This window comes from Peromyscus eremicus, chromosome 7 (assembly GCF_949786415.1).
Source record: "Peromyscus eremicus chromosome 7, PerEre_H2_v1, whole genome shotgun sequence".
Classification (NCBI taxonomy): domain Eukaryota; kingdom Metazoa; phylum Chordata; class Mammalia; order Rodentia; family Cricetidae; genus Peromyscus; species Peromyscus eremicus.
Genome location: NC_081422.1, coordinates 16,672,881 through 16,811,708, shown reverse-complemented (window position 1 = coordinate 16,811,708; position 138,828 = coordinate 16,672,881). Strand labels below are relative to the sequence as shown.

The 138,828-nt window shown below is 50.6% G+C and overlaps 7 protein-coding genes and 2 non-coding genes across 9 annotated transcripts in view; 4 read left to right on the top strand and 5 right to left on the bottom strand.

Moving 5' to 3' along the window:
• Positions 1–8,634, top strand: part of S1pr2 (sphingosine-1-phosphate receptor 2) — a 10,403-nt gene extending 1,769 nt beyond the window's left edge. Inside the window, exons 2-3 of the mRNA XM_059266705.1 lie at positions 3,248–3,365; positions 5,985–8,634. Of these exons, the coding sequence (XP_059122688.1) occupies positions 6,025–7,083 (1,059 nt within the window). The 5' untranslated portion in view covers positions 3,248–3,365; positions 5,985–6,024 and the 3' untranslated portion in view covers positions 7,084–8,634. The remainder of the gene's footprint in view (positions 1–3,247; positions 3,366–5,984) is intronic.
• A 20,287-nt stretch (positions 8,635–28,921) lies between these two features.
• On the top strand, positions 28,922–80,529 carry Dnmt1 (DNA methyltransferase 1). The gene is given in 40 exon segments (XM_059267406.1): positions 28,922–29,070; positions 39,532–39,568; positions 40,203–40,310; positions 40,398–40,593; positions 41,506–41,581; positions 44,565–44,637; positions 45,606–45,637; positions 46,001–46,079; positions 47,949–47,986; positions 50,573–50,660; positions 52,786–52,826; positions 54,114–54,192; positions 58,252–58,289; positions 58,570–58,615; positions 58,708–58,788; positions 58,864–58,970; positions 60,577–60,695; positions 61,127–61,219; positions 61,909–62,060; positions 62,561–62,748; positions 62,838–63,021; positions 65,079–65,176; positions 65,313–65,454; positions 67,047–67,095; positions 67,098–67,161; positions 67,317–67,518; positions 67,787–67,926; positions 69,098–69,271; positions 70,843–71,061; positions 72,562–72,754; positions 74,339–74,423; positions 74,655–74,783; positions 74,932–75,214; positions 75,376–75,517; positions 77,049–77,215; positions 77,456–77,633; positions 78,064–78,259; positions 78,911–79,191; positions 79,800–79,890; positions 80,205–80,529. Coding segments are annotated over 40 exon segments (4,806 nt in total). The 5' UTR covers positions 28,922–28,990; the 3' UTR covers positions 80,243–80,529.
• Positions 80,530–87,214: 6,685 nt separating this feature from the next.
• Positions 87,215–91,490, top strand: Eif3g (eukaryotic translation initiation factor 3 subunit G). Its single transcript, XM_059266704.1, has 11 exons — positions 87,215–87,300; positions 87,417–87,463; positions 87,570–87,653; positions 87,756–87,844; positions 88,064–88,123; positions 89,709–89,813; positions 89,907–90,096; positions 90,596–90,703; positions 90,833–90,969; positions 91,046–91,152; positions 91,401–91,490. The coding sequence occupies exons 1-11, from the start codon at positions 87,281–87,283 to the stop codon at positions 91,414–91,416; spliced, it is 963 nt and encodes a 320-aa protein (XP_059122687.1). The 5' UTR covers positions 87,215–87,280; the 3' UTR covers positions 91,417–91,490.
• Positions 91,491–91,709: 219 nt separating this feature from the next.
• Positions 91,710–93,354, bottom strand: P2ry11 (purinergic receptor P2Y11). The gene is made up of 2 exons (XM_059267238.1): positions 93,339–93,354; positions 91,710–92,749 (listed from the first exon to the last, which is right to left on the bottom strand). The coding sequence occupies exons 1-2, from the start codon at positions 93,352–93,354 to the stop codon at positions 91,710–91,712; spliced, it is 1,056 nt and encodes a 351-aa protein (XP_059123221.1).
• A 220-nt stretch (positions 93,355–93,574) lies between these two features.
• On the bottom strand, positions 93,575–97,401 carry Ppan (peter pan homolog). The gene is made up of 12 exons (XM_059266703.1): positions 97,275–97,401; positions 97,021–97,191; positions 96,363–96,464; positions 96,128–96,178; positions 95,867–96,037; positions 95,124–95,200; positions 94,835–94,942; positions 94,621–94,744; positions 94,459–94,537; positions 94,245–94,374; positions 94,003–94,169; positions 93,575–93,922 (listed from the first exon to the last, which is right to left on the bottom strand). Exons 1-12 carry the CDS (start codon positions 97,290–97,292, stop codon positions 93,711–93,713), a joined length of 1,410 nt encoding a protein of 469 aa, XP_059122686.1. The 5' UTR covers positions 97,293–97,401; the 3' UTR covers positions 93,575–93,710.
• On the bottom strand, positions 95,010–95,089 carry LOC131915765 (small nucleolar RNA U105B). Its single transcript, XR_009380419.1, has one exon. It is a non-coding gene; the product is annotated as a small nucleolar RNA U105B (small nucleolar RNA).
• Positions 96,239–96,321, bottom strand: LOC131915762 (small nucleolar RNA SNORD105). The gene has a single exon (XR_009380416.1). It is a non-coding gene; the product is annotated as a small nucleolar RNA SNORD105 (small nucleolar RNA).
• Positions 97,402–104,877: 7,476 nt separating the features above from the next.
• Angptl6 (angiopoietin like 6) lies at positions 104,878–110,053 on the top strand. The gene is made up of 5 exons (XM_059267404.1): positions 104,878–105,443; positions 107,054–107,231; positions 108,139–108,326; positions 108,436–108,706; positions 109,719–110,053. Exons 1-5 carry the CDS (start codon positions 104,880–104,882, stop codon positions 109,907–109,909), a joined length of 1,392 nt encoding a protein of 463 aa, XP_059123387.1. The 5' UTR covers positions 104,878–104,879; the 3' UTR covers positions 109,910–110,053.
• Shfl (shiftless antiviral inhibitor of ribosomal frameshifting) lies at positions 109,545–115,287 on the bottom strand. Its single transcript, XM_059267405.1, has 8 exons — positions 115,121–115,287; positions 114,615–114,738; positions 114,417–114,466; positions 112,700–112,738; positions 112,386–112,535; positions 110,860–110,963; positions 110,588–110,742; positions 109,545–110,247 (listed from the first exon to the last, which is right to left on the bottom strand). Exons 1-8 carry the CDS (start codon positions 115,139–115,141, stop codon positions 110,021–110,023), a joined length of 870 nt encoding a protein of 289 aa, XP_059123388.1. The 5' UTR covers positions 115,142–115,287; the 3' UTR covers positions 109,545–110,020.
• Positions 115,288–138,828: the final 23,541 nt, after the last annotated feature.

The following is a 138,828-nucleotide window of genomic DNA, read 5'->3' as shown; positions in this document are numbered from 1 at the left end:
GGTCCTTGGGAGGCTAGTGAGGCTTATCGCTGAGGGCAGGAGCTATGGCACTGGAGCCCTAGGGAGCCATAGAATGTGGAAGTGGAGAGTGGTTCAGTCAGTTCCTACCTCCAGGCTTGGTGGGCAGCAGCAGTGTGGGAGGGCCCACAACCACACTACAACCAAAAGGAAAGGTGAGTGCAGGGCCGGCGGGCCGGCTGCTGGGGAGGGCCGGGTAAACTGGACCTGGGCAGAGAGGAGCAGAGACACTAAGCCGACAGAGGCCTTCCTCTCCCCTAATCTTTAGCCAAGCAGTCACGTCTGGATGTCTGTCTTCCCTCTCCAAAGCCTTTCACTTGTGTGTTCTGCATCCTGGGAACCCAGAACTTCAAAATGATGCTGTGCCTGAGTTACACAGAGCTCGCCTTCTTAATTTTATTTATTTATAAACAGAGTCTCTCTATGTAGCCCTGGCTGTCCAGAAACTTACTCTGTAGATCATGCTGCCCTCACATTCACAGAGATCCGCTTGTGTCTTTTTCCCAAACCCTGGGATTAAAAGTGTGCACTGCCACACTGGGCTTTTTTTTTTTTTTTTTTTTTTTTTGGTTTTTCGAGACAGGGTTTCTCTGTGTAGCTTTGCGCCTTTCCTGGAACTCACTTGGTAGCCCAGGCTGGCCTCGAACTCACAGAGATCCGCCTGGCTCTGCCTCCCGAGTGCTGGGATTAAAGGTGTGCGCCACCACCGCCCGGCTCACACTGGGCTTTTTAATGTATTTACGTTTTAAAGGTTACATTTATTTATTTTGTGGGTGTATCTGTATGGGCATGTGTGCTTCATGGCATGAGAGTGCAGGCCAGAAGATAACTTTTGGGAGACAGTCCTCTCTCCCACTATGTGGGTCCTGGGGCTGGATCAAGTCCCCAAGCTTCGTGACAAGTGCCTTTAGCCAAAGAGCTATCTCAACACCTCCCAACCCTCCCCTTTAATCCCTGCTTCAGTCAGGGTCTCCTTATTCCACCCAAGCTAACCTTCAGCTCATGTAGCCCAGGCTGGTCTTAATTCTCCATCTTCTTTCTTAGCTTCCTGTGTAGCTGGGATTATATGTATGAACTACCTGGTCAGGCTCATTTCAGTTCAGAGTCTAGTGGCAATTTCCCCTGTCCCTGAGAAGCAGTCCCGACCGCTATGGTGGAGGGGGACAGGAGACCAGACTCAGTCTTGGAGTCTGGACAAAGGGAGGAGGCCAGGCCAACCTCTATCCGCCTGGAGAGCGACTCTTCCTCCAAGGCTCCAGCCCTTGGGCCCAGCTTCCTCTTTCTGGGAGTCCTTAAACCGCTTAAGCTCTTTGGTTAGAAAGGTTCTAGAAGGGAAGATGAGACCCGGGAGACAGCCTGGACCCCAGTTTCCCCTTCTTGCTAGGACAGTGTGTGTGTCTGGGTATGCATGTGTACAGAGTCTTAGCCTCTGCCCAGCTGTGAGTATAGCGCTCACTGTCTTCCCCCCCCCCCCCCCCCCCCCCCCCCGGGAAGACAGACTTTCTGGTCAGTCCCTGGGGTGCTCGGGCGGGGCTGGTCACATTTATTTCTGCAGGAAACGGCCGTAATTCTTTCTCTTCTACACCGCCAGGCTGGAGAAGGGGTGGTGGCCATCCTTAGGAGTCTCCAAGGGGGACTAGGGGACACACCCTGGGCTTCTTCTTGCCTACTAGGCTTGCAGTGTGTGTGTGTGGTGGTGGGGTGATTCTTAATGGTGAACCCCAAGAGAGGCCCAGATGATCAGGCCAGTCTGTAGGCGTCTGAGGGAGAGTGACCCAGCGGTCAGACTGTGGTTCAAACAGCCCCACAGGGACAACCACACAGCTCCTGAAGAGCAGAGTCCCAGCAGCTTTCAAAAGGGAACCACTGTAAGATTCTTCGCAGAGCGCCCCCCCCCCCAGCTGGACCAATAGGATGCTGAGGATGCACCCTGGGGGATTGAAAATGAGCCAATCAGGCTCCGGGCTGCTTCGGCCTGAAGACCTGGTTTGGGAAAAAAAAAAAAAAAAAAAGCTGTGTGGCCTGGGCCAAGCTGGCCTGAGACCGGCTGCGACGGGCTGAGGGCATTGGGGCGCCCCGGGCTCTGTCCAGGCAGGGGAAACAAGGGGCCTCTGTGTGAGGATCTGGGTGGGGCAGCTGTCCCCAGGACACGTACAAGCTCTTCTCTGTTCCCAAAGTAGGACGGATGTCCCCTCGCCTAGGGGGTGGGGAGCAGCTGTGTCTGTAAACCCCCCTCAAAGGCCAGGGTGTCCCACCGAGGGGGCATCCGGGAAAGGAGATGGCTGGGCGACCCCGGAAGACCCCATCATTCTCAGAGCTCACTAGGAACCGGCTCTACCAGCCACCTTCTGGAAGGGTGCTCTTTCTGGTAAACACGTGGCCTTCCTCAGGCCTCTTTCCAAGCCCAGGCTTGGAAGAGTTCTTAGCATGTGGCCCCTCCCTGTTACCAAGGACGGGAGCATTCTCTGTACATTGCGCCAGCCCCTCCTCGGTTCCCCTACCCCGCTCTAGCTGGCCATGGTGTGCTCAGCATCTCATGTTCCCTGCCCACACAGGTCCCCTCCCCTATCCCTTCCCGGGCTCAGCTCAGTTTTCCTTGCAAAGGAGGGGTGGGTGACTCAGACTTTCATGGAAACAAATTTCTAACCCCCCTCCCCGCCCCTCTGCACGGGGCTGCTCCAGGGGGGCCCCTTCACAGCTCACATGACTTCAACAGCTGCCTCATCTTCTTAGCCAGGACCTCCAAGACCGGGTCACTGGCGACCCTCCTCATTCTCCCCATTCCCACCCCCAGACTTGCCCACACCGGATGTGACAGGGGCTCTGCCATGTTTGTTCCAGGGGCTTGACACATCTGGATTGCATCCTGGCGCTGGAGGGGGTGCCAGCGCCCTGCCCACCCCCCTGAGACCTAGTGTCCTTGGGTAGTGTGAGATGGTGGGGATGGGAACCGGCTGTTGGAGTGGTTTTTTGTTTTTTGTTTTTTTTGGGGCTAAGTCAGCATCCTTTTCTAGACTATCGAGCGGATGGAGGCAGCCCCAAAGCTTGTGTGTTGGGAAAGAGGGCACTGAAGACATTAGCTAATACTTGTTGGATGTTTCCTATGCTCTCTGTATGTGTTGTGTGTATAGGTACATGTGCATGTGTGTGCACACAGGGGGAATAGGATGAGTTCACCTATTGCATCTCGGATTACATCCTACCCTGTTTTGCTTTGTTTTTGAGACAGGATCTCTCAATGGCCTGAAACTCTCCAGGCAGATTAGGCTGAAGGACCAGTGGGCCCGGGGATCCTCCTGCTGCTTGTCCAGTGCTGGAGTTACAAGTTTGAGCACTCTTCTGGAACGGTAAACTTTTTATGTGGATGCAGGGGATAGGACTCAGAGACTCGTACTTGCAAGGCAAGCATCTCTTCAGGCCCTGAGTGTACCTTTTTAGTTTTTTTCCTTTGAGCTTCCAGGAGAATCCTCCTGTCTCAAACTCCCGGATGCTACTGGCTTTATTTAATGTGGCGATCAAGCTCAGGTCTTCACCAAGCTGTCTCCCCAGCGCCTGCGCGGCTTTTCCCTGCCTTTCTCCTTTCCCTTCTTGCCTTTTCTTTGTAAAGTTTATAATGTTTAGCCGGGTGGTGGTGGTGGTGGTGGTGGTGGTGGTGGTGGTGGCGGCGGTGGTGGTGGCGGCGGCAGCGGCGCATGCACGCCTTTAAATCCCAGCACTTTCAAGATCTCTGTGAGTTCAAGGCCAGCCTGGTCTACAAAGCGAGTCCCAAGACAGCCAGGACTGTTACACAGAAAAACCCTGTTTTGAAAACAAAACAAAACAAAACAAAACAAACAAAAAAAAAGTTTATAATGTTTACTATTGGGAGGGGCATAATGTCTATGTGAGTGTGGGCACACCCATGCCACAAGCACCTGAGATGGAGGTCAGAGGATAATTTTTGGGAGTCAGTTCTCCTCTACCATGGCTTTGGGGAATCCAGCTCACAGCGTCAGGCTTGCTCAGCAGTGCTTTTACCCGTTCAGCCCTGTCCCATGTCCTCACTGTCCTTTGTCTATCCTTGCCCTTGGCCAGGCTGGTCGTGAACTCTTAGGCTTGTGATGTCTTGGGCTCAGTGAACTCTTGGGCTCAAGCTGTCCTCCCACCTCAGCCCGTGGGGTACTGTGATTACAGGTGCACATCACCACCCATCCCTTATGAACGGATCTTTTTGGTACCCATCGTAAAGATGGATATGTTGAGGCCAAGAGGCTGAGCCTTCAGCAGCTCAGTCTCTGAGTGTTGGAGTTGGAGCTGGAACAGACGAACTCTGTCCTGCCACCAAGGTCTATGTCCTTCAAGATAGTGTGGCTCTGGGAGGCTTGGACCTCAGGCCATCCTGATGTCTCCCCAAGTCCTTATCTTGGGTGTGCCCAGGGCCTCAAGGCTTAGACCCAGCCTGGAATCAGACAGTGGGTGGTAATGACCAGGGGTTGGTGCTGTTGGCGGTAAGAATCTCGCTGACCCAGGTCAGCAGGTGGCATGAAGCCTGAGGCCTGTGTGTAGGACAGAAGCGACAAGCTGTCCAAGCCCTACCTCAGGCTTGTTCCATGGAAGGCAGGTGAGGTTTCTAGAAGTCCCGAGAATCTTCTGTCTGTTCCTTTGTTGTTTTTTTTTTTGGTTTTTTGAGACAGGGTTTCTCTGTGTAGCTTTGTACCTTTCCTGGAACTCACTCTGTAGCCCAGGCTGGCCTTGAACTCACAGAGAAAATTTAAAATAAATTTTTATTATTTAAATGAGAAATTACATCATTTCCCCCCTTCCCATTCATCCCTCCAACCCTTCCCTTGCATCCACCCCCTTCTCTCTCAAATTCACGGCCTCTATTTCTTTAATTGTCTTCCTCTATACATTCCTAAATATATAAACACAACTTGTTCAGTCCATATAATGTTACTTGTATGAATATGTCTTGAGGCCATAGGTGGTGGCACACACCTTTAATCTCAGCACTTGGGAGGCAGAGGCAAACGAATCTCTGAGTTCGAGGCTAACCTGGTCCAGGACAGCCAGGGCTACACAGAGAAACCCTGTCTCAAAAAAAGAAAAAAGGAAAATAATAAATTTGATTTCAGGACTGACTACTTGGTATTGTTTTTTTTTTTTTTTTTTTTTTTTTCTTTTAGGTAGGGTTTCATTGTGTATCCCTGGCTGGCTGTACTGGAACTCACTCTGTAGACCAGGCTGGCCTCAAACTCAGAGATCTGCCTGCCTCTGCCTCCTGAGTGCTGGGATTAAAGGCGCATACCCACACCAACCCTGCTTGTTTGTGGGAGTTGTTGTTGAGATAGATCTTGTGTAGCCCAGGCTGTCTTCCCCAACTTGCTTCATTATGTAGCCAAAGATGACCGTGACCTCAGTCCTCCTGCCTCTCCTTCCTAAGTCAGAATTACTGATGTGAACCACCGTGTCTTGTTTATGCCCTGCTGGGGATGGAACCCTGGGTTTCATTCATGTTAGGCAAGTCTCTACCAAGTGAGCTACAAACCTAGCCCTCTGTTTTTTGTTCCTGAGACAGAATCTCACTCTGCAGACCTTGCATGGTATAGCACACCTTTGATCCCAGCACTTGGGATTCAGAGGCAGGTAGAGCTCTGTGAGTTCCAGGCCAGCCTGGTCTACAGAGTGAGTTCCAGGTCATCCAGGACTACACAGAGAAATCCTGTCTCCAAAAAAACAAAAAAACAAAAAAAACAAAAAAAAAAAAAAGAAAGAAAGAAAGAAAAAGAAAAAAGAAAAGAAAGAAAGAATGAACTTCTCTAGGCATCCTGTCTGTCACATGAGGGAGGGGAGAGTAATGAATACAGCTTCCCTGAGATCACTCTGAGGACTCAGCTAGACCCTGAACCTCTTTAGTCCAAGCTCAGAGTCCTTGCAAAAGCCACAGCTCTGACCTGCTGTCCCTTTTCTGTTCCTCTTATCTGCAGTTCTCATCCCCATGGCCCCAGCCGGCCACTGAGCCCCACCATGGGTGGCTTATACTCAGAGTACCTCAATCCTGAGAAGGTTCTGGAACACTACAATTACACCAAGGAGACGCTGGACATGCAGGAGACACCCTCCCGCAAGGTGGCCTCGGCCTTCATCATCATCCTGTGCTGTGCCATCGTGGTGGAGAACCTTCTGGTGCTAATCGCCGTGGCGAGGAACAGCAAGTTCCACTCAGCGATGTACCTGTTCCTCGGCAACCTGGCGGCCTCCGACCTGCTGGCCGGGGTGGCCTTCGTGGCCAACACCTTGCTCTCAGGGCCCGTCACTCTGTCACTGACTCCTTTGCAGTGGTTCGCCCGAGAGGGTTCGGCCTTTATCACCCTCTCTGCCTCAGTCTTCAGCCTCCTGGCTATTGCCATCGAGAGACACGTGGCCATCGCCAAGGTCAAGCTTTACGGCAGTGACAAAAGCTGCCGAATGCTGATGCTCATTGGGGCCTCTTGGCTCATGTCGCTGATCCTGGGTGGCTTGCCCATCCTGGGCTGGAACTGCCTGGACAATCTGGAGACCTGCTCCACGGTCCTGCCCCTCTACGCCAAGCACTACGTGCTCTGCGTGGTCACCATCTTTTCCGTCATCTTATTGGCTATCGTGGCATTGTATGTCCGAATCTACTTTGTAGTCCGGTCCAGCCATGCCGATATTGCCGGTTCCCAGACACTGGCCCTGCTCAAGACAGTCACCATCGTACTGGGTGTTTTCATCATCTGCTGGCTCCCAGCTTTTAGCATCCTTCTCTTAGACTCGACCTGTCCCGTCCGGGCCTGTCCTGTCCTCTACAAAGCCCATTATTTTTTTGCCTTTGCCACCCTCAACTCGCTGCTCAACCCTGTCATCTATACGTGGTGTAGCCGGGACCTTCGGAGGGAGGTGCTGAGACCCCTGCAGTGCTGGCGGCGGGGGAAGGGAGTGACGGGTCGCAGAGGTGGGACCCCAGGGCACCGGCTCCTGCCCCTCCGCAGCTCCAGCTCACTGGAGAGGGGCTTGCACATGCCTACATCACCCACATTTCTGGAGGGCAACACAGTGGTCTGAAGGGAAGGGGGGAACTGACAGGTAACCAAGCCACAGAGAGCTCTGTGGGGAGAGACCAGGTGACCTCATGTGTCCCTCAGCGCCACAGGCCTAGTGGAACTGACCACAGCTCATAGGTCAGGTGGCCAGCGGAGGCACTGACCTAACAGATTGTAGTACCGTGACTATGGGGACCGTTAAGGGTCTAGGGGGGCAGCAGGCTGGAGCTTAGGGTTAGAGCATTTGCCCCTTGGTACAGAGGGTATCAGCATCCTGTCCTACCTTTGATCTGCCTGGCCCACTTCCTGCCTCCTCCTTTAAGACAGGGCCTCTCTATGTTGCCCTGGCTGGCCTAGAACTGCTATGCAGACCAGGCTGGCCAGGAACTCACAGAGGTCACCTGCCTCTGCCTTCTGAGTGCTGGAATTTTAAAGCCATGTACCACCATACCTAGCTCCTGCCGCCTTCTATAGACAACTGTAGGCCACTTCTTGTGGAAACACTGTCCTCAGGGGACCCAAGGCTTCCTCCCTGTCCATCTGAGGCCTAAATCCACAGCTTCCTCAATTTCATCAACTCAGTTACTTCTTCCTTTTCCTTTCGTGTTCCGGGAAAGGAAACCACTGTGGCACAAGGAGGAGGAGCCTGGAAATCCTAGTCTCCATCCTCAGACCTCATTGGCTACTTGCTCTATTGGAGAGTGCAGAGGAATCAGCTGAGGGCTGGGAAATCAGTGTGGGACAGATGCTAAGGAGGCTTTGCTCTTCCTCGTGAAAAAACTCTAGGGGAGTTATTGGTCATTCCTGGAACTCCTGCCCCCAAATCCAGCCTCCCTCCCCACAAATTGTTTCCACCTCCCCACCTTCGTCCTACCCCAGGTACCAGGTCCCCTGAAGCAGGGCAGCCTTGAACCCAGTGTGGCCACTTGCCAATTGTCTTTGTTGTTTATAAAAATTGTGACAGGGGCTCATGTAGCCCAGGCTGGCCTCCAACTCACTATGTAGCCAAGGCTGGCTTTGGACTTCTGATCCTCCTGCCTCTACTTCCTGAGTGCTGGTTTCACAGGGGTGTACCACCAACAGCTGTCTTGCAAGTTATCATGAATAACATAGTTAACAAAGAGGTGAGGTGGCCAAGGACATTCCTGGGTATTCATATGGAACCTTCAAAGTCTTGAAGGACTTTGCTAAATCCTGTGGAGAAATAGAAAGTCCAATGCGGTACAAACTGTATTTATATATGTCTGTGTGCCAGTGGGTGGGGTCTGTGACCTATCCCAGTGTGGACGCTGTCTGACCTCTCATGTTCACATCCATGTTGAAACTGCCAGAGAGATAGACAGGGGTGTGTGTGGGGTCTGCCATGTGCAGGCCCCTTGGGAATTGCTGGTTCATCTCTTCCACACATAGAAATCTCTGCCTCAAAGAAGTCTGTGAAAGAAAAGGCTGAGGAAGGGGAAATTTGGGGTGCAAGGAGCCAGTTGGGAGTGTGTCTCCCCTCATACAGCTTCCCAGGTATCCCCTTTGTGCTGGAGATCCAGATCTGGGCCAATAAACAGTTCAATTTCTCTTGCTGCTGGCAGTCACGGGTTTTGTGTCTGTGTGTGTTGGGATTATAGGCAGCCATTTCTTCCTATTAGTGTCCTTGGCTTGGAGCAGATCCGGTAAGGGAGGTTATCAACTGCCAAGGCACCTCAACCTTCTTTATTTATCTATTTCATGCCCCATCCCCAACCCTCAGCTCTACCTGAGCTGGAATTGCACACAGTGGCTTCTGGGATCACAGGGCCAACCTTGACTTTTTCCCTGGGGCTGTTGGGAGGTTGTCTTGCTCCTCAGAGTGACTCATTAGGCCCAGGGCCTCCATGTTTTCCTTCAAAGGTACATCTTAGCAGGTGAGGTGGGCTGTTCTGTATTCCAAGTCTGTGCAGTCTGGGAATTGGAGAGGCGGTTTCAGAAGGTCAGACATGCCTGGCCATTCTTACCGGCAGCTACCACTTTCCTTATTTTTTTTTATAATTTATTTAACTTTATTTTATGTGAAATGATGTGAAGGTGTCAGATCCCCTGGAACTGGAGTTACAGACAATTGTAAGCTGCCATATGGGTGCTGGGAATTGAACCTGCGTCCTCTGGAAGAACAGCCAGTGCTCCTAACTGCTGAGCCATCTCTCCAGCCCCACTTTCCTTATTTTATTTTTAATTTTTTTGGTTTTTCAAGACAGAGTTTCTTTGTGTAACAGCTCTGACTGTCCTCTAGAACTTGCTTCACAGACCAGGCTGGCCTCCAACCCACAGAGATCCACCTGCCTCTGCACCCTGAGTGCTGGGATAAAGGTGTGCTCCACCACCGCCCCACTCACTCAACACTTTTTTGTCATTCCTTCCCCCCCCCCCCCGCCCCCCCAGACAGGGTTTCTCTGTCAAACAGCTCTGGCTATCCTGGAACTCGCTCTGTAGATCAGGCTGGCCTCAAACTCACAGAGATCTGAGTGCCTCTGCCTCCTGAGTACTGGGATTAAAGGCGTGTGCCATCATTACCCGGCTCAACACTTTCTTTTGTAAGATTTATTTTATTTTAAATTGTGTGTTTGTGTGTGTGTGTGTGTGTGTGTGTGTGTGTGTGTGTGTGATTATGGGTATATGCATGTGCATATAATACCTGAATAGGCCAGGGAAATTGTGTGTGTGTGTGTGTGTGTGATAATGGGTATATGCATGTGCATATAATACCTGAATAGGCCAGGGAAATTGTGTGTGTGTGTGTGTGTGTGTGTGTGTGATAATGGGTATATGCATGTGCATATAATACCTGAATAGGCCAGGGAAATTGGATCCTCTGGCGCTAGAATTGCAGGTGGTTGTAATCGGCCTGTTGTGGGTGCTGGGAACAGAACACAGGTCCTCTAGAAGAGCAGCAAGTGCTCTTAACCTTGGAAGCATCTCTCCAGCCCCTTTTCACTCCTCCTTCCTCCCCTGCTGCTGGGGATGTCAAGCCTGTTGGTCAAGCAGTCTACCGCTGTCATATGATATGTAGATAGATAGATATAGATAATTTTTTTTTTCAAGACAGGGTTTCTCTGTGTAGCTTTGTGCCTTTCCTGGAACTCACTTGGTAGCCCAGGCTGGCCACGAACTCACAGAGATCCGCCTGGCTCTGCCTCCCGAGTGCTGGGATTAAAGGCGTGCGCCACCACCGTCCGGCCTAGATAATTTTTTTTTGGAGATAGGATCTTTATGTAGCTCAGGCTGGCCTCAAATTCACTATGTAATAGCTGAGGATAACCTTGAAATTATGATCCTCTTGCCTCCACCTCCCGAGCTGGAGTTACACCACAAACCGGGTTTATGCTCTGCTGAGGAGGGAACCCAGGGCTTCCTGCATGCTAGGATTGCTCTGTCAGCTGAGCCCCACCCCAGCCTCAATTGTCTAGTTCTTTGTGCTTTTCTTTTGTTTCCCTAAATGGCCTCAAGGGATGATCTTTCCTCCACTGCCAGAGGCAAGGGTCTCTAGGCGCCTGATCTAGGGCTAAGGTGACACTCAGTGGCTGACAGTCTTGAGTGTGTGTCTCCAGACCCACGTGGTAGGGAGAGCCAGGTGGCTCAGAAGCTGCCTGGAACCTCCGCCTGGGGAGAAGAGGTAGACAGTGTGGGGGATGGAGGACCAAGCTAGCTCATCCAGACCAGCCTAGCTGGTGAGCTCCGGGTTGTGACAGAGAGTAAAGAAAAAGGAGAGGGATGGAGGAAGACACCTGAGGTCAACCTCCGGCCTCTACACACACACACCTGTGAACTCAGGCACATGCAGACAAACACACACACACAGACACACACACAAAGGTGGGGATGTTCTGAGTTAGATGTGGTCTTTCACACCTCGAAGCCCTGCACTGGGAAGGTGAAGGCAGAATTTGGAGTTTTGAGTCCATCCCAGACTACATACTGAGTTCCAGGCTAGCCTGAATTACAACCAAGATCCTGGTTAAAACATTTGTGTGTCCACTTCGGCAGCACATATACTAAAATCGGAACAATATGGAGGTCAGCATGGTTCCCGATCGAGAATGACAGGAAAATTCATAAAGTGTTCTGTGTTTTCAAGACAGTTTAAGGAAGAAACAAAAGCAAAGGAGGGCTGGTGAGGTTGTTGGGTAGGTTAAAGGCCCCCTTTGCTGCCAAGATTGGCTCCCTGAGCTTACGCCCTGAGGCCCCACTGTGGAAGAGAACCAACTCCTGCACACAGTCCTCACCTGTACATGTCACTGCAGCATGGGCATGCGCACACAGAGAGGCCTGGCCTTTAACACAACTCCAGTCCCAGGCTGGGTTTAAGTTACCCAACAGTAGTCATCTCTGAGCTGTCCAGAGAGGGGAAATTCCAGTGGGGTGCAGGCCTGTGGCCTCTGTCCTCTTGCAGATTTCTCTAGCCTTCTGACATTGCAACAGACAATTGCCAGAGTTCATGCTCTAGAACCAAGCCAACAAGTTAAAAAAAAAAATGCAAAAAAGCCAGGCAGTGGTGGCACATTCCTTTAATCCTAGCACTTGGGAGGCAGAGCCAGGCGGGTCTCTAAGACAGGTGAGTTTCAGGACAGCCAGGGCTATTCACAGAAACCCTGTCTCAAAAAAACAAACAAAAAGAAAGATAATGTTTTAAGTTTCTGATTTTGAAAAATTTTCTTTTTAAAGCTTTTTTTTTTTTCTAGTGTGTTCAAATGAGCGTATGAATGCAAGTGCCCAGGAGAGCAGAACCATCAGATCTTCTAGGAGCTGGCGTTATAAGTGGTTGTGAGTTGCTTGATGTGTGTGCTGGGAATTGAACCCATGTCCTCCGCAAGAGTAACAAGTGCTCTTAACCACTGAGCCATCTCTCCAGGCCTGTTTCTGATTTTGTGTTAGTCCACATTCAGAGCTCTCTTGAGATGCATGCAGCCTCAGGTTGCACACACCTGTCCTGTCAGTCCTCCCATTGACTGCCTTTGTGCCCTGGGTGGGCCTCCAGCCTCTAGCTAGACTCCTCACCAAAGATCTCTTGCCTCATCTGGTGCTTGGAATTAAGCTCAGGGCTTTGCACATAGTACACACACACACATACACACACACACACACACACACACACACACACACACACACACACACAGAGTGAGCTTAACATACTGAGCTGAAACTTGCTGTGTGGTCTGAAATTTCTCCCCAAATACCCACATGTGCTCTCTATTTAGGCCTTGGTCAAACCCCAGCACTGCATACACAGGCCATACGTCCAGTCTCAGAACTCAGGCAGTGGCAGCAAGAGGATCAGACAGTCAAGGTCAGCCTCAACTACTTAGTGAGTTCAAGACTACCCTGACCTACATAAGACCCTGTCTCAAAACAAAACAAATGTAGACTTTGTTGTTGTTGTTTTTTGAGACAGGATTTATCTGTGTAATAATTCTATCTGGAACTCACTTTGTAGATCAGGCTGGCCTCGAACTCACAGAGATATGCCTGCCTCTGCCTCTGGAATGCTGGGATGAAAGGTGTGTGCCACCACGCCCAGCTCACAAACGTAGATTCTTTAACTCTTGCAGGAAGAATTTCAGATCAAGAAAGTCTGAGTTGACCCAGGAACATGCATTCAACCAAACATTCCAAATAATTTAAAAAGGAAGGCTGGAGGGTTGGCTCAGTGATTAAGAGCACTAGCTGCTCTTCCAGATGACCCGGATTTGATTACCAGCACCCACATGGTGGCTCACAACTGTCACTTACTCCAGTCCCAGGGAATCTGAAACCCTCTCCTGGCCAGTCACCCACGTGGTGCACAGACATGCAGGCAGGCAAAACACCCATACACATAAAAACAAATCCACAGACCTGGCTGTGGTGGTGCACGCCTTCAATCCCAGCCCTCAGTAGCCAGAGGCAGGTGGATTTCTGTGAGTTTGAAGCCAGCCGGGTCTACAGAGCTAGTTCTAGGACAACACAGAGAAACCATGTCTAGGAAAACAAACAAACAAACAAATAAATAAATAAATGCATGTTCCAGGAATGTGATTCAGTAGGTAAAGGTAATTGGTATCAATTCCATGATGGAATGAAAGAACAGACTCAATAAGCTGTCTTCTGACTTCAGTGTGTATTTTGATGCATGCTCATGTACACACACAAAATTAACAAATAGGAATAATATACATTAGAAAAAGTCATATTTTTTTTTTTTTGAGACAGCGTTTCTCTATGTAGCTCCTTGGCTATCCTGGAAATCACTCTGTAGATCAGGCTGCCCTCGAACTCAAGAGATCCACCTGCCTCTGCCTCCCAAGTGCTGGGACTAAAGGTGTGCGCCACCAAGTCTGGCAAAGTCATACTTTTTAAAATTAAAAGCCAGCCGGGCGGTGGTGGCACACGCCTTTAATCCCAGCACTCGGGAGGCAGAGGCAGGGGGATCTCTGTGAGTTCGAGGCCAGCCTGGGCTACAAAGTGAGTTCCAGGAAAGGCGCAAAACTACACAGAGAAACCCTGTCTCGAAAAACAAAACAAAACAAAACAAAACAAAACAAATTAAAAGCCCATGGTCTATAAAAGTGTGTGTGTTTTTTTTTGTTGTTTTTGTTTTTTGTTTTTTTGGTTTTTCGAGACAGGGTTTCTTTTCCTGGATCTCGCTCTGTAGCCCAGGCTGGCCTCGAACTCACAGAGATCCGCCTGCCTCTGCCTCTGGAGTGCTGGGACTAAAAGCGTGCACCACTGCTGCTGCCCCGCCTGTAAAAGTGTCTTTAACCGTAACAGCCACTCCTATAACTGATCTTGGGCTGGGGTACGGTTCCACAGTGCAGCTCTCACTGAGCACACACAAGGCCCAGGGTCCATCACTGGCATGGTGGGAGTAGGGGAGCAGGGCTTCAGAGGACCCGGTTTTGGTTCCCAGCACCCACATGGTAGTTCACAACCATTTGTAGCTCCAGTTCCAGGGAATCTGGCAACTTCTGACTGTGATAAGCACCAGGCATGCTACATGATACATATGCTGGCAAAGCATTCATACACATAAAATAATAAATACAAGCATTGTTTAATCCTGAGCAGTGTGGTTCAAGGATGCTTAAAGTGTGGTTAGCACAAAGCAAAGATTGAATTTTAAATTGTAATTAGTTAACTTTTGTTTTGTTTTGGTTTCTGCTTTTTTTTTTTTTTTTTTTTTAAGATTTATTTATTTATTATGTGTACAGCATGTATGCCTGCAGGCCAGAAGAGGGCACTAGATCTCATTACAGATGGTTGTGAGCCACCATGTGGTTGCTGGGAATTGAACTCAGGACCTCTGGAAGAGCAGTCAGTGCTCTTAACCTCTGAGCCATCTCTCCAGCCCCCCCCCCCTTTTTTTTTTTTGAGACAGGGTTTCTCTGTGTAGTTTTGTTGCCTGTCCTGGATCTCATTCTGTAGTTAACTTTTTACATTTCTTTTTTGAGGTAGACTATTATTCTGTAGCCAAGGCTAGCCTTGAACTCATTATGTAGCCCAGGCTGGTCTCAAACTCCCAGAAATCCTCCTGCGTCAGCCTCCCAAGTACTAAGATTACAAAGGATACATCAACCAGTGTGTGTGTGTGTGTGTGTGTGTGTGTGTGTGTGTGTGTGTGTGTTGCTAAGGGCTCACACATGCTAGGCTTGCTAGGCAAGTGCTCTGCTGAGCTATTCTCCCAGCCTCCTGCTAATTTTAACTCATTTAAATTAGATGCATGGGCAATTGTATCAAGTTTTTTGTTGTCTTAAATTTTCGCTTATCTATTTATTTAGATGAGTGAACGTGTACACATGCATGCCGCAGTGGTGTGCGTGGAGGTCAGAGGAAAGCTTACAGTAGTCAGTTGTGTCCTCCCACCAAGGGGGCCCTGGGCATTAGAATCAGGTTGTCAGAGTCAGTAGCCAGGGACCTTACCCATTGACCCATCTGGTTGGAGCAACGTCAGGTTTCTAGGATGGAAATCAGGGCTTTGAGCCTATAACCCCTGCCCATGTATCAGTACGCATAGTTCTGCTTTGGGCTGCCTTGGATCAAGTGTCTTTTGGCATTGTATTATCAGAGCAACAGGAATCTACCATGCCTATTGCTATGATTATGATGACATGGCAACTTCTGAATTTTGCTTCATGATGCAGAGGTTAGGTCTTTTTCTTAGTGGTATATAAATTAGACACAGCTGTAACTGATAAGTATTGATATAAATCCTACTGAATTCAATGACAGGAAAAGTAAGTTTTCTCACATTTAAAAGAGATTCAAAGTACTAACAATTTTGTCTTCTATTCACTTATCTACCCACTCATCCACCCACACATCTTTCTTTCCATCCATCCATTCATATACCTACAATCAATCTATCCATTCATCTGTTCTTCGCTTGTACATTTATCCATTCATCCATTCTCCTATCCATCCATCTATTCATTCATCCTCCTACTCATTAATCTATCTATGGATCCATCTACTTATCCACCTACCCACTTATCCATCCATCCATCCATCTACCCATCCATTCATCCATCCACTCTCCCACCCTTTCGTCTAGCCAGCCAACCATTTATCCACCCATCTTTCTACTCAATGTAAATACTTCCTTGAGTTTCCTAAGATCAAGGCACTCTTCTACCCCAATAACTCTAAAAAGCAGCAACCTGCAGATTGCATCAGATTTCACCAATGATCTCTCTACTGATCAGGTCATCCTTGTGTCCAGTGTCTCTTTCAGTTGGAAATGTCACTGTCCTCTTGTCTTTCACAGCCCTGACACATTGGAAAACAGAGGTCTGTTAGTCCCTGGATGCTTCCCATGCTCAGGAGGAACCCGCCGACAGCCCCATCGCTGGCCTCATGCACTGCTATCCTTCGCAGCCCCCAGCACCAGAAAAACAGATTTCTGATCACTCAGCTGAGTCAGTGTCTGTCTGTCGTCTGTCTGTCTGTCTGTCTTCTCCCCTTTGGGGCTGCTATTTCCTGGTTGATAATTGTGAAGGGTCCCGCGGTGAGATCTACTCAGGGTGCAACTTCCTGTATGACTCAGCCCACTCTCACTCTTTCTCACCAGCTCTTGCTTAGGCCTATTCTCACTCATTATTTAGAAGCAAGCATGAGAAGTGAAATAATTTATTTTTCAATACTTTGCTTTATATCTCTAAAAGATAGCCAATACAGGGAGAAAAAAAAATAAAGCTTAACCACAATACCAGCATCATGCTTATCAAGAGTATCAGAATTTGCCGGGTATGGTAGGGCACACCTTTAATCCCAGTACTTGGGAGTCAGAGGCAGGCAGATCTCTGAGTTCAAGGTGTACCCAGGTCAGCCAAGGGTACATGGAGAAACCCTGTCTCAAAAAACCAAAGGAGGAGAAGAAGAAGAAGAAGAAGAAGAAGAAGAAGAAGAAGAAGAAGAAGAAGAAGAAGGAGTGTAAGAATTGAACTGAGATGACTCACCTGGTCAGGGCCCTTGCCACTGAGGTTGTTGACCAAAGTTCCATCCTTAGAACGCACATGCTAGAAGGAGAGAACTGACTCACTAACTCTAGTGGGGTGTCCTCTGATCTCCATGCCCTCCACAATAAATGACCTAATTAAAAAAATTTTTTTTGGTTCTATGAAACAGGGTTTCTCTGTATAGGTCTGGCTGTCCTAAAGCTCACTGTGTAGATCAGGCTGGCCTCGAACTCACAGAGATCTACCTGTCTCCTGAGTGCTGGGATTAAAGATATGTGCTACCACTTTGATCTTAATTAAAACGTTTTTTAAAAGTATCAGAATTAAAAGTCCCCCATCTGGACTTCTTGGAAAAGAGGACTGAGCAGGAGTGGGAAGGAGGAGAGAAGTCACAGGGTGGAAAAGACCAAATAACACTTATGCATGTGGGGAATTTCCAAAGAATAATAAATTAAAGAAAAAAACCCCAAAAAGTTGAAGTTGCTCTCGTGTGTCTCGGGTTCCTTCCTTCCTTCCCACACTTTTTCCCTCTTTCTTTCTTGTGATGCAGGGTCTCTCATTCAGCAGCCCAGGCTTTGCTGGGCCATAGCAGCACCCGACTTTAATCCTAGCACTTGGGAGGCAGAGGCAGGCGGATCTCTGTGAGTTCGAGGCCAGCCTTATCTACAAAGCAAGTTCCAGGATAGCCAGGGTCACACAGAGAAACCCTCTTTCAAAAACCAAAAAAAAAAAAAAAAAAAAAAAAGCTTGTTATGTTTATCATTATGGGTGGACATAATGTATATGTAAATAAAACAAAACAAAAGTAGCCTGGGCTTAGCCTTGAACTCCTGATCCTCCTCTTCAACCTCCCAACCATTGAGAATATAGCTTGAGCCACCACATCTGGTTTCCACTTTTCTTCTTTAGATTTGAGATAAAAAAAAAAAAAAATCAGAATCCAAACAAGGTCTTCACAAGGCATTTAATCAATTTCTCTGTTTAGCCTGTAGATCCTGGCACCTCCCAGCCCCTCCTTCGTAATTGGTGTGTGTTTAATTTTATGTGTATGGGTGTTCTGCACGCATGAATAGCGGCACCATGTGCCTAGTGTCCATGGAGGCCAGAAGAAGGCACTTGACTTGCACGTGGTTGTGGGCTGCTGTGTGGGTGCAGGAAGTTGAACCCAGGTCCTCTGGAAGAGTAGTTAACACCCCTAACCATTCTTTCCAGCCTGGTAATTAATTTGTAGGATGACTAGGTTAATTTGTAGACTTTGCCCTGGTTTAGATCCTGGCCAGCAGCATCCTCTTACATTATTTAACTTACTCTTCAGCCTTCCAAGCAGGTTTAGGACCAACTATATTATTTTAGACTTCAGCTTATCATAGATGGTTTTGGAAACATTTTTAGAAGGTGTTGATGTCTGTCTGTCTACTCCTTGTAATATAACTAAGAGTGATCCAAGAGTTTCAAAGGCCTCTCTATGTTAACTTTAAAAAATTTTTTTTTTGTGTGTGTGTATGTGTGTGTGTGTGTGTGTGTGTGTGTGTGTGTGTGTGTGTGTGTGTTCAGAAGACAACTTGTGGGAGTAAGTTTTCTCCCTCCACCTGTGGGTTCCAAGAATTGAACTCAGGTCCTCAGTCTTGGTGGCAAGTGTCTTTACCACTGAGCCACCTTGCTAGCCCTCTCGGTCAACTTTTAATTTGAATCTTCCCTCTTGGTCGATCATCTATAATGTGCATTTCCTGGATTCATCATGTGATTAGAATCATGGTCAGTTCCCACTTGATCACAAAGCTTAAAACTCCCAAAATTTAGACCACTAACACCTGCCATTTTCCCCCAAAGTCTTTTTTTTTTTTTTCAAGACAGGGTTTCTCTGAGTAGCTCTGGCTGTTTTGGAACTTGCTCTGTAGACCAAACTAGTTTTGAACTCAGAGATCTGCCTACCTCTGCCTCCCAAGTGCTGGGGTTAAAGGTGTGTGGGACCACCACTAAGCTCCCTTAGAGTCTTATTAGGGACTAGTTGCCCCTGTCAAAATCAGGAAAAGGAAGGAGCTTGAGAGATTGCTCAGCGGTTAAGACATCGTCCAGAGGTCTGGGGTGCAATTCCCAGCATCCACATGGCAGCTCACAACTGGCTGTAACTCCAGTTCTAGGAGATATGATGCCCTCTTCTGGCCCCATTGGGCACCGGGCATGAATGTGGTACACAGACATATGTGCAGGCAAAGCACTCAAACACGTACAATAAAAATAAATAGAAAATCAGGATAAAAGCAAATAGAGCTGGATGTGATGGCCACACACCTGTAACTCCAGTTCTTGGTGGGCAGAGGCAGAAGGATCAAGTGGCTTAGTTGGTAGAGAGTTTATCTAGAATGTACAAGGCTCTGGGGTCAATCCCCAGCCCTGAATAAACCTAGCATGGGGCGGTCGAGGTGGTTCATTAGGTAAAGCAGCCACGAAGAGAGCCAGCCTAAGTTTGATGCCCAGAACCACATGGTGGAAGGAGAGAACCAGCTCTCAGAAGTTCACTGACCTTCAGGAAGCTGGGCTCATGTGGTTCATTCCTAGCAGCCGTTTATGGAGTAAGATTGCCCACAGCACTTCACAACCCAAGTAGGTTTCAGGCAGGCCATCTGACAATGCACAGCTGCTTTACTTTTTTTTTTCCCAGACAATTTTGCTATGTTGGCCTTGAACTCATGATCCTCCTGCCTCAGCCTCCTAAATGGTAGGAGGACAGGCATGACTGTCTCACTTAGCTTATTTTGTTATGTCCCTGGTCCTCCCGAGCGTCACCTCCCACCTCGCAACCAAGGGTATCATGTAGCCCAGGCTGACCTCAGTTTACTGTGTAACTGAGAATGCCTTCCCATTATTTGCCTCTCTCTACACTGCATCCCTAAGCGTGCTGGGGGTGGAACACATGGCCTTGGGGATCCTAGGAAAGTCTTCCTTCAAAGAAGCTACATCCCCAGCCCCCATTCTATCTATCTCTGTCTGCTCTGATGATTTTGGGTTCCCAATCCAAGATTGGGACTGTAGAGGAAGCTTCTAGAAACATCCCCAATGCCCTGATTGGAGACTATTGTCCTTCTGCGCCGTGCTTTCAATGATTGGTGACTGCCTCAGGAGCGTCTGTTGGTGTTGATTGAGGGCCATTTGAGACAGGAACCAGCAGGTAGAAGCCCTCTAGTTTGATGGCCAGGGCAGAGCCGGTCCTTATATCTACACACGGGGCTCTCACCCTCAGAACACTCTTTGCTGCTCAGAGCCAGTCACTGCTGCATGCTTTTACATCCTCCGAGCACTCATGGCTGCTGTTCTGTAGGGCTATAAGGGGGTAAGGGGCGTGGCTCCGGGTCCAAGTGCTGAGAGAACAGCCACGCGTAAGTAGGAAGGAGGGTCATGCTTAAAGTGGGTGAGAAAATCTTGGGGGTCAATGTTGGAGACTTACAGAAACACGGTTCTGGAGTGTACACTCAGCCCAAGCTTCTCCTCTGTGCACCATAAGTTGTGACTGTATCTTTTCTCTGATTTCTGCTTTCAGGGTTTCCCCAGTACATGTTTCTGATTGAAGCTGTAAACTACTCCTTCGGGGGGACTGTCAAACTGCTATCCATGGGTCAAATCCGCTCTGTAGCTTGTAGCCCAGGCTGGCCTAGAACTCCCAACTTAGTCAAAAATAATCTTCTGCCTTCTCCACCCCCCCCCCAGCCCCGGGACAGGGTTTCTCTGTGTAGTTCTGGCTGTCCTGGAACTCAGTTTGTAGACCAGGCTGCCCTCCAAATGCCTCTGCCTCCCGAGGACTGGGATTGAAGGTGTGCACTACTGCCTGCTTAGTCAAGAATCACTTTCAATTCCTGATTCTCCTGTCTCCCCACACCCTCTTCAGTGCTGAGATCATGCACTTGTGCTACCACACATGGTTTGTGTGGGGCTGGGATGGAACCTGGGGCTTTCTGCACGCTAGGCAAGTGCTCTGCTCACTGAGACACATCCCTAGCCCTTTCGGTTTATTTTCATAGAGACAGTAAACTGAACTATGAATGATTATTCCCCCTTTTACGTCGTGGAAAACAACCACTATCCCACAATCGCTTATGACACCTGGGAACAGCACGGAAGGCAGGTTTGGGTGCTTAGAAAGAGCTTTATTTGCCATAGCTCTCTCTCATTGTCTGGGGCTTTGGTGACTTCACAGGCAGAATTGGTATTTGTAACATCACCTGTGGGCCCCGCACACTGTGAATTACCTGCCGCTTAATCCCTTTGTGAAAAACTTTCTGGGCTGGGGCTATAGCTCAGTGGGTAGGATGCTTGCCCAACATGCACAAAGCTGGGGTCCCTCGCCAGAACTGTATCAATCGGGCATGGTGGTGCACGCCTACCATTGAAGCACTGGGGAAGTGGAGGCAGGAGGATCGGGTGTTGGAGATCATCCTTGGCTGTGTAGCATCTTACATGGTGAGTTCCAGGTTTCCCTTCGCTGCTGAAGGAACAACCTATCCCCACCCTGAGATACCACATTCCATTGTGTGATGGAGTAATTGGCTTGGGTTTGGGGCTGTTGTAAGGAAACTGCCTTGAACATTTTTGCATATATCATCCAGTTACTATGCAGGTACTCAAGGTGTGTAATTGCTGGGTCCTAGGGTGGGAATACACTGAGCATTAGTAGATGTTGCCAAACCAACTTCCAAAGTGGCTTATTAAAATTTTCAGTTAAGAAAAAAATTGATCGCACTTTTTTTTGTCAGTGTGCATGTGTGTAGGTAAATACATGTCATGGTGTGTGTGTCGGTCAGAAGATACTAGCAGAAGGGAATCTGTTCTGTCCTTCCACCTTGTGGGTCCCAGGGTGGATTGAACTCAAGTCTTTGGGCTTGGCAGCAAGCACCTTTACCTGCTGAACTATCTTGCTGGCCATCACTTTTTAATTGTATGTGTATGCTGTGTGTGCCGTGGCACACACCTGTGGAAGTCAGAGGACAATTCTCAGGAGTCCATTCTCTTCCCACCTATACTCGGGTTCCAGGGCTCAAATGCCATTTGTCGGGCTTCTGTGGCAAGTGCTCTTACTCACCGAGCCAGCTCACCAGCCCAGCTGTACCGGTTTTTGACTTCTGGCAGAGCAAGGGAACTGTTCCGACGTTAACATTGAAAATTTCCTTTTCTTTCTTTTTCAAATTTGACCCATCCTAGGGTGTGTGTGTGTGTGTGTGTGTGTGTGTGTGTGTGTGTGTCTCTGTGTGTCTGTGTGTGTGTGTGTGTGTGTGTGTGTGTGTGTGTGTGTGTGTGTGTGAGAGAGAGAGGGGGGGGGGACATTGAGATTTTATGTTTCTGTGATGACTAATGAGCCTGGGCAGTCAAACCAGACGAGTTCCTTTTACTGTCATTGTGGGTGAAGCATGTCTTTAGCCCTTTCTGTCCCCAGAGGCCCATCATTGAATTTGTAAGAGTTCTGACTATAGGCTATAGCTAGCTTTTTATCAGGCCTGTGGGCTGCTGTGGAAGCTGAGGGGGTCACCATGAGCTCTGAGAAGCCATTCAGGTGCAGTCAAGAGGGCCAGGTGTTCTGACGCATATGGCTTCTCACAGCTTCCTCCCTAGACCTGGGGATGGAGCCAGGCTGGCATCAACGGGAAGGCCAGGGGCCTAGGAGATGGGGAGGGCACCTGAGGGCAGATTGCCAGCTGACTCAGGGCTCTTTGATATAAAACTGGCAGGTGCTGGAGCCAGTACTTGTGATGCCAGACAGAGTTCTGGGCTTGCTCAAGGGGCTCCCCTGGGGGAGGTGGCTATGCCCAGCAGACTCCAAGCGACTTGGCTGTCTCTAGTTTTCTGGTTTGGGCAAGTTTGGGGTGAGGGTGTGTGTGTGTGTGTGTGTGTTTAGTTTTCCGTGTTTTAAACCATTTTCCTTTTTTTTTTTTTTTTTTTTTTTGGTTTTTTCGAGACAGGGTTTCTCTGTGTAGCTTTGCGCCTTTCCTGGGACTCTCTTGGTAGTCCAAGCTGGCCTCGAACTCACAGAGATCCACCTGGCTCTGCCTCCCGAGTGCTGGGATTAAAGGCATGCGCCACCACCGCCCGGCCATTTTCCTTTTAATAGCCCTGGCTGTCCTGGAACTCTGTATGTAGACCAGGCTGGCCTTGAACTCAGAGATCCTCCTGCCTCTGCCTCCCTAGTGCTGGGATTAAAAGCATGTGCCACCACACCCAGCGTAAAAGTATTTTTTAAAAATTACATTTATTTGGGAGCTTATGCTACTGGCCTCGTGTGTGTGTGTGTGTGTGTGTGTGTGTGTGTGTGTGTGTGTAGAGGGGATTTTCTTTTGCTTTTTTTCAAGACAGGGTTTTTCTGTGTAGTTTTGGAGCCTGTCCTGGAACTCACTCTGTAGGCCAGGCTGGCCTGGAACTCAGGTCTGCCTGCCTCTGCTTCCCGAGTGCTGGGATTAAAGGTGTGCGCCACCACTGCCCAGCTGAGGGGACTGTTTTCTTTGGTGTGCTGGCAATAGAATCCAGAATAGGTAAAGGTTATCACTGAGGCACATCCATTCCTTTGTGTGATATTTTTAATACACCAAATATCAAAGCAGGAAGAATATGGACTACAAGACTGTAAAGCTGACACTGTTGTGAAGCAAAAAAAAAACAAAAAAAACAAAAAAAACAAAAAAAACAAAAAAAACAAAAAAATAAAAAAAAACCAAAAAAAAAAAACCCAAACCAAAACAAAACAAAAAAAGCTTTATTTTAGAAAAGCACTTTGCAACTGGCTACAGTTGTGCCTTATTGGTGTATCAGGCACCTCCTATGCCTATGTGCTAATTCAGCTGGTAGCTGTTTCTGGCCCACCATGTTTTTGTATTAATGAAGTTTTATCGGGCTGAGTGGTGGCGGCACTTGCCTTTAATCCCAGCACTCAGGCAGAGGCAGGTGGATCTGAGTTCAAGGCCAGCCTGGTCTACAGAGTGAGTTCCGGGACTGTCAGAGCTACATAGAGAAACCATGTCTCATAAAACCCCAGAAGCAAAGAAAAGAAAAAGCTTTATTGGGACATATTGGGTCCAATACTATCTATAGCCATTCTTGTGCTTCAGTATCGGGCTTCAGTGGGTACAGCTCTGACTGTGTGCCTCACAAAACCTTCAATATCATCTCTATGGAAAAAGTCTGACCCCCACTCCAGTGGGATAATGGTAAAAGAATCTCTGGCCATGGCTCCCAAGAATGGTGTGGTGGGGGTGACAGGTGGCTTCCATGTGGTCTGGGAGAGTTTTGATGGACATATTTGGGGGCTGTACACATCTTCCCAAAGAATGTTCTGGGCAGAAGCCCTGGGGCCCATAGTGAGGTGGAGGATGGCACACATCCAGGCAGCAGACTAGAGATGAGACAAATGCTTGTTTGATTCTGTCTTATTTAGTGTTCGGAGGGTTCATATATGTGCTGTGGTGCACATGTGGAGGCCGGGACACCTTGGAGACAGTCCCCTCCTTCGACCATGGAATTTGGGACATTAGGATTGGCCGCCAGTGCCTTTGCCTGTGAACCATCCTGTCAGCCTGCTCGCCTTTTCCCTTTCTTGTCTGGGAGGGAGTTGTTAGTACCAAAGCAGCTGTACCTGGAAGCTGGCTTAGAATCTGGCTGGTGAGGGGATGGGGCCCAGCTCAGTGTTAGAGCACTTTTTCTAGCATGAATGAGACCCTAGGTTCATTCCCAGCACACTCTGATCCTTGACTTGAGGCAACTCAACAGGAAGTGTGCCCATCTGTGTCCCTTCCCTTTCTGAAGTGTCTTAGGGGTGGCAGGGCTGGTTCTGGCTGCTTTAGAACTTTCTCTGAGATGATTGGGTACCCTGCTTCTGCCCTGTCTTTCCTGCTGTCCCCCATGGTCGCCCTGTGGCCTATGATAGGCTGAAGGACTTGTCAAGCCTAAAGTCACCCACTGCATGTGAGATGCTGGAAACACTGAGGTAGAGATCTACATTCCTGGTCCCTGGCGCCTGGTGTGTCTCTGGGTCTCTCTTGGCGTCTGTCTGCCTGTCTCTCTTTGGCTCTATATCTGTCTCTCTCTGGGTCTGTCTGTCTCTCTTTGGGTCACTCTGACTCTCTCATATGTGTGTGCCTCTCTCTCTCATTTTCTGGAGTTCTTGCACTTTCCTTCTCTCTTTGGGTCTCTCCTGGCCTGCAATACTGGAGGCTGAGCCTAGGACCTCACACATGCTAGGCAAGTGCTCTGTGGCTGAGCTACAGCCCAGCCCTTCTGCATTAATGTATGTGGCATTGGGGCATTGCTGGGCCCATACATGCTGGAGGCCAGAGGAAGGTGACGGGTGTCCTTCTCTATTAGGGGTGCCATGTCTCCTGCTGTCTTTATTTCTTTGAGACGCAATCTCCTGCTCAAACCGGATCTACACTAGAGGCCAGCAGGCCCCAGTGAGCTCTCTGTCCCCACAGTATTGGGGTTACAGACATGTGCTTGGCCAGACTTGACTTTTATGTGGGTGCTGGGATTAGAACTCAGGTCCTCATGCATGTCCCACAAGTGTTCTTCCTCATGGAGTCCTCTCACCAGTTTAAAAAAATGTTAATAGTACCTGTTGAGACGGGCTATGATGATCTTGTGAACTCTGGTCTTGAAATCCTGACCTAATATCTTGTTAGCCACTACAGGCATATGCCACCACATACTGGCTATGATTATTTTTTTTGACAGTAGTCTCATGTAGCCCAAGATAGCCCTGATCTAGCTGGGCGGTGGTGGCACATGCCTTTAATTCCAGCACTCGGGAGGCAGAGCCAAGTGGATCTCTGTGAGTTTGAGGCCAGCCTGGGCTACCAAGTGAGTTCCAGGAAAGGCGCAAAGCTACACAGAGAAACCCTGTCTCGAAAAACTTAAAAAAAAAAAAAAAAAAAAAAAAAAAAGAAAGCCCTGATCTGACTATATAGCCATGGTTGGCCTTGAGGTCCTGATCCTCCTGCCTCTGATCTTGAGAGCTGGGTTTAGAGGTGTACACCATCTTCACTGTTATGATTAAATGTGTGGTTTTGTAGTATTTACTGACATGCATATAATTGCACAAAAGATTTCTGGAACTTTTCATCTTTGGAGACAGAAACTGTAGGCATGCACTGTTCTCCTTCCCTTTGCTCATCTTTGGTCACCATTTTGTCTCCAGAGTCTTGCTATTCTGGAAGTTCATGGATGTATCCTCATGTGTCTGTCCTTTCGTTACTTTACTTAGCTTGGTGTTCTTTAAGTTTTACATTTTATGGGCATTGGTGTTTTGCCTGCATGTATGTGTGTGTGAGGGTGTTGGATTCTCTGGAACTGGAGTTACAAACAGTTGTGAGCTGCCATGTGGGTGCTGGGAATTGAACCCAGGTCCTCTGGAAGAGCAGCCAGGGCTCCTAACCACTGAGCCATCTCTCCAGCACCCATTGCTCAGTGTCCTTAAGGTTCATCATGTTGAAACTTAGACAGGATTTCTTTTTTTCTCCTTCAGACAGGGTCCTAGTATGTATCCAGGCTGGCCTGAAACTTACCATGTGATAAGGCTGGCCCCAAACTCCCAATCCTCCTACCTTAGTTTCTGAGTGCTAGAATAGATGTCTGCCATCATGCCTGCCTCAGAATTTTTTTCTATTTTTTTTATTTAGAAATTTTTATTCATTTTTACATACCAATCAGAAGTCCCCCTCTTCCCTCCTCCTGCCCCTCCAGTCTCCCCCACAACCCACCCCCCATTCCTTCCTACAAGAAGGTAAGGCCTCCCATGAGGAGTCAGCAGAGCCTGGTACATTCAGTAGGGCAGGTCCAAGCCCCTTTCCCTGCCTGAAGGCTGTGCAAGCCCGTAGGTAGTGAGCTCCACAAAGCCTGCTTATACACCAGGCATGAATCCTGATCCTACTGCCTGGGGGCCCCTTATGCAGATCAAGCTACACAACTGTCTCGCTCATGCAGAGAGCCTAGTTGAGTCCTGTGGAGGCTCCACAGCTGTTGGTCTAAAGTTCATGAGTTCCCACTAGTTTGGTTTGGTCATCCCTGCATGTTTCCCCATCACGATCCTGACGCACTTGCTCATAGAATCCCTCTTCTCTCTCTTCAACTGGACTCCTGGAGCTCAGCCTGGTGTTTGGCTGTGGATCTCTGCATCTTGCTTCCATCAGAAGAAGAGTTTTTTTAAACATGCTTCTGTTACTGAAAGTTGTGTGTGTGTATATATGCAATACTTATGATTTTGTCAATAATCTAAGTATTTATTTTTATTTCAGGTTGAAATTCTTTTAACAGAGCATGATACATCACTGCCTCAGAATTTTTAAAATTAACTTTGGCCAGTCATGGTGGCACATGCCTTTAATCTCAGCACTCGGGAGATAGAGACAGGTGGATCTCAGTGAGTTCTAGGCCAGCCTGGTCTAAAAAGCAAGTTCCAGGACAGCCAGGGCTGCTACACAGAGAAACCCTGTCTTGAAAAACATATACCCGGCCGGGCGGTGGTGGCGCACGCCTTTAATCCCAGCACTCGGGAGGCAGAGCCAGGCGGATCTCTGTGAGTTCGAGGCCAGCCTGGGCTACCAAGTGAGTTCCAGGTAAGGCGCAAAGCTACACAGAGAAACCCTGTCTCGAAAAACAAAAAACAAAAAACAAAAAACAAAAAAAAAAAAAAGAAAAAAAAAGAAAAAGAAAAACATATACCCAAGGAATGCTCAATCATACCACAAAGATACATGCTCAACTATGTTCATAGCAGCATTATTAGTAATAGCCAGAACCTGGAAACAACCTAGATGCCCATCAACTGAAGAATGGATTAAGAAAATGTGGTACAACCCTCCTGAATGCTTAAGGGAAGTTCCTTGTCTGTGTATCCTGCATAATGGGCATTAACAGCTTAGATACAAGATTATAAAACATCGGTAGCGAACTTCTGCCCTCCAGCGTTTTCCCATTGTGCTGTAAACCTGTATTTAAGACCTTTTCCCTCCTTCAATAAACAGCATTTGGCATTAAATTAAAAACAAAAAAAAAAAAGGAAAAAAAAAGAAAGAAAATGTGGTACATATACACAATGGAGTACTACTCAGCAGAGAAAAACAATGACAGCATGAAATTTGCAGACAAATGGATGGAACTAGAAAATATCATCCTGAGTGAGGTAACCCAAACCCAGAAGGACAAACATGGTATGTACTCACTCATAAGTGGATTCTAGATATAAAGCAAAGAACAATCAGACTGCAACCCACAGATCCATGGAGGCTACATAGCAGGGGGGACCCTAGGATGACTGTGCCTTATAATAAGTTTTGGTTTTACCCAATCCCTGGGCAAGCTTCAGTGAAACATTTCGCTATTAGGATAAGAATTTGTACTGTATCAAGCTGATAATAGAAAAATAGATAAATAAATAAGAAAAACCAACAAAACAAAACAAAACACACACAAAAAAAAACCCCCACAAAAAAACCCCGAACAAAAAACTTTGGTTAAAAATTTTTAAAGAATTTTTAAGTTTATTTTATGTACATATGTGTGGGTGTGTGTCAAAGTGCATCTATAGTCAGAAGAGGATTGATAAGGATCAGTTCTCTCAGCCATTTTCCTGCTCCTCATATTCATTCTCTTCATTTATTCATCTGGTGTCAGGGATAGATCTCAGGGCTCTGGAGTGTGCTAGGTAAGCATTCTACTGCTGAGCTATATATTCCCAATCCTTTCACAGCGTGTGGAAGGTCTGTAGAAGAGACCATCATTCCCCTGTGTTCTGTTACTGATTTTATTCAACGCAGGTTATGGACGTGGTTCCTGGCCTCTCCACTATGCTACATCCTTGATGTATTGGCTTAAAAGTCTCTTGTGAACTACATTTTCAAGGAGGTGCTCTCAGCCCTGGTTGGCAGATAAGAACACAGGATGAGTCCAGATGGTATACTCAAGGTCACTTTAGAGGGCACGGGGTGAAGACTAGATTAGATGTGAGGCCTTTTAAGAGCTCATAGATATTTTTTTCTTTTTAAAAGGTTTTTAAAAAGTGTGTGTGGTGTGTGTGTGTGTGTGTGTGTGTGTGTGTGTGTGTGTATGCGCATGTGAGTGCAGTGCCCACAGACGCCAGAAGAGGGCGTAGGATCCCTTGGAAGTGGAGTTACAGGGGCTTTGAGTGGTTGGATGTGGGTGCTGGTAACCAACCCAGGGTCCTCTACGGGCTCTCAAGAGCTGAGCCATCTCCCCAGGAAAAGGAACGGTTAGTGGCGCCAGCCCGAGCGCGGACGAGCCCACTGCAGCCCGGAGGTGTGCGGCGCGCCTGTCCTGCGCATGCGCGCTCCCTGCGCTCCCTTCGGCACAGCGCGGCTTCTCCCCACCCCCTCACCCTGTGGTACACGCTGCTTCCGCTTGCGCCGCCCCCTCCCAGTTGGTTTCCGCGCGCGCGAAAAAGCCGGGGTCTCGTTCCGAGCTGTCCTGTCGGCTGCAACCTGCGCGATGCCAGCACGAACAGCCCCGGCCCGAGTGCTCGCGCTCGCCTCCCCGGCAGGCTCGCTGCCCGACCATGTCCGCAGGCGGTAGGTGCCACGCGGGGTGAGGGTGGGGGGCTAGACCGATGCCCGGGCATTTGTGGAGGCATCTCTGCTGTGGGTGGCCCTGCGGCCGCTGACAGCCGGGGCGCGCATGCGCGGGCAGTGCTTGGCGCGGGCCGTGCTTCCGGTCGCGCGTCCCCAAGGCTGTTGGCGCCAAAATGGGTGGGGGCCGGTGTGCTGGAGTCCCCTGATCGGGAGCTTGAGGGAGAAAGGCGAGAGTGTCTCCTGGCCTCCTGAAATAGAACGAGCTCGGGGGCACCTCCTGGTTTGCTCCTCTTTGGCCAGCCAGGCGCCTGGGTATGCAGGAAATGCCCCCTCCCCCGCGGCCCGCGGACACCCCGCAGCCCCCACCCCGCTCTGGCCTCCACTTCCGGTCCCTGGAGGTCCCACCGTGCCCACCCCAGGGTCGCTCTGCAGGACCTCCGAAGGCCCTGGTGCAGGAGGGCTTCCTCTGCGTCACGGTGCAGCGCCGGGCCTGGGCAGCTTGCAGCCCTCGTGGGATTTTGTTTTGCTTTTACCCTAAAGTAAAGGGTAAAAACGATCCTGCGATCCTGGAGCCATCCAAAGGACTCTGCCTGGGGAAGATGGTGCAGAATAGGCCCTCCACCTTTTCAGTGACATCAACCAGGCCCTGAGATCCCAGAGCAATCGAGGAAACGTTTGACCCTGTCCAAAGTGGGGAGGGAAAGATGGATGGTAATGAGCTGTCTCGACCCCAGCCCCATCATTGTAACCCCTGTGAACCAATTCCTTCGATCCTGGCACCGTTGAGGAAGCTTTTTACGTTGTCCAGTGTGCATGTTCCAAAGAGTGAGGGATGGCAGGTAACCCCCACCCCATTTCAGTCCATGTGAATACCCCCCCCACCCCTCCCACCCTCCCCCCTCCGCCAGCGACCAAGGAAGCTCTTCAACGGTCCTCTGTGTGTCTCTGGAAGTGAGGGACTCTGGGTAATGGGCCCTGCGCTACTACCTCTGTGCACGGGGCTTGGCGGGAACACGATCCTGCTTCCTGTTCCAGGACATCATCAGGCAGTTCATTCTTGAAAACTTGTCCCATGTGGTGGTGTGCATTAGTCGTAGGTGCCCTGACCAGCTCTGGACGTCCTCCAACCCGATCTATGAATCTACTTGTGCTGTCTATTTCCATGGGTTCGTTTACTGCGGTGATGCCAGGCCAATTTCTATTTGAGCTTTGGAGGATGAAGTGGGAGAAAAGAGTATGGCTGAAATTCCCCTTCCTGTCAAACACCCCCACCCTCTGAAGCTTTGTGCATGCAGGTTTTCCACCACTCAGCTGCACCTCAGCCCTTTTGCACTCTTTCTTTTTGGGCGGGGGTGGGGGTGGGGTGGGGTGACAGGATTATTGGTGAGTTTCCCAGGTTGGCCTGGAACTCTATCTTCCTGCCCCTTTCTCAGTATCGGGATTACTGGCAGGTGCCACCATGATGGTTTAGGTTTTGAATGCCTGTTTTTGACTGTATAGATAGAAAAATTGGCAGATTTTAAAAAAATTTTTGAGACCAGGTTTCTCTGTGTAGCCCTGGCTGTCCTGGAACTCACTCTATAGACCAGGCTGGTCTCGAACTCAGATCCTCCTGCCTCTGCCTCCCAAGTGCTGGGATTAAAGGCGTGCGCCACCACCGCCTGGCAATATTGGTAGCTTTTGTGACACCCCTCAACAAATTTTTCTTTTATAATTGAACCTTCCTACCACAATACGTAGCTGGAGCGCTTGGTGGCTCTTTAAGGTTAGACGGTGAGATGACCTTCCTGCCGTTCCTGTCTGTTTGCTCCCTGTTCACTTGTGGTTTTTGTTTTTGTTTTCCAGAAAGGGATTCCTTTAGCCCAGGTAGGCTAGCCTCTGGTTGTATAGCTCAGGCTAGCCTTGATCCTCTTTCCAAGTGCTGGGATTACAGGTCTGTGACACCACATCTGGCTTAATTTTTCTTGATTTAGGAAAACTTAGTAGCAAAATATAGTCTACAGTATGAAGAGGTGCCTACATCTGGTGGGACGTCAGGAGCTGAATTAGGCCTGGCGGTTTCTGTCCGGCTGCTATTCTGTATTTAAATGGCAGTTGGTCTAAATGGCAGTTGAAATTTGCATAAAGTATTTTCTTTTATTTAGTATGTATGTATGTGGGTCCATGCTACAGCTCTGTGTGGAGGGCAGAGGGCATCCTGCAGGAGCTGGTCTTCTTTGGTTCTGGGTACGGAGTGTTGGTCATCAGGCTTGGTAGCATACCCCTATCCGCTGAACCAGCCCCAGACTGACTTTCTTTGCAATATACTATACCCCACGTCTTTGAAAAATCAGGTTTTTTTTTTTAGGTGTGGTGGCACATGACCAATAACCCAAGCCCTTAGAAGGCAGAAGCAGGAGGGTCACATGTTAGAATTCAACCAAAGCCTTGCTTCAAAGATTCACGCCTTTCAGGATGAAGTGTTTCTTTCCCTGAACAAGATGACATCTTTTCCATAGCTGAGACCTCCTTGTTGACTCAGGTTTCTAATTGCTTTTAGCTTTTTAAATTTTTTCAAGGCAGAGTCTCTATGTACTCCAGCTGGCCTTGAACTTAGAACGGGTGTGTGTTACATGCCTCTCGCTCTTATTTTTTTTTTTTTAACTTGTGTATGAACGGTGTGTGTTTGTGCACGTCCCACAAGGTACGGGTGGGTGTAAGGACAACTTTACTTTTAAATTTTTTTTTTTTTTTTTTTTTTTTTTTGGTTTTTTGAGACAGGGTTTCTCTGTGTAGCTTTGCGCCTTTCCTGGAACTCACTTGGTAGTCCAAGCTGGCCTCGAACTCACAGAGATCCGCCTGGCTCTGCCTCCCGAGTGCTGGGATTAAAGGCGTGCGCCACCACCGCCCGGCCTACTTTTAAATTTTATGTGCACATGTACTACAGCGTGAGTGTGGCAGTTAGACTTGTTTATACTGTCATCTACCTTTATGTGGAATTGGGATCAAACTAAGTTTGTCAGGCCTGTGTGACAAGTGCCTCTACCCACGGATCCATCTCACCAAGTCAGTTATTACTTATTTGCTGTGTCTGTGTGCACACGCTTACCACAATGCACACGAGCAGGTCAGTTCTGGGGGTCCTGGAGTCTGTGTGCACACGCTCACCACAATGCACATGAGGAGGTCAGTTCTCGGGGTCCTGGAGTCGGAAGTCAGGATGGTAACAACTCAGGAAATCAGACTTGTCTTCTTTTGAGACAGGTCTGTGTAGCCTTGGCTAGCCTGAACTCTTTGTAGACCAAGCTGCCCTCATACCCATCTGCCTTTGCCTCCCAAATACTGGGATTAAAGGCGTGTACCACCATGCCCGGCTTATTACATTTGAACTTCTTGGAATTGGAAGTTGTTTCTTGCCTTCTACCTTATTCTCTCTCTCTCTCTCTCTCTCTCTCTCTCTCTCTCTCTCTCTCTCTCTCTCTCTGTATGTGTGTGTGTGTGTGTAAGTATAGGTGTTTCGCCTGTGAGTATATCTGCACCATGTGTGCCTGGTATCCAAGGAAGCCAGAAAAGGGCAGTAGATCCCTGGGACTGGATTTTTGCTTTCAACCATATCTTGAGACAAGGTTTCACTATGTAACCCTGGCTATTCTGGAACTTGATATGTAAACTAGGCCTGCCTGGAACTTAACAGACCCTCCTACCAGTGTCTGAGTACTGGGATCAATAACCTTTTCTTTGAGACCGATTGCTCATAACCTTGGAACTCACTGATTGAGCTAGTCTGGCTGGCCAGCAAGCCCAGAGGTCCTCCCTTCCTCCATGCTTGTCTTTCTGTGAGTATTGGGATCCAAACTCAGGTCCTTGTACTTGACAGTCACTTTACTAGTCCTGTCCCCAGTCTCAGACAGTTGGGTAGCCCAGGCTAGCCACAGCAGCCCTGTGTAGCTTAAGATGACGTGGATTCCTGATCCTCCTGCCTCCACTTCCATGTGTGCAGGTTTATGTGGTGTTGGGGATGAACCCGAGAGCCTCCAGTGTCAAGTGTGCGAGGCAAGCGTTCTACTCATTGACTTTCCCTCTTCCGTAAGATAACACAGCCTGGCTTCAAGCGTTCTACTCATTGACTTTCCCTCTTCTGTAAGATAACACAGCCTGGCTTCACTTGAGTAGGAAAAGTGAGTTCTGTGACTTCAGATTTTACCTTATTTTTGCTGTGTTGAAGTTGAACCCAGGCAGCTCTATGCTGGAGGGGATAGATATCTCACCCCAGGTCTGGAACACTGTCTCTTGATTGACAGGTGTTTTGTTAAGTCCTGGTGCTGTCCCTTACAGCTGTGTGGTTGTCTGCTTAATCTCAGTGCCCTGTCCATGTCCCTTTTTAAAAGATTTATTTCTACTTATGTGTATGTGTGTCATGTGCATGTAGGTGCCCATAGAGACCACAAGGTGTCAGATCCCTTGGAACTTGAGTTAGAGAGGGGGTATTGCAAGCCACCTGACCCGGTTGGGGAACTTAAGTCCTCTATAAGAGCAGCACATGCTATTAACCACCAAGCCGTCTCTCCAGGGGCCCCTCATCTGTTTTTGGAGGGCGCTGGGCATAAAACCCAGGGCAGATATTTTACCATTCAACATGCCATCTGAAAGATGGGGCTGGGGCTGACTGTTCCTCGGTGGAGTTTTATAGGTCAGCTGAGCTCATGGTGGGAGTGGGTTAGAACAACAGCCTGGAGGCCTTCACCCTGGCTGGGCCCAGGGAGGTAATCTATTCAAGTACTCTGCAGTCAGCCGTGTTGCCTTTTTTTTTTTTCCCCCTCAGACAGGGTTTCTCTGTGTAGCTTTGCACCTTTCCTGGAACTCGCTTTGTAGACCAGGCTAGCCTCGAACTCACAGAGATCCCCCTGCCTCTGCCTCCTGAGTGCTGGGATTAAAGGCGTGTGCCACCACCGCCCAGCTGTGTTAGCTTTTTATTCCAAACTTGTGGAATGATCTAGGCTTCTTGTTCTGCGATTTGCCTAGACTTTTGTGTGCCACGTCTCCAGTCACCCTTCTGTTTTGAAACTGGGTCTTTGTAGCCCAGGCTGTCTTTGAATTCTGTCCTGCTCAGCCTTCTGAGTGCTGTTGGGATTCCTAGCATGAGCTGCCAAGACTGGTTTAGTTTTTAGATCTTTTTCTCTGGTGTTGAGATGACCGATTATTCATTTTATTTCTGTATCTTTTAGTGCTGGCTGTGGATCTGTGCTAGGCAAGTGCTGTGCCTCTGAACCACACCTTGGGCCAAACACTAAATTTCTTGTGCTGTTCTGTAGGTCAGAAATGAGGGCGGTATGGCGTAGAAACCAAGATATTTCTAGACTGTGGCCCTTTTCTGGAAACACTTGGGCAAGAATGTGTCCTCTCTCTGGGGAACTACAGTTTAGTTTATTGCTGTTGCAAGTCTGGCCGCGGAGGGGGGGGGATGTGGTGTGGTGGGGGAGGCTTGATTATTTTCGTGTGTGTGTGTGTGTGTGTGTGTGTGTGTGTGTGTGTGTGTAAGACAGGTCTCATTACATACCCCAGGCTGATCTTGAACTTAGTTTTCCTACTCCAACCTTGTGATTACTGTGACAGGTGTTGTTACACCTGGCTAGTTCTCTTTAGTGTGTGTGTGTGTGTGTGTGTGTGTGTGTGTGTGTGTATGAATGCAGCTGTACTCCTCAGCATGCGTATAGACATCCAAGAGCTATTTTAACTTTATTTTTATTTATGTGATTTTTTAAAAAAATTTGAAGTTACAAAAGTGAGTCTAGGTGGATGCTGCCTTGGTATGTGTGTGAAAGGCAGAGGTCAAATTGTTGGCATTGATGCTCTTTCCACCTTTATGGATTCTGGGGTCAAACTTAGGTTTCCAGACTTGTGTGGCAAACCCTTTAACTGTCTCACTGGTCATATGTTTTTTAGTACACCTATCTGTGTGTGGGTGTGTTTAGGCAGGCCAGAGGGCAATGTTGGTTGTCTTCCGAAATCGTCTCCACCTTATTTTTTGAGACAGATCTCTCACTGAATCTAGAGCTCACTTCTTTGGCTAGATTTGGTGGCCAACAGGCCTGGTGTCGCTTTTCTCCTCACGTTGCTTTTTACACGGGTCCTGGGATCCTAACTTGGGTCCTCCCTAAGTCCTCTTCGCAGCCCTCTCCAGACTTGTTACGTAACTAGGATGACCTGGAGCTTGTGATGTTCCTGCTCGGCATTTTGAGTGTTGCGTTACAGGTGTGCACCACTGTGTCTGGCTAGATCTGCTTTGTCAGTGCTGAACTGAGGACTGTCTGCAGCTTCTGAAATGGTCTGACCGTTTGACTCCTACCCCCTCTTTCCTACCCCCCACCCCACCCCACCCCACCCCCAGCCAGCTTCTTGGGCCATGTCCTTGTCTCTCTGACCTTTCCTCTGTACTTCAGTCTTTTCTGCAATGCAGCTGGATTAGACTAGGCCCATACTGATTGTCCCTGATAATCTTCCCATCGAAAGCGCTAGAATCTTAGTCACATTTTCCGAGTGGCTGTTGCCACATAAGTAAGAGTCAGAGGTCCTGGGGTCAGGGCAGCAGCATCTTGTGAGAGGGACATCATTTTGCTACTCAAGATGCTATCATCAGATGGGTTCATGCTGTCGGTCTAGCCAGAGGCTGGGGTGGGTATAGCTCAGTGGGAGAGTGTGTCTTCAACACATCTCAAGGCCCTGGCTTTCATCTTCAGCAGTAGACAGAAAAGGCAGGGTTCTAGAACCTTGGGCTTCCCTTGCAGGCCTTATTCTGCTGTCAAATTGTATCTCAGACCTGCATTTCTGGTTTAGGATGTTGAAATAACCTTTGCAATCTTCTATGTAGTTCATGTTTCTGTCAGACTAATATTCCTAAAGTCCTGGTTCCAGTATTGTGGTCCTGCCTCTCCATGGTTCCTTTGGTCTTCTGACCTTGGAACAAGGTAAATGCTCTGAGCTTCTGTTGCTGGCCCCTCTCTGGACTTCTTTCTGTCTGGCACTGTTAATGGCTTGCTCTTGGGTGTCCCCTGAAGCAGCTTCCCCACTGGGACTCTGCTGGGTCCCTCTTCTGTGCTGTTGGGCTTGTCTTCTCACTGGGGAAGAGCTAGGGTTTTTTTGTTTTTGGTTTTTTGAAACAGGGTTTCTCTGTGTAGCCCTGGCTGTCCTAGAACTCACTCTGTACACCAGGCTGGCCTTGAACTCACAGAGGTCCACCTGCTTCTGCCTTCTGAGTCCTGGAATTAAAGGTGTGTGTCACCACTGCCTGGCTACATTAGAGTTTTTGAAATTAGGCTTAGTGTGTGTGTGTGTGTGTGTGTGTGTGTGTGTGTGTGTGTGTGTGTGTGTGTAGCACTCATGTAGAGGTCAAGACAACTTCAGGAGCTGGGTTCTCCCCTTCCACTTGTAGGAGTTGAACTTTGATCAGACTTGTAGGAAGTGCCTTTACCCACTGAATCATCCCATTGGGACCTACATTATGTTTGAGACAGAATGGAGCCATAAAGTTTAGACTGGTCTGGAACTTGCCATTCTCCTGCCTCTACCTCGTAAGTGTTGGCTGGGGTTGCGGTTCAGTGCTGCTGCACCTGGCTATGACTGCCTACTTTTTCAAAGGTTTATAAATATTTTATCTTCCCTAGGTGGCTAAGCTGTTGGAAGTAGTTAGGAATGAATCATGGCCTGTCAGGTTAACATGGGGCTAGAGATGTTTCTCCATCCTTAGTTCTCCACTTGGAACTCTCATTCACTATTTTTGCGACATACTGCTTTTTGTAGCACAGGTTAGCCTTGAACTTGAGATTATATGAACTCTTCCATCCTGTGTGCTAGGATTCCAGACCTGTACCACCAAACTCAATTGAGTCTTACCTGGTTGAATCTCAGTATGTAGGGACTGTTGAGCTGGTCACAGTAGCTGTGTCCTATCGCCATTTTAAGGCAGACTAACTGGGTTTGGGAGTATGACTCAGTGGTAGATCGCTTGCCCAACACAGTGAGGTTCTGGTTCCATCCCAGCATCAGGTGGGGCACAAAAGGGACAGTCACGTGGACTGCTGTAGCAGCTGTGTTTATGCCTCTGGCGACAAGTGTCCACTGTGCAGCTGCCTGTCTTGGAGTCTTGCCTTTGGCCAAGTTACCTGTAGGGTGGGATGACTTTTGCCCGGGTGGGGCTCTGAGCTCCTGGAGGGGTTTTTCTTTTCCCTTGGGTGTTGGAGTAGGACTCGAGGCTTTGTGTGTGTTAGGCAGGACTCTGCCACACTCCAACCTGAGCTTCTGAAATATCAGCCATTCCAGAGCCTTTTTCATTTTTAGTCTCATGGAGCCTAGGCTAGCCTTAAACTCATTTTGTAGTCTAGGCTGGCCTTGAACCTCTTCCCCCTACTCCTAAGCACTGGGCTAACAGATGTGTGCCACCACATACATGTGGGTTACTGGGTGCTGGGATGGAACCCAGAATTTACGTACCAGACAGACATTCTCAAGGCCCCAGCTCTCCAGAGCTGCTACACTGCAGTTAACCTTAAGTACAGTTGCAGAGTGTGGAGCACCTTGTCCAAGGAAAGCCCCTTTGCTGGCGTTAGTCCAGTTAGCCAGCCTCTGACCTGGAACAAGGTAGGCACATGTATGGAGTGGTGCTAGAAGGAGGTTGGCCAGTAGGTGGAGTAACCACGGTGCCCCCGTCCGGCAGCCCCTGGGTAGACCGCATCTGCCTTCTAGCGACTGAAAACTGAGCACCCAGACTTCAAGGCTGCTGGGAAGGAGCAGAGATCGCACAGGCCTGGCTCCTGTCCATGGTGGTTAGACCTGTTCACGTTCCACTGTCCCCAGGCTTGGTCACAGGCTACCATTTCTTCTGTGGCTTTTTTTTTTTCTTTCCTAGTCTTCCCTGACCATAGAGGTAAGGTAATCAGTAATCTGCCCACTTTTTTTTTTTTTTTTTTTTTTTTTTTTTTTTTTTTTCAGACAAATCCAAGAGAATTCTGTGCTTCCAAACTTAGGTACATATTCTGGAGGTTGAGCTCTTTGAGATTTTGGCCTGCTTTGTTTCTCCCAGGTAGTGCTAGGGATGGAATCCAAGGCCTTGATATGCCAGGCAGGACTCTACTCCTGAGCTGCATTCTTAGCTCACCAGCTTGCTTCTCAGATTTCATCTCTAGCGCCTGTGTATGTGGGCATGCCTGATGCCCTAGAGACCTCATTTCCCCCATTCAATTAGTTCTACAATGGAAGGCTGCCACCCCATACCTGGCCTTTAGGAGCCATCAGCTGGCTGGTCCCCACAGTGGAGTCATGACTCGTGCTGACATCATGCTGTGGCAGCCCTTTTAGGACTCATTTGGGAGAAAAACAGTTGTAGGTCATCCAGGTTATAGAGGGACCCTGATTGTGACCTGTTCTCCATTTCCTTTCTTGTATTTTACCCCTCTGCTTTGAGACAGGGTTTCCTGTAGTCCAAGCTAGCCTCAAACTCACAAGGTACAGCCAAGGATGACTGAATTCTTGATCTTCCTGCCCCTTCGTGCTGAGTGCTGGAATTATAGGTGTGTGCCACCATACCCAGTTCACGAAGAGCTAGGAATGGAACCCAGTGGCTCGTGCATGCTAGGCAAACACTTGACTGGCTGAGCGCATCTCCAGCCCTGTTATCTGAGGTAGGGTCTCACTGTAGTCCAGACTGGCTTTAACTTTTCCTGCCCTGGCCACTGAGGTATGGGGGCTGACTGTGGGCAGCTCTCAGATGAGCTTCCAGGAGGCTGAGGTACTTGTTCAGACTACTAAGGACATCATGGGAAGGACAGAAGAACATGCTGGAAACTCAGGCATGGTGGGGCATGCTTGTAGTCTCCACACTCAGGAGGTGGAGGGAATCAGGAGTAGAGTTCAAGAACTTCCTCACCCACCCAGCTGTAGGAGACCCTGTCTCTAGAAAAGAACCAAAAAGAAAAGTTGATGTTGAACATCGGGGCCAGGGGCAGAAGAGGACTGTTTTCCCCAACAGTCAAATATGATGTCTATTCTTTTTTCTTTTGGGGCGGGGGGGCAGGGGTGGATTTTGGTTTTGTTTTCTTTTTGTTGTTTGTGTTTTGAGACAGGGTTTCTCTGTGCAGCTCTGGCTGTCCTGGAACTCAGAGATCCACCTCCATCTGCCTCTGCCCGAGTGCTGGGATTAAAGGTGCGCTATACCACTGTGCCCAGCTTTACACACACACACACACACACACACACACACACACACACACACACTTCTCACTATGTTACCCAAGTTGGGTACAGGTTTATGTACTTGAGTTATCCTCCTGCCTTAGCCTTATGAGTGGCTAGTACCACAGGCACTTAGCCCAATTCCAGCATCCCACAGGTTTTTGTTGTTGTTGTTATTCTTTGTGTTTTGGATTGTGGCATTGATTCTCAGGTAAATGAAGTTGCTTATTTTATTTTTGTATCATTTCCTTTACCTAGGCTCAAAGACTTAGAAAGAGATGGCTTAACAGAAAAGGTAACTGCTCTTCCTTCACATATTCACTTGGATATGTGCTATGTGTGCCTGTAAATGTGTTCACATATGTATGGGTGCCTGTGTGCAGTCAGGTGCATGCATGTGCGTGTAGAGGCCAGAGGTTGATGTCAGATATCTTTGTCCATTACTGTCCACTTTATTTACTAAGGTGGAGACTCACTGAATCTGGGACTCATGGGTTCAGCCAGTCTTAAGTAGTCAAGCTTGATGTGGAGAATCTCCTTTGCCTACTGAGAGCTGGATTCTGCCAAGCCTTTATGCCAGTACTGGGGATCTGAACTCTGGTCTTCATGCCTGCATAGCAGGTGCTTTAATGACCAAGATATTTCCCCAGCTCTCTAGTTCCTTTCTGAGGCAAGGTTTTGATCTGTAGCTTGGGCTGACCCTGAGCTTAGTAGATAGTTCAAACTGGCCTTAAACTGGCAACCCTCCTTGTCTACGCTTCGTGTTGAGATCTCAGGCATCCTACACCACGCCTAGCTTGTATTTAGTTTTTGGCTGAGCCAGGGCTGCTTAGCACACAGCTACCGGGGCAGCCAGATGGCTTAGTTTCTGTGTTAGTTTAATTGCTAGCTTGGGAATCTGGGGCTTCTTCAGCTCTGTCTTTCCACAGGAGTGTGTGAAAGAGAAATTGAACCTGTTGCATGAATTCCTGCAAACAGAAATAAAGAGCCAGTTATGTGACTTGGAAACCAAATTACATAAAGAGGAATTATCTGAGGTAAGTGTCTCCCAGTTACCAGGAGGCAGAGGCTCCTGTTTGTCCCACTGTGATGTCTTCCTACTAAATTATCCTTTGCTGTTGTAGGAGGGCTACCTGGCTAAAGTGAAATCCCTTTTAAATAAAGATCTGTCCTTGGAGAATGGAACACTCACTCTCACCCGAAAAGCCAACAATTGTCCAGCCAACGGAAGCCGGCCAAGCCGGAGAGCAGAAGTGGCAGACTCAAAACAACCCTCCAAACTCAGGCCCAGGAGAAGCAAGTCGGACAGTGAGACCAATTGTAAGAACACATGGCAGTGGTTCACAGTTGTTTGCTTGTTTGGGTTTTTCTGGCTGTTTTGAGACGGTACCTGTCTGGATAGTATAGGCTGGCCTTAAACTGTTTTCCTGCTTCAGCCTTCTGAGTGCTGGGTGATAGGCCTGTGCTACCTTGCCGATCTCACTTGACTTGTTTCCATCTTGGAGGTTGTGGTTCATTTGAAGAGACAGTCCATCTTGAACCAATGAGCATGCACCACATGTATTCTAGTTTCTTTCTGTTCGTTTCTGGTGCTGAGAAGGAAGCCTAAGGCCCTGTGAACACTTAAGTACATGCTGACATTCAGCTGTACCCTTATTCTCTGGTTAGTTTCTTAATGTTCCTTTCCTTGTCTGTCTGTCTCCTGTCTGTCTCTGCCTCTTTTGCAGTGCCAGGGATGGAACCCAGGACCTGTGGTGTGCTAGGGAAGGGCACATCTGCCAAACCCCAGCTGTTTTCTTTTTTGGGGTGGTAGTAGTGGTGTTGGAGACGGAGCCCAGAGCCATGTGCATGCTGTACAGGTGCTTTGCCATGGGGCTGCACAGAGCCTCTAGTTTATTTTCTGTGTGCTTCTGCCTAGCTTAGACTCACACAAATGGTCCGTCCCTACAGAGGTTTCAGTTCAGGGGTTTTGATGTTTATAATGGTGTTGACAGATGCACGGTCACCATAAACCATTCTTGGATTCTGGGCTTTCGTTCCCTGGGTTGTATGATGCTATTGCCCGATACTAAGCAGTGGATTCTCTAAGAGGCTGTCTGTTGACATGTGCAAGCTGGTACGTAGTTTACTCTAGATTGAAAGTCAAGAAGTGAATATTCTTGCAGCAGCTGGCCATCTGCAGCCATTTTTCTTACTGAAGAATGCCATGTCTTTTTTCCTGCTTTTAAACAGCTGAAGCTTCATCTAGCTCCATGGCTACGAGGAGAACCACCAGGCAGACCACCATCACATCTCACTTCATGAAGGGGTCAGTATGTAATGAGGGGCTGTGGCCATTTCTTGGGGATCTGGTAATTTTGGAAAAACATAATGGAATCGGAGTGAACTGCCTAGCTTCCATAATTGATAAGTTTAATTGTTTTTAGTATTTATTATGTATACAATGTTCTGGCATGTGTGCCTATATGCCAGAAGAAGGCACCAAATCTTATAGATGGTTGTGAGCCACCATGTGGTTGCTGGGAATTGAACTCAGGACCTCTGGAAAAGCAGCCAGTGCTCTTAACCTCTGGGCTATCTCTCCAGCCCCAAGTTTAATTTTTTTTTTTTTTTTTTTTTTTTTTGGTCTTTCGAGACAGGGTTTCTCTGTGTAGCTTTGCGCCTTTTCCTGGAACTCTCTTGGTAGCCCAGGCTGGCCTCGAACTCACAGAGATCCGTCTGGCTCTGCCTCCCGAGTGCTGGGATTAAAGGCGTGCGCCACCACCGCCTGGATACTTTTTTTTTTTTTTTTTTGGCCTTTTTTTGTACTAAGGATAGAATGCAGGTTCTGGTTCCTTTTAGGAACTCTGCCATTGCGCCGTGCCCCTACCCCTCCTAGAGATTTTAGGCAGAGGATTTCCCACTGAGCTGCACCCTGTATAGATGTATGTTTTGCAGGTTTTGTTCACTGGACCTTGACAAACATTACTTGTGAACACTTTTTTTTTTTTTTTTTTTTTTCACTTTTTGAGAAAACTTAAAGCATACACAAGCTACAGCATATAGTACTACAAGAGCTGTTAATGCTCAAACCTGGAGAGATGGTTCAGATAAGAGCACTGGTTGCTCTTTCAGAGGACCTGGATTTGATTCCCTCCACCCACATGGTAGTTAATGACTATCAGTAACTCCTGTCCTGGCGATATGAGGCCCTCTTCCAACCTCGTTGGGCACTGTGTGCATGTAGTGCACAGACATACATTCAGACAAAACATTTATATACATAAAACTTAAAGAACAAAACAAAGAACCCTCACACTCATCACCCAGTGATAGAAAGATAAAGCATAACACTGTTCCCATGCTTTTTATGAACTTGTTTTTTTTTCTAGTTCTGGTAGTGGAACCTTGTTCACAAAGTGGTACCATCCAACTTCATATGGACATATTTATATAGACATAAACATGTTTTGTGTTTTGTTTTTGTCGGAGCTGAGGAACGAACCCAGGGCCTTGCGCTTGCTAGGCAAGCGCTCTACCACTGAGCTAAATCCCCAACCCCATAAACATGTTTTGTTACGGTTTTGTTTAAGATTAATTTCATGTATCCAAGTGCTTTTCCTGCATTTGTGCCTATGCACCACATTGTATAGTGCCTGCAGAAGTCAGAAGAGGGTGTCAGGTCCCCTGGAACTGGAGTGACCAATGGTTGTGAGCCACCAGGTGCTGGGCCCTGAACCCAGGTCCTCTGCAAGAGGAGCAGGTGCGCTTCAGCACTGCCATCCCTGCAGCACCACATATATTCCTACACACTCACAGTGTGTATGTGATGTGTATGCGTTTGCAACATGTGTATGTTTGTAATGTGGTCACCCAACTAGCCAGCCAGGGCCTAGTTTTAACTCAAGTCTTCAAGAGCACGGGGTGCTTTTAACCACTGAACCATTTCTCCAGCACACAAATGTTTCTCTGAAACATTAGAAAGTTGCCTGCCACTTTGAGCAATGGCTTCTCATTCTACAAAGAGACACAACAGATTTTTGACAAGGACTGCTCTGTCCTTTGAGTCAGCCTCAGAAAGTATAAAGCTGAGCATCTGCTTTTCCAGGAGACCTGGTTTTCATTTCCAGCACCTATATGGTGGTTTACAACCATCTGTAACTTAGGGATCTGATGTCCTTTTCTGGCCTGTCCAGGCACCAGGCACACAGTGCAGACAGACATGCAAACGAAACAGTCACACACTGTCAAAGTGTGAAGCTGGAGACAATGAGATGACCTAGAAGGCAAAGTGCTTGCTTGTTCTGCAAGCACAAGAACCTGTCTTCAGATCCCTAACACCCATGTTAAAAGCCAGAATGCCAGTGCATGTCTGCAATCTTAGCACAGAGGGGGCAGACACAGGCAGATTCTGGGCCCTGGCTGGCCAGAGAGTCTAGCCAAGCTGGTAAGCCGGTGAGCTCCATGTTCAGTGAGACTGTCTCAAAAAATAAAGCCAAGAGCAGCTTCGCCCAATCCCAAATGGGTGACCACATTACAAACATATACATGTTGCAAACGCATACACATCACATACACACTGTGAGTGTGTAGGAATATATGTGGTGCTGCAGGGATGGCAGTGCTGAAGCGCACCTGCTCTTGCAGAGGACCTGGGTTCAGGGCCCAGCACCTGGTGGCTCACAACCATTGGTCACTCCAGTTCCAGGGGACCTGACACCCTCTTCTGACTTCTGCAGGCACTATACAATGTGGTGCATAGGCACAAATGCAGGAAAAGCACTCGGATACATGAAATTAAGTCTAAAAATTTGTGTTTAAAAACAAATATATGAGTCAGGCGGTGGTGGCACCCACCTTTAATCCCAGCACTCGGGAGGCAGAGCCAGGTGGATCTCTGTGAGTTCGAGGCCAGCCTGGTCTACAGAGTGAGGTCCAGGAAAGGCTCCAAAGCTACACAGAGAAACTGTCTCAAAAAACCAAAAAAAAAAAAAAAAAAAAAATTTGTGTGTGTGTGTGTGGATGTGAGCACTGGTGTTCACAGCTGCCAGTAACTCCAGCTCCAGGGAACCTAACACTCTTCTATCCTCCAAGAGCACATGACACACATAATTTAAAATAATACATGTAACCATTAATTTAAAAAAAACTTCTTTCAGTCCTGGAAAGATGGGCCCTTCCTGGCAGGGAAGATAACCTGTGCCTTTAAGAGGTTCTTCTGTGAAAGAAGGGAAGTTATTGAAGGCCGCTGGATGGCTGGTATGTATGTGGGGGTGCGTCTCAGAACTAACAGTCTCCTCACTGTGTGACAGCCCCACTAAACGGAAACCCAAGGAAGAAGCTGAAGAGAGAATCTCAGACGAGTCTGTTGCAGAGAAGGACCAGGTGGGCCAATCCTGTTGACTCTGGACACTTTGTGTTTGTTGGCAAGGGTGAGCAAGGGTGGTCTGTCTAAACAGACTCCTCGTAGTAGGGGTGTTCAGAGTATGTGGGTTAGAGGGAGGACAGAGCTCATGCTAGAGCCTGATGGGTTTGAAATGGCAGGGCAGCCCAGCAGGCTGGAGTCCTATATAACAGCTGATGCTGTAGTTCTTGCCTGAAGGCATCGGGAGGCAGAGTTCTATTTATTTTTTCAGTGTTGGGATCAAATTTAGGGCTTCACCCATGGAAGCCCTGTTCCACTGAACTGCACACAGGGTCCCTGTGTTTGATAGATGAAACTATATTAAGACAGTATTGTGTAGCCCAGGCTGGGCTTGAACTGTGTATACTTGAGCCTGGCCTTGAACTCTTGGTCTTCCTGCCTCCACCTCCCAAGTGCTAGAATGACAAGTTTGCACTACTATCCCAGCTGGTTGGGATTTTTATGTGTATCTTTGTGGTTTTGTGTGGGGGTATGTACACATGCATGCAGATGCTCAAGGAAGCCAGAGGTACCAGATCCCTAGAGCTAGTTACTGGGGGTGGAGTAACTTGGGTAGTTGACAGGGGTCCTGGGAACTGAATTCTGGTCCTCTGGAAGAGCAAAATGCACTCTTAGTGACTACACCATCTCCATGCATCCTACTCCCCTCTTTTGAGACAGGATGTCACTGTAATCCAGGCTGTTCTGAAGCTATAACTGAGGCTGGCTTCAGTTGCCTAATTGCTGGGTTGCATGTGTCGGCTAGCATACCGGGCTCTACCCACCCTGTTTAACTTGTGTTTGGGGGGTTGATCTGACCCGCCTCCCAGGAACGAACCCAGGGCCTTGTGCTTGCTAGGCAAGCGCTCTACCACTGAGCTCAATCCCCAACTCCTGATCTGCCTTTCAAACCAACATTGTCTTGTTCTCTATTCCTCCCTCTGCCCAGGATAAGAGACGCAGAGTTAAAGGCACAGTGTGGTAAGAATCCTTATAATCTCCTTTGGTTTGTCTCAATTATAGAGATTACTTTCTGAAAGCTAAAAGGAGTTCTGTGGTAAGTTTTCTTAGCAGCTATAAACCTGTTAAGGATGATGAATTTGGGAGCAAAGTATTAATCTTTCAATTCATGTAGAATTCTCCCTCATCACAGAATGAGTTGAGGTCTCCTGGTATGAGGCCTGGGTGGAAAGATCTCCCTCAATATTCGGTGGTGAGAATACTTGACTGTCACGGTCCTGGGATGGTGATTGCTCTTAGTGTAGGAAGCTGGGCTCGTGAAGCTGCTTCTGGGGACTTGGCTGCTTGGGTCCTGCCTTTGTGATGTTCTACTTTGCCTAACAGTGGTGCTGGAGTTTCTGAAGTGGAACCAGAAAGAGAAACACCGGGAACCATACTGTGTCAGGAAGAGCCAGGTGAACAGGTAAAGCGGCTTCACAGTCTTCTTTCTTTGAGCCTGTCTCTCTGGCTCCTAGAATGAGGTGGAGGTGAGGAGAGCAGGACAGCAGTGAGTGTCGGCTGAGCAGGAAGCCTGGACTAGGTCTTGATGGAGGTCTCCTTTTTGAGCATAGGAAGTGCTGGAGGTTCCATAGCACCATCCAGATACAAAGCTGCCATCCTGGCCTGGGTCCTAGCTCAGTGCAGAGTGTTGGTGTAGCATGCTTGAGGCTGTGGGTCCATCCGCAGTGTCCTAAGTAAGCAAACCTGTCTGACGTTGCCCCTGGCTGAGATGAGGTCAGCTCATTCCCTCAAGCCAGCCCTGCAGGGGACAGGGAAGGTTCTGACCACAGGTACTTTGTTCAGCAGTAAGACACGGGCAGTTTTTTGTTTGTTTTTATATAAAGGCCGGGGGATAGAGATTCGTTGGAGTACTTGCCTGGCATACATGCAGCCTTGGGTTTTATCATACCTAGGAACAACACAACATTTCCAGGCACACTTATACTCCTAGTACTTGGCAAGTGGAGGTCATCCTTTGCTTCATGGCAAGTTCAAGGCCAGTCTGGGCTACATGAGACTATCTGAAAAAGCAAAAAACAAAACCAAAAAAATTGGTTTTTGTATCTATTTGTGTCTGTGGGCCCACACATGTGGGTATCAAAAAATAGCTTTTAGGGGTTCTCTTTCATCTCGTGGACCCCAGATACCAAACTCGGGTCATCAGGCTAGATGGCAAGGGCCTTCAGCCCTGAGCCATCTCACTGGCTCTGGCTTTGGCTTTCCTGTGTTCAGGGAACTCCAACTCAGGCTGTGAGGCCTGCATGGCGGCTTTTTACTTGCTGAGATAGTTCCTTAGCCCTTTTAAAACCTTGACTTTCTGTGTGTGCTGCAGCGGCTCCCCAGCCCAGGATTTGCTTTAGTTTTTCTTTCTCTGCCCCCAGGGTTTGTCTCATAAGAATGTCTCTGCTGTCTGCTGACTCCACCAAAAGAAAAGACAGTTGTTGTTGTTGTTTATTTTATTTTACTTTGTTTTTTTCTGAGACAGGGTTTCTCTGTGAAGCCTCGGTTGTACTGGAACTTGTTCTGTAGACCAGGCTGGCCTCAAATTCACAAAGATCCATCTGCCTCTGCCTCCTGAGGACTGGGATTAAAGGCGTGCGCCACCCCTGCCCAGCTGGGCTTTTATTTTTTTTATTTTTTATTTTATTTTATTTTATTTTTTATTTATTTATTTTTGGTTTGTCGAGACAGGGTTTCTCTGTGTAGCTTTGGGCCTTTCCTGGAACTCGCTCTGTAGACCAGGCTGGTCTTGAACTCACAGAGATCCACCTGGCTCTGCCTCCCGAGTGCTGGGATTAAAGGCGTGCGCCACCACTGCCTGGCTGGCTTTTATTTTATTTTATATATTTTTCCCTCTCGGAGCTGAGGACTGAACCCAGGGCCTTGCGCTTGCTAGGCAAGCGCTCTACCACTGAGCTAAATCCCTAACCCCTGGCTTTTATTTTTTAAGGAAGCAGAATTGGAGTTTAATAAAGATACTTTAATGTGGGCTTAATGTGAGGGTTGAGAGAAAACAACTTAGAGTCTGGGTGTGGCCCCTCAGAGTAAGATGGGTCCAGGTGTGGGTCCAGGCTCCACGGAGAGCCACCCAGAACAGTGGCCTTGGTAAGTGTCCACCACCTTACCAACCTCACTAACTAGAATCTAGTAGGATTATTGCAGGTCTGTTAATTCAGGACAAATGGGGGAATTTTTTCTGGGTGGTCCAGTGTCTCACTATGTACATATGTATATCTGGCTGACTGTGTAGACCAGACGGGTTTTTTTTATTAACTCTTTTATTCTCTTTTAGGAACATGACAGGAGACTTCGTGGTCAAACCAGAGAACTGTAAGTGCAGCTGGATGCCTCTATTCCCTGTAATGATGCTCAGTTGTCATATCGTAGTTGTGAATGAGGGTCTGATACTGAGCACTATTGTATTTTGTAGTCTATAGAAAGTTCTGAGAAAAGCCAGAACAAGGCAGGCTGGAGAGATGACTCAGCTATTAAGAACACTAGTACTCTTCCAAAGGACCTGGGTTCTGTTCCTGATAATCACATGGAAGCTAACAACTAACTAACTACCTTTAACTCCAGATCCCAGGGGATCAGATACCCTCTTCTGGCCTCTAATACATGCTGGCATAACACCCATCCACATAAAATATTATTAATATAATGAAAACCAGACCGAGGCCCAGTGAGATGCCTTACCCAGTAAAGTGCTTGGTGCACAAGTCTGACAACTTGAGTTCAATCCCTGGAACCTACAAGATGAGAAGAGATGCATCCTAAAGTTGTCTTCTGTGTACACTCACGTTATACAGATAACTAAAGTCAAAGCTGGGCCTGGGCAGGGGACACACATCCGTAATTTCGTCTTGGGAGGCTGGAGGCTGAGGCGGGAAGGTTGCCATGAATGTGAGATCAGCCTGAGCTGCAGAGTGAGACACTGTCTCTAAAAAAAAAGAAATAGGAGCATTGTGGTGCACACCTTGCATCCTAACACAGGAGAGGCCGAGGTGGGCCAGCCAGGACTACTCCAGGGAAGACTGACATCATAGTAGCCTGTGACCTTCTCCTGACTCAGGCCTTGCCTCAGTGGTCACACTGCCTTCAGTAATGTGGCTCTGAGTGGTTATATAAGTTAGCTTGTAGTCAGAGTGCTGGCTGATTGCCCCAAAGTTTAGCAGCTTGAAGATAGGCATTCATCGAGCTCACCCAAGGCCTGCTAACCTACAGCTGATCCTGGCAGGGACAGTGGGCCGACTTAATTGTCCCTGACTTACTTCATCTGAGCACATTCTGTGACAGCGGAAAGGCACAGACGGGTAGTGCTGGTCTCTTGATATTTATTGTGATTTTGTTTGGATGTTTTAATTTTAATTTTTGGTTTTTCAAGACAGGGTTTCTCTGTGTAGTTTTGGTGCCGGTCCTGGATCTCGCTCTGTAGACTAGGCTGGCCTCAAACTCAGAGATCCACCTTGCTCTGCCTTTTGAGTGCTGGGATTAAAGGTGTGCTCCACCACCACCGCCCGGCAGTTTGGGTGTTTTAATAGATAGGGTCTCCTATGTATCCCAGGCTGGTCCCAGACTTGATCTTCCTGCCTCAGCATCTGGAATGCAGGGATTGCAGGCCTGTCCCACCACATCCAAATAGAGATAAACCTTTATTTTTTTTCTCCTTTGTCATGTGTCTTATGTGTGGGCATGTGTGTGTAGATAGGTGTAGTAGCCAGAGGCTGACATAAGTGTCTTCCTTTTTGCACCTATTCAATCAGGCAGGAGCTCTCAGTTGAGTCCAGGGGTCACTGGTAGGACCAGTCTTTTTTTTTTTTTTTTTTTTTTTTTTTTGGTTTTTCGAGACAGGGTTTCTCTGTGTAGCTTTGCACCTTTTCCTGGAACTCACTTGGTAGCCCAGGCTGGCCTCGAACTCACGGAGATCCACCTGGCTCTGCCTCCCGAATGCTGGGATTAAAGGCGTGCGCCACCACCGCCCGCCAGGACCAGTCTTAATGAGCCACCTTGCTCCGGGGCTTCCCTGTCACAGCCTTCTAAAGACTGGAACCACAGGTGGATTGTCATGCTGGGCCTACACTGCCAGTATTTACATAGTGAGCCGGGCAATCGAAACTTCCGTCCTTATCCGAGCTGTTTTCCCAGCCTCGGAGATAGTGGGTTTTTTTTTTGTTTTTTTTTTTTGTTTGTTTGTTTTTTTTTTTTAAGCTTCTGTTAATACCCACTTGACTGATGTAAATATTGAAGGTCCAGAGGACAGCCAAGTATCTGACCCACGGGTGAGACTGCTGGAGAGTAAGGGACAGTTGGACCCCTGTGTGAGGCCAGCCTCTGTGCTTTCTGATTTTGGCCATACTCCACTCAGTTCGTCTCAACAGTGTTCACAGGGCAGGTACAGATGGTCCTTCCAGGCCCCAGATTGCCAGTGGAGGCCTGCTGGTGATTCTGTCTTAATCTCTGGCATTTCTGATTGTCATTCATCTGAAGAACTGAGGGTGTGGCTCGTAGACCCAGGACGCTTGTGAGTGTGCACACAAGTGTATTTGAAAGTACTCATGCTGCAGGTTGCCCGCAGAGGTAAGAGGACAGCTCTGGGGCTTCAGTCCACACCTCCCATGGTGGGTTGTGGGGACTGAACTCAGATCAGCTTTGTGTCAAGTCCTTCTATCTGTTCAGCCATCTGGTGAGTCCCCATTGAGTACTTGTCATCAGTTCATGACGCGATAGGTTCGAGCCCCAGTTCTGCAAAAATACGGAATATAAAGGATCAACATGTGAAGGATAGCAAAGATGTCCCATCCTTGAGTTCTGCAGGAGAGGTCACTTAAACCCTCCTTTTGACTGATTGGATCGTGTCCAGAGCCTTGTCCCACCACTGTTCATGTGTGAGTTTTTTGTTTTTTGTTTATGTGGCAGAACACCGAGGCAGAGATCAAGGGAGGAGCCAGGCAGAGAAGCAAGACCAGGAACCCACAAGGAAATGGACGTTGATGAAGAAGCAAAGGCAGAGTCCTTATTTATCTTAAATGGGCCTTGTCTGTGTGCTCCTACTGGATTGGCAGAGATGGTGCTGGGCAGGGTTCTGGGTGCAGAATCTATCCCACGTGTTACTTGTACAGATTTGCCGGGTTTCCCTTGGATGTTGGTTGTCACTGCATGTCTGAGCCTGTTTGCCTGGACCAAGGTGCATGTGAAGCCTACTTCTTTAGAGACCTGGTCCACCTAGAGTTCAAGCCTTGAGTTGTTCACCAAGTCTGCTCCCTTAAGTCTTACGATCAATTCTTGACTCTCCCTCTTCCCGCCTCTACTTGCTCAACTGAGCACCCTCACAACCTAAAACAAGGCTGGCAAAATGGTACACCCCTATAACTTGAGCACCAGTAGGGTAGAGGCAGGAGCAGGAGTTTTATCTCCTTAGCTAAAGATGAGGATCAATGGGGTTGGGGATTTAGCTCAGTGGTAGAGCGCTTGCCTAGCAAGCACAAGGCCCTGGGTTCGGTCCTCGGCTCAAAAAAAAAAAAGAGGATCAAGGCCAGCCTAGGATATTGGAGACTGTCTCAAAACAACCAAAATCTTCCCTGTGAAGCCAAAGCATACAGTTAGAGGATTCTCTTCATTCAGTAAAATATGATGAGGTTGTGTGAACAGCCCAGTGTTTGCCTGGGTCCATAGATCCCCTCTAGTGCATGTGTTGCCTAGTACTCTGTGAATGCTGTTTACTTTACTGTTACAGTATTGTTTAGGGAACAGGACAAGGACAGTCTGTATGGGCTGAGGACGGTTTTCTGAGCCTCTTGCATCTGTGATTGGTTGAATCTCAGGGACACGGAAGACTCATTGCCTGGGGTGCCAAGGCCTCTGATAGGGTACAGTGCTCAGTCTGGATTCCTGCTTTATGGAGCTCTAGGGCCGTAGGTGAGGTCTCCACCTTAGGAGATGCCTGGGAAATGTCCATCTGGTTTCCCCCCATTGAGATTAGAGAGTGGAGCCTGAGCCAGTGTAGTATTCTCACTCCCTGCTGGCCTGTGAGAGCAAGCCACAGGTGACACTCTGGCACCACCCCAGGGTGTGGTGATGTTTCCAGGCCTTTCACTTCTTTGCTCAAATGCCAGTGGGTCATGAGCAGTGCTTGCCTCAAGTCAGGGAGCTTTGGTTTGTGTTCCGTCTTATTTTTTTATGTGTGTGGGTACACGTAGACATGAAGAGGACAGCTTGTAGTAATTGGTTTTTGTCCACCGTATGGAGCCCTGAGATTGTCAGTCAGGCTTGTCTGCAAGTGCCGAGTCATCTTGTTGGCTGAGCTCTTAGTTTGGGATGGGTTTTTGATATGGGACCAGAGTGGCCTTAAGCTCCTGTGTCCCCAGCCCAGAGTGCCTCACAGCTGCCTTGTGGAAAGGGAGGGCTGAGGTTCACACCGGTTGCATAGACCCACTCATTCTAGATGGGCTTATCAGTGAGGTACACTCTACAAGCTCAGAAACTGCTAGATGTGTGCTTTCTGGTTTGCTTTTTGTTCTGTTTTAAACAGTCTCACTATGTAGCCAAGGGTCACGTTGAACTCTCAGTTCTCCTACCCCCGACTCCAGCCCCTAGTGCCGGGATCACAAGTCTTTGCCACCACTCCTTGTCCATACTGAGCTGAGGGTAGAACCCAGGACACCGTGCATGCTTGGCAGGCACTTGGCCCACTGAGTCCCAGCCCGTTGTAGTGTTTTGAGACAGGGTCTTACTATGTAGTCCTGGCTGGCCTAGAACTCACTCTGCCGACTGACCTGCTTCTGCCTCCCAAGTGATGGGATTAAAGGTGGGTATCACCACAATCAGCTGTGGTTTGGGGGTTTTTTTGTTTTGTTTTTGGCAAGGTCCCTGTTGACTTGGACAAAAAAAGAGGCCTCCTGCTTTTCCTCCAAGTGTTAGGTGACAAAGTTCTTTAGTTTAGACAGTTCTTTAGTGCCTGCTGATTTGTGGAATTGGGGGAATGGGGGTACAGTCTTAGCATCTGGTCCTAGGAGAGAACGTCTCCTGGTGTTCAGAACCAGGATGCTGACTCCACACACTTGAGCTTGCAGTCACCTGCTGAACCTTGGAAGTAATGCTGCTGTTTCCCTCCTCTCCGTGTCTGCTGTCAGGATAAAAGAAGGCTCAGGCCCAGAAGTCAACCCAAAGACCTGTAAGTGTCAAAAGTGCTTGTGCCTTGCTGTCCTGTCAACTCATAAAGGCTCTGCTAGGGAGAGTTATGGAGCCGACAGAGAATAGGACAGGCTGGGGGGCAGGCTACACCTGCTCAGCTGTGTGTGGCTCTGCTTCATCACCTAGCTCAGGAAACTGTGGGAGTCCCCTGGGCCATCTGCAGACCTTCTTTCAGAAGGAATCCTGCCTTCAGAGTCTTCATGACTGTTGGATTTGGGGGTTGGGAGTGTTCAACTGTGTCTCATGGAGCCCGTGCTGACTTTGAGTTCCTGATCCTCTGCCTCCTCCACCTTGCCTGGGCTGAGATTACAGGTGTGTACCACCATACCTAGACTTGTTAAAATTTGTGTATGGGTATTCTGCCTGCTTGTATGTTTGTGCACTGTGTGTGTATATAGTGCCCTCAGAGCTTCTGCAACTGGAGTTATAGACAGTTGTGAGACACCGTGTGAGTGCTGGGAGTAGAACTTTGGTCCTCTGGAAGAGCAGCCAGTGCTTTTAACAACTCTCCAGACCCCTGGATTTTTTAAAGATTTATTTATGTATACATGTCTGAGTTGGTTACTTGCATGAGGTGCCCTCAAAGGCCAGAAGAGGCTGTGAGATTTCTTGGAGCTGGAGTCACAGGCTGGTGGTGTAAGCTTACTGTTGTGGGTGCTGGGAACTGAACTTGGGTCCTCTGGAAAAGTAGCAAGCACTCAAGTACTGAGCCATCTCTCCAGCCTCTTGCTTTTTTGTTTCTTCAGTACAGAGAATCTTACACTACCAGGCGCTTTACCACTGAGCTATGTCCCTGACTGGGTCTTTTGAAGCAAGGTCTCATTGTGTTGCTCATGCCAGCCTAGAACTCATGATCTTAGAACTTCAAAGCCTTTTAAGTATTGGGATTGCAAGTGTGAGTTACCATGCATGGCAGTGTTTGCTTTGTGTGTGTTTGTGTATAGTCAAGAGGTTGACACCCGGGACCTCTCGCCCTCGACCCTGAAGCTCACAAATGGCGGTTGTACTAGCTGGCCCGTAAGCTACAGGGACCCTCCTGTTTCCACATCTCCACAGTGGGGTTCCAGGCCTGTGCCTGCTGTGCCAGCTTTACATGGATGCTGGAGATCAAACTTGGGGCCTTAAGACTTGTAAGGTGCTGTAGGTCCTGAGCTGTCTCAACTGCCAGTGCTTTGCTCTTTGATAGGGATGTTCATTGTCATTTTCAGAATGGGTGTGCTGGAGCTAGTTTTTCAGAGGTAACGTTTGGCGTGTTCCTTGTTCACAGGGCCACCAAACGGAGACCCAAGGAAGAGTTGGAGGATTTGACTCCAGAGGCTCCTGAGGACAGAGATGAAGATGAACGGGTAAGTAAGAAGAGCATCGGCTCTTCTGTTCCTTAACTTAAAAAACAAAACAAAACAAAAAACGGCGGTGATGGCGCACACCTTTAATCCCAGCACAGAAGCAGGAGAATCTCTGTGAGTTCACAGCTGGCTTGGTCTACAGAGTGAGTTCCAGGACAGCCAGGGCTGTTGTTGCACAGAGAAACCCTGTCTTGAAAAACCAAACAAACAAAATTACTGTACGTGTATGGGTGTTTTGCTTGTGTGTATGTGTGTATACCGTGTTCATGCAGTGCTCACAGAAACCAGAGGGTATCAGATCACCTGGAGCTGGCTGTGGGCACTAGGACCTGTACCTGGGTCCTCTGAAGGAATGGCCAATATTCTTAACCACGGAGGCAACTCTTCAGCCTCACTTTTAGTCATTTTTTATTTATTTTTTATTTTTTATTTTTTATTTTTTCTGAGTCAGGATCTCCCTGTGTAGGCCAGGCTGACTTCAAACTCCAGAAGTCATCTTCTGGTTGTTACATGCATATCGTGGCACATGCACACCTACACAATTTACATACACACACAAGATAGACAAATGTAATTTTAAAATTTCTAAGAGGGAAGAACTTGCTCTGAATAGAATCACAATACCACAGTGAATAAAACACCAGCACATATCTAGTCTACTCCAGTCCTAGTCTTTCAGGGTCTTTTTTTTTTTTTTTTTTTTTTTTTTTTGGTTTTTCGAGACAGGGTTTCTCTGTGTAGCTTTGTACCTTTCCTGGAACTCACTTGGTAGCCCAAGCTGGCCTCAAACTCACAGAGATCCTCCTGGCTCTGCCTCCCGAGTGCTGGGATTAAAGGCGTGTGCTACCGCTGGCCCGGGGGTTTATTTTTATTGAGACAAGATCTCCTTGTAAACATAGCCTGGCACCCCCAGTGTTGGACACAGGCGTGTGTCATGTCAATTTGCTTCCTGTCTGCTGTTTTTTATAGCATCAAACTATGATCCACATTAAGATCTAGACTATGTTTAAAAAAAAAAAAAGCGGGGGCTGGAGAGATGGCTCAGAGGTTAAGAGCACTGACTGCTCTTCCAGAGGTCCTGAGTTCAATTCCCAGCAACCACATGGTGGCTCACAACCATCTGTAATAAGGTCTGGTGCCCTCTTCTGGTCATACATGCTGTATACATAATAAATAAATAAATCTTTAAAAAAAAAAAAAAAAAAGCTGGGCAGTGGTGGCGCCTGCCTTTGATTTCAGCATTCGGAAGGCAGAGAGGCAGCTGGATCTGAGTTTGAGGTCAGCCTGGTCTACAGAGCAAGTTTCAGGACAGCCAGGGCTACATCGGGAGACCCTGCCTTGGGGTGGTGGGGCCGGGGGAATCTAGACTGTATGCAATTACATGCTACCTATTGACCTGAATATGCTCCAGGAAAGTAGTTACTAGGTAACTTTGTCCCTAACAAGTAAGTCATTGCATGTAGTTAACAAGAGATGCCATGGAGTTGCTAGATGGTCGCAGATCATGTATCACTGTCATCTGTATGGCCCATAGCTGATCAAAACATCGTTATGAGGCTCAGTTTTGTTACAAATGATGTAGACGTTCTCAGCATAGACTCTCATTTGTGGAAAGTGTCCTGTGGTTCCCAGCTTCCTAGCTGTCTTCTCTGGCCTGTTTCTAGCTGTTGGCTGCTCTCTAGGAACTCTGGAGCTGTGGTGAGCCAGTGGCCCCTTGTGAGGAGATTTTTAGCCCAGGCTTAGGCACTGTGGACTTCATCTGTCCAGGGTACTGTCTATCCTTTCAGCCTCTCGTATCGTCTGTCTTTAAGTGTGGGGCTGAAAGCCAAGTCTTGGTGTCTGCTAAGCAAGTGCTCTGCTGCTGAGCCACATTGTCGATTCTAACCCAGTGTTTTTATTCTTTTTGGTTTTTTGAAATGAAGTCTTAATTCTGTAGTCCAGGTTTACCTCAGTCCCCTGTGTCAGTCTACTGACTGCTGGGATATAGACATGAGCCACCATACTTGCTCCACCTAATGTCTTAGTGTTACCTAAAACTGAGCAGGAGCTGCTGAGGGCAGGAGCCGACTCCCTCCTTTGCTTGTTTATGGGAATTCATCTGAAACTACTATCTTTATGTATAGCCCGTCTTGGCAGCTTGAGCCATGGTCATTTTCTCACTCTTGAGATCGTAGGTGTCTGGGGTCAAACCTCTGTAGAGTTGCTAGTGAGGCCACTCTGGTGGCCATGCCGCCTGTGCATGGCTCTGGACTCCATACCCAGCGCTGCAGATGGAAAGAAGGTGAAAAGTTGAGAGGAAGCCAGGCCTGGTGGAGGCACGCCTGCCTTCAGAGCAGCCGGGGACAAAGGCAGGGTTACTTTAAGTTTGAGGTCATAGTGAGCTCCAGGTCAGCTGGGGGGACCTACCCATGACCCCTGGTCCACTGTCCAGATGATGCCACAAGAAGTGTAGTGCCACCTCCCAAATTCCTGAAAACAGCCAACAGCCCAGCATCAGCGTGAAACAGGGCTGGCCAGATCCAGAACCTGGGGACCAGACTGCCTTCCACAAGTTAGGACTACATAGCTGAGACACACAGGTACATAACAACACTTGGTGGATCACGTGTCAGCTCCTGTGCTGACCACCCAGTGCCATCTGACACTCACAGCACATTCTCTTGTATAGGTCCTAATTCGAACTTAAAGACGGCACAGAGGAAGCAGGGCATTGTGGCTCATACCTATAATCCCAGCATCAGGAGGCTAAGGCAGAAGGATCTAGAATTCAATGTCAGCCTGGGCTACATAGCCAGACAATTTTAGGGAAAAATTATTTAATTGAAGACAGTTTCGTGAGAGGTGAGTTTGAAGCGTACACACCAACTAACCCACCACATTTCCTAAACAAAGGACACATTTAGGTGTTTGAGTAGTTAGTGCTGCCTCCAAATGCTTCTGTGAAAATCATAACCCAGATTGTCAGTGCCTCTGGAGCTAGGGTGCTTAGGGATCGGGGAAGTGTTAGGCTTTGGATCCAACAGGTTTGACTGTATGGGGGGAGGGGGCACCAGTGTTTACTCCAGCTCCTCTACTGCTCACAGTTGCCATTCTAAATCTGTGGCTCATTAGGACCTGCACAGTAGCCACAACCCCATACTCAAGAGGCAAAAGACAGGCAGATCTCTTCAGTTTGAGGCCAGCCTGGTCTACATAGGGACTTATTTCCAGGCCAGCTGGGGCTACATAGTGAGAGCCTGTCTCAAACATAAAGTGGCAACTTGACTTTTTTGAGTTCACTGAGTCATTTTAAATTGAAGTAATTCTATATGTTGCTTTGCTCAGGCTGCCTGTGATAGGCATCTCCAGTGATACCTGTATCTTTGAAACTCGTGACTCCAAGAGGTCCATGTTTAGGAGGACCCCACAGTTAGCTACTGGAGAGGCTGTTCTGGTTCCCTGACCACTTGGATGTTGCTGTATCCTCATGTGGCTTTGGGCAGTACAAGGAGAGACTGGGCTCTGGTGTCCTCCTTCCTATAAAAATGGCATATCTTTCAGGTCAGGGCCTCACTGTTAGGGCCTTGTTAAACTGCACCTCTCTAGTTGCCCTGCTTCCTAATGCATTCACACTGGGGTGTTTGTTGTTTGTTTGTTAGATGGAGGTCAATCTGGGATACTTGGCGAGACTCTTACTCATGGTCCTCCTGCCTTAGGCTTCTGAGCACTGGGTTTAGAGCAGGCTTTTCATGGAATTCGGACATTGGAGTGATTTGGGCCTCATTACCTGCTCTTAACCAGCTTTCTCCCTGAGTTTTGTGACAGTCACAATAGGAAGGTTTTGGTTTTGGGGGTAGGGTTGTTTGGTTTTGTTATTTGAGACAGGGTTTCTCTGTGTAGGCCTGGCTGTCCTGGAACTCGCTCTGTAGACCAGGCTGGCCTCAATCTCAAATCCACCTGCTTCAGCCTCCTGAGTGCAGAGATTAAAGGCGTGTGCCACCGCTGCCCAGCAGTATTGGAAGTTCTTAGTGCCATCCAGGCCTGAGATGTCCTGACTCTGTTCCTCTTTCTCTTGTTTAGGAGGAGAAGAGACGGAAAAAAATGGCACCCAGAGAACCGTAAGTGCTTTTTCCTTACAGAGCAGCTGATGCTGTGTCAGTTCTAGACAGAGTGGGGAGAGGTGGCCGTTAGCGGACTGCCACAGCAGCCTTAGCTTTCGGTGGGACTGGAGTGGAGGCGAGGGTACGCTGCTTCTGCCGGCCAACCTCAGTACCCTGACAGTCACTGTGGTTATTGGCACCAGCCTGCACGGTGGTGGCTTAGGAAGAGGTAGTGGAGGGCCGATGGTAGTGTCTTCTAATTTGATGAAATACCCAAAAACCTTGTGCTTCCTTCCAGAGCGGAGAAAAAGGCGGCTCGAACCAAAACAGCCATGAACCCAAAGGTAAGGGCACCTCCAGGCACTTGGCCAGCCGCAGTACAGCAGTTCCCAGATGCTGGAGGGCTGCCCTGAGGCCGTACCTGTCCTTCCCACAGATAGACCTGCCACGGTGCCCCCAGTGCGGCCAGTACCTGGATGACCCTGATCTGAAGTACCAGCAGCACCCTTCGGATGCTGTGAGTCCACGCTCTGCCTTACCCTTTATCCCTGCCTCCTGGTATGACCATGTCTCACTGTCCCCTGTCCTTCAGGTGGAGGAACTCCAAATGTTGGTCAGTGAGAAACTGTCCATCTATGATTCCAATTCGTCTGGAGAATGCATTGATTCCTCTCCCCAGCACAGGGTGACCTGCTTCAGGTAACCGCCGTGTTCTGTGGTCATGTCCTGTGGTGGGCATCCAAGGATTGTCCTCACCACAGGGCCCCTCAAGCTGCTCTCCTTTTAACAACACCAGCAAGCCAGTTAAGGTTGGGTAGACTTCAGCCACAAGGATACATTTTGTTATTGCTGTTTGTTGGCTTTTCTGGCGTTTTGTTTTGCAGCCTGGGCCCGCCTCCAACTTGATAGGTAGTCAAGGATGACCTTGAACTCCTGGCCTTCTTGTGCTAACACTCCCAGATTGTATAGTGCTCTGAGGATTCAACCTAGAGCTTCACTTATGTCAGGCAGGCACTTCAAAGCTGAGCCGCATTTCCGGCCCTGGTTTTGGTTTTTGAGACAGGGTTCTTAACTGTCCCCCAGCTGACTGTGAACTTCCTCCCGTTATTCTAGTGTGCACCACTAAGCTTAATTTAAAACAAACAACAAACAGAAAAACAAAACTAGAACTATGTATCCCTGGCTAGAACTTTGTAAATTGATCCGGCTAGACTCAAACTCAGATCCACCTGCTTCTGGCTCTGAGCCTAGCTTTGTTGCTGTTCTAGTACTTCTTCACAGTGCTGGGGATAGAACATAAGGCCTCCTGCACTCGAGCCACGCCCCCAGATTTGTTTGCTGCTTTGTGGTTGGTGCAACTTCACATGTTAAATCTCTAGGTCATGCCATTCTGAAACTTATCCCTTTGCTCACACAATGACCAGCTCTGTGCAGTGTGCCAGTTCCACAGACATAGCACCTCAGACCCTTGCTTTTCTGGTCACAGAAAACCAGTGAGAGCTCTCAGAGGTTACCAATCCTGCACTGGGCATGGGCAGAGTGGTTGGTGGAGAACCAGGGCCAGATGGATGGGGCTGGGACACACAAGTCCTTCTGGGTTGTATATGATAGAAGGGTCCCCTCAGGAGCACATATTGGCATCCCAATAGGCATTTTTCCTGGGTGCTCCTAGATGTTGAACCCACCGTGGGCTGGAGTTTCTTGAGTGAAGATCCCTGGGTGTGGCTGTGGCAGTATTCCCTGCAAGTTGATGGTGGCCATCTTTCTTCCTACCACTGGAACATTGATTCCCATAAAGGATACTGTCTGCCAGTGATGTACAGGGGTAGGCCCTAATAGGCAGTAGATCTGAGGGGCCAGTTGAAGATTGCTTGTAGATAGCAGTCAGCTGTGAATCCCACTGTGGCATCCTCCTTCACTCAATTATATAGCCTCCTTCCTGGTGGGGGTGGAGATGGCTGAGGGCATGCAGCCCTTGGCTGAGTATGGCTGGTGGAAACATGCCCTATGCAGGATCAAGCCTGGTACTCCATTTCTTTTTAGTCTGGAGAGATGACTCGGCAGTCAACTCCAGTTCCTGATACCTATGTAGGCAGCTCACAACCAACCAGTTATAATTCAACATCAGGGGAATCCTCTGACCTCAGTATGTGTACTTGTCATACAAGAGGGAGAGTGAGACACTGTTGGGATGGGCATTGCTGAGTCCAGAACCCTCACTTTGTCTGGGTACCTGGAGTCGGACAGTGGTTTATGGCCCTCTGTGCTGGGCTGGGTGGTAAAGTGATGTTTGTTGCCCGTGTAGTGTGTATTGCAGTCGAGGTCACCTGTGTCCTGTTGACACTGGTCTTATTGAGAAGAACGTTGAACTCTACTTTTCTGGTTGTGCCAAAGCAATTTATGACGATAATCCATCTGTGGAAGGTATGTGGAATAGTCCAGGTATGTGCAATGTTCAAGGGTTCTTTATTTAAAGAAGCAAGCAAAATTTAGGAAGCAAGATATCCCATGGGGGGCGGGTACTACTTCAAGGGGAGAACTCAAAGTTCTGCCATTAACTGAGCAAAGTGACCCTGAAGAGAGGCAGCATGCTGGCTGTGTTTTCTGGCTGGGGTAAGAGTTGTGAGTCATTGTGGGTTTTTTGTTGTTGTTGGGGGGGGGGGGGGGGGCAGTTTTCGAGACAGGGTTTCTCTGTGTAGCTTTGGAGCCTGTCCTGGAACTATAGACCAGGCTGGCCTCGAACTCACAGAGGTTGTCTGCCTCTGCCTCCCGAGTACTGGGATTAAAGGCGTGCGCCACCACCACCCGGTGAATCATTGTGTTTTGTCTGTTATCAAGAGACATTTTTTTCACAGGTGGTGTCAATTGCAAAAACCTTGGGCCAATCAATGAGTGGTGGATCACTGGCTTTGATGGTGGTGAGAAGGCGCTCATTGGCTTTAGCACGTGTGAGTATCTGCCCAGTAACAGGTGTCCTGGAACCTCTGCCTGTCTGGGCTTGGTCCCCCTTAGAGGGGGTCTCATAAGGCACGGGGAGGACCTGGTGACCTCTGTTATCATGATCCTCCGGTTGTATGACAGTCAGTGTTTACAATTCAGATGGGTCCAAATCTCAGCTGACTCATTTCCGTCTGGCTCCAGCAGGCTCAGTGGAGAAGTTGTGGGTTAGGTTGTAGAGTTTTTAATTTTAGGTTGTTCTGGAAGCATGGGAGACGCATACTGTGCTCAGCCTGGAGGCCATCAGATTGAGATGGCCTTAATTTTTTTTTTATATTTATTCAGTGAGTGTTTGCACCACAGCATGTGTGTAGGGTCAGGACAACTTATAGGAGTTGATTCTCTCCCTCTACTATGTGAATCCCTGGGATAAAACTCAGATTGTCAAACTTGTAGCAAAGTGCCCTTATCTGCTGAGCCTTTTCACTGGCCCAGAAACAGCTTTAAATGTATTACCTGCTGGACATAGCAGATCCCTGCTGTCCTAGCTTCTCAGGAGTTTGGGGCTAGCAATATGACAAGACCCCACTAAACAACCAAGCGGCCACCTGCATGAAGGGCACGTGTGCAGGAGGACAGCACTGCTAATAGTCACCCTAACTGGACTGATCTCTGAAACCACGCCATGCGTTCTTTCTAGCATTTGCAGAATACATTCTGATGGAACCCAGCCCAGACTATGCACCAATATTTGGTCTGATGCAGGAGAAAATTTACATCAGCAAGATTGTGGTTGAGTTCCTGCAAGGCAATCCTCACGCTGTCTATGAAGACCTAATAAATAAGATTGAGGTGAGAGCTTTACCTTTATGAAGGTTTGGATCCACATACATATAGCATGGGTGATGCTATAGAAAACTGCATTCAAGCCGGGCGGTGGTGGCACACGCCTTTAATCCCAGCACTGGGAGGCAGAGCCAGGCGGATCTCTGTGAGTTCGAGGCCAGCCTGGTCTCCAAAGTGAGTTCCAGGAAAGGCGCAAAGCTACACAGAGAAACCCTGTCTCGGAAAAAAAAAAAAAAAGAAAAAAGAAAAGAAAAGAAAACTGCATTCAGATTCAGAGCCTTTCGCTACCACTAGAAGAGTTTTGACAGAAGATTAATGCAACAGGCCTGGGGTGTGGCTCAGTTGTAGAGCCCCTGCCTAGGGTCCCCAGCAGGGCCTGAGGGTGTGAGACTTGTGGTACATTGTTTGCCTAGCATACATGAGATACTAGGGTCCCCCTCCTACAGCATTACAAGGAGGCAAAATACTAGAAACATCTGACCTTTTGTCTTTTTTTCCCCCCAAAGACCACTGTCCCCCCTTCTGCCCTTAACTTGAACCGGTTCACGGAGGACTCCCTCCTGCGCCATGCCCAGTTTGTGGTGAACCAGGTAGAGAGTTACGATGATGCCAAGGACAGTGATGAGACGCCCATCTTCTTGACTCCCTGCATGAGAGCCCTGATCCAGTTGGCCGGGGTCACCCTGGGACAGAGGTAAGGGTGGAACAAGAGTCAGATGGGTGCCTGAGCCCAGAGAAGGCAGTCTCTGTGTCTGGTTCTCTAAAACGGTGGCCATCTCCCAGGCGAGCGGAGAGACGCCACAACCTCAGACACTCTGCGAAGGAGAAGGACAAAGGGCCCACCAAAGCCACCACCACCAAGCTGGTCTACCAGATCTTTGACACTTTCTTCTCGGAGCAGATTGAGAAGGACGACAAGGACGAAAAGGAGAACGCCTTCAAGCGCCGCCGGTGTGGCGTCTGTGAGGTGAGGAGGGGGAGCCTTAGATGTGGGGGCGTCAGTACTCTTGAGAAGCAGCCTGTCTTGCAGGACAAATGGGGTTGAAGTCAACAAGAGTGTCCAGGGCCTTTGTTGTGGGTGATGCCCTTGGCTACATAACCTGGTTTCCTGAGAGATGTTCGCTTTGTTTCCATGTCCTGACCTCAGAGCCGGAGCCACTTTACACTCTGGAATTCTACAGAAGTACAAGTTTCTCTCGGCTTAGATTTGTGGCTGCAGAAGGCCTTTTGATGTGACTTGGGTATTGTCTAGCTCAGGCTGGCCTGGAAGTCTCTATCCTACCTCATTCTTCCAAGAGCTGGAGTTACAGACCTGTGCCTCCATGCCTGGCTCTTGTGAATACTTTTTACATAGATGACCTTGGAATCAACCTGTGTCACATTAAAACAAAACAAAACCAAAAAAAAAAAAAACAAAAAAAAAAAACACCTCAATGTGGTTAAGCTGGAGGCACAAGCCTTGATCCAGGCACTTGAGAAGTGGAGGCAGGAGGACCAGGATTTCAAAGGTCATCCTCAGTTACATAGTGAGTTCGAGGTCAGCCTGGGCCACAGGAGACCATGTTTGGGAAATTAGGAAATGAATTTATATACTAAACATGGCTTGTATGTGCACATGAGGCGGCTACGTAGACTGTCCTGAAACTGCTGGTGGTCCTTCCGCCTCCCAAGAGCTGGGCATCCAGCTATGTGGTGCCAGGCCCAGCCCTGTGATGTCAGTGTGTCCTGACACCAGCTTACAGGGCGCACCTTGTCTCAGGCTGTAAAAGGGACTTGGGCATCCTGAGAGCTCTGAGAGGAGACTCTTACTGCTGTTCTTAGCACGAAAGGGACAGCTGGGATTTTCTTTAGAGGAAGTCACCCTAACCCCGTGACACAGCTCAGGTGTATTTTTGCAATTTACTGTTTTGACTGTGTGCAACAGAACCTGGATGGTCCCCATGCCCGCAGTAGTGTCTGTCCTTTTCTCATGTCCTTTTCTCAGGATGCCCTGTCCTCACCAACCTTGACTTTTTCTCAGTGTCCTTGTATCTAATGTTAATTCCCTTTAAAGTGGTTTTGTGGTTTTTTGTTTTTTTTTTGAACAGGGAATCTAGGTGCTTGGTAGCCCTTTTGGTTACCTTGTTCTCATGCTCTTGTTATGTTTTATTAGTAGCTATTCCCCACCCCCACCCCCACCCCCCGACTCTTCGGTGACAGGTGGGGACACTGATAACTCTAACACCTCAACAGAGCTGCTTGTGAGTTTCTAGGGTGCACTCAGCACCCTGTGTACCTCCTAATACTCAGCTTCTCAGGCCCCTTCTAAGAGTACAGTGTTGCCGTGGACCCTGAGTCAGCTGGATGACTTGACATGACTAATACAAGCTAAGTCTGTGTGGTTGCCAAGCTGTGTTGCTTAGGGAATGGGTGGGAAAAGTCTTAAGTGCTCAGCACAGATGCAGTATGTTTTCACACTTGAAAAACTTTATTAGTGAGCCAGGCAGTGGTGGCGCATGCCTTTAATCCCAGCATTTGGAGGCAGAGGCCAGCCTGGGCTATAGAGTGAGCTCCAGGAAAGGCGCCAAAGCTACAGAGAAACCCTGTCTTGAAAAACAACAACATCAACAACAAACCACCAAAAGAACCTTTATTGGTGAGGATGTGTGCACAGGCTGCAGTGTGCACGTGTGGAGGTCTGAGTGACTTTGTGGAGCTGGTTTTCTACCTTGCTGTGCGTCTTGGGCATCGAACTAAGCTTAGGAGGTTTGGCACCAAGCGCCTTTACCCCTTGAGACATTTCACTGGCCCTGAGCATGCATATTTTTGAAAGTTCCTGGGCTGAGTGTGGTGACACACACCTTTAATTCCCAGCACTCATCTGCAGGGGCAGGTAAATCTGAGTTTGAGGCCAGCCTGGTCTGCGTAGTGAATTCTAAGACAGCCAGGGCTATCTAGAGAGACTTCGTCTCAGAAAAGAAAACCAAACAAAAAAGTTTCTAGTTATGAATGGCTGGTTGATCGATCCTTTTTAATATTTTTCAGGTCTGTCAGCAGCCTGAGTGTGGGAAGTGCAAGGCCTGCAAGGATATGGTTAAGTTTGGTGGCACTGGACGGAGCAAACAGGCTTGCCTCAAGAGGAGGTAGGCTACACTGTGTTCTGTTCTGAGAACAAGCCAGGGTGCTGAGGCAAGTGTACTGTGCAGTGTCCTGTGGCGACATGGTGTGGAACTTACAGGACGCTTTTCCCTGGGGTTGACTGCATTGTGTGTTCTACAGGTGTCCTAACTTGGCTGTGAAGGAGGCAGATGATGACGAAGAAGTTGACGATTACATCCCAGAGGTGCCGTCACCCAAGAAGATGCACCAAGGGAAGAAGAAGAAGCAGAACAAAGACCGTATCTCCTGGCTGGGGCACCCCGTTGAAGGTGAGATCCCGTCCTCTTCATGCTGCCTGCCTCTTGAGCCCTGCCTGCAGCCAGCAAACAGCTGGCTCACCTGTGAGGAGAGCTGCTGTCCCATTCCCTCCATTTTCTTGATACTTAGGAGTAGAGTGCAAGGCCTCAGGCACTCTAGGCTAGAGCTCTACAACTGAACCATACCCCAGCCCCTCACTGGTAAGGCCTGAGCTGCCTCTGTAGCCCAGGCAGCCCATATACTTGTATACTTTACACTGCTCCATTTCCACCTCCCAAGTGCTAAAATTACAGTCATGTGCCACCATGTCCAGGTTTGATTTTTGTTGTTGTTGTTTTATTTTAGTTTTTTGAGACAGGTTTCTCTATAAGCTCTCTGTAGGCTCTCACTGTCCTGGAACTCCTTATGTAGACCAGGCTAGATCAACCTGCCTCTGCCTCCAGAGCACTGGGATTAAAGGCATGTAACACCACACGCAGCTTAATAGAAATAATTTATTGCTGCACTGTGGTGGTGCAAATCTTTAATCTCAGTACTCAGGAGTATCTCTGAGTTTGAGGCCAGCCTGGTCTACAAAGTGACTTCTAGGACATCTAGGGGTATACAGAGACTCTGTCTCGAAAAACAAACAAAAATTAAAAACAATTTAAGCCGGCAGTGGTGATGCACTCTAATACCAACACTCAGGAGGCAGGAAACAGGCAGATCTGAGTTCGAGGCCAGCCTGGTCTACAGAGCAAGTTCTAGGACAGCCAAGGCTATACACAGAAAGGCTTCATTCAGAAGCAGTGTTTTTTGTTTTGTTTTAGAGATATGCTCTCACTGTTTAGCCCAGGTTGGGTTAGAGCTTATTTTTTGTTTTTATTAATTCTTTTATTATATAGATTTGTTTACATGTATGTACATGCACTACGTGTGTGCCTAAGTGTCCACAGAGGTCAGAAGAAGGTAAAGAATCCCCTGGAACTGGAGTTATGGATGGTTGTGAGCCACTGTGGGTGCTAGGAACTGAACTCATGGTCTGTGAAACAACAAAAAATACTTTTCACTGCTGAGCATCTCTAGGTGCTGACCTGGAAACTTTTTTTTTTTGCCTTTCAGGTGTTAGGATTATAGGCATGTGCTACCAGTCCAGCAGCTCATGCCTTTTATCTTTGACTTAGGGTTTTACTGTGTAGCTTTGGCTGGCCTGGACCTCAGTGTAGGCCTGCCTCTACCTCCAGTGTAGGATTAAAGGTATGTGCCATTGTAATATACCTAGCTTTTCTTAATTTTATTACATTTATTTGTAAATGCACACACATGCCACAGCGTGAGTCACTTCTCTCCATTCTCCTTGTTGTAGGTTCCAGAGAATAAACTCAGGTCACAGTTAGTGGCAAAACTGGTTTGCCCGCTGAGCCAGCTTGTTGGCCCTCATGACTTGTACGTCATGCTTTCACTCCTGTGGGGTTGCTGGGATGGAGCCCAGGCCTGGCATCTCCTCAGCACTCTTTGCACTGCTGACCCACACCCCCTAAGTCTCAAGTCAGTTTCATAGAAAGTTGGGGAAACCCTGGACTTGACCCTCACCTGAGCTCCAGCATTTGGTTTCAGGTCGAAGAGAAGAGAACTTACTATCAGAAGGTGTGCATCGATGAGGAGACCCTGAGGTGGGGGACTGCGTCTCTGTCATCCCAGATGATTCCTCCAAGCCACTGTATCTAGCGAGGTGTGTCCTTTTGCCAGATTTGGGCACCTGCTTTTCCACTTGAACACCTGAAGTCATTGTGTCAGAATGAAACCGGAAGTTCCTCGAGGTTTTGTGTGGTCAAGTTCTGCTGGTTACATGAGATATCTATTCCCTGTTCCATCTCACGGCTGCAGGGTCACAGCACTGTGGGAAGACAAGAACGGGCAGATGTTCCATGCACACTGGTTCTGTGCTGGGACAGACACAGTCCTTGGAGCCACCTCCGACCCCCTGGAGCTGTTCCTGGTGGGCGAGTGTGAAAACATGCAGCTTTCCTACATCCACAGCAAGGTCAAGGTCGTCTACAGAGCGCCTTCGGAAAACTGGGCCATGGAGGTGAGTGCCGCCTCTGCTCCCCATTCCACCCACCTGTTAAGAACCCGAGGCTGAAAAAAAAAAAGACAGCCGGGTGGTGGTGGCGCACGCCTTTAATCCCAGCACGCGGAAGGCAGAGCCAGGCGGATCTCTGTGAGTTTGAGGGCCAACCTGGTCTACCAAGTGAGTTCCAGGAAAGGGGCAAAGCTACGCAGAGAAACCCTGTCTCGAAAAACCAAAAAAAAAAAAAAAAAAAAGAACTGAGTCTGACCGTGTTTTGTTTCCACAGGGAGGCATGGATCCTGAGAGCATGCTGCCAGGGGCTGAGGATGATGGCAAGACCTATTTCTACCAGCTCTGGTACAACCAAGAGTACGCAAGATTTGAGTCCCCTCCCACGACCCAGCCGACTGAGGACAACAGGCACAAGTGAGTGAGTGGTGGAGCCAGCCCTAGGCCCCTCTGCAGGCCATCCTGCTCGCGAGTCCCGCCATCCTTTCAGGCTCCAGGGAAAGGTTTGCTGATTCTCCAGTTGTGGTCTTTGCTGACCAGAGGCCTGACATGTGAAAGTGTTGAAGATGTGTGGACGGGCCAGGCAGTGTGGCACACACCTTTTGTTTCTGTACTTGGGAGGCAGAGGCAGGCAGAACTCTTGAGTTCGAGGCCAGCCTGATCTACAGAGTGAGTTCCAGGCCAGCCAGGGCTACACAGAGAAACCCTGTCTTGAATCCCACCCACCTCCCCCGCAAAATGTGTGGACCAGCTGGAGGTTACCTGAAGCAAGCATGGCCATCTGTTTAAAAATATTCATTTGTGGGCTGGAAAGATGGCTCAGAGGTTAAGAGCTCTTCCAGAGGTCCTGAGTTCAATTCCCAGCAACCACATGGTGGCTCACAACCACCTGTAATGAGATCTGGTGCCCTCTTCTGGCCTGCAGGCATACATGCAGGCAGAACACTGTATACATAATAAATAAATAAATCTTTTAAAAAAATATATTCATTTGTGCCAAGCGATGGTGATGCACGCCTTTAGTCCCAGCACTTAGGAAGCAAAGGCAGGCAGATCTGAGTTCGAGGCCAGCCTGGTCTATAGAGAGCTCCAGGACAGCCAGGGCTACACAGAGGAAACCCTGTCTCAAAAAATCAGGGAAAAAAAGTTTATTTGTGGTGCTGGGTTGTAGCCCTGGGCCTTGAGCATATGCTGGCTGAGGACCCTGCTGTTGATGTACACAGCCTAGGCTTGTTTCTAGTGTTTGTCTTTGAGTTGTGGTCCACAAGAACTGTCTTCAGAGCCAGGCGGTGGTGGCGCACGCCTTTAATCCCAGCACTTGGGAGGCAGAGCCAGGCGGATCCCTGTGAGTTCGAGGCCAGCCTGGTCTATAGATCAAGTTCCAGGATAGGCTCCAAAAATTCACAGAGAAACCTTGTCTCGAAAAAGCAAAAAAACAAAACAACAAAAACCTGTCTTCAAAGTGCGGACATAAAGGGACATTTCCTCCAGAGACCTGCAGATACAGTCTCCTCTTGGATTTCAGTGGCTGCCATGGTCACCATTCTGCCACCTCAGAGCCTTGAGTTTCTTCCCTTGGCTTCTACAGGTTCTGCCTCTCTTGTATCCGACTGGGTGAGCTGAGACATAAAGAAATGCCTAAGGTCCTGGAGCAGCTCGATGAGGTGGATGGCCGGATCTACTGCAGTTCTATCACCAAGAATGGTGTTGTCTACCGAGTCGGTGACAGTGTGTACCTGCCTCCTGAGGCCTTTACCTTCAAGTGAGTACCCCATGGTCCATACTGGTCAGTTGACTCTGATACTTCCAGCTGCTCCCCTGAAGCCAGTGTTTAGACCATATCCAATTGGTTTCTGATGAGAAGCTGATTCCTAATGACAGCACTTCAATTTCAGAGTTCTTAGCTCTGTTACTATAACAATATAACTTTCTGAATTCTAAAGGTTGCCAGATTCTGGCTCATAATTTTGGAAGTTCAGTGCAACATTGGGTAGATCTGTCACCCTCGGCCTCTTGAGGGTGGCAGAGCTCACCTATCTAGGAAGCAAAGGAGAGATAAGGCAGTGTTGCTACTATCTCCTTGAGAGTGTGCCTCCAGGGACTTTCCTCTAGGCCTCACCTTGTAAAGACTCTGCCACTTGCTGTCGATGCTGCTGGGCTGGGGACCTAGCCCACCACACACTGCCTTTGGGGCCTTTCAGCATCGGAGCTGTGTGTGAGGCTGAGGCCTGCAGTGCTGGGCGGTCTCTTCCTGCCTTGGTTCTGCACCTGAGAAGCTGTGAGGCCTTGGGCTTCTCCCTGAATCTGTTTGTCCTTGAAGCTGATGGGGTCTGCCTGCCAGAATTCCAGTGCTCTACCCAGGCTCTGTATGTTGGAAGTCGGAGGACGTCACCTCTACCCTCCGTTCACTCTTAAATCCTAAGCCCTGGGGCAGGTTGGAATTGCAGCTCATGTTTTCCACACATAGCGCAGTGTCTAGACTTGAGAATCCATTTTCCTAGTGAGACCTTAAGTCCCCAAATTTAGCTTAGTCCTGTGACCCAGGAATGAGTGGGTGCCTCTGCATTGATGGTGTTGGGTGTATTACCCAATCTTGAAGTGCTCATCTTTGGTGTCCTCCATAAGTTCGCATGGTGTCACCTGCCACGTGGAAGCACACCATTCGGGCCACACATGGGCACTCAGAGGTCCCTCTGGGACTTGAGAGTCAAGGCAGCCGCTAGCCAGAGTGGGAGCCACACTGGAAGATCACCTCCTGTGTCCTTGTGGGTGCCTGTGGGTAGAGCAGCAAGATTGGGCAACCAGCTTTGCCATGAGTTGGACCAAATTCAGGCTTTCTCAGACTCCGTCCTTCAGCATCACATTTACATCGGTCCTCCATAGTCAGGGAAGTGAGATCATGTCACAGTGATCCCTCGAGTCACAGGCTTCTCAGAACACAGAGGTTCCTTTCCTGGCTGACTCCTGGAAAGGTGGTACCTGTGCCCTCTCAGAAGCTGCTGGTTCCTCTAGTGAAGTGCCCCCTCCTACGACATTTCAACTTGTGCTTGCTGACAGGACCTTGTCACATAGCAGTTAGTAAGTGCACGATGCCGCGTGGCTGGGAGGCACTAGGTAGCCTAAGTGTACCTGGGACTCGGACCCTCCTGCACCAATCAGTTTGTCTCCCAAATCCTGGGATGACACACGTGTGCAGCTGCAGTCAGCTGAGCTGGGAGTTGAGTGGTGTTTTAAACTGAGATTTCATTTGAGTTACCGTTCTTTAATGGCACTTGGCTGTCATCTGGACTCTAAGGCCTTGAGCTCAGTTGTGTCCTTCACCATTCTCTGCAGCATCAAGCTGGCTAGCCCCTTGAAACGCTCAAAGAAGGAGCCTGTGGATGAGAACCTGTACCCTGAGCATTACCGCAAGTATTCTGACTACATCAAAGGAAGCAACCTGGATGCTCCTGAGCCCTATCGCATCGGTCGGATAAAAGCAATTCACTGTGGCAAGAAGAATGGCAAGGTCAATGAGGCAGACATCAAGATCAGGGTCAACAAGTTCTACAGGTTGGTGTGGGTTCTGCCTGCTGAGAGGCCCTTCAGAAGGTGCTGCTGCTGGAGATGGTTTCTAGACATCCTGAGGGCATGGGTGTATTGCATAGTTGTGGCCTTCAGGGTTGGGTGTCAGGAGCCTGGGTCTAGCATGTGGGTTACTTTGGGCTCTAACTCAACCTGCAAGGACCAAAAGCTGCAGAGTGGCAGGGAGTGTGTCCTGGTGTGTCTGGATCCTCTGCCCCAAGCCACAGTCCTTGTCCGTCTCCCACCACCCTCCCCAGTCCCTCTGCTCTGTACCTTGTTTGCAAGTTCTAGGGTTTGTTTCCCAGCCATTGTCTTAACTAAACACCCCCACCCACCCCCCAACACACACTTGTGCATTCGTGTGTGCTGTCTGCGTGAGTGAGTGTGTGTGTTGTTTGAGGATGGGTTTCAGCCAGGCAGCATAAAAGGGGCTACAGTGAAGAAAACTGGCTCAGATGGCCAGCGTGTACTTGTTTCAACACACCTGGAACTTGAGATCCCCCTGTCTCAGCATCCCAAGTACTAGGATAGCAGGGTCCTGCTACTACACCTGATTTTTCTGGAGTCTTTGTAAAAATCAGCATGGTTACAAAATAATGGGGCACCCATCGTTGATAGGCAGGATGAAGGCAGAGAAGCAGAGCATTCCTGATCTGGATCCCAGCAATCCCATTCCTGCTGTGCTGTTAGGTCCAAATCAGAGTAGTGGTACCACACTGATGGAACTGGGACATGTGGTCCTTTCCATGATGCTGTTTATAGATTGAGCATCCCCAAACCAAAATACTCATTGTTCAGCAGACCTCATCTTACAGGCTGCCTTGGGTGTACTTAGCCAGTGCTTCAGGTTTGAGAAGTTTAATTCCCAGCACCCACATGGTATCTCACAGTCACCTAACATCCCAGTTCTGCGGGGTTTAATGCCCTCTTTTGACCCTCCATGGGCACTGTACTCACCTGTTGCATAGACATATGCCAGCAAAGCACCCATACACACTGAATACAAATGAAGAAGTCTTTTTTAAAGTGCTGTCTAAAATGTCCTGCATAGACTAGGTGAATAGTTGCCTGTAGCCAGCACTTGAGGTGTTGTGGCAGGAGGATCACTGAGTTGGAGATTAAACTGGGAATCAAAGCAAGACACTGTCTTAAAAAAGAAAAGCCGCTGGCCAGTGGTGACACACACCTTTAATCCCAGCACTCGGAAGGCAGAGCCAGGCGGATCTCTCTGAGTTCAAGGCCAGCCTGGTCTACAGAGCAAGATCCAGGACAGGCACCAAAACTACACAGAGAAACCCTGTTTCAGAAAAAAAAACCAAAGGGAAAAAAAAATACAGGCCTTGAGGTTTGAGGTGTATGAGACTAACAAGATCCCCGTTCTCACACTCAGCACTCCAATTGCTGGTTCCAGACATTCAGATGAGGGTGCTTTGACCTGTGATTATAAACTTGTGGTAAAGTAATACTCACCTGGTGTCCTCTTTACAGGCCTGAGAACACCCACAGATCCACCCCAGCGAGCTACCATTCAGACATCAACCTGCTGTACTGGAGTGACGAGGAGGCTGTGGTGGATTTCAGTGACGTGCAAGGCCGCTGCACTGTGGAATATGGGGAAGACCTGCCTGAGAGCATCCAGGATTACTCACAAGGGGGCCCTGACCGCTTCTACTTCCTTGAGGTGGAGCCAGGCTTCCGGGGCAAATGTTTGAGAGCAGGGTGCCCAAGAAAGTGACTCAGGCTAGGGCAGAGCTCAGTAGTAGGGCCTGTGTTCATCAAGTGCTAGGCTAGGTCCTGGATTTATTTGTCTTAGGATGGGAGATACAAGGTAGACCAAGTAAGCAGCTAATGTGCATGTGTAGAGTGGGTTTGGGTTTTGTTTGTTTTGAGATAGGGTCTTAATATATAGCCCTGGAAGTTGATATGTAGACTAGGCTAGCCTTGAACTGACAAATCCACCTCCCTCTTCTGAGTGCTGGAATTAAAAGCTTGTGGTCCCCACCCCATGCCAGCCTATGTAGTTTTTAGTTTTTCGAGACAGGATTTCTCTGTGTATCCCTGAACTGGCTCTGTAGACCAGGCTGGCCTCAAACTCAGAAATCCACCTGCCTCTAGCTCTTGAGTGCTGAGATTAAAGGCATGTGCCTCTACCACTTGCCTGGCTCCTATGGTTTGGCTTTGAAACAAGGCAGCTGGAGATGTGGCTTGATTCGGTAGAGTTCTTGCCTAGGATGCATGAAGCCTTGGGTTGTTGGGTCCCCAGCACTCAGGCCATTGATGCAGGATTGAGCATTCAAAAGGAGATAGGTAATGGCTAGCAGGCAATTGTTGAATGTGCAGGGGCATAGGGCACAGTACCTACAGAGCTGCACATCCATTCTGTCACCCACAGCACAGGCCTTTGACAGCAAGAGGTTCTGGAGTTTGGTGTTCAGTTTTTGCTTTTTTTGTGTTTTGTTGTGTGTGTGCGTGTGCGTGTGCGTGTGCGTGTGTGTGTGTGTGTGTGTGTGTGTGTGTGTGTGTGTGTGTGTTTTGTTTTTTTTGAGATAGGGTTTCTCTGTGTAGCCCTGGCTGTCCTGGAACTTTCTCTGTGGACTAGGCTGGCCTTGAGCTCAGATCTGCCTGCCTCTTGTTTCCCAAGTACCACCACCACCTGGCTAACATTCAGCTTTATAAGAATATGCCACATTTTACTAACACCATTAAAAATTTATCTGAGGGACTATTTTGAAGGCCTCTACCAGCCATACCTCAGGTCTTAATGTGTGTTGGGAAGGAGTACACTCTGGCTCCATCTCTTGTGAGCAGGTAGTGGCCTGGTTTGGAGAAAGGATCCTAGAACCTCTTGGTAGTAGACCGCTTTGAATACCTGGGGCTTGGCTCGTCAGTGTTGTGTTAAGATAAGCGCCCATTTTTCCAGGTTCTGTGTGTGCATGTTTGTGTGACGTTGGACAGCCGGCTCCCATAGTGCCCTTTCCTTAGAATGTATGCTCTAGGTGCTTACCGTAGCAGATGTTGGTGCAGACCATAGGAGGGTTAATAGAATAGTTGTGATTTTTAGACGGCCTCTCTGTAGTGTGGCCTCAAGCTCATAATACTCACACCTTGACCAGCTGGCTGCAGTCTTGTCTGTTTCCAATAATAAGATCAAATTCTGTTGGTGGCTGATTGGCTGTGCTCCTAGGAGATAAGAGACTGCCAGAGCTCTTAAACTGTGAGGGATCCCTGTATTTCTTCTGGACTAACTTGACTCCTTTCTGTGCAGGCCTACAATGCAAAGAGCAAAATTTTCGAAGACCCTCCAAACCACACCCGCAACCCTGGGAACAAAGGGAAAGGGAAGGGTAAAGGTGCGTCCCTGTCCGTCACTCCTGCCTGGAGACAAGGTTGCATGTTGTCCAGGCTAGCCTGGAACCCTGAAGCTTCCTGCCTCCAGCTCCCAAATTCTGGAAGGCTGAATTGGGGAGGTCTCCCGAGAGGCTACTCTAGGTCACATAGCAAGACAAAGTCTCCTGAGTAAGCCTCTGAGGAGAGCAGTCTGGTGGGCCCTTCTCACAGCTGGTGGCCTGTTCCTCCTTCAGGAAAAGGGAAGGCAAAGTGTCAGGTGTCGGAGCCCAGAGAGCCCGAGACAACCATCCAATTGCCTAAGCTGCGGACCCTGGATGTGTTTTCTGGCTGTGGAGGGTTATCAGAAGGATTCCACCAAGCAGGTAGGCACTGGTTGGTGCCGCCTCTGGCCTGGCTCTGGGGAAGCTTCGGAGTCTGCACATAGCTGGGCCAGGTGACCATGGCCTGTTTGAGCAAGTGACATGAGAACAGCAGATCCACAAAAGCAAACCTTTGCCCTGTGTCCACCAGGCATCTCGGAGACGCTGTGGGCCATTGAGATGTGGGAGCCGGCAGCCCAGGCATTTCGGCTGAACAACCCTGGCTCCACAGTGTTCACAGAGGACTGCAATGTGCTGCTTAAGCTGGTCATGGCTGGTGAGGTGACCAACTCCCTGGGCCAGAGGCTCCCCCAGAAGGGCGATGTGGAGATGCTGTGTGGTGGACCACCCTGCCAGGGTTTCAGCGGCATGAACCGTTTCAACTCCCGTACTTACTCCAAGTTCAAAAACTCGCTAGTGGTCTCCTTCCTCAGGTAGGCACGGACAGCCCTCTATCACTTGCTGTCTTTGGGCAACTCCAGGCTAAATGCAGCTTTGTGGGGGAGCCCTCCCTAGTGGGAGATGCCTGTGCCCTGGTGCAGGTTCCCTGGGGCCTGTGAGTTTGTGGTGACCTGTGTCCCTCCTGTCCCCACAGCTACTGTGACTACTACCGGCCGCGTTTCTTCCTTTTGGAGAATGTCAGGAACTTCGTGTCCTTCAAGCGCTCCATGGTGCTGAAGCTCACACTGCGCTGCCTGGTCCGCATGGGTTACCAGTGCACCTTCGGTGTGCTGCAGGTGGGCGCCGCTCAGCAGTGCGGGCCCTGGACTGCTGCCCTCCATCACTGACAGGAGGGTGTTCAGGCCTGCTCTAGGCGGCAGATGGTCTGTGTGATCACCAGTGTGTTGGTGAGGATAGGGGCGTCTCATAGCTCAGACAGAAAAAGCATAGGGTTAGCTCGGTGTGGTGGTGCCTGCCTTTAATCCCAACCCTAGAGAGGCAGGTAGGCAGATCTCAGTTTGAGGCCAGCCTGATCTACAGAGTGAGTTCTAGCACAGCCACAGCTACAGAGAAACCTTGTCTTGAAAAAAAGAAGCATGGGTGACCAAGTATGGTAGCACACGCCTGCCATTCCAGTCTTGAAAGGTTGAAGTAGAAGATCGTGGGTTCAAGGCCAGTGTCTCGGGATTAAGAGCTGGGCTGTAGCTCAGTGTAGTGCATTCACCAGCAGCACATTGGTGAATGCACTACATTTGCCCAAAGTAAGCAGGGTTGGTTGGGGCCCAGTTAGAGCGCATGCCTCTCTCGCAGGAAGCCTGGGTTCCATTCCCATCCCCACTAGCCCAAATGTGGTTGCACACACCTATCATCCCAACAGGTAGGCAGCGGGTGGAGGTAGGATCAGTACTTCAAGATGTCATCTTTGTCACATAGCAAGTTTGTAGCCAGCCTGGGCTACGTGAGACCTCGGTTTCAAAATCCAACAACAAAAACAGCTGTCCAGCCGGGCGGTGGTGGCGCACGCCTTTAATCCCAGCACTCGGGAGGCAGAGCCAGGCGGATCTCTGTGAGTTCGAGGCCAGCCTGGGCTACCAAGTGAGTTTCAGGAAAGGCGCAAAGCTACACAGAGAAACCTTGTCTCGAAAAACCAAAAAAAAAAAAAAAACAGCTGTCCAAATGGATGCTGAGGTAACTAGAGGACACGAGAGGCCCCGTGGGGCAATGCTGCATTTCCGACCTCTGCCTGTAGCCAAGCCTGGTCACTGGCCATGTTCTCCCTGTGACTGTCGCAGTGGGGCTCCTGGCTCCCATTGCTCTTGCCATTTCTGCAGTGTTCCCTGAGGGCTGGGGTTGACAGCAGCCTCGTAGATGTTAGGTCAGAGAGAGACAGTGGGCCGCAGCAGAGCAGGTTTAATCAGAGCACACTGTAACGGGGGCTTTCCAGTTGGTCAACCAGAGGTCTCGCCATCCCCTTCAGACCCACAAGGTACTGTGAGGAGAGGAGGGGAGGGGCAAAAACAGGTGGGTTAGTGTTCTGGGGGCTGGGCTGGACAAATTGCAGTGGTAGGGGGCCTACGGAGACAAGTGACTAGTTCTGGAAGTTCACATCACTGTAGTCTTGAGGATTGTTGCCACTTAACCACAGTGGGAGTTTCGCAAAGGACGTGGCCCTGGCTAACGGGCAGGTTGCTCTTACTGATGAGCTGCACTGTCAGCCTTGTGAGTTGCAGGTGTGTGCTACCTGCTTCCTGGTTCTGGTTCTCTGCACGGAGGCCAGCTAGGTAGACATACTGCCTGAGGCCGCCTGTCTCCATTCCCCTGATGCAGGCTGGCCAGTATGGTGTGGCCCAGACCCGGAGACGGGCCATCATCTTGGCTGCAGCCCCAGGAGAGAAGCTGCCTCTGTTTCCAGAACCTCTGCATGTGTTCGCGCCCCGGGCCTGCCAGCTGAGCGTTGTGGTGGATGACAAGAAGTTCGTTAGCAACATCACCAGGTAGGGGCTGATCTCAGCACCCCATGTGCAGGACAGGGACAGGGACAAAGTCATGATGCCTGGGTCGCTGAGGTGTGTGCCAGGCTGTCGGGAAGCTCAAGCCTGTTGCAAGTCTGCGCCATCCCAGCCTCAGTGTGCAGGCAGCTGGCTTCAGTAGAGCACACGCTACAGCTGCCCTTCACATCTAAGGTCCGGCAGAGGCTGCCCAAATGACATCTGACAGGGCACCCTCTGCTGCAGGCTGACCTCAGGCCCCTTCCGAACCATCACGGTGCGGGATACCATGTCTGACCTCCCTGAGATCCAGAATGGAGCCTCAGCACCTGAGATCTCCTACAACGGAGAGCCACAGTCCTGGTTCCAGAGGCAGCTGCGGGGCTCACACTACCAGCCCATCCTCAGGGACCATATCTGCAAGGTAGCCAGCCTGGGTCTGGTGCTCCCTTGGGTCTTTGCCTGGCCCAACTTCTCTTTGGGGTTACTTGTACCCCACAGGCCTGCAGGCTCAACATCTCCAGTCTCCCACCCCCATGGCCAGTAGTGTCATCTTCAGATGGCCCTGGGGTAGCCTCCGAGTGCCTCCCCCAGTACCCCTCTCCTTATAGCTTTCCTGTGTGGTCTTCTGATCCACGAGACCTCACCTCTTGTGTGCTTCTCTGGCTGACCTCACACTGACCCCTTGTCCTACCATTTGTCTCAGCTGTCCCTCCAGGCGCGTCCTTGGCTCCACTCTTAGGTGCTCGGCTCTCACGCTAGGGTTGGGTAGTTGTCTCCTGACAGGATCTGAGCCTCTGGTTCCCTCTTGTGCTTCCTGACCCGGGTTTCAGCTGGGACTCCCTGTGTTCTAGGATATGAGCCCATTGGTGGCTGCCCGCATGCGGAACATCCCACTGTTCCCGGGATCAGATTGGCGCGACCTGCCCAATATAGAAGTGCCGCTGACCGATGGCACTACGACCAAGAAGCTGCGCTACACCTTCCACGACAGGAAGAATGGCTGCAGCAGCACTGGTGCCATGCGTGGGGTCTGCTCCTGTGTGGAAGGTGGGACCCCAGGCTTTAGTCGTTCCCTCCACTCAGGGCTCCCACAAACAGGAATCCCATGACTACAGCCCTGTGTGTGCTCTGGCCACTTAGGGGGTGGCTTTTTAGGGTTCCCTAGTAGTCCCCACTCGATACATCTGCTTGTTAACCTTGAGGCCCTGGCCATGCCTGGGTGCTACTAATTAAATGGCTGCCGGGTGTGGGTTAAACAGCTGTACCTGCAGCATAGGGTGTCAGCTGCCGGGTGTGGGTTAAACAGCTGTATCTGCAGCACAGGGTGTCAGCTGCCGGGTGTGGGTTAAACAGCTGTACCTGCAGCATAGGGTGTCAGCTGCCGGGTGTGGGTTAAACAGCTGTTCCTGCAGCACAGGGCTGTCAGCTGCCGGGTGTGGGTTAAACAGCTGTATCTGCAGCACAGGGTGTCAGCTGCCGGGTGTGGGTTAAACAGCTGTATCTGCAGCACAGGGTGTCAGCTGCCGGGTGTGGGTTAAACAGCTGTACCTGCAGCACAGGGTGTCAGCTTGTCTGTGCTTGGAGCATGCGGCCATCAGAGCCCCTCTGGTGGAAGCCCCTATGCAGAGATGAAGTGCCCCAGGGAGTCTCCCCGTAGCCTGGCACCAGCCCTGGTTATAGCGCAGTGTTCTGTTGCAGGCAAGGCCTGTGACCCCACAGCCAGGCAGTTCAACACCCTCATCCCCTGGTGCCTGCCGCACACTGGGAACCGGCACAACCACTGGGCCGGCCTCTACGGGCGCCTGGAGTGGGATGGCTTCTTCAGCACCACTGTCACCAACCCTGAGCCCATGGGGAAGCAGGGCCGTGTGCTCCACCCAGAGCAGCACCGGGTGGTGAGCGTGCGGGAGTGTGCCCGCTCCCAGGGCTTTCCGGACACCTACCGGCTCTTCGGCAACATCTTGGACAGACACCGGCAGGTCAGCCCAGCACCAGAGCTCGTTGCCAAGTGGCCTCAGCTCTCGTGTAGGGAGTTGGGCTGTCACCGAGAGTGTGGGGCAGCAGCAGCGGCACGACAGCACACGTCTTTCCTAGGCTGGCTGCCCCTCGTTAGGAACTACCGTTGAAAGAAAGAGGCCCATGCCGGAAACACTGGCCTGGCCTGGGCTCCGTGCAGACCGGCCCCTTGCTCCCCCAAACCCTTGTTTGGCTCATAGCAGGAATCAAAGTGGACTGGGATGTGTCTGCATTTTGCTTCCAGATTTTCCTAAAGCCTTTTAAAAGCTCATTGTTGGCCATGTATGGAGGCTCACACATTTAATCCCAAACACTGGAGAGGCAGAAGCAGGTTGATCTGAGTTCCAGGCCAGCCTGGTCTACATAGAGACCCTGTCTTTGAAACAAAGACCAACCCAAAAGAGCTCCCTATTAGTGATCTGTGGGTCTGTGGGCATCACAATGAAGGCCTGTGCCACTTGAGAAGACTGAATTCCCGATGCCCAGGTCATGGTCCTGCCTTGGTCAGAGTAGAGGTAGGCCACTGGTGAGCCTGGGTGTCAATCTGGTGTGGCCTCTTTCCTTCCCACAGGTGGGTAATGCTGTGCCACCACCGCTGGCCAAAGCCATTGGCCTGGAGATCAAGCTCTGTATGTTGGCCAAAGCTCAGGAGGTCGCCTCAGGTACGTGCCACTCTCCTCGTGGGCAGCTCTAGGCCCTGGGACTTGGGCACACCAGCTCCACATGAGGACAGTAGTGGAAGCCACCAGTGACCTGCCGGTAACTGCACAGTGGCTTTGGAGGGGGTGTGAGCCTTCCTGCTGACGGACGTGGTCATCAGGCACCGGCCTCAAGTAGTGCTGACCCAAAACCAGGGTGCAGAAACTGGGGAGATGACTTAGTCCTGAATGTTTCCAGCTGCTGCAGGGTCTCCAGGCCAGCCATGAGCTTGCATGGCGCTGTGCTCAGGGTGACTTCTCCTTTGCTTTCTCTTCAGCTGCAGTTAAAGTAAAGGAGACCGCGACGATGGACTAGCTCTGCCCTCCCAGAGCCCCACATGCACTGAGACTGTGTTTTTAACCTGTTGAGCCCCGTCATTTGAAATGTTGTGCACATGTCTGTGGCCATGGCTGACACTAGCTGTTTGTGTGAGGTTTGCTTTGTGACCGAGCCCTGCAGTACTTTGTGCATTCTGAATCTTAAAGTTTTTTGGTTTTAATTCTGTATTTTATCAGATCCACCACTGTGCAGGTGGCAAGCAAGATTTGATGTAGTTTTTATATGTTGTAATATTTCTTCAAATAAAGCGCTTCTATAAAGCACCCCAAGTAGTGACTGACTTCTCTGGCTGCTTCCCCACCAACAAAAGAGGGGAACAGGGCCCCCGGCTTGAAGGCATCCACAGAGGTGCTACCTGCATCTACCTCATGGGATACATTTCTGTGACTCAGTTCTGGCCGGTGAGGGGCAAATGGAACTTTCCAGAAAGCCTCTTAAGAAAATGGTGTTGGGACTGGAGAGATGACTCAGAGGTTAAGAGCACTGTCTGCTCTTCCAGAGGTCCTGAGTTCAATTCCCAGCAACCACATGGTGGCTCACAACCATCTGTAATGAGATCTAGCGCCCTCTTCTGGCATGCAGGGATACATGCAGGCAGAACACTGAATACATAATAAGTAAATAGATCTTCAAAGAAAATGGTGTTGGTTATCTCCATGGCTACTTTGCCCTTGTTCTGGAGTTGACTGTACTGTGGTGTCTGGTCATGCAGCAGCCATCCTGTGATCATAAGGACACAGACCTAGGTGGTACAAGGAGAGAAGAACCATGGCTGAGCTGCCCTTAAGTAGAACTCCAGTTGGCTTACAATCTGCCTAGGCCTTTGGAGATAACTTGGGTCATGGACACCAACATGGTTCCCGGACACAGCAGGGATCATAGACATTGACTTGGATTCAGGTGGAAGCACAGACCATGGAAATTCCCATGGGCAGGTGGTAACACAGACCATGGACATCTGTTGGGGGAGAGTTGTTCACTCTGTTCCCTGAAACTGTCGATAAACTGAACTTTGACTCGGGGGGAAAAAAAGAGAGAGAGAGACCTGCCTAGGCTTTCTGACTTGATCTACTGAATTCTACATGAACAGAACTTCAGTTTGTCCTTAGGAAATGGCAACTATAAAATGCAAATGTACGTATTTACAAATTTACTCTTCAGCCCATGAGTCACAAATGTGCCGAGACCAAGGGGCTAAACCCCTCAGGAGCAAACAGGTGCCGTCTGAACTGTGCTGAGAGTCTCCTGTGGCCGGCCCTTCTCATCTGGCTCAGAAATGTCTGAAGAGACTCCTGGGTCATCGGGCATGGCTCAAATGTATACACACCTTTATCTTATAACCTTGTCTGATCACTGTTCACTGTGTAGCTCTGGCTGGCTTAGTAATTGTGGCAGTCCTCCTGCCTCCACCTTCCAGGTGCGCTGTACTAAATCTAGCAGTGACTTTTCAGGCCTCACTAAGTGGCCTAGGCTAGCTTGAAACTCAGTCGCCCTGCCTCACCTCCCCAGACCCATGTCTGTGCCACCACACCCCGGCTAGAACCCCTGGGGTGTACTGTCGTGTAAACGGAAGCCGGTGTCTCTTGGCCTCATCTTTCAACAGGCCATGGGCCACTGTGTCTTGAGAGAAGTTGCCAGGTGGCCTCCGTGCTGGTTTCTTGTAATGGACATATGCAGAACTGCCACCTCCACACGCACTGGCCTGGCTCAGGCATGCGGCCCCCTGGGTGGGCTGCACGGCTGAACCACCATTCTTCCCTTCAGAGCTCAGGTGCAGGCTTTGTTTTTGGGGGACAGAAACAGCAAGGTGAGGAGCCCTGATTGGAGCAGTGCTGGATGGTTGGAGTTTGCTTTGAAACAGTGTCATAAAGCTTAGGCTGGCTTTGATCTACCTGTCTGCATCAACACACCTGACTTGGGGGATGCTGGGGATGCGCCAGGCTGGCGCATCCCGCACTCACCACGGAGCTGTCTTGCTGCCCCAGAATAGGGTTTTTTTCTGTTGAGTCAGAATCTTACTGTGCAGCCCCACGGCTTTTTTTTTTCATGTTACTGTGAAGACATCATGACCAAGGCGACTTATAGAACACTTAATTGGGGGCTTGTTTCGTTTCAGAGCGAGGCCATGATCATCTGGCAGGGCAGCAGACAAGCATGGTGCTGGAGTCGTGGCTGAGAACTTACATCTGCTCCACAAGCAGGAGGCAGAGACACTGGGCCTGGAGTGACATTTTGACATACCTCCAATAAGGGCCACACCTTCTAATCCTTTCTAAATAGTTCCACCAGCTAGGAACCAAGCATTCAAATATGAGCCCATTCTCATTCAAATCACCACCCCCTAGCTGGCCTGGAACTCTGTATAAACCAGGATGGCCACAAAAGATCTGCCTGCCTCTGCATCTCAAGTGCCACATTATAAGTGCTCAGTCACACCTGACAGTTTTTAGTTGTGTTTTGGGGGGGTAGGAGCTGAAACAAGGTCTCATTACGTAGCCCTGGCTGGCCTGAAAACTCACTATGTGGACCAGACTGCTCTCACGCTCAGATCTGCTTGCCTCTGCCTCCTAAGTGCTGGGCTAAAGGTGTGTGCCACCATGCCCAACTGCTGCATTCTATTTACTGTGCCAATGGGGGGGCCTGTGTCCCCGGTGCACATGTGGGGTTCAGAGGGCAGCCTTTGGAATTTCCTACCACAAACTCTTAGCAGGTGAGTCACCTCGCCAGTTTGAGAATGGTCGAATCAGTGAACTCTTGTCTTCACCATTGGAGAAGTGCACTAGTCACTCTGAAGTCATTAACGAGGGCAATGCCAAGCCCTTCCCTGACCCCTTCCTACCAATTGTACCTAAGTGTAACTTGTTTATTGTGCCTGTTGAAGAAACTTGTTTTCACTAAGCAAACCGACTGAACGTAGATGTGGAGGCTGGAGGGACGGCTCAGGAGAACTGGCTGCTCTTTTAAAGGACCTGGCTTTGGTTGCCAGCACCCACAGAATGGATAACTCTAGTCCCAGGGGTCTGGGACCCTCTTCTGGCCGCTCTGGGTCCTGCACTCATGCATATGCATCCTGAGGCAAAACACTCATCCACATTAAAACACCTGACCTTGGATACTTTGTGAAAAAATATCTTTCACACTTTTGCTGATTCAACCCCAAATCAGGTCTCCCTATCACTCTATTAAGGGTTTTTAGGATACACTGTCACATGGCAGAGAAATCTTTTTAAAACCTGCTCTTAAGAGTCCCCTTTGAGGGGCTGGAGAGATGGCTCAGAGGTTAAGGACACTGGCTGTTCTTCCAGAGGTTGTGAGTTCAATTCCCAGCAACCACATGGTAGCTCACATCCATCTGTAATGAGATCTGGTGCCCTCTTCTGGCCTGAAGTCATACATGCTGTATACATAATAAATAAATAAATCTTAAGGGTAGGGTGTGGAAGATGCCTTTAACCCCAGCACTTGGGAGACAGAGGATCTCTATGAGCTGGAGGCCAGCCTGGTCTACACGGTGATACCCTGTTTCATTTTGTTTTTTTAAATGCTCAGCATGGTGGTTTATGCTTTTAATCCCAGCACTCAGGAGGCAGAGACAGGCAGATCTCTATGAGTTTGAGGCCAGCCTGGTCTACAGAGAGAGTTCCAGGAAAGGCACAAAGCTACACAGAGAAACCCTGTCTCGAAAAACCAAAAAAAAAAAAAAAAAAAGAAAAGAAAAGAAAAGAAAAACCCAAAACAACAACAAAAAGCCAACTCAGCAAGCCGCGTGTTGCCAGCCAGTAAGCAGCTGTCCTCACGGCCTCTGCTTCGCTTCTGGTCTCCAAGCGCCTGCCTTAAGTTCCTGGGCTGACTTTCCTCAGTGAAGAACTACAAGCTGTAAGACAAAATGAACAATTTCCTCCCTAAGTTGTTTTTGGTCATGGTGTTTATCACAGCAGCGGGAACCTGACTAACAGCTTTCCCAGCATGCACTGGGCCCCATCTGTCGCTAGCACTAAATAAACTGGCTGTGGTGGTGTTTGCCTGTCGTCCCGGCACTGGGGAGGTGGAGGCAGGAGGACCAGCGGCTTGACACCGGCCTGAGCTACACGAGACTCTGCTCCCCAGAAAAAGAGCAGAACTATCTGTCTGTAGCTTTTCTGGCAGGCAGCGTTTGAAAGCTCACTGCCCCTACCCCAGCCGCCTGAGTGCCCGGTGACAGGCGTGTGCCACCCCCCCACCCCCCACCCCCACTGCACTGCACAGCCTTTTTTTTTTTTTTGGTTTTTCGAGACAGGGTTTCTCTGTGTAGCTTTGGAGTCTTTCCTGGAACTCACTCTGTAGCCCAGGCTGGCCTCGAACTCACAGAGATCCACCTGGCTCTGCTTCCCACGTGCTGGGATTAAAGGCATGAGCCACCACCGCCCCAGCCACACAGCCTTCTTACAGTCATATATTAGCACACAGTTTGATCATAAGTTAAACTACTGGCTGATTCCAAGGAAAAATCTTATCAGTACCTAATCTTTGTACTTTTAAATTTCCTGTTATGTGTGGGGGGGGGGGTGTTGGCTTGCTTGTGTGCCAGCGCACCATGTGCCTGCCCGGGGCCTCAGAGGCCAGATGAGGTCGTTGGGTCCCCTGGGACTGTGGACAGTTGTGAACAGCCACTTGTGTGCTGGGAATGGAACCCAGGACTGACGGAAGAGCAGCCAGTGCCCTTAACCAGTGAGTCAACTCTTTCCACTTCAATTTTGTTTTTAAAATTTTCCCATTTGTAGCCAGGCGGTGGTGGCACAAGCCTTTAATCCCAGCACTCGGGAGGCAGAGGCAGGTGGATCTCTGTGAGTTCGAGGCCAGCCTGGGCTACAGAGTGAGTTCCAGGACAGGCTCCAAAGCTACACAGAGAAACTCTGTCTTGAAAAAAAACAAAAAATTAAATTAAATTAAATTAAAATTCCTATTTGTTGTGTTGTCTGTATTTTGCATTTCCATAGTAAGTATATATATATATTGCTTTTGTTTTTCAAGACAGGGTTTCTCTGTAGCTCTGGCTGTCCTGAACTCACTCTGTAGACCAGGCTGGCCTCAAACTCAGAGATCTGCCTGCCTCTGCCTCCCTAGTGCTGGGATTAAAGGCATGTGCTGCTGCACACACACACACACACACACACACACACACACACACACACGGCTCCAAGATACAATTCTAAGTGCTGGGAATACAGGTCATTACTAGTGTGCTCAACTCCCTGTATTCCATCCCCACTAGCATCCCAAATAAATAAAGAACTTCTTGGAATGCATGTTCCTATAGGCAGAGAGTCAAGTAAAGGAAGAATTATGTCAGAGTTCTAGGGGTGCAGCTCTGTGGGAGGACAAGAAACAGTGTGGGAAATAGTTTCTGTTGTTGTTGTTAAACCGTTAACACTGTTTAAAATTCTTCCTTTATTGCATCGCGACTGCAGTTTCTCTTCTCCCCGCTTAAAGGCGACACTAGTAGAGTTTTCGAGATGTCTTTGCAGCTAAGGGGGCTTGCTGCCAAGCCTGAAGACCTGGGTTCAATACCCAGGACCCACATAATGGAAGAAGATCTCCTGCAAGTTGTCTTCTGACCTCCACATGTGTGCAGGGGCAGAGGGTTTGTGTATGCACAGGCATATATACACACACACACACGCACGCACGCACGCATGCACGCACGCACGCAAAGATTATGTGATAAAACCTAAAATGCTACAGAGAAAAGAAAGCACAGGAGACCAGAGAAATGATGTCCTGCAGGGCAGTGGTGGCGCACGCCTTTAATCCCAGCACTCAGGAGGCAGAGGCAGGCGGATCTCTGTGACTTCGAGGCCAGCCTGGGCTACAGAATGAGTTCCAGGAAAGGCGCCAAAGCTACACAGAGAAACCCTGTCTCAAAAAAAACAACAAACAAACAAACAAAAAAAGAAATGATGTCTTAGCACAGACACAGGGGTTTGGTCTGAGCCTGTTTCTTCCACAGCAAAACCCAAATGCTGGTACCTTCCAAGCGGTATGGAGCAAGAGTCTCCTTATTTTGTTTTTTGTTTGTTTGTTTTGTTTTTCGAGACAGGGTTTTTCTGTGTACATCTGTGTTACAGCTCTGGCTGTCCTAGAACTCACTTTGTAGACCAGGCTGGCTTTGAACTCACAGAGCTCTGCCTGCCTCTTGCCTCTGCCTCCCAAGTGCTGGGATTAAAGGTGTGAGCCACCACTGTCTGGCAAGAGCCTTCTTGATACAAGTACTTTTCAGCCAGGCTTGTTGGCACACAACTGTGGTCCCATCTGTTTGTGAATCACTTGCATTCAGTAGTTCAGGGGCAAGCCTGGGCAACAAAGCAAGACCCCAGAGTTCTTAGTTTTGGAGACAGAGTCTCATGTAGAGCAGGCTAGCCGCCTGGAATCCAGGAGGTAGTTGAGCCTGGCCTTGAACTCATGATCTTCCTGCTTCTACCTCCCCTACTATTAGGATTACTGGTGGCTAAAAACCTTCGTTTTCAAGGAGGGAGAGAGCGAACCAGCCTTGGATGTGGTAATTTCATGCTTGTATTCCCAGCACTTGCTAGGGTGAGGTGGAAAGATTGCTGTGAGTTTAAGCCCAGCATTTGGTGCATCAGGAGTTTCAGGCTAGCTTCATGTTCAAGACCAACCTGGGTGTGGTGCTCATGCCTATAATTTCAGCCCTTCGGAGGTTGAGGCAGGAGGATTGTTGGAAATTACTGGCTATTCTAGCTATAGAGTGAGACACTGACTTCTAGTCCCATCACCCCGCAAAATGGGGAGCGGAGTTTAAGAAGTTCTGGATGCTCTCCCCTGGACTTCTCGGCCAGTTTGGGTCCCCGAGCTTTGCGGCGCATGAGACGCGCGTGTCCACCTTTGTCCACAGGGCGGCGCTGTGCTCACCGCGGTCTGGCCGCTCTAGGCGGCGGCGGCGGCGGCACCGGAAGCCTCGTTCTCCCCGCGCTTCCGCTCTCTACCCGGGCTGGGAGCTGCGTGGAGCTTGACTTCGCGATGCCGACCGGCGATTTTGAGTGAGCCTGGGGTGGTGGCGGGCTCTCCAGCGAGGCGGTGTGGGGCGGCCGTGGGTGTGGGGCGGTCCGGGCGGCGCGGGGGCCGGGGCGCGCTCACCGATCTCGTGTTCCCGCAGCTCGAAGCCCAGCTGGGCCGACCAGGTGGAAGAGGAGGGCGAGGACGGTGAGTGCGCGCGCGCGGCCCTCCCGCGCTGCGGCCCGGGGGGGACCGAGGCCCCAGAGCCCCCCGGCTTGGCTGACTCCCCTCCTCCCCGCATTCCCCCCGACAGACAAGTGTGTCACCAGCGAGCTCCTGAAAGGAATCCCCCTGCCCACCGGCGACACCAGTCCCGAGCCTGAGTTACTGCCCGGAGGTGAGTGACATCCGTCCTGCCCTCTCCCTTCCTCCCCTCAAGCCCTATTTCCCAGCCGGTCCCGGTTACCCAGGACACTCAAGTTCTGTCACCTTCCTGCAGACCCACTGCCACCTCCCAAGGAAGTCATCAACGGGAACGTAAAGACGGTGACCGAGTACAAGGTAGATGAAGACGGCAAGAAGTTCAAGGTGAGGAGGGTCAGTGTGCCTCTGTGCTCAGGGGCACCTAGGTTGGTGATGAGGAGGAGGGTCAGTGTGCCTCTGTGCTCAGGGGCACCTAGGTTGGTGATGAGGAGGAGGGTCAGTGTGCCTCTGTGCTCAGGGGCACTTAGGTTGGTGATGAAGGGTGCTTTGGATCGGGGAGGACGCTTTTCAGGTTCTGGGAGCGCTCCTCTGTTTCCTCCTCAGATTGTCAGAACCTTCAGGATTGAGACCCGGAAGGCATCAAAGGCCGTGGCAAGGAGGAAGGTGAGACTCTCCTGGCTCATTTTGGTGTGTGTAGGAGAGGGGTCCCCAGGACTGACCCAGAGGGTTTGCGAAGCCCTCACTTGTTGATGTAGAATTAAGGTTTAGTGTCAGGCCCTGAAAACTTAGGGCCCAGGAGTAGATGAGGTTAGACCCCACCCCCACCCCCCCACCCCCCCCACCCCCTTGTGTGCTCCTGTGTACTACCGTATCATTCCTCCGGCACATTCCTCTTGGTGTGAGATGGTCTCTTATCATCTGGAACTAGATCAGGCTAGCTGGCCGTACGTCTATCCCCAGGGATCGTGCTGTCTCCACCTCCTTCCTGGCCAGCAGGCCAGCACTGTACAAGTACATGCCTCTGTGCCCAGCTTCTCATTGTGGGTGCTTAGGGTTGGACTCTGATGGGTACTTTTGTGTCAGGTACTCCGGAGATATCTAGCCCTCTTGGACTTTTATTTGTTGTTATTTTTGAGAGGCTCTTGCTGTCTAGTCTCCAAATTGTCATTGCTTCTGCCTCAGCCTCCTGGGTCCTGTCTGCCTGAAGGAACAAGCAGCCTCTTTCCCAAGGGGCAAGGGCCTCCGGAGGAAGGGCAGCCACAATTAAAGCCAGGCTCCACTCCAGGCATTTAGCAAGGCAGGGCTTCCTAACCTGTAGACCAGGCTAGGGAGGCAGGGAGCTTTGTGGTTCCATTTTACAGGAAGGAAGTGAGTCTCAGGTTTAACTAGCTCAAGGTTCCTGTGATCTGAGTGACTCCTGGACATGTGCAGCCTCATCCCTGTGGGAGCTGGCCCATGGACTGCCCAGAAACTGCCAGTGGCACAGTTGTGTGCCAGCCCATTCTGAATCTTCCTACTGTCTCCTGGAGGTTTTTACTTGTCTATTTGTGGTGTGTGGGGGGGTGGGGGGGTGGGGGGGGTCATGAATGCCTGTATATTCACACACAGGCCCGAGGAGGATATCATATCAGGTGACCTGCTCTGTCATATCATTCTCCAACTTACCCTCTTTACATAGTGTCCGAGCCATACTTAACTTTTTTTTTTTGGTTTTTCGAGACAGGGTTTCTCTGCGTAGCTTTGCGCCTTTTCCTAGAACTCACTTTGTAGCCCAGGCTGGCCTCAAACTCAACAGAGATCCGCATGGCTCTGCCTCCTGAGTGCTGGGATTAAAGGCGTGCGCCACCACCACCCCATACTTAACTTTTTATGTGAGAGTTTGGGATCAAACTCAGGTTCTTGAGTATACAACAGTTTTATACACTGAATCACCTCACCAGCAACTTTTTTACTCCCCCCCCCCCCCCCCCCCGAGACAGGGCCTCATATAGCATAGCCCAGGCTGATTTTGAACCTGTATATCTCAGGATAACCTTGAGCTCAAAATCTTCCTGTTTCCACCTCCAAGTGTTAGGGTGACAGTTACGTACCACCGTGCCTAGCTTAGGAAATGTGAATTGTCACCATTATCACATGGAAGGCCTCTGGGGAGACTAGGATGTAGGATTCAAGGCCCTGACATGGTTGTCTGGGGTACCCCACTGTGGGATCCTTTGTCCTCACTGTCCCCATCCTTCTGGGAGCCCAGAACTGGAAGAAGTTTGGCAACTCGGAGTTTGACCCACCAGGGCCCAATGTGGCCACCACCACAGTCAGTGATGACGTCTCCATGACATTCATCACTAGCAAAGAGGTGAGCAGGGTGAAGCTGGAGACCCAGAAGTGCAGTGGGTGGTGGGGTGGGCACAGCAGCCCCTCTGAGCCACCTCTCCCTGATCCCCACCAGGACCTGAACTGCCAGGAGGAGGAAGACCCAATGAACAAGCTCAAGGGCCAGAAAATTGTGTCCTGCCGCATCTGCAAGGGCGACCATTGGACCACCCGCTGCCCTTACAAGGACACACTGGGGCCCATGCAGAAGGAGCTGGCTGAGCAGCTGGGCCTGTCCACCGGGGAGAAGGAGAAGCTGCCGGGAGGTATGGGCCTGGGGCACCTGGGAGGGGCCTCAGCTACTCCTTTTGTAGTGTGCTGTTTTCTTTCTCTGTGGCCAGGTTTGAGCGGCCTGTGTCTGGGCGCCCTCCTAGACACCTCATTTGCTTGGGGCATAGTCGTCCCTATGTAAATGTGGCTGGTATCTTATTCTAGTGTGTGTGTGTGTGTGTGTGTGTGTGTGTGTGTGTGTGTGTGTGTGTGTGTAGGTCGATATCTGATGTGTCTTGTGGGTAGCTCCCTCTGTGACTTGCATGGAGCTTTGCCTGTGCCCATCCTGACAGCCCAGGGACACCCTCAGTTGCGGGCCTGCAGTGCTGGGGTCAGGACCACGTCTGCCCTGTGGGTTGTTCACTTTACCCATGTTGTCAGCGGAGACTTTGAAGGGTGGTAGCATCCAGGATGTGACCTTTGGGCCGCCAGAGGATGACTGGAATCCTGTAGCTCGAGGCTGGAGCGGATTGTGACTTTGCTGCTGCTTTCCAGAGCTGGAGCCTGTGCAGGCTGCCCAGAACAAGACGGGGAAGTATGTGCCCCCGAGTCTCCGGGATGGGGCCAGTCGCCGTGGGGAGTCCATGCAGCCAAACCGCAGAGGTGAGGGACCAGGGATTGCCTCGGTAGCAAGTAGACGACTAGACGCCCTGTGATTATCCTGCATGTGGGCGTGGGGGTCTAGCTATGGCATGCTCCTCACTGCCGCCTCGCCCTGCCTTGCCCACAAAGCCGACGACAACGCCACCATCCGCGTCACCAACCTGTCTGAGGACACGCGGGAGACTGACCTCCAGGAACTCTTCCGGCCTTTTGGCTCCATCTCTCGCATATATTTGGCCAAGGACAAGACCACTGGCCAGTCCAAGGTGGGTGGCTGGATAACGGGGCTCCTGGGACCCACTTCTTATCCCCCGCCCCTGACTGTCTGCCCCTGGCCCCCAGGGTTTTGCTTTTATCAGCTTCCACCGCCGGGAGGATGCCGCACGTGCCATTGCAGGGGTGTCTGGCTTCGGCTATGACCACCTCATCCTCAATGTCGAATGGGCCAAGTAAGACGTCCTCCCCGCCCCCACACCCTCCTTGGCCCGCTGTGGTCCTGCTCCAGTTAGGTGGTTGCCAGGCCTGTCTGAAGGAAGGTCCTTTGTTGTGCTCTGGGAAAAAACTGCCAGACTTGATGCCACTGTTCCCAAGCAGGCGAGGGCTGGGCTTCCCTGGTGTGTGAGTGTGAAGTCTCAGGTACTTTAGGGTCACAAGTCCCCCCCTGCATTCTTACCACCTGCCTCCTCCCTCTTTCCAGGCCATCAACGAACTAAAAAGACACCTGCTGCCTGCTGCTGTCACCCAGACCCTCAGGGACAGAAAGCTTCCATTAAACAGACTCCAAACACACTGTGTCATGCTTGTTCTCATGAGTCTCCCTTGTTGGGGGGAAGGGGGGACCAGGAAGAAGGGGTGGAGCTGGCCCCTCCCTCAGGCTGAGGTCTTGTAAAGGACCTGCCTAGATGGGAGGCAGCCTGCACTGGTGAGGGGTAGCTGGGGGATCCTTGGCACTAAAGGGCTGTTGTCACAACCCAGCCTGTGGTGAGGGGGCTTCAGCTAGATCAGGTCATGGGCTCAGCTGGCTTTGGGGAGTGGTTGTACCTGCTAGAGGCAGGTCCTGGTGAGGGTTTCGGTGGCATGGGTGGCAGCGCAGGCTGGGTGCCACGGCCATGTAGAGCAGGGGGTGAATGCATGTGGCCAGGGGCACGAGGATGCGTATTGTCTGGTAGCCAAAGAAGGCCCCCATGTGTACCATTTCTGCAGCCTCTTTCTCATTGGTAAAGCTGGGGCAGCGACCCATCCAGCGCAACTTGACATCCACGTGAAGCATTTGTGTGATGTGGTAGGGTGCATAGGAGCAGGCGTACAGAGCCACACCACTGGTCACCAGCACTACCACATGCACCTTCTGGGCTGTGGTCATGCCCTGGCTGCGCAGCACCACCGACGCTAGGACAATGTAGGCCATGAGTGTGAGCAGCAGAGGCAAGATGCCACCCAGGCATGCCAGCACCAGGCTGTAGATTCTGAAGGTTCCTAGCTGGCTGTCCTCCATCCCCAGACACTGGACACAGGACTCAGGACTCTCTCTACTGCATCTCCCAGGGCCTTGCTGGGGCTTGTTCTGGTGGGAGAAGCCGAGCATGGGGGCAGCCATCAGAATGGCCAAGGCCCAGCAGGCAACACTGATAGCCCAGGCATGCTTGGGTCGCAGGTGTTTCCGTGTAAAGAAAGGGTGCACCACCACCATGTATCTGCTGAGGCTGATGCAGGTGATGAAGATGATGCCACCCAGCAGGTTGCAGGTGGAGACGAAATGTTCCAGGCGGCAGGCGACCTCCCCGAAGCTCCAGTTTTTGGGTGGGTAGAAGTAGGCGGCCAGAGGAGGCAGTGTGAATGCATAGCACAGGTTGCTGACTGCCAGCTGTGCAGAGAAGACCACAGCTGGGTGCCAGGGCCTCTGCTCTTGGGTGATAAAGCGGTACAGGGCCAGGCCATTGCCCCCTGCTGCCACCAGGAACTCTGCCATCAGGATGGCCCAGAGGTAGCCCTCCTGAAAGCGCCGATCAGCAGTCTCCACAAAACCTTCTGGGCAGGGCTCAGTACCTGTGGGCAGAGTAACTGAGCCACAGTCTGCCTCAGCCTGGCTCCTGCATTTGCATGCATACCAGGGCCTGCCAGTGGTGAGCAGGTGGAGGAGGCCTGCATGCAAATGCAACCTGGCAGGTCCTTATCACTACCTGGAAGGGGACCAGCCCATCTTCAGGTGGAATGGGCCAGGGTCAGTCTGGTTTTGAAAGCAGAGCAGCACAGGACCCTGTACTGAGTCTGCAGAGAAGCCTGTAGTCACCATCCAGAGTACTTCCCTACCACACTGCCTTCCTGCCAGCACCAGGTTAAACCAGAGGGTGCCCACAGGTACCAGCCAGGGGTCACCTTACCCTTTCCCAACCCCCAATCTCAGAGCCTTGCTGTGTTCACACAACACTTAGCCATTCTCTCCGACCAGGTGGCCTCTTCGAAGTTCCACATGCAGAACAAAAGACTGCCTCTGACCTGGCACCCCAAACTCTTGGCAGTCTGCAGAACCCTCCCCATCCTTAAGAGACGTCCCTCCAAGCTGGGATCTGGTGAGGTACTAGTCAGCCCCACAAGGCACATGTCCCATCTCTTGACTGGCTGAGGGCTAGCTTACCTGAGCGGGCAGCCATGGTCCTCACAGCAGCTCTGGGTTACACAAAGTACCTCCTGGGTTCCCAGCAGTGTGGCCACTGGCCCATCTCAACTTGCACAGCCAGTCAGGGTGACACCTCCCACCTAGCCCACTTCCTTCTTGTACCATCAGGGCTGGGCTTGTCTATCTCTTGGCCTGTCACAACTAAGTACTGTTAGCCCCGTCCCCGTCCCCGCCCCCACCAGAGAGCAGACTCAGAGTGCCACATCCAGGTTTATTGGAGGTAAGAACTGGGTAGTTCCTTTACGAAAGGAAACCGGGCTGCACCGGAACCCAGGGCAGCTCCCGGGCCCCAATCTGGGGCATCTGTGCTCCATCCACTGCCAACCAGGCTCAGGTTCCTCTCCTTGATGGCCGACCCAGGTCCTGGCGTGCGGCTCTGGGTCCCAGCTTGGTCTTGACTCCTTGGGATCTACCCTTCGGCTTTGGAGGCCGCCAGCTGCGGCCCTGACCTCGGCCTGAGCCAGGCCCCCGCACCTTTCCTCCCCGCTTCCTGCCTGGAGGCACTCCCTGACGTGTCCGCTTGGCCACTCTGGGAAACATGTCTGCAGGGAGGGAAATGGTCAAGGTCCTCAAGAAGAAATAAAGGGCCCCGGGTGTCACCAGCACAGACCCTGCCACACACCCTCGTCAGGCTCCTCGCCCACAGCTTGGCGAAAGTACTCAGCGTCATCCTCCTCCTCCTCAACCTGGCTTGCCCCCACTGCCTCTGGAGGTGGCCCAGGGTCCTCAGCATCGCTGTCACCATCGGCCCCTGCACGGGCTCGCTTCATGCCTGCCAGGCTCTTCCTCCTGGAGGACAAGAGTGTCATGGGTGAGCTTGCTTTCATGGGTGAGCCCACCTTTCGGCCCACTGCCTTGGCATACTTGTGGGCCTCGCGCAGTTCCCGCTTCCGCTCCAAGTTCTCAGCCTGCTGGTTCTGCCGTTGGGCCTTGAGGCGCAGCTTCTCCTCCTTTGCTGCCAAGATGGCCTGCAGCTCCTCCTCAGTCTTGTGCACTAGGAACAAAGACCAGACACACCTGTCAAGACCACAACGGGACCTAGCACTGCTCTCACACTGGCCTCATCCTGTGCCCTTACCAAAACTGTGGAAGAGGACGTTGCCGGTCCCAACACCCTCCTGGATCTTAATGAGCTGCAGTGTCATCCGGGGCCCAATCTGTAGATACACGGATGGGACAATCAGGCTGGCCTCCTGACTCAAGGCTGTGGCTGTGGCTGCCACCGTGAGCCGCCCCTCACCTCTGTCAGTCGGATGGCACTCTGCTGGGCCTGCATGTTGCCGCGGCCGGCCACAGCCTGGGGCAGTTCGGTGATATTGTGCTCGCCATCTGGCTCCACCTCACTCTCTGACAGTCCCGCACCCCTGGGTGGCACAGCAGGTTACCTTGGGTGCTCCACAGGCCAGCTCTGGGACCCCTGAGCTGCACTGCCACCCACCCCGAGCCTTCCTCACGTGGCCAGCAGCTCACTGATATCCTGCAGTCGGCTCATGTTGGGAAACTTCTCCTGCAGGAGCTTCTTCATGCCCCGGCTGGCACCCACAGGCACCACTTTGATGCTGCTGCAGGGGGAGCAGAGGGGAGTGGAGAGTCACGGGGTCCAGGGTCAGCTCCTTGCCCTCTCCCTTCTGGGCATGCATCAGGGCGTTTACTTTGAGTCTGAGCAATCACATGGTCTCAGCAGCAGAGTTCTCATCATGTGCACGGGGTGTCCCACCTTGAGTCCCTCCCACCCTCACTCACTAGTGTCGGAAGTCCAGCTCTTGGGAGTCCGGGTTGTAGTTGATGAGGAGGCAGCGCTTAATGGTGTTTAGGTTCACCTGGAGGGCCAGAGAGACCTGAGCTCTAAGTGCTGAAGCCAGGGCTTCCCTTCAGCAGCCTGTATCTGGCGCAGGTGCTAGGGATGCCCACAGGTGTCAGGGGCTGCAACCAGTGTCCACAGACTGACTGGAGCACTGGCCACCAAAGCCGACCTTCAGACTTCTTCTAAGTGGGACCTTGTAATGAGCCTAATCTGAGAACCCATGGGGCCAGCGTTTAGCAGCTGAAACTCAAGTCATGCTGGGCTGGGTGGAGGAGGCAAAAAGAATACAAGTCTAAGGCCAGCCTGGGCTAACACAAGACCTGGTGTAAAGAAAAATGGGCAGAGATGCGGCTCAGTTGGTAGAGTGCTTGCCTGCTGTTCACAAAGGCCAAGTCTGATTACCAATGCCTAAAGTCAGTTGTACTAAGGTGTACTGAGCATGCAAGAGATGGAGGGCCAGAAGTTCAAGTCCAGCCTCAGCCACACAGGAAGTTGGAAGCCAGCCTGAGATACAGGAGATCCTCACAAAATCACAAACTCCAGCCCTGCCTTTGAATTTAAGATCAAGTTAGTTACTTCATGCCTATGAGTCTCTCCACACAATGAGGACATGACATGGGCCAGCAATACCTGCTCCCTTCCCAACTGCCCACCCCAGCAGCTGCGCAGAGATCTGGCCCACCGTGTGCACGTTGATGGATGGAAACAGGTTCTGGAACATGGTGGCCATGAGCTTGATGTGCATGCCCTGCGGGCCAAAGCTGTTGAGCACCAGGAGAGGTGGGTGGTTAAACTGCTGCTCATGCATCCGGTGTCGGCGCAGGGAAGAGACAACATCCCGTACCAGTGTGTACTGAGGGGAGGGTGGAGAGGCTGAGGACCATCTGTGTGACCAGGGCCCTCCCCAGGCAAGCTGGGCTCTCCTATCACCTCTACCCCTCACCTTGTTGATCTGGAAGGTCAAAGTGGGGCCTCCTGGGAGACGCATCAGCTTCTGCCAGGGAAAGGATGGGTGAGGGGGGAGGGTTCCAGCTAGGGGGTAGGGCAAGGGGGAGCTGTGCTCCATTGTGTCAGAGCGTTTACTTTGAAGTCAGCATCGCGACAGCTCAGGGCAGTGGGTTCATCATGAGACCGGAGCGGCTGGGGCTGAGGGCGGGAAAGGCATGGTGCCCACTCACCAAGTACACACTGCTGTCAGTTCTGCTCAAGATGAGGAAGTGCGTGACCCCGAGGGGGCCGGCCACTGCCACACAGTCCTTCAGGGAGTTCTTCTTCCGAACCTGGTAATTAGAAAAAGAAATGGATACAGATATTTTTTATTGAGCAAGGAAGCCTAAACTGAGGCTTCTGAGATGTTATTTCTGACCATCCCCCCACTTTCTGGGGGTGCTGCGGACGTAACTGTATTCCTCAGCGATAGCTCCAGCACTCAAACATAATTTTAAAAAGTATTTTGTGGGCAGTCACGTAGGGGCGCACAGGGGGAGGTCAGAAGACAACCTTCAGGAGCTGGATAACCCTCCACTATGGGGGTCATGAGGACTGAACTCAAAGCCGCAAGCCCCCTTTGCCGGGGAGTCAGCTCTTGCCTGCGCCCCTGCCCCGGGCCCCGGGCCTCTATTTTTTACACACGAGACCTCCCTATGTACCCACGGCTGGCCTCAAAGTTAAGCTAACCCTCCCTTCTCTCCCGAGCGCTGCGACTTCGGCTGTACCTCATCATGCCTAGTTCAAACGGTGCTGCGGCCGCAGCCGAGGCCCCAAGACCTCGCCAGGGTTCCCCGCTGCAGCCGCGAACCCCGGGACTGGAGCTTGGAGGGCTAGGGGGGTGCAGACCTGCAGGCGGGTGGCGGTGAGCGGCTCCATGACCCGCCGCACGTCCAGGCTGAGCTGCTGCACACTGCGACCCGCCCGGCCTCGCGTGAACACGAACGAGTGCGGCTGAGCGGCGTAGGCCTCGAGGTTGCGGAGCTGGGCCTGGGCGCGGGCGCGCTTCTGGTGCCGGGACTGCAGGGGCGACAGGCGGGCGGTGAACGCCCGGGCCGCGGTCGCCACCCCACCCAACGCCCGCCCGGGCCGGGGCGCCTCACCCGCCCCGACTGCCCCATGCTGCCTGCTCCTCCACGAGGTTGCCGAGGAAGCTGCTTCCGGCGCACACCGCTCGCTTCCGATGCAGGAGGCCGGATGCCGACTTCACGCTCTCTGCGGTCCACTTCCGGCGCCGCGTGGCTCGTTTGCGTCCCATTTCCGGCGCTCCCGCCAGTGACGTCAATCAGCGGTCCTCAGCGCTGGGCAGCTCAAGGGGGAGCAGGACCGGAGTCCTTACAGGGACTGCTATAGAGATACCACGCCCATTTCTGCGGGAACGGGGTGGGCCGCACAGCACTTGAGGGTTCGAATCCCGATCCTGAATGTTTCTGCAAGGTGTGCGACTCTCTCTCTCCTTTTACCTCCTCCTTCTAGGCTGGCCTGCAACTAACAGAGATCTGCTTGCTTATGCTGAGCTGTGGAATTAGAGGCATGTGCCACTATGCCTGACTAGACAGGGTTACTCATTTATATAAATGTATATATATTTTGTGACAGAGTCTCACAGTGTAGCCCTGGCTGGCTCAGCTCACATAGATCCGCTGGCCTCTGTCTTCCAAGCACTGGAATTAATGGCGTACACTTAGATTTAGCATGAATCTTTTTGTTTTGTTTTGTTTTGTTTTGTTTTTTCGAGACAGGGTTGGTTTCTCTGTGTAGCTTTGCGCCTTTCCTGGAACTCACTTGGTAGCCCAGGCTGGCCTCGAACTCACTGAGATCCGCCTGGCTCTGCCTCCCGAGTGCTGGGATTAAAGGCGTGGGCCACCACCGCCCGGCTTAGCATGAATCTTAAAAGAGTTCTTATTAATAAAATCAAACCCGGGGCCAGTTATTGGGGTGAAATGCTGGATGGTCAGAGAGACAGAACAAGCCACAGCTAACCTCACCTGGCCAACTTCTCAGCTGATCCTGTTTCCTCAGACTGGAGGCCTCTGTGTCCTCATATCCGAATGGCTCTCAGCTGAACTGTGCTGCTAGAAGCCTGAAAGCTTTACCAGCCAAATGCTTAACCAGCCAAAAGCTTCTAGTTTCTGGTCCTCACGCCTTATAAACCTTTCTGCTTTCTACCACCACTCCCTGGGATTAAAGGCTGCTTTCTGAGACTAAAGGCGTGAGTCACCATGCCTGGCTGTTTCCAATGTGGCCTTGAACTCACAGAGATCCAGAGGGATTTCTGTCTCTGGAATGCTAGGATTAAAGGCGTGTGCTAACATTTTCTAGCCTAAGTATCTTGTGGCTTTTCTGTTCTCTGACCCCAGATAAGTTTATTAAGGTACACAATATTTTGGGGAACACAATACCACCACATTTCCTCTCTTTTTGTCTAAAATTAAAAAAGGCTTATAACTGCCGGGCGGTGGTGGCGCAAGCCTTTAATCCCAGCACTCGGGAGGCAGAGCCAGGCGGATCTCTGTGAGTTCGAGGCCAGCCTGGGCTACCAAGTGAGTTCCAGGAAAGGCGCAAAGCTACATAGAGAAGCCCTGTCTCAAAAAACCAAAAAAAAAAAAAAAAAGGCTTATAACTAATACAAGAAAAACCATCCAATAAGTATATACAATATATACAGCCAAAAATTACATTAATGATGTCTAGTCCATTAGCATTTGACAGATTCAGATAAAAACTCTATTATATATATTAACAATGTCCAGTCCAGTAACATCTGATAAACTCAGACCAAAATTTTTTCATTACTTATCTTATTTAAAACAAGTAGCTCCTTTTTAAAAGTAGATTCCATAATCTTCCTTTTTATCTTATCATAACCATATTCTCTCTTTTTTCTTTTCATAATAGATTCAGTAGTCTACCTTTTGTCATTTTTATATCTTCCCCTTTTTCTTCAGTGTAGATTCAGTGATCTACCTATTTATCCTGTTATTTCTTTATCTTTTTTCTCAGAGTAGATTCAATGATCTATCTCATATCTTATTCTCTTTTTCTTTTTGCTTTCTAGGGGTGAAGATATCTTTAGAGAATCTTGAAAAGAAAATTTTTGGGTTAATTGTCAAGTCCTGTATCATTTGTCCAATCTCTGCATAAAAGGAAAGTTCAGGGCTTGTCATAAGTCCTTGCTCGAGTAGTCTGTCAGGCTGGATCATCTCAGCTAGTCATCTCGAAATTGTCCTGACCAGTTTGTACTCCAAAGTCGATCTTTTGGTGGTGTTAATCAGCTTAATGGCTTTATCATAGTCCATGTGGAATCGTCATTGTGGGCTCCTGCCATCTTTTTGAAAATTTCAAAGTCACTGTTAGGCATGGTCATGGTTCCCTGCAGACTTTTTTTTTTTTTTATGCCTCCTCTGTGGTTTGGAGTAATCACAGTCTGATAAATGTCTGTCTCTCGGAACCATGAACATTCTTCCCTAGAACAGAAAATCTTCACAGCAATTTCTCCCCACCATTTGTCTTGCCAAACTTTTCCAAACTGACCTTTGTCGATGCTTTCTTGTAACACGATGGTCCTGGCAATTCTTCTCTGAACCAGCAACAGTAAACCCTTTGTCCCAGGTAGCAGCATCATTGCAGTCACCAACATGATAAGAAGCTGGCAACGTGGAGCAGTAGCCACTGCTTCCATGGTCCCACCACTGTTTGTGGCTCAGTCCGGGCCGAAGCTTCTCCCAAGCCTCCTAGGCTGGCCTCAAACTCGGGATCCTCCTGCCTCTCTCTCCTTCAGCAAATCCTACCAGCCTGCTCTACCACAATCGGCCAAGTGTAGCTCGGGTCTTTTCAAGAATTCGTACCACTAACGTTGGTACGAATTAAGTGCAGTTTATTTGGGAAGGGAGCAGACATGGTGGTGTGCGCCATCATTAATGGAACTATCTGTGGCGGTACATATGCCAAAGCACACATGGGGAGACCAGAGGGTAACTAGTCCTTCCACCATGTGAAGCCTGGAGATGGAATCCAGGTATTCAAACTTGGTGACAGGTGCCTCTCTACTCACTGAGTCATCTCTCCAGATCTCTAAAAATGTTTTAAATTATTTCCTAGTATTTTAAATTATTTCTTACTATTTTATGTGTATGGGTACTTCGCCTGCATGGATGTTTGTGTGCCATTTCCATGCTTGGTGCCTGAGGAGGCCAGAAGAGGGCATCCTGAAGAGGGAACTGGAGTGAAAGATGGTTGTGAGCTGCCATGTGTGTGCTGGGAATTGAACCCAGGTCCTCTAAAAGAGCAACAAGTGTGTTGGGTGGTGGTGGTGCACGCCTTAAATCCCCTTATGGTTTTTCTTACATCCTTAGGTCGACTCTTCCTTCATCTTCTTTCTTCCCTCCCTCCCACTTTCTTCCTTCCTGTCTCTCTTTTCTCCTCCCAGGTCTTTCACCATGTAGCCCAAGCTAGCCTTGGACTCGGCATCCTCCTGCTGGGGAGGGCATCTTGCTGGCATCCATCTCCCCATCTGTTGTATTTTAACAACCATTTCCTCTACTCTGGGGCTCCTAACAGACCCCTAACTAAGTGTCCTGTCTCCCTGCCCTCAGTAAAGAAAAATGCCTTACTGATCCCGAGCACACTGGTCCCTGGCACTTGGGGCTCAGTCAGTCGATGGATTGAGCCCTGAGTGGTTCCTGATCACCGTCTCCCAGATCCTGAGGGCCAGCTCTGCTCCCCAGGGTCCCTGTCTGCAGATGGGTGGAAGCGTTGAAGCTTCCTCTGGAAGCCAAGCACTCTGAATCTTGAATCACCCCCTTCCCATTTGTACCCCACACACACTATCGTGGCCTCAGGACTCTGGCTTCTCCGCACCCCTTAAAAAAAAAAAAACAAAAACAAAAAACCTTTTAGTGAAGGGAGGGATACTCACCCCCAGGCTTAGCATCTTGTCTCCTCCCAGGAGCCTTTATTGGTTAAGCCTCTTCCTAGCTCTCCCTCTTTACTCCTATTTTGCCTCTCTACCCCATCCAGCTTCCTATTTTTACCCCCTTCACCCTCTTCAACATCGTCACCAACTGTCCCTTTTCATTCGCTAAATTTTCCTTTCTCCGGTCCCTGTCTCATCCATCTGAGTCCTGTTGCTGCCTCCTCAGCTCTCTGGTCCTTCAGCCCTTTTCTGTGACTCCGGAGGCTTCTTCTCTCTGTTGGTAATGGAGAAGCAAAGGGGCCGTGCAGTCCCTGCTGTAGCCCAGGGCTGGCAGATGCTTTCCAGTCTGGAACAGTCCTTTCCTCTCCTGGCCCTGGAGTGTGCTTGGTTTTGGGGAGTTGAGGATCTCGCTAAGCAAGAAGAGGCCACTTTGCCCAGTGCAGGTCTGGTGGGAGATTCTGGGTCTGGGCTGTGGAGTCTGTCTCTGGGAAGTGACCCCACAGACATTTGCTCTTGTTCTGTCCCTGCATGGTTTGCCTGAAATGAAAATGTGACTGTGTGAGAGAAAGGGAATCTTTCAAAGGATGGAAGCATTGCTGTGCAGTGTGTGTATTGTGCAGCATGTGCTGCACTAGATGGTGCTAAGGCAGGTGTGGCTACACAGGCCCAAGCTATTTTCTTTTTAAGGTGTGTAGTGTGTGCAGGAGTGTGAGCAATTTCATCCTTCTCTTTTAATTTTTTTGAGACAGGGTCTCACTATGTAGACAGACTAGCCTGGAACACACAGAGGTACACCTGGCTCAGCCTCCTGAGTGCTGGGATAAAAGGCTTGTGCCACCACACCCAGTGAATAGTTAATGACTGCGGTGGTGTGATTATTTGAATGTGTGGTACCCAGTTGGTGGAACAATTTGGGAAGGATTAGGAGGTGTGGCCTTGTTGGAGGAGGTGCATCTCTGGAGCTGGGCTTTGAGGTTTCAAAAGGCCACTCTAGGCCTAGTGTCTTTCTCTCTGCCCCCTGCTTGTGGATCAAATGTAAGCTTTCATGTCTGTCTGCTGCCATGCTCCCTGCCGTGATGGTCATGGACTCCCCCTCTGAAACTGTAAGCAGGCCTCTAGTTAAATGCTTTCTTGTGTAAGTTGACTTGGTCATGGTGTCTCTTCAGAGCAGTAGAACAATGATCTAAAGATCTAAGACAATGATTTAAAACAAAGAACCTCAGACAGCTTAGAAATGCCTTGTGGTATACTGATAGGAGCACCGGGAACTGTGGTAAAATGTTATTTTAAGGTGTGTTACTTTTGTTTATGTTGCATTTGTTTAACTCTGTGAAGCTGTGTTACTGTGTGTAAAACTCCTGATGGTCTAACAAAGAACTCAACGGCCAATGGTGAGGCAGGAGAAAGGATCGGTGGGGCTGGCAGGCAGAGAGTTATATAGAGAAGGAGAAATCTGGGTGGTAGAAGGAATGAGAGGAAGGAGGACCTCAGGGGTCAGTTACCTAGCCACCCAGCTACACGGTGGGAGCTGGGTGTCGGGCTCCCAGAAGAGCAGAGACACCAACAGGGAACTCCCTGCACATACCGATAAGAGCAGCTTGCCTGACAAGAAAGTCTACATAATAATAAGAACATCTGCGGTCAGGAGCCAGGAGAAACCTGACCAGGTCAGCATATGATAAAAACATCTGCTGGCATGTCTTGGCCCTGAGACTACAAACATAGATAAAAATTTCCATCTTTTCTCTGCCCTCTAAAATCCCAGGCCCCCTGCGCCTTGGCAGTCTGTACTTCTGCAGTAAGGGCAGTGGCTTCTGTTGAGGTCGCTCTCCTTTCTTTTAATTTGTCATTGCCTAAGTCAATCCTCATCTAATCCCGCCCCCCTTTTTAGATAGGGACTTACTGGCTGGCTTGGAACTCACAGAGATCTAACTGCCTCTGCCTCCCAGGTAAACTGTGATTAAGCATGCGCCACCACATCTTGAGGTTTTGTTTTCTTCTTGTAGTACCAACCCAGGACCTTCCAAGTGCTCTACCAACGAGCCACACTCAGGCCCCTCACTGGGGGATTCTAGGCAGGGGCTCTACCACTGAGCCACGCCCCAGCCCCTCACTGGGGGATTCTAGGCAGGGTTCTACCACTGAGCCACACCCCAGCCCCTCACTGGGGGATTCTAGGCAGGGCTCTACCACTGAGCCACACCCCAGCCCCTCACTGGGGGATTCTAGGCAGGGGCTCTACCACTGAGCCACACCCCAGCCCCTCACTGGGGGATTCTAGGCGGGGGCTCTACCACTGAGCCACACCCCAGCCCCTCACTGGGGGATTCTAGGCAGGGGCTCTCACTGAGCCACACCCCAGCCCCTCACTGGGGGGTTCTAGACAGGGTCTCTACAGTTGAGGCACACCTCTAGCCTGGCTGCTAGGGTTAAATGAGGAACAAGCTTTACCCCTTAAGGGTGTCCCCAACACCAGGCAAGTTGCTCACTGATACCCATCATTATCATTTTAGTGTGTCATAGTTGTCTGAGTCTGGATCCCACAGGTCTACTAGGGTGCAGGGCCTCCCATGTTCTGTGAGCCTCTGAGAAAGGAAGAAACTCATGGAGGGCAGTGGCCTCTGTTATCACACTCTGGAGGCCTGGGCAAGGGGATCTGGCTTTTCTGCCTGGGTTCTCACACTAGAAATACTAAATATTTACACTTGCTCCCAGGCTCGGGGGATGGGTGGATTCCAGCCTTCTGTCCCTCCAGCCTTCTCTACCCAGACAGCTCAGAGGCCCTCCCAATCCTTCAGGGCTCCCTCAGATTTGGTGGGCTTGCTGCAAACCTCACTGGAGTCAACATCTGGGGCGTGAGAGGTGAGAGTGGGGTAGAAGTGGCGTTGGTGGCTGTTTGTCTAGACTCCTGGTCTTGATTTGGCTATGGGGTGTGTGCCCCCAGGCTTGTTTAACCCTCGGCTTGCCCGAGAAGGCAGCCAATCTGCCCGACAAAGAGACGACCCTGCCCAGTGCTTGGGAGCCCTGCAGGATGAGGGGTTGCTGTAGCTAACCACCCAGTCTCTAGCACAGAGAGCTCCAGGGGTTCCCTTGCTTCAGAGCAGAGCCTCAGAGTCCTTTGATGCAGGGCTCCCTCGTCTTCCCGCTCACTCCTCTTCCCTTCTATGCCACCCCCACAGGCCTCCTTGCTATTTGTTCCAACCTCACGACCTTTGTTTGCATTCATGCTTCCTTCTGAGCAGGTGCAAGTGTGTGACACTGTTGGGAGTGGTGGCATGGGACCCGGGCGTGGGCTCTGCAGGGCAGGAATGGGGGGCCATGAATATTGACCTGGCTGAAGACACTGTGTGGAGCGTGGTATAGTGGTACACACCGGCCACCTGGCGATGGAGAGGCTCGGGCAGTAGGATCCCAGGTTCGGAACCAGCCTAGGCTACATAGTGATACCACGTCTCAAATTAGAAATGAGCGGCCCAGAAATGAGCATGAGCGAGGCCTAGGGTTCCATCCCCAGCACCACACACACACACACACACACACACACACACACACACACACACACACACACACACAGAGGTTGGATGGCGAGGGATTCTGGGTGTACACAGATGCTGCTGGCTGGATCAGCTGTGATAAAAGGGGACTCTGCGCTGCCAGCTGATCCAGAGCACCACCGTGGGAGGTGAGGCTCCGGGGTCAAGACTTCACGGTCCTCCTCGGTTCCTGGGAGCTTCGGGACCAGCCTGGGCTAAAACGCAGTCGCCTCCTCCATCCCTCTCCGCTGCAGGTGACCATGGGGACTGCTGGGCTGCGCACGCTGCAGCTGCTGCTCCTGCTGAGCGCTTGGCGGGCACGTGGAGGTGCCGCGCGATGCCGCGTCACGCTGGTACTGTCCCCGCAGAAGGCGACCGGCGCCGTCTGCAGGAGCTCCGACACCTCCCACGACGGCGAACTGGACGCGCTGCGCATGCGCGTGGGCCGCCACGAGGAGCTGCTGCGCGCGCTGCAGAGGCGCGCGGCCGAGGGAGGTGGGCTCGCGGGCGAGGTGCGCGCGCTGCGTGAGCACAGCCACAGCCTGAACACACGCCTGGGCCAGCTGCGCGCGCAACTGCAGCCGGAGGCGGGGGCGGAGCCTGGCCCGGGGGCGGAGCCTGGCCCGGGGGCGGAGCCCGCTGCGGCGCTCAGTCTGCTCGCAGAGCGCGCGCTGTACGCCGAGGCCGAGGCGCGCCGGATGGCAGCGCGCCTGCAGCAGCTGGACGCGCAGCTCCGCGAGCATGCGCAGCTCGTCAGCCAGCACAGCCGCCTCCTGGGCCGCCTGCAGCGCGCGTGCGCGGACCCGGAACGGGGCCAGCAGCAGGTACATCGGCAGGGGGATGGCAGAGCCTAAGTCTGAAACGGTGCCTGCGGCGCCACCCACTGCTCATCCGGGAGAACGGCTGGGGAGAGCCTCATCCGCTCCACAGAAGAACATTCACAGGCGCCGAGGCTCACGCTCACATCGCCATGCACAAGGACAGCATATTCTTTTTTGTTTTCTTTTGTTTTTTGCTTTTTTTTTCGCGGCAGGGTTTCTCTGCACAGCCCTCCCTGTCTGTTCTGGAACTAGCTCTGTAGACCAGGCTAGCCTCGAACTCACAGAGATCCATCTACCTCTGCCTCTGGAGTGCTGGGACTGAAGGTGTGCGCCACCACCGTCCAGCTTTATATATATATATATATGTATGTATGTTTGGTTTTATGATCTTATTTTTAAAGATTTTCATCTTAATGTGTGTGGGTATTTTGCCTGCACGTATGTCTGTGCACCACGTGTTTGTGCAGTGTCTAGATAGGCCAGAATCAATCTGGTACTGGCTGTGAGCCACCATGTGGGTGCTGGGAATTGAACCTGGGTCCTCTGGAAGAGCAACCAGTGCTCCTAACTGCTGAGCCAGCTCTCCAGCCCCTAAGACAGTATACTCTTGTAACTAACTACACGAGGCTTCTGAACTTTGGGCTATTTCTGTCACCAGCCTCTAATTTCTCTTTTAATTGAGACAGGGCCTCATGTAGCCCAGGGAGGGTTCTAACTGCTTCTGTAGCTGAGGGTGACCTTGGCCTCATGCTTGCCTCCTAAGTGCTGGGATGGACAGACATTTGACAGCAGGCTGGCTTGGGCTGGTTTTTTCCTTCCTGTTGGTTTTGGTGTACCTGAGGCCTCCTGCATGTGAGGCGACTGCTGTCCAGCTGAACCACACCCCCAGGGTTGGCCCTGAGTTTTGGATTAGTGATGGTTCTGCAGATTTTCCCACGTCGTCCAAGGCCCATGTGCCCCCAGTCAGCAGATAGGTGCAATGAAGCTTCGATCATCAGCAGAGGGGAATGGGCGCGGCTCTCTGAGTTCAAAAGCACAGAGTAAGGCAGACATGGGCGCACACCCGCAATCCCCAAGACGCAGAGGCTGGAGGGTCGCTGCAAGTTCCAGGCCAGCCAGTTCTCACTCCAGGGAGTGAGGCCCTTTCTGAAACAAACAAACAAACAAAACAAATAAGGCAGGGTTGGGGAGCAGTTCAGAAGATGCTCGCTGTGCGAACGTGAGCGCCTGAGCTCCAGTCCCCAGCACCACGCGAAGCCTGCGCCTGCCTGCATGTGCTCCAGTGCTGTGGGCAGCAGAGGGTTACTGGGGCTTGCTGGCTGCCAGGCCAACTCAAACAAACAGGGAGAGCGATAGAGCAGGGAACCGAACACCCTCCTCTGCCCTCCATGCTTCGCATATACACCCCACCAACAAAAACCCCCGAGTTAGGCTTTGGTAGGGTGGGTGGTAAAGCTGAGGTGTTGCCCTGCCTGATTTTCTGTTTATCTGGTGGGAGATTTGATCTACTGACCCTGACTGTCCGCTAAGCACCCCCCCCCCCCCACGCCAGGGGACGCCTGACCGCCTCAGCTGAGGGGTTAATGTAATTCCGTTTGACTATATGGCCCCAGGTCCTGCCACTGCCTCTGGTGCCTTTGGTTCCTCTGAGTCTTGTGGGCAGTGCCCGAAACAGCAGCAGGATGCGGGACCAAACTCCAGAGCACCAGAGAGACCAGAGCTCGAGGCGGCCGGAGCCCCCGTCTCCTCCCCTACCTACTGGGCACCTTGCTGTTTCCACCAGGCCGGTGGGTAAGTCCAGACAGGCCCGCCGGGGTGTGTGTGAGAGATGGCGACCCAGGGGTTCCAGTGCCATGTGGGTAGATGGAAATACTAGTTAGGATTTGGCTCACGGTGTGGGGACCAGAGGAAATGATGCTCTTATTCTAATGAGAGGACAAGAAAGGACTGTGGAAAGAGCAGCCTGGAGGTGTGGTTCATTGGTAGAGCACCAAGGTCTTCAGTTGCCTCCCAACAGTACAGAAACAAAACAAGACCAGTCCTCTTTTAAAAATATATATAGCCGGGCGGTGGTGGCGCACGCCTTTAATCCCAGCACTCGGGAGGCAGAGCCAGGCGGATCTCTGTGAGTTCGAGGCCAGCCTGGACTACCAAGTGAGTTCCAGGAAAGGCGCAAAGCTACACAGAGAAACCCTGTCTCGAAAAAAAAAACCGAAAAAAAAAAAACCAAAAAAAAAAAAAATAAAATAAAAAAAAATATATATTTTTTTTATATTCATTGGTGTTTTGCCTACATGTATGTCTGTGTGAGGGTGTCTGATCTTGGAGTCACAGACAGTTGTGAGCTGCCATGTGGGTGCTGGGAATTGAACTTGGGTCCTCTGGAAGAGCAGCCAGTGCTATCCACCACTGAGCTATCTCTCCAGCCCTGACCAGTCCTCTTAATATAGTGTGAAATAGGAAGAAGAGAAAATAGACATGAGGTACTCTCATTTTGATGAGGGCATGAGAGATTAGGACTGCTACTTTGGTGAGAAGTTGGCTCAGGGACCATGTTGATTGAGAGAAGAGGACTGGTAAGGAAGTGGCTCTTCCTCAGATGGAGGCAGAAGATGACTCTTATTTGGGTAAGGGGACTGGCGAACTGGGACTCTGATCCAGGAAGGGCCTGCCTGGCTTAGGCTGTTCCTTGCCACAGGCCCATGGAGGGACTGTGCGGAGGCTCACGGGGCAGGTCACAGGCAGAGCGGAGTGTATGAGCTGCGGCTGGGCCGGCGTGTGGTACCCGTGTGGTGTGAACAGCAGCAGGAGGGTGGAGGCTGGACCGTCATCCAGCGGCGGCAGGACGGCTCGGTCAATTTCTTCACCAACTGGCAGCACTACAAGGTGGGTGCTTGTGGCAGCGTGGCAGAGGTGAGGGAGACCGGCCAGGCAGGGAGGCCACCCGTCCCGACCACCTCCCGTCCCGACCGCCTCTTCCTCCTCGCCCTTCCAGGCGGGCTTTGGACGGCCAGACGGGGAATACTGGCTGGGCTTGGAACCCATGCATCAGGTGACCAGCCGTGGGGACCATGAGCTGCTGATCCTCCTGGAGGACTGGGGGGGCCGTGGGGCGCGCGCCCACTATGACAGCTTCTCCTTGGAACCCGAGAGTGACCACTACCGTCTGCGGCTTGGACAGTACCATGGTGATGCTGGAGACTCTCTCTCCTGGCACAGCGACAAACCTTTCAGCACTGTGGACAGGGACCGAGACTCCTATTCTGGTAAGAGCTTTTATTTTGGTGGGAGGGCAGGAAGGTGGGACTGCTAGTCTGGTCAGAGTGAAAAGCAGTCAAGTTTTCCCTTCTGGGAGGAGGAGATGTCTCGGCAGTTAAGAGCACAAACCGCTCCTCTTGGGTTCCATTCTCAGCACCCACACTGGATAGCTCTAGCCCCAGGGGATCCGATAGTTCTAGCCTCTGTGGGCACCTACACTAAAACTGAAGTTTCCCTTCTGGTGAGCTGGGTGTGGGGCCCAGGCCTGCAGTCCCAGCTCTAGGAGATGGGCCAGAGGGGTAGGAATTCCAGGTCATCCTTGGGATAGCAAGTTCAAGGTCAGCCTTGGCTACAGGATACCCTGTCTCAGGAAGAAATCCCCTAAGGTAAGTACTTCAGTGTAAGGAGGCTTCTATGTTAAGTAGAGAACAAGGGGGGAGGGGAGGGGGCCCCATTCCTTCTCTGATGACTAAGACCTAGGTACCCTGCACCGTGAGAGGACTGAGAGCGGAAGCCACGCTTCGTTTGGTGGGGGACAGAGCTGGGCACCCCTGCAGTCTAAAGTGCAGAGCTATGTCCCCGCCCACGTTGGTTTGTTTTTGAGATAGGATCTCACTGTGGAGCCCAGGCTGGTCTGAAACTCCAGACCTTCTTCCTTCTGTAAGCCTCCCACATACTGAGATTAGAGGTGTGTGCCAGTCCACCTGGAACAAACCGTCTAGAAAGGAAATTGAAGCCCCCCCCCACCTCCCAAAGGAATGAATGATAGATTACTACTTTGCAGAAAATATGGGAAAGTCATGCCTCTTACTTTGGTAAGGAGATAGGGAATTAAGGCCATTACTCTGAAGAAGAAAAGTGAGAAGCCAGAGCCTTTTATTTTGGTGAGGAGATGGAGGATTAGGGCTTCTATTCAATACGATAGGGAAGGTTGAGGGAAGCTTGCGAAAGCTTTGCACGAAGAAGTGCTGGTAAAGACTTTTATTTTGGTGGGAACACAAACTCTGTCTCTGCCCTCAGGTAACTGTGCCCTGTACCATCGTGGGGGCTGGTGGTACCACGCCTGTGCCCACTCCAACCTCAATGGTGTGTGGTATCATGGAGGTCACTACCGGAGCCGTTACCAGGACGGGGTCTACTGGGCCGAGTTCCGCGGTGGGGCGTACTCTCTGAAGAAGGCTGTTATGCTGACCCGGCTTGTGCGGTTGTGACTGTCCCATGAGTACCCCCAAGGGCCTTTCTGTCTCCTTGAGCTGGTTTCTTATAGCAACACGAGGTGTCCACACACCATGTCTGTCGTTCCTGTGTCTATCTGGCCAGGGTCACTCTCGGGGCCCACCATCCTCCTCGTCCTCCTCCTCCTCCTCCTCCTCCTTCAGGTCTTCCAGGATGAGATGGTCCAGGTCATCCAGGAGGCCACCCTGGCTCAGGCATGTGGCCACTGTGGAGCCACTGCTGATGTGGGGGTTACTGGGGTGCAGCACTCTGGGGAGGTGGTTCTGCTTCCGGCTCTTGGGGTGGGCACAGGAAGTCCCAGGCACATGGGGCTCTAGGGGAAGGAGAGTTGCTGAGGTGTGAGACTCTGGAGGTAAGAGGGGTCTGGGGCTCTGCATGGACCCCCTGGAGCCAAATGACACAGAGGTCCGAGGGCATAAAATTTACAGGTGTTGAAACTCTTTAGGGAGGTGGGAACTTGGCCACAGAAATGGACTCACAGGTCATGGGGACTATGGGGCTAGCAGGCTGGATACTATGGAGCTGCTGGAATCTCCATGGGAGGAGTGGAGTGGGGGAGCTCTCGGGAGCCATGGAGGACTCATGGAAGGAGGGAGCAGCCAGGGGTCAATGCGCAGGGGATACGGAATGTAGGGTGTACACCAGGGCCTCACCTCTCCGATTGTAGCAATCTGCAGCTGAGCAGGAGTGGGTGTGTGTGCTGCGCCGATCCAGGTCACGGTCCCAGCGTGGGGGCAGGATCCGAGTGGGATACACAGGGAAGCCGCACCCATAGCAGGGTGATGGGGACCCCATCTGTGCCCAGCCCCTGGGGGCCAGCAGGGCTGTGAGGGCCTGAGGGGGCAGCTGGGCCCCAGGGTTACAGGAGGAGGGGACTAGGCTGGGACTGGGCTGAGGGTGGGCTGGGGTGGGACAGGGCCCTCACCGGAAGTTGTGCCGACACTTCGGGCAGTGGAACTCGGCCAGACCCCACATCTTGTCGCCTGGCACTGGTTCATAACGCTTCCGACACTTACGACACCTGGACACCTGAGAAGGCAGAGAAGGGCCAAGAGCTGTCAGGGCCAACATGCAGGGCTGAGACAGGGTCTCACGTGGCCCAGGCTAGCTTTGAACTCCTGATCCTCCTGCCTCCACCTCTCAAGTGCTGGGACGACAGGCCTGCATCACTGTGCCTGGTGTGTGGTGCTGGCAATGGAACCCAGGGCTTCCTGAATGCCATGCTGGCGCTGCACTAACGAAGCCACAGTCCCAGCTCTTATCGGAAGCACACTAATTATCAAGAGATTAGGCAGTCAAGTTGGGCGTGGTGGCGCACGCCTTTAATCCTAGCACTTGGGCAGAGGCAAGTGGATCATTGAGTTCCAGGCCAGCCAGACTACACAGAGAGACCCTGTCTAAAGAAAAAGAAGAAAGAGCTTAGGAAATCAGCTTCCCGTTTGGTTTCTGCCCCAGCGGTCGAAGCCAAGGGTTTGACTTCTCAAGTTCAAGGATGCATGACTCCAGCTGGATACTGAAGTTGGGCTTGTCTAGCAGGTATGAAGCCCCTGGTTATGACCCCAGCCCCACAGGAACCAGGTGTGGAGGCAGGAGGATGAGGAGTTCAAGGCTATCCTCAGCTACATACTGAGTCGGAGACCAGCTTGGGCTACATGAGACCCTCTCAAAAAACAAAAGAAGGGGCTGGGGAGATGGATCAATGGTTAAGAGCATCTGTTATTCCTGCAGAGGACCCAGGTTCAGTTCCTAGTACAGTGGCACTGTGATGCACTGACATGCACATGAGCAAAATGCTAATATACATAAAAAAACCCTAAAAACTAAAAACTAAACACAAAAGGGTGGCAAGATAGTTCAGTAGGTGAAGTGCCTCCTGTCCTCATGGGACTGAGTTCAAATCCCTAGCACCCACGTAAGAGCCAGGCATGGCTGAATGCACCCCAACCCCAGTGCTGGGGGGGGCTGAGACAGGAGGCTTCTTGGGCCACGCTGGCCAACCCCTTAACTGAAGTGGTGCGCCCCAGGGTTCAGTGAGAGACCCTGTCGCAAAAAATAAGATGGAGCGCAACTGAGAAAGACACCATCACCAAACTGTGGCCTCCACATGCGCGTGGGCACACACACACACACACACACACATATACACGCACCACACCACACGCGCACACACACCACACACACCACACATGCACACACACCACACCACACACCACACACACACCACACACACATGCGCACACACACCACACACACACGCACACCACACACACATGCGCACACACACCACACATACACATGCACACACACATGCCACACTACACATGTACACACACACACGCACCACACCACACACACACACACAGTTGATGACTTTCAGCCAGAAACATAATTTCTGGACACAGAGATCAGGAGTGAAGTACAGGAAGGAATCAAGGGAAGTCTGGGTAGCACCTCCTTCCTCTGGGGCACACGGCGCCACCACACGTGGTCACAGGAGGAGCAGGCAAACTGTCGGTCCACAGCGGGGATGAGGTCGTCTTGGGCTCTTTGGAACATTCGAAGATTGGCTTGTGTCAGGGGCAACAGGGAGGTGGCCACTGCCTGCAACATGGATGAATGGGGACAAAACAGGGTCACCTCTGCCCCTGGAGCACGGTGATGGAGATGGAGCACGGTGAACATCCTCACTGCTGCACCAGGCACAGGTACCCACCCTGCGCCTCCTCCCCTGTCCACACCCCGCCTCATCCCAGCCACCAGCGCACCTGGATATCTTGGTCTTGCTTCATGTCCTCAGGTGGGTCCTGAGGGGAGACACAGAAGGGGAGTGCAGAAACTGGAAAGGCTCTTGGGGTGCTATACCGTGTTTAATGGGGGAGAGGCCCCTGCATGGGGCCCCTGGACTGGAGACAGGACCCCAGCTCTATACAGGTGCAGCGGAGATGAAACATTGCCTGTGTCACACGAGAGCTTTCCAGTTAGCCACTAGAGCTGGGTCTAGTGGCTCAGGCCAGCCGTTCAAGTTACTTGGGAGGGTAAGGCGGGAGGATCACAAGTAATAGAAGGCTGGGGGCATGGCTCAGCATTGGAGTTCTTGCCTACAATGCACGAAGTTCCAAGTTCAATCCCTAGTACTGTAAAAATAGACAAAAGCACAAACAGTGTCTCAAATATCCTTAAGAAGTGAATACTTTTGCTATTCTCATTTCCCAGATGGCCCAGAATCTGAAATCATTCAGTGATCGTGGCCCATGGAACCCAGAGCCCTGTATGACCTCTCGATCTGCAGAGGCCACAAATGTGACACCTGGCCTCTGATGCCAGGTGGCTTTAAAGATTAAAAACTTTTTAAATATGTATGCATGTCTCCCTGTGTACATGCACACAAGTGCAGTGCCCATGGAGGCCAGAAGATGGTGTCAGATCCCCTGGAACTGGAGAGGTTGTGAGCTGTCCATCTGGGTGCTGGGGATGGAACTAGAGTCCCCTGGGAGAGCAGCAAGTGCTCTTAACAGCTGAGCCATCTCTTAGCTCCTTGGCCACATGGCTTTAAAAGGCTCTGGGTTTGGGAGCATGCAACCAGCTGGCTGCAAGTCTGAATGGCTGCTCTATTGCTCCCAGATGGGGACGGTAGGCAAGGCCCTCTCTCTTCCTGGGTCCTCACAGAGGGGCCTCTCAGAGCCCAACTTCATTACAACTGGCTAGAGTTTGAATCCCTGAAGCCAAATGCTGGTCCCCAGAACCTGGTGAATGTCACGACCCTGAGCTGTTCTTGTGTAATAGGATTACTTCCTGGGACCAGGAGAAAGAGGGGTATGAAATGAACCAAGGCCTGGAGGTCTGCCCCTCAGGTACTCTCCATGAAGGCAACTTCCTTCTATTATTATTATTATTATTATTATTATTATTATTATTATTATTATTATTGTCATATTGTTTATAGACCTAAACCTGAAGAATATGATTCGTCAGATTCTTGTAGGTGTCCAGCATGGTGGTACATGCCTTTGATTCCTAGCACTTGGGAGGTAGGTGCAGGTGGATCTCTGTGAGTTCAAAGCCAACGTGGTCTATAAAGTGAGTTTCAGGACAGTCCAGGGCTACAGAGTGAGACTGTGTCTCAAACAAAATAAAACTCTGGTATGCCTTTGAAGCAAGTTCAACGCATGAGTACCAGTCACGGAAGCGACTGCATGAATTCAGTTGTCCATTCATCCCGTCTCCCATCCGGTCTCCTCCACCTGGACGCTCTCCTCCCCATCTCAGCCCAGCCTTTCTTCTACTGCAAGGCAGAGTTCCCTCGAGCCTTCCTCAACAGCCAGGACCTCCTTATCCGACTGTCCTGTCTCCTCCATTTGAGGTAGGCAGCACTTAATGAGCGCCTGCTGTTTGCAGGCTGCGCTCACAGCAGGGGTTTGTTCCTTCTGCGGGAGAGAAAAGGGATTCTCCCCTTCCTTTGAGGAGAGAGGGAGGACAGGTTACCTGAGCGTCCAAATCGTTGCTCAACTCCTGTCCATCTTTCTGCTTGACACCTAGTGGGGAGATATGGGAAGGGCTCTTGAAGCGTGTGTAGGAGTTCCAGGTGGTGGAGAGCCTCCTGTCAAGGGGAGCCGGGGTCGCTAAAGCGACACAGGCTTCTTAAACCACACCCACTCAGTATTGCCCCCTGGGCTGACTCACCATACACGATAGAGCGCCCTACTCCGGTGTGGTCGCTGCCAAACTTCCTCATAAGAGCCCCTGCCTTCTTGGGGGACACTTTTCCATGAAACTTCTCCCGGAGGCGCCTGACGCTCTTCTCCAACTGGGATGGAGGGGAGTGGACTCTGGTGTTGGGGGGCGACGGGGGGCGCAGCGCCCGCCCCTTCCTTCTCCTGAACTTGACCCAGGCTTCTGGCCTCCTCATCCCCATCCCCCCTCCCTTTAAGCCATTTCCTGGAAAAACCAAAGTTCTCCAGGCATTGGGGGATGGTGGAGACTGCGGTGCGTCCCAGCCTCCCGGGTGCGAATTTGAGGTCTGGCGGTGTGTACGTGGCAGGATGCAGGCCAGGTTACCCCTTTTCCTTCTGACCTCTGACCCTGCAGCCCCTCTGTGCCCGGGATGGAGGAGGGAGGCTGCCCGGGGGGTCGGGGTGTCCCCGGAGCCCTCCCCGCGCGGCCTGTCGCCGGGGACACGGCTGTCCTACCTCCACGCCGTCCTGAGCCATGGTGGCCGGTGCACACCTGGCCGCACCCGGGTCCGGGCCCCGCAGGGCTGGGTGGCGCCGGCGCGGCTCCGCCTCCCTCGGTCCCCTCTTTCGGTTTCGTTTCTGCTCGAAGCTGGGGACCCCGCGGGGACCCCGCCCCGGCCGTGCGGATGCGCGTCTGCTCGCGCGCCCTGCGGTGCTCCCGGGCGGTGCTCCCGGGGCTCGGCGCGCGCCTCCCCGCGTCCTGCGCAGCAGCGCGGCCGGGCCGGGGATGCAGCGCGCGGCCTCTGCAGTCGGTCACATGTCCCCACGCTGCGCGGGGTCCGCGTCTTCACGTCCCCCGTGGGGGCGGGGCCGTACAGCGCGGACGTGGGTCCCGGTGCTCCCACGATGCTCCTCCCACTCGGAACCCAAAGCTTTTTAGGACCCCGGGGGCGTTTTTGCTCGGCTCAGAGGCTCCGACCCCTGCAGCATGTCTCCCCACTAGCTCCCCTCAGCCTCGGTTTCCTCCTCTGCAAAATGGGCGTGCAAGCCAGGCATGATGATACACACCTGTCACACCAGCATTTGGAAGGTGGGGGCTGGAAGATCAGGAGTTCAAGGTTGTCCTGGCCTACAAGGACTCTGTTTCAAAAAAAAAAAAAAAAAGGAAAATATACCAGGACAAAACGAAAGAACTTTTTGGGCAAGTTTTGTGGACTTCTCGAGCAGAGAATGGACTCCAGATTTAAGAGGTCTGGGTTTTTCCAGGGTTCAAATCCCTTCCTTCTGGTGACACTCTTCTTGACCTTTTTGGTACAGGGGTTGGGTCTTGAAAGAAGAAAAGAAAGAAAGAAAGAAAGAAAGAAAGAAAGAAAGAAAGAAAGAAAGAAAGAAAGAAAGAAGAGAAAGTGAAAATGCCTGATGCTTGTTCCTGTCTGCATTGTGGTATTGTTCACAAGAGCCATGATATGGAGTCAACCTACATACCCATTAATAGGTGAATGGATGAAGAAAATGTAGTTTGTACACACCATGGAATATTATTTACCCATAAAAAGAGGAAGCCTTGTTATTTGCTGTAATAGGGACAAGGCTGGCAGACATTATGTCAAGGTACATAAGCCGTTGGACCTCAGTCAGTGGAGACTAAAGAAACTGATCTAGAAGCAGCAGGTGGGAAGGTGGGGGAAAGCCACTGGTCAAGGGTTACAGTATTATAGTTAGAATGCAAGAGTAAATTCCATTGTGCTGACTACTATTTCAAAACAGCTAGAAGAGACCTGCAGACTCAGGGGAAGAAACGTCGCCAATACTCCATTTCTATCATTATTCCATGTTCTCAGGTGGTAAAACGTTACACTGTAGCCCCAAAAATGTGCAGTCATGAGCACACCAGAAATAAAAATCGGAGCCAGGCGGTGGTGGCACGCACCTTTAATCCCAGCACTGGGGAGGCAGAGGCAGGCGGATCTCTGTGTACAAGGCCAGTCTGGACTACAGAGTGAGTTCCAGGACAGCCACGACTGTCTCACAGAGAAACCCTGTCTCAAAAAACTAAAAAAAGAAAAAGAAAAAAAAAAGTGGTAAGGAAGGTAGCTACCGACACATTAGTGTAATTGACTCATCACTGGCTCCATGTGTTGGCTAATGTGTGTTGTTTATCTGGAGATCCCTAGGCTGCAGTGAGACCTTGTCTCAAAACAAACAATGGCTCTTTCTACTTTTTCTCATGATCTTTTATTTTTTATTATTATTGTTATTATTTATTTATTTATTTTTTTACAAGACAGGGTTTCTCTGTGTAGCCCTGGCTATTCTGGAACTCACTCTGTAGACCAGGCTGACCTCGAACCTGGCTGAGTTCATGATCTTTTAAAATTTATTTATTTATTTTGTTTTTCGAGACAGGGTTTATTTATTTTTTGGTTTTTTTGAGACAGGGTTTCTCTGTGTAGTTTTGATGCCTGTCCTGGATCTCCCTCTGTAGACCAGGCTGGTCTTGAACTCACAGAGATCCACCTGGCTCTGCCTCCCGAGTGCTGGGATTAAAGGCATGCACCACCACTGCCCTGCTCGGCTTTAAAATTTATTTTTATGTATTTATTTTTCTTTGATGCAGGGTGTCATGTAGCCCAGGATGGCCTTGAAATCCCTATGTAGCTAAGGATGACCTTGAACTCATGATCCTAGCGCTTCCACCTCCACAGTGCTGGGATCTCAGGCATGCCTGTCTCACACTGCACATGTCTATCACCTGACTTCTGTGTGACAAACTGTCATCAGTTTGGAACTAGAACAACTCAATGAGACAAATCCAAATGGTTTTTGAAAATTGCAGGTATCAGCTGAGCAGTGGTGGTGCACGCCTTTCATTCCAGCACTCAGGAGGCAGAGGCAGGGGGATCTCTGTGAGTTTGAGGCCAGCCTGGTCTATAGAGAGAGTTCCAGGACAGCCAGGGCTACACAGAGAAACCCTATCTTGAAACAAAGAAACAAACAAACAAAAAACAAAACAAAACAAAAAGGAAAGAAAGAAAAGAAAATAGCAAATATGACCATGATACTTAGGAGGTGAGGAAGGATCTAATTTGTGTCCTCAGACTAATCTGTGTTCCTCAGATAAGACAATAGATTTGGGAACCAGACACATGCCAAATGCCCTTAGGAGCACACACATCCGTGGTTTGGAATTGGTCGACTCTGCTCCAGCAAACTTTTCCCAGAATGCATCTCCAGGCAGAGATGGAGGAACCTGTTCAGGGCTGTGCTCAGGGGAGTTTGGTGGACATGGAAACTGCAGGCTGGGCCTCAGTGGGCTCATGGGAAAAGCAGGTGTGTAGCACGGAGCCCTGGGTCCCACCCCAGCGCTGAACTGGCCTGCTCAGTAAGAATCTTTTTTTTTTTTTTTCCGAGACAGGGTTTCTCTGTGTAGCTTTGCACCTTTCCTGGAACTCACTTGGTAGCCCAGGCTGGCCTCGAACTCACAGAGATCCGCCTGGCTCTGCCTCCCGAGTGCTGGGATTAAAGGCGTGCGCCACCACCGCCCCAGCTCAGTAAGAATCTTTTACCCTCAGGGAGGACGGGAGGAAGGGGGAGGGATGAGGACCCTGTGGACAATCCTTTATGCTCCTCATGGATTAGTGTGTGTATTAATGGGTTATTTTATAGTAGGTGAGGTATTTGAATCAATTGGTCTCTGACTTGTACATGTGGTCTTTTGTTTTGTTTTCGAGACAGGGTTTCATTGTGTAGTCCTGCCTGTCCTGGAACTCACTCTGTAGACCAGGCTGGGCTCAAACTCACAGAGATCCCCCTGCCTCTGCCTCTTGAGTGCTGGGATTAAAGAGGTGCACCACCATCACCCGCTTGGCTCCTTTTTTTTTTTTAAGGTTGATTAATGGTGTTGTGAATGTGCCATGACTGACTGTGTTGTGAGTGTGCCATGACTGACTGTGTTGTGAGTGTGCCATGACTGACTGTGCTGTGAGTGTGCCATGACTGACTGTGTTGTGAGTGTGCCATGACTGACTGTGCTGTGAGTGTGCCATGACTGACTGTGTTGTGAGTGTGCCATGACTGACTGTGCTGTGAGTGTGCCATGACTGACTGTGTTGTGAGTGTGCCATGACTGACTGTTGTGAGTGTGACATTGATTGTGTTGTGAGTGTGCCATGACTGACTGTGTTGTGAATGTGCCATGACTGACTGTGCTGTGAGTGTGCCATGACTGACTGTGTTGTGAGTGTGCCATGACTGACTGTGTTGTGAGTGTGCCATGACTGACTGTGTTGTGAGTGTGCCATCGTTGACTCATTGACTGCTGTGAATGTGCCATGATTGACTGTGGTGTTGTGAGTGTGCCATGGCAGGAGTGTGGGAGTCAGGAAAACTTGGGGGAGTCAATTTTCTCCTACCACATGGGGTTCAGGGATCGAATGTAGGTGTCAGGCTTGCCAACAGAGGGTTTTAGCTGCTGAGCCTTCTTGCCAGCCTCTCACATTTTCTTGTCTTTCACCATGTGATGCCCTGGCTGCCGGGGAATCCAGCCAGCAGAGAGTCCATCACCAGACAGGCACCTGATCTTTGACCTTGGACCAGAACTCCCATGCCAAAATAAATCTGTGGTCTTTTGAACTTAGTCTCTGCTAGTGAGTTATCATCAGCAGAAAGCACACAGGGCACCCAGTCAGAGAGTCAGAAAATCATGTGTGTGGCCTACCTTTTTTTTTTTTTTAAGGGCTGGGTATAAATGCAGGACCGCACACAGGCTACATAGGTGCACTACTGCTGAGCCACGCCACAGCCCCTCACTGGGGGATTCTAGACAGGGGCTCTACCACTGAGCCACACCCCCAGCCCCTCACTGGAGGATTCTAGACAGGGGCTCGACCACTGAGCCATGCCCCAGCCCTGGATTTTAAAGGGGGAGGTCTTTGAAGCGGTGATCTTCAGAGTCCCACTGATGAAATGGTTCAAGCTCTGCAATGGGCTGAGAAGTGTACCTGGCAGAGAGGCAGTGAGTGCAAAGGTTTTGTGGTTGAAATCAATATGGGTGTTGGAAGGACACAAAGGAGGCCTGGTAAGTCCAGATGGTGTGAGGCAGTGGTGGGTGACAGGTGTCATACATGACACCCATTGAAAACTGGGGCAGAGGGGAATGTCTGCACTGGTGATACAGGCTGTGTTCTTTATTTAAGGTCAAGCCAACTGCCTAGGCCTCCTTGGAGATCCCTCCTCCCTCCCTGTCTCAGGACAGTATTAGAGTCTGGCCTGGGTGGAGACCTAATACTTCAGCTGGTTTGGTTCAGTCACTTTGGCCGAGGGACCACGCCTGGAAGGTGGGCTCACCTTAAGCTATGCTAGAGAGATGGGTGGGACAATTAGTCCTTTAATGAGATACTGTACTTTTTCTTCCCAGGAGCCCCTCCCCTAGTGCTGAAAGAAGCTTACAGACAGCAGCCACGTAGGGTCCTAAGTCTGCCCTCTTGTGGCAGTTTGGGTGAGATTGGCTCCCATAGGCTCCCATATTTGCGGGTTAGGTTCCCAGTGAGCTATTGGGAAGGATTAGGGGGTGTGGCCTTGTTGGAGGAGATGTGTCACTGGGGGTGGGCTTTGAGGTTTTCAAAAGCCCAGTGTTGTTCTCTGCCTTCTGCCCGAGGATCAGGACACAGCTCTCAGCTCCTTCTCCAGCACCATGCTTACCGGCATACCGCCTTCCTCGCCACCACGATGATAATGGACTAAATCTCTGAAACTGTAAGCCAGCCCGAATTAAATGATTGCTTTCATAAGAGTTGCCGTGGTCATAGTGTCTCCTCACAGCAAGAGAATAGTGATCAAGACACCATTTTTCTAAACTATTCCCAAAAGTGTAAGTTTTCTTCTATGTCTTTTCTAAACATGCTTTCCTGAACCTTGGAGTTCCCCCCCAAAATTTCAGCTTCCTTACTTTCTCTGAAGCGCCTCATCCCGCCCCCCCCCCCCCATGTGTCTGACCATCAGCACATGGCATCTCCCCTTCTGTCCTCCAGCCTCCTCCTCAGGCTGCAGCTGACACTGACGGCTGACCCTCACAGGGTTACTTCCCCCCCCCCCCCAACTGTCCTTGTGCTTCTAGTTGAGTCCTTTTTTTTTTTTTTTTTTGGCTTTTTCAAGACAGGGTTTCTCTGTGTAGCTCTGGCTGTCCTGGACTCAGTCTGTAGACCAGACTGGCCTCAAACTCACTGAGATCCACCTGCCTCTGCCTCCCTTGTGCTGGGATTAAAGGTGTGCGCCACCACTGCCTAGCTCTAGCTCTTAAATTCTTTTATTAATGAGACTAACAACCCCCAAGGGGGACCCAGTTTCTTCTGTCTTCGCAGCCATGGTGGTCACATGTTCTGAGCTGGTCCACAGTGCCTTCTGTCCTGCATCCTCTTTGTTGGCCAATGCAGGAGGAATACCTTCTTGCCTAAGAAGTAAATGTACCTGTGGGTGGCAGGCAGGGAGATGGGAGCACAGGCGAGGAGAGCCTGCTGCCCCTCCCCACTTTGACTGTCTGTCCTGCTCCTCTGGGAATCTCAGTCTGGGGGCTGGGGTGGTCACTCCCTCAGTAAAGGGCTTGCCAAGCAGGCACAGAGACTGCAGGGCTGGATTCCCCACAACCCACACGAAAGCCAGGTAGGCATGACAGCTGCCTTGAATCTCAGCACTCAGGAGGCAGAGGTGGGATCCTGGGGACACTGGCCAGCTGGACTAGCCAGGACCAGTGAGTTCTGGGTTAAGTGAAAGGCCCCACCTCCGAGTACAAGTGGAGAGGCATCCACCTCTGGCCTCCAAAGGCACAGGTACTCCCCCCTCCATGGATCCACACACATGTGAACACACAAGCATACAAGAAACTCATCATGGAGTGTGTCCACTACAAGGTCTCTTTGGTCTCCCAGCTACTAGCCCCTATGACTAGAGATGTGGGGGAAATGCCCCCTTTCCTGTTCACTGCCGTCTGTTGGATAACTGAGTCCTAACACACACACCATCTCCACAAGCATGAGAGACCCTGGAGTTGTCCAGTGTGCAACCTGTGCCTCCACTCTAGGCAGAATTGGCACCCGGACCAGTGGCTGACAGGTCTGGTACAGACTGTGGAACTGAGGGCTGGGCCAGGGAAAGGAAGGTCCCCACCAAGAGCCCTTTACACATTGGGATTGGATTTCCCACTGATGTCTGGCCCATGATGAGGTACGATTCCTGTTCTTGCAATCCTAGGAAGCCCTGGCGGGTGGCGTGAGTGATGAATTTCTTCTTGTGGTGTGGCGTGACAGGGTCTACTCCTGGAAAGGACACAGTGCTGGCATGGACCTCCCCACACAGGGACTTCCACTCCTAGGGTAGGGTGCACCCCCTTTTCTTGTCATGTGGGACCTGGAGGATGGCTTGGAGTTGCATCCTGTAGAGATGTAGGGGTTCAAGGCAGAGGCCTGCACAGCCTCCAACTTGACCCTGTGCTCTAGGGGAAGGCACAGAGTGGTGGATGGTATTGCTATCTATCTGGCCGGCGGGTGGGAGCCCCCTGTTCATACCACCCACCCACACTCACCAAAGTGAGCTCCTGCCTCACATGCAGCCACCTGGAGCTCCTCCTGCCATCTGCTGTCATCATTCCTCAGGGAGGCACAGTCCTGCAAGGTCGGGTGGAGGCTGCTCTGATGCTGGAGTGGCTGGAGGTCATCCTTCCACACCTCTGCATCTGCTCTCCACCTCTCCAACCACTGGGCTTCTCAGATCTTCGGGTCTGGCCATTGCTGTGCAGGGCTCACTCCCATTTTCCTTTTTGACCTCATGTAGCACAGGCTGGCTTTGAACTCACTATGTAGCTGAGGATGACCTTGAGTTTCTGACCCTTTTGCTCTACCTCTGAGTGCTAGGGTGACGGGGTGCACTGCCTATCACACCCTGTTTATTTGGTGCTGGGGTGTAACCGGGGTTTTCTGCATGCTAGACGGTGCTCTACCAAATCCAACCCCAGCCCCTTTCGCTCCGGATGGGCCATGAGCCTTGCTTAGAACTGTGTCCTTCACTTCCAGGACAGAGCCTTGTGTTCAGTAGGTGCTTAATACGTGCTTGTTTTGGTCTTAGACTTGGGCAAGGAAGAAGAATATGGAGGGGCCGTTGAGACGCTTCAGTGGGTAAAGTCACTTGTAGCAAGGTTGGCAAGACGGCTTTGAGTGATGGAACCCAGTGAAGGTGGAGGAAGAGACCCGACTCCAGAGTTGTCCTCCGACATCCACATGTGCGCTGCAGCACGTGTGCCCCTTGTCACGCACACACACAACAAGAGTGTCACTACTACAGATGGGAGAACTGGGTGGGGCAGTGGGCTCTGGAGATCGTTCTGGGGTACTCATGGGAGAAGTGAGGAAGGAGGGAGTCATGAGGATCTGGAGGGGAACAAGCCTGGAGGACAGAATAGCAAATGTGCCAAGGCAGGAGCTTGTGCTGCAGAAGAGCAAGGGTAGAGCTGTCGGAGCAGGAGCCGTGAGGCATGCTGGTTGAGATGGAGCGAGCAGGGTGAGAACGCAGGTGTGGGACTCTGGTAGGCCAGCTGTGATGGAGTGAGCAGGTGAGGACGCAGGTGTGGGACTCAGGTAGGCCAGCTGTGATGGAGTGAGCAGGTGAGGACGCAGGTGTGGGACTCAGGTAGGCCAGCTGTGATGGAGTGAGCAGGTGAGGACGCAGGTGTGGGACTCAGGTAGGCCAGCTGTGATGGAGTGAGCAGGTGAGGACGCAGGTGTGGGACTCAGGTAGGCCAGCTGTGATGGAGTGAGCAGGTGAGGATGCAGGTGTGGGACTCAGGTAGGCCAGCTGTGATGGAGTGAGCAGGTGAGGATGCAGGTGTGGGACTCAGGTAGGCCAGCTGTGATGAAGTGAGCAGGTGAGGACACAGGTGTGGGACTCAGGTAGGCCAGCTGTGACGGAGTGAGCAGGTGAGGACCCAGGTAGGCCAGCTGTGACTGAGTGAGCAGGTGAGGATGCAGGTGTGGGACTCAGGTAGGCCAGCTGTGATGGAGTGAGCAGGTGAGGACACAGGTATGGGACTCTGGTAGGCCAGCTGTGACAGAGTGAGCAGGTGAGGACGCAGGTGTGGGACTCAGGTATGCCAGCTGTGATGGAGTGAGCAGGTGAGGATGCAGGTGTGGGACTCAGGTATGCCAGCTGTGACTGAGTGAGCAGGTGAGGACACAGATGTGGGACAGGCAAATTTGCAGGACTCCACCTGCCTTTCAGTGCCTGGGGAAGGTGGAGGATGGTGGCTAGCAGATCTTGGGACCCCTTTGCCAGCCCCAATCCAGGCTCCGACCTGCTCTTTATCCAGAGGTGGAAGGTCTCTTCTCCCTTTTATTTTCTGCAAGAGGAGAAAGCAGAGGAGTGAGCTGGCAGCTGGCTGGACTCCAGCTGTGCTCTATGGCAGAGCCCTTGTTAACTGAAACAGGATCTCTCACTATGCATCTCAGGCTGGCCCTGAACTCCCAGTGATCCTCCTGCCTCAACCTCCCAGTGCTGGGACTGCAGTATTTGCCACATGCTGTGGCAGAGCAGTGTCCCCTGACTTGAAGAAGTCCCTTCAGGGGAGGGGGGAGGGGGTAAACAAACCACATATTTAGGAAAAAGTAAACTTACAGGATTTACCAGGGTCCTTCCCAAAGGCATGGAAGCCGTGCACACGTGCTGGCGGAGGAGACTGACTAGCAAAGCTGCAGAAAGATTTTCAGGCCTGTGCAGCTGCCTGCACACTGTGCAGAGTTCCACAAAGGCAGCGTCTGTGAGTCATCCCCTGTGTTGGGATGGGCTTTTTGGTGAAGTACGTGCTTTGAGTGATCCCTGCTCCATGAGTAACCTCTCACCCAAACTCCTGTTAGTAACCCTGGTGAATTTTTACTTTGGTCTGTCATTGGTTTCCTTCCAGAGTGAGTTACGTGTGTGTGTGTGTGTGTGTGTGTGTGTGTGTGTGTGTGTGTGTGGTGTCTCTCATACAACATGCCCCAACGAGGAGAGGTATTTTTCTGGCTCATGGAAATGCTCCTATGACCAAGAAATGGCCCATGTAACTGATGCTCATAAATGCAGGTTGAATGACTGAACAAAGTTGTGGTTGCGCCTAGTGGGAAGCAGTTAACTAAACCAATAAGCATCAGCTGGAGGCTGGCGGGCACAGCTCACTGTCAGGGTCGTTCATGTTGCAGAGTCACGTTTAGCCAGAACAGGTTGCAGACCTTCTTCCACGCCTCCGAGGGTGCAAAGGACATGGTCAGGATCCACCAGGCAGAAAGGGGGTGTCAGCTATCTCGATCACTGTCCTTCCTCCCTGACTTTCCATGTTTGTAGCCATGGGGGAATTCAAATTCTGTTCTTCTCAAGTCCTAGCCTTATCTTTTTTTTTTTTTTTTTTTTTTTTTTGGTTTTTTGAGACACGGTTTCTCTGTGTAGCTTTGCGCCTTTCCTGGAACTCACTTGGTAGCCCAGGCTGGCCTCGAACTCACAGAGATCCGCCTGGCTCTGCCTCCCAAGTGCTGGGATTAAAGGCGTGCGCCACCACCGCCCGGCCCCTAGCCTTATCTTACAAGACTCTAATATTCAGAAGACCCATAAAGGGCCTGTGAGAGGACTCAGTGAACAGTGGTGTTGCCACCAAGCCCCATAAACCTGTTGGATCTTTGGAATTCACATGGTGGAAGGAGAGAACCAACTCCATGAAGTTGTACTCAGATCTCTACATGTGCAAGTACACACACACACACACACACACACACACACACACGCAAAAAAATATTAAAAAGTAAAAGAAAATGAGCCAAAAAAATAAGGCCAGGTGTGATGGCACACACCTTTAACCTCAGCACTTGGGAGGCAGAGGCAGGAGGATCTCTGTGAGTTCAAGCCCAGCCTGGTCTACAAAGCAAGTTCTAGGACAGCCTGAGCTGTTACACAGAGAAACCTTGTCTCAAAACAAAAAAGAAAAGAAAAAAGAAAATAAGCCAGGCATGGTGGTGCATGCCTTTAATTCCAGCACAGACAGGTGGATCTCTGTGAATTTGAGGTTAGCCTGGTCTACAGAGGGAGTTCCAGTCAAATCTATATAATGAGACCCTGTCTGAAAAAAAAAAAAAAAAAAGAAAAGAAAACGAAGGAGGAGGAAGAGTCGCCGTCTGTGAGCTGAGGAACAAGCCCTTGCAGGCGCTGACTGCCAGTGCCTGCCGCTTGGACTTCCTGCCACAGAACAGGGAGGAGCAGTCCCTGCTGTTAGTGACCTCCTAAGTTTGTGGCCTTTCCTGTTGGTTTGTTTTTGCTTTGTTGCAACACAGGCTCATGAATGCTAGGCAGGCTCTGCAGGGCTCACTAGGGATTTGGGGCAGGTGTGTGCTGCTGAGTGAGCCACCTTCAGATCACGGTGCGCTCTACGGCAGCGAGTGCACTCGGGTGGAGGTGTCGTGTCACGGTGATGGTGTCTTTGCCTGCCACTGCCTTGATCTGTAGTTCATCCTCTGCTAAGAACTGAGGGAAAGGTAGAAAAGCATCAAGTGGAGGAGGAGACAGCACAGCCATCCATTAGGTAAGGTGGGGAGGAAAGGACTCCTGGGAGCTTGGCCTTTGACTGTTTACACAACCTGAAATTTCATTTCTGCCTTTCTCCCATGGAAACTTTTTATTTTTGTTTTCTATCTTCTGTCTTATCTATTTGATGGTACTCAGGATCAGACCCAGAACCATCATACTAGTCAAGTGTTGGATCTCAGAGTCATGTCCCCAGCCCCTCACTGGCACACACTTTACTGCTAAGCCAGGCTCCCAGCCCCTCACTGGGGGATTCTAGGCAGGGGTTCTACCACTGAGCCACACCCCACCCCCTCACCGGGGGATTCTAGGCGGGGGTTCTACCACTGAGCCACACCGCAGCCCTCAGTGGGGGATTCTAGGCAGGGGTTCTACCACTGAGCCACGCCCCAGCCCCTCACTGGGGGATTCTGGGCAGGGGCTCTACCACTGAGCCACACCCCAGCCCCTCACTGGGGGATTCTAGGCGAGGGCTCTACCACTGAGCCACACCCCAGCTTCTTTTATTTTGAAGTAAAGTCTTACTGATTTGCCCAGGGTTGCCTTGAACTCAATCTGAATCCCAGACTGGCTTGGAACTTGTAACACTTTTGTCTCAGCCTTCCAAATAGGTGGGATGACAGCTCTGTCACCAGGCTGGGCAATGGCTGAGGCTTCGTGGCATCCAGTCACGGAAATGTCCTTACTCCCTAAACCCACATAATCTCCTCCTTCACACGTGTACTCCTCTGTTCTTGTGTTTAGAATGCTTAAGATATAATCTATTAAGCATGGACTGTAGTGTCTTTCTAGGTTGTATGCTCTGTGCCATCAAGGGCTGTGGGAATTTTCAAAATTTAGGGTTTTAGCAGAGCCTCAGAAAGTACCAACAGGGTACACGATGTGACATGTTGACAGATAGCCAAATCGCCTATGTTTATGGTGGAAGGATGGCAGGGACATGACCCTTGGCCTTCCCACCCTCCAGTATCACCTCTGTGTTCATCCCTCAGAACACTGCCTTTCCTAACCACTGCTGGTAGACATTGTTGTGATCAGTGGTCCACTGAACATTCAAGGTTCTGTTGGGGACATTGATTTTGGCACCCTCAAAGGGGATGGCTTGTCTAAAGTGGATCAAGGCTTCAAGGACCACCATGGTGGTCTGGGTGTTAGAACACAGGCAGCAGTTCAGTACCACAAACAGTGACCCGTCCTACCGGGCCTCTGCCCGGCACCCTGAAGGGCTCAGTATGGATTGGGCATGGTGCACATTAGCGCTCCCCAGTTCAGCACCATGGAGAGACACTCTTGCGTTGGACTGGGAACCTCAGCAGTCTGATGACCCCAGCCCTACTTCTCGAAGGCCCATTCAGCACTACAGACAGCTGTATGGGTTTCGAGACACACCAGCACCTCAGTTACCACACCCTGCCCCTCTCCCCAAGGTTCCTCAGCACCATGGATCCCCGAAAGGTTGTCAGGGTGTTCACAGCCGTGCTCCTCTAGGCCCCCACTCAGTGCCCTGTACAGAACTGCGGGTCACTTCTTTCTGATAGGGCGGGGTGAGCTAGCCCCTGAGCTAGTTCCTCTCCCAATGTCCTTGTCAGCACTGTGGACAGCTCCCACAGGGCAGCTTGCCTTAACACCCACGCCCTGTGACTCTGCTCAGGACCATGGACAGCTCCTGCGCCTTGCCCCGGGTCTGGGTGCATCAACACCTTGCTTAGTACCCAGTCCCTGGCTTCCGCAGTCTGTATCTAAGCCATCTCTCAGCTCCCGCTGGTCAACCAACCACTCTACAATAGCATTTGTCTCACTGTGCAGACTCGGCTTCAGCTTCAGCTTTAGTGTGTAGGCTGCCCCTCAACAGTGTGCAGGGAGCCGGGGGTTTGGTCCCGCTTGTCCACTGGCCAACAGCTTTCGTCTGCAAGAGGCACATCCATCTACGTATGCAGAGCTGGGCTACACAGCTTGACCTGCTCTTGAGTCACCTAGCCTCATTTCTTTTTACCTTCCTTTAAATTTTTTTGGAAAAGGGTCTTATGTAGCCCAGGCTGGCCCCAAACTCACTATGTAGACATTGTGAACTCCTGACTTTTCTGCCTCCACCTCCTGAGTGCTGAGATTACAGGTGTGTGCCACCACACCCAGTCTATAATGTTCTGGGAATGGAACCCAGGACTTCATGCATAAAATGCATGTACCCTACCAACTGATCCACGTCTCCTTTTTTTTTTTTTTAGATTAATTCATTTATTTAATTTTGTCTTTTTGAGACGGTGTTTCACTGTGTAGCCCTGGCTGTTCTGGAACTCACAGAGATCTGCCTGCCTCTGCCTCCTGAGTGCTAGGATTAAAGATATGTGTCACCATTGCCCAGCTAAGGTTTTTTGTTTATTTGTTTTTGTAATGTTTGTGAGACAAGGTCTCACCATGTAGCCCACACTATCCTGGAACTCATGTATAGCTTAGGCTGGCCTTGAACTCACAGTGATTTTCCTGCCTCAGCTTCTTGAGTACTGGGATGATAGGCGTACTCCACCAAGCCCGACTCACCTGCTATTTATGAAAAACCCTTTGCTAAATGTGGACGATGCCAATCATGCTACGAGACAGAGCTCCAACTATTCAGATATGGATAACTGAGGTTCAGCAAAGATCCTCAAAGTGCCTCCAATTCCAGTGAAAGCATGCTTCCCTACTTTCACACTGGACATGAGGATGGAGAAGACAGGAAATAGCTCTATGGGGGCCATGGGGGATTGTCCCTTCTGAATAACCCTTATTTCATGGCTTTCAGTTCACCTTTGACCATATCATGTTATTTTCCCCACATTTCTTCTTTCCTTTTTTCTTCCCTCCTTCCCCCTTTCACCCCCTTTCCTTTCCTTCCTCTCACCCTCTCTTCCTCTACTTCCCTCTCTCCCTTTATCTTTCCCTTCCCTTGGCAGGGTACCACTACACAGCCCAGGCTGGCTTCTAACTCTCACTCTTCCTGACTCAGCCTCCCGTGTGCTGAGAGGGTTGGTATGTGCGATTGTGCCTGGCTGCATCTGTGCATTTAATAGCCACCTAACTTCCAGTCTCTACACCGCTCCCTGACGTCTCTCTGAGTCACCGTGCTCACTATCTTGCCGGTGTTTACTTTGGTTAGTAATTAGACACTGATGTGTTGACAACTGCTTGCTTCCCCTGGAGACAGCGGGACCTTGGAGAGTGAGTACCCTGTCTATCTTACTCAACTTTGTCTCTCAGGGTCTGAGCTCAAGAGCTGGTATGTAGCAGTGTCTCAGTAAGCACCGACAACTCACATACTGCTGTATTTGAGATCATGTTTGTGCCACCCAGTGACTTTTAGTGTGGTCAGTCACCCACCATGGCTGGCGAAGCTGTCCCAGTGGTAGTTGACTTGGGGGCTGGAGATGAGCACCAGTGTGTATGAGGCTATAGTCACAGTAAATGTCATTTGAATGGTGGAGACTTGTATCTCCAGGAAGCCACTGGCTCTCTGGATGCTGCCAATCAAATTCTAGAGAGTCAGAGGTGGGAGGTTAGAAGAGGTCCCTAGAGAGGAAAAGATCCAGAGGGGCAAGAGGATAGGTATCTACACCTATGCCATCTTTGGGCTTCACAAATTGATCCCTTCATCCAGAGCAATCAGAATGAAGGTTGTAAGGGACATGTCTGCTTCTGAGCCCTGGTATGCATCCTGTGTATGGAGATTCACACACATGATCCCTGGAGCGTTCCAAAACACTTACCTGGGTGCTCTCAGGCACCCAGATGTGGCTGGGGTGATATAGATGGAGGCAAAATGGTGAGAGGGGAATGGAAAGAGGGAGAGAAGTAGGGGAGCTGTTCAGGGTGGGCCTGGGTGGGGTCTGTCATTCTAAGTAAAGTGCTAATGGCTGTGTGTGTGTGTAGCTCAGTGGTGAGCATTTGCCTAGTGTCTTAGTTGGGTTTTTTTCTATTGCTGCAAAGAGACACCATAACCACAGCAACTCTTTTTTCTTTCTTTCTTTCTTTCTTTCTTTCTTTCTTTCTTTCTTTCTTTCTTTCTTTCTTTTGATTTTTTGAGACAGAGTTTCTCTGTGAAACAGTCCTGGCTGTCCTGGGACTCACTCTGTAGACCAAGCTGGCCTCGCACAGCAACTCTTATAAAGGAAAACATTTCACTGGATGCCTTACAGTTCAGAGGTTCAGTCCATTATTATCATGGTGGGACATGGTGCTATGCAGGGAGACATGGTGCTGGAGAAGGAGCTGAGGGTTCTTACATTTTTTTTTTTTTTTTTTTTTAGAGCTGAGGATCAAACCCAGGGCTTGCTACCACTGAGCTAAATCCCTAACTCTTTTTTTTTTTTTAAAGATTTATTTACTTATTATGTATACAGTGTTCTGTTTGCATATATCTCTGCAGGCCAGAAGAGGGCGCCAGATCTCATTATGGATGGTTGGGAGCCACCATGTGGTTGCTGGGAATTGAACTCAGGACCTCTGGAAGAACAGCCAGTGTTCTTAACCTCTGAGCCATCTCTCCAGCCCAAGGGTTCTTACATCTTGATCCTGCAGGCAACAAGAGTGATCCGAGACACTGGGTGTGGCTTGAGTATATATGAGACCTCAAAGCATGCCTTCACAGTGACACACTTCCTCCAACAAGGTCACACCTACTCCAACAAAGCCACACCTAATAGTGCTAGTCTCTTTGGGGTCCATTTTCTTTCAAACCACCACATTCCATTCCCTGACCCCCAAAGGCTTGTAGCCGTAACATAATGCAAAAATGCATTCAGTCCAACTTCAAAAGTCTCCACAGTCTATAACGGTCTCAACAACATTTAAAAGTCTGAAGTTCAAAGTCCCTTCTGAGTTTAATGCACTCTCTTAACTATAATCCCCTATAAAATCAAAATAAAAAAAAAAGTCACATACTTACAACATCTAATGAAACAGGATATAAATTACCCTTCCAAAAGGTAGGGAAGGGAGCATAGTGAGGAAATACTGGACCAGAGCAAGACCAAAAACCAGCTGGGCAAATGCCAAACTCTGCATCTCCATGTCTGATGTCAAAGTGCTCTTCAGATCTCCCACTCCTTTCGGTTTTGTTGACTGCAACATACTTCTTTCTCTTGGGCTGCTTCCACTCCCTGTTAGCAGCTGTCCTTGGCAGGAATCCCACAGCTCTAGTATCTCCAACATCCTGGGTTCTCCAAGGCAAGCCAGGCTTCAACTTCACATCTTCATGCAATGGTCTCTCTAGGTCTCCATTCAGGGACAGTCCTGACACATACCTAGCTTCAGCGGCTTTCCTTAGACACAGAGGCAAATTCCATAACCCATTTCTTCTATCCTTAAAGTCAGAACCACGTGCCAAAGCTGCAAAGTTCTGCTGCTCGATGGGACTGGAACATGGCCCTGTTGTTCTATTACATGTTCACCAGCTTTCTGTTTTCCATGGTTTCCTTCACCGCCTAAGCTTGGCTGTCCTGAAACTGGGCAGTGGAGACAGGTGTGACAGGTCTGTCCTTACCACATGTTTCCCTTGGTGAAATGGTAGCCTCCATTTTGGCTATGATGGGTCAGCATCTGGGCATGACCTGGAGGAAGAGGGAAGGGGTGGTCCTTGCAGAGCAGTTGGTGTGCGGGGAGACCAGGAAGCCAGTCTCTGTTGTTAAGGAGAATCTGGAGCATGAGGACCGGGTGGAGGTGTGACCTTGGTCTACACCATGTTTAATTTGTAAATTTGATTTATTTATGTATTTGCTTATGTGAGTGTGGGGTGGCACACACATGTCACATTGAACATGGAGGAGTCAGAGGATACTTTCAGGAGTTGGTTTTCATCTTCTACCATGTGGGTCCTGGGGCTAGAACTCGGGTCATCAGGCTTGGTGACAAGTGCTTTTACCCACTGAGCCATCTTGCCGTCATGACACAGTTGGGTGACACCTGGAGGAGGAGATGTATCCAGGCACATGAAGGAGGGCCTTTAGAGCTGAGGGGGCTGGCTAAGGACCGAGGGCCCAGTTGCAATTGTCTGGGAGTCCCCTTGGGGATGCTGGAGAGAGGTGTGCCTCAGGGTGCTGCTCAGACAGACTGCAGGTCTGCTCAGGTGCAGCTGTGGCGGGGGTGACATGGAGCCTGTGAGTGTCCTTGAATGCAAACTCTGGCTGTCACTGTGTCTCTGCCAACAGAAAGGTAATCTCAGCATGCAGCAGGATCTACCTCTTAGGTAGATTCTGATGTTTTCAATGCTGCTAACTTTTTCTTCAGCACTGGGAATCAAATTCAGAGCCTTGTGAATGCTAGGTAAGGACCTCACAGCTGAGCCCCACCCCGCCCCTCACTGGGGGATTCTAGGCAGGGGCTCTGCCACTGGGTCGTATTTCCAGCTCTCCTCCTCTCTGCCTGTTTTCCCGTGTGTGTGTGTGTGTGTGTGTGTGTGTGTGTGTGTGTGTGTATGCTGTATGTGTGCTCACCTGTGTGTGTGTCTGTGGAGGACAGAAAGATCAGCTGAAGAGAATGTTCTGTACTTCTCTTCCCCTAATTTTTTGATTGTTTGAGACAAGGTTTCTCTGGGATCTGTCTATTTCTGCCCAGTTCCTGGGATCTGTCTATTTCTGCCCAGTTCCTGAGTCAGATGCTGAGGTTATTGGGATGGACTGTAAGTGGCTTTTTTTTTTAAAGATTTATTTATTTATTATGTATACAGTGTTCTGCCTGCATGTGTCCCTGCAGGCCAGAAGAGGGAGCCAGATCTCATTACAGATGGTTGTGAGCCACCATGTGGTTGCTGGGAATTGAACTCAGGACCTCTGGAAGAACAGCCAGTATTCTTAACCTCTGAGCCATCTCTCCAGCCCTGTAAGTGGCTTTTTAATATGGGTACTAGAATTCAAACTCAGATCCTCATGCTCTTGGGGTAACACTTAACCCACTAATTTATGTCCCCTGTCCATTTCCTTTTTATTTTGAGAAAGGATCTTGCTGTGTAGCCTAGGCTGGTCTTATGGTTCTCTGCCTCTCTAGTATTCAGCAGGTATGGGCTATCACACCCAACTGTGACTATTGCTGTTTGGGTATTATCAAAGCATCTGTAGATTTGGTATTTGGGTGATACTGGAGTGACAGTATCTGGGGATGACCTGGATGGCTGGTGACTGGGTGTGACTCTGCTGTTCATCTCTAGTTGGCAGCTGGAAGAGGTTTCAACATGCAGGTGTTCTGTGATGCCATCCCCAGATGTTACTCTGTGGTTTACAGTTTTGCCTTGTCTTGGCCCCAAGGTGGACAATGTCTGGTTGCTGCTTTACCTGCAGGATCATTGCTTGGGGAAAATCAGAGGATCTCCTGTCAGATTGCACGGGGTACAGATTGAGAGTATTTTGGGATGATTGCTGGGGAACTGGGGTCACCTGGGGAACTGGGGTACCATAGCTGCCTTCTGGAGAGTCTCATTTTCCTTGTTAATGTTCCTCAGGGGCTGGACTTACAACTTACCACCGACAATGGTCCTTTCCAGCTTTTAATCACAGCAATTGGTAGGCAGAGGGAGACAGATCTCTGTGAGTTCGAGGCCAGTGTGGTCTACAGAGTGAGTTCCAGGGCAGCCAGGGCTGTTACACAAAGAAACCCTGTCTCGAAACCCGCCCCTCCCCCCAAAAAAGAAGGAAAGAAAGAAACGAAAAGAAAGCCGCAGGTGTTGGCTTGCTGTCTAGGCGGCCACAGCGACCTGTAGCATGTCCTGTACTTCACCGAATGTCAGGCTGCCCATGGCTGCCTCTCCAAGGATGTCACCTGTCAGGTGGATAACATCCTCTTACCTGCTTGCCACAGGTGGCCACCCTGAGCCTGGCAATCTCAGAGAAGGAGGCTCCACCCTCCTGACCATGTCCCTGCTGCACACCTTGAATGCTGACGAACACTTCTGTCCTGTTACCTTGCTCAGAAACTTCCCTCCCACACCATCTCAGTTTGACCTGAACAGGCACAAGTGTTTATGAGATCAGGGATATCAGGACATGTAAGGTATGGGGAGGGCTGGACACCCTCACTTCAGTCCCCTACCCTGCTAGCTTGGCCCTAGGAACTCCACGTGGCCCCTGCCAACCCAGCAAACCCTGAAGGTTCAGAAGATGCTGTTGAAGATTCTGTTCTGGGGGAAGCTCCACCTCGGCCCCTGGCACCCTGGCATCCCTATACCCAAAGAGTCTGGAATGTTTTGGGGGAAGATCCACCTCGGCCCCTGGCACCCTGGCATCCCTGTACCCAAAGAGTCTGGAATGTTCTGGGGAAGATCCACCTCAACTTCCTTCCCCCATCTCTTTCCCCAAACCTGCTCCTTCAAAGCCCGCCAAACACGGCTCCTCCCCCAGAGATGCTCAAGACCACTCCCACAGGGTATTTAAGCTGCATCCCAGAAAACAGACATGTGGTTTTCCAGTCTCTTGTCCCATCTCCAGGGGGCTGGAGAGTCACCCAGGGATGCTTTACCCATTAAACCAGGGCTTTTTCTAATTCAGTCTGATTTGGATTGCTGTGTCTGCAGAGAGGCCTACCAGGGTGCAAAAACCTTTCATCTGGAGGTCCCGCCGATGGGGGGTTGATTTTCCCCCCACCGGCCCGGGCGTGTGATGGGAAAACACCCCTCCCCCCCCACATCTGCTCTCCACCAGACTAAGATTGGCTTTCAGCTGGGTAAGTTGTCCTTTCTAAGTCACTGCCTAAGAGGCCCAGGGCCTCTTGATTTTTCGGGTGTCCTGCCAAAGATGCAGCTGTGCTAGGCCCCTGCCCGTTCCAGAGCAAAGGGCTGCCTTTGTTCCATGGGACCCCTTCTCCAGAAGATGTTCTGTTGAAGGGAATTTCCCACACACCCCTGTTTTTGACCCAAGGCCTACCACAGTGGACGCACTGCACTAGGCTTCGGGTCCTGGCATAGACTTGTGAAATGGGCACTTCCTATTCAAAGCCTGATCCCCAAATGCACCTGTGGTGTCTTTTACAAAATCTATTCAAATTGGGCTATCTGATACCATCTGTCCTAATACCTTGATTTCTCTGAGCACTAAGGCCTGGTCACAACACATTCTTGATAACCAGTCAAGGTGGCCTCCAGAGAAAACCTTAGAATTTTCCATCCTCCATGATCTTGAAAATTTTTGTCTGCATGGAGATAAATGGACAGAACTGCCCCATGTCCACATTTTTTGAGTTCTGCATTCCCGGCCTCCCTACAGCAGCCAATGTCTCCCAGCACTGGTCTTGCTGGCTAGGGTCATGCCATCTCCAGATTCCCATCTGTCTGGGAACTGGACCCTGAAAATTCCACTCTGACCAGGCTGCCGGGACACTGGCCCCGCCCCCACCCCTCTTTATCCACCCCTGTCCTATGGGGCCACATGTTCCCCTCAGTGGTCAACATTCCTCACATTTCTCCCTCTGTCCACCCCTCCCCACTTCTTTCCCCTCCAGGTCAAAGGTTGAGGACCAAATTCCTCCTCCTTATCCGCTTTCCTGTCCTCCCCTTCCTCAACTGCTCCTCCCTACCCCCCAGTGCCTCAACCTACATCCTGGTCCCCTTCTACACACTGTCCTAACTCCTCCGAATTTTCCCCGATTTCTTTTCACACTCGGTCTTGCTAGACTCCTGCCCTCCTCTGCCCTCTCCGAGAGGTAGCTGGACCTGATGGAACTGTTCAAGTCTCCAGAGAAGAGACCTCATGGTTCCTTGCCTCCTCCAAGGTATGGAAATGGTCTCGGACAAAGTTGTTAATTTTGATAAACTCTGAGAGATCACACAGCTAGCTGACAAAAACCTGGCCATTTTTCTAAACTGGTTATAAGAGACCAGGGTTCAGCTTCCACAGCAGGAGCCACGGTCCTGGCCACCCATTTCATTTCTCAGTCAGCATTAGCTATTAGAAAGAAATTAAAAAAGGCTGAGGAGGGTCCCCAAACTCCCCTACAGGAATTGATGAACATGGCTTTTAAAGTTTTTAATGCTGGAGAAGAGACAGCCGAGCCAACCAACCCAACAGACAAGGCTACGCTCCAAGCCAAAGCCTTAGCAGCTGCCCTGGCACCCTGGCGTCCTATACCCAAAGAGTCTGGGATGTTCTGGGGGAAGATCCACCTCAACTCCCCTCCCCCATCTCTTTCCCCAAACCCATCCCTTCAAAGCCCGAAAAACACAGCTCCTCCCCCAGAGAGGCTCAAGACCACTCCCATAAGGTATTTAAGCTGCATCCCAGAAAACAGACACGTGGTTTTCTGGTCTCTCTTCCCTATCTCCCCTTTAGAGGGCTGGAGAATCACCCGGGAATGCTTTACCCGTTAAACCGGGGCTTTTCTAATTTGGTCTGATTTGGAGCAGAGAGGCTTATTGGGGTGCAAAAACCTTTCAGATTCTTTTCCCCAGCCCCCATGACTCTGGGAGGAGGTTGCAAAGTTAAAACAGCCACTATAGCAGCAGTAACTACAATCCCAGCGAGAGCAAAAGCAAATGCAGCCAAGCCATGAGAACAGAGGTTTGGGGTTCAAATCTCAGCTCTTCTGCTTAGAGCTGTGTGGCTTTAGGCAGATTAACTGACCTCTCTGTGCCTCATTTTTCTTTTCTTTCTTTTTTTCTTTTTTCTTTTCCTTCCTTCCTTTCTTCCTTCCTTCCTTTCTTTCTTTCTTTCTTTCTTTCTTTCTTTCTTTCTTTCTTTCTTTCTTTCTTTCTTTTTTTCCCCTGGAGCTGAGGACCGAACCCAGGGCCTTACGCTTTCAAGCGCTCTACCACTGAGCTAAATCTCCAACCCTTCTTTTTGTTTTTTCGAGACAGGGTTTCTCTGTGTAGTTTTGGTGCCTGTCCTGGATCTCACTCTGTAGAACAGGCTGGCCTCAAACTCACAGAGATCCGCCTGCCTCTGCCTCCTGAGTGCTGGGATTAAAGGAGTGCGCCGCCACCACCCTGCTCATTTTTCTTTTCTATAAAAGGAGGATAAACAGCTGGGTGGTGGTGGTGCCAGCCTGTTCCACAGAGCTAGTACTACCACAGCCAAGGTTACACAAAGAAAACTGTCAGTATTCTGACCCACCCCTTGGGGATCCGCCCAGGGTCTTATGTGAAGTCCCCCTTAAGAAAAAACTCCTCCCCTTTCATTCTCTCTCTCCCACCTCTCTCTCTCTCTCTCTCTCTCTCCCTCTCTCTCTCTCTCTCTCTCTCTCTCTCTCTCTCCCTCCCTCTCTTTTTTTCTCTCTCTTTCCCTTTATAATAAAAACTTCCCACGTGGATGTCACATCTGCCTTGTGAGTAACTTCCCACGGTGCCACACTGCCATCCGCTGTGTCTGAGTGGCGTGCCTCACCCGCCGTGGGGCACTTTGGTCCAAACCCACCAAGGCCTTTAGCACCATTTCACAACATTAAAAAACTGGTGCTTCATGACTCAGATAGGCCCTCCTGGCAGCCGCTGGCATGCCAGGATCCCGGACCCAGTCTGCCCACCACAGGCTCCAGCTCACCCGATCGCTCACCACCTCGTCCACCAGCGGCAATTATGTAAGTTTCATTTGAGTTGTTACACCCCCTCCGGAGCTGCCCCCAGCTCCTTTAGGCCCTTCTGGCTTTTGCAACAGGATCCCTGACCTTTTCCTACGAATGAGAGAGACCCCTCTCAGAGCTCGGTTTTCCTTCTCACCTCCTCAAAAATCCTAGTACTAAGTGCCGAGACTTCTCCAGCTTAATCAGGCTAAGCTGACCCCCACTGACCCCCACTGTGGCGAAGGCCGTTTTTGATGGCTTGGTCCTCATTCTGTCTTCCCTCTAGTCCTGGTGACACCCATGGCCACAGGCTGTAGTGACTCCTGTTCCTCCTCTCATCCGTGGGAACTGTGATTTTTTGGGACATGTATGACTTCTGTGAGCAATCAGGGCCTGCCTGCCCCCACTCCAGCGCGGTCCTTCACTTCTCCCTCAAACCTCTTCCACTAACTCTGCTGCGTGTGGCGTCTGCTTGGCGGCATACCTTGGCAGGGTCATACCTTGGCAGGGTTCGCCAAAGGTACCCACTTACTTGCCTCCACTTGTGGCACATCTGCTCCCTCCCGCCTATAACAAGTCTGCTTTGCCTTCCATCAATACCCCCACTCGGGTCTCTGGTGGAGCTACCTGCCTCTGACCATCCCCCTGGATGAGACTGGCCTCAGTATTTCTTGGGCCAGACAGTTGGAGAACCGAGAAAAAATTCCCCACTCTCTTCCTTCTCCCTTCCTTATGACTTAGATTTACCTGTTTAGGAAAACAAAACAAAACATGTTTTGCACAGCAATCACATGTCTCTCCTGCATCTTGGCTGGTGGCCTCATCATGATAAAGATGGCTGTGTGGCTGGCAGCCATCTTTTACTAAGGCTTACTAAGATTAAAAATAGATTTAGTCTTGATGACCTCTCTGTTCATTTTATCTCCTTCTAGAGTAAGGAAGCAATAAGCCTCAAATATTTGGGATTGATAGGGACTTTTTGTATGATAATAGAGATGTAAAGCTATATTTGATTCAACACTGGTTTATAGTACACTCTATATGATAATAGAAATTTATAATAGAAATATAAATTTAAATTTATAATTCAGATTAATAAGAGTTAACTTAGAGATTTACACCCA

Coding starts and splice junctions, on each gene's coding strand:
- Eif3g (XM_059266704.1), top strand. CDS start 87,281: ATGCCGACCGGCGATTTTGA. Junction 90,097..90,595: donor GAAGGAGAAGCTGCCGGGAG/GTATGGGCCTGG, acceptor GCTGCTTTCCAG/AGCTGGAGCCTGTGCAGGCT. Junction 90,704..90,832: donor CATGCAGCCAAACCGCAGAG/GTGAGGGACCAG, acceptor TTGCCCACAAAG/CCGACGACAACGCCACCATC.
- Ppan (XM_059266703.1), bottom strand. Junction 95,201..95,866: donor CATCCATCAACGTGCACACG/GTGGGCCAGATC, acceptor CTGGCCCTCCAG/GTGAACCTAAACACCATTAA. Junction 94,375..94,458: donor CGTCCTCTTCCACAGTTTTG/GTAAGGGCACAG, acceptor CTTTGTTCCTAG/TGCACAAGACTGAGGAGGAG.
- Angptl6 (XM_059267404.1), top strand. CDS start 104,880: ATGGGGACTGCTGGGCTGCGCACGCTGCAGCTGCTGCTCCTGCTGAGC. Junction 108,327..108,435: donor CCAACTGGCAGCACTACAAG/GTGGGTGCTTGT, acceptor TCGCCCTTCCAG/GCGGGCTTTGGACGGCCAGA. Junction 108,707..109,718: donor GGACCGAGACTCCTATTCTG/GTAAGAGCTTTT, acceptor CTCTGCCCTCAG/GTAACTGTGCCCTGTACCAT.
- Shfl (XM_059267405.1), bottom strand. CDS start 115,141: ATGGCTCAGGACGGCGTGGAG. Junction 114,467..114,614: donor AGGGCGCTCTATCGTGTATG/GTGAGTCAGCCC, acceptor TCTCCCCACTAG/GTGTCAAGCAGAAAGATGGA. Junction 112,739..114,416: donor GCAACGATTTGGACGCTCAG/GTAACCTGTCCT, acceptor GTCTCCCCTCAG/GACCCACCTGAGGACATGAA.